The 122,947-nt window shown below is 49.2% G+C and overlaps 2 protein-coding genes across 2 annotated transcripts; one reads left to right on the top strand and one right to left on the bottom strand.

Annotated features, from left to right (window-relative positions):
- Positions 1-60,639: 60,639 nt before the first annotated feature.
- On the bottom strand, positions 60,640-90,932 carry NUFIP1 (nuclear FMR1 interacting protein 1). Its single transcript, XM_054162919.1, has 11 exons — positions 90,763-90,932; positions 90,289-90,680; positions 89,961-90,049; positions 87,256-87,360; positions 85,548-85,610; positions 84,780-84,856; positions 75,188-75,280; positions 69,650-69,912; positions 64,299-64,427; positions 61,972-62,207; positions 60,640-60,975 (listed from the first exon to the last, which is right to left on the bottom strand). The coding sequence occupies exons 1-11, from the start codon at positions 90,930-90,932 to the stop codon at positions 60,640-60,642; spliced, it is 1,953 nt and encodes a 650-aa protein (XP_054018894.1).
- GPALPP1 (GPALPP motifs containing 1) lies at positions 90,929-121,685 on the top strand. Its single transcript, XM_054162985.1, has 8 exons — positions 90,929-91,015; positions 100,205-100,349; positions 101,219-101,323; positions 108,512-108,620; positions 116,159-116,293; positions 117,648-117,812; positions 118,380-118,478; positions 121,403-121,685. Exons 1-8 carry the CDS (start codon positions 90,931-90,933, stop codon positions 121,619-121,621), a joined length of 1,062 nt encoding a protein of 353 aa, XP_054018960.1. The 5' UTR covers positions 90,929-90,930; the 3' UTR covers positions 121,622-121,685.
- The last annotated feature ends 1,262 nt before the right edge of the window (positions 121,686-122,947 follow it).

A 122,947-nucleotide genomic window follows, 5' to 3' on the forward strand; every position in this document is an offset into this window, starting at 1 on the left:
CCAACCTATCACCCAACACCACCTAATCAACTAAACCGTGGCACCAAGCACCCTATCAAGTCTCCTCCTGAACACTTCCAGTGATGGCGACTCCACCACCTCCCTGGGCAGCACATTCCAATGGCCAATCTCTCTTTCTGGGAAGAACTTCTTCCTAACATCCAGCCTATACCTCCCCTGGTGCAGCTTGAGAATGTGTGCTCTTGTTCTGCTGCTGGTTGTCTGGAAGAAGAGACCAACCCCCTCCTGGCTACAACCTCCCTTCAGGTAGGTGTAGAGAGCAATGAGGTCGCCCCTGAGCCTCCTCTTCTGCAGGCTAAGCAACCCCAGCTCCCTCAGCCTCTCCTCCCAGGGCTGTGCTCCAAATCCCTCCCCAGCTTTGTTGCCCTTCTCTGGACACCTTCCAGCAAGTCAACATCCTTCCTAAACTGAGTGACCCAGAACTGGACACAGGACTCAAGGTGCAGGCTCATGTTCAGACTACCATCAACCAGCACCCCCAGGTCCCTTTCCACCTGGCTGCTCTCCAGCCACTCTGACCCCAGCTTGTAGCTCTGCATGGGGTTGCTGTGGCCAATGTGCAGCACCTGGCACTTGGATGTGTTCAATCTCCTGCCCTTGGACTCTGCCCATCTGCCCAGCCTGTCGAGGTCCCTCTGCAGAGCCTCTCCACCCTCCAGCAGATCAACTCCTGCCCCCAGCTTGGTGTCGTCAGCAAATTTACTGATGATGGACTCGATGCCCTCACCCAGATCATCAATAAAGATGTTAAAGAGCATGGGGCCCAGGACAGAAAATGCACTTACTTTTGAAAGGTTTCATCCTTCCTTTGCTGAACAGCTTGGCTGGGTTTTGGTTGGTTAGTTGGTTGTTTTGGGGTGTGTGTGTGTGTGTTAACTCCTAAGAGGAATGAGGTAGGGCAGAGATGGCCCTGATCTGAGTGGGGTGATGTGCAGCTACAAGACTGTGTTTTGTGACACTGGAACACGTGCCAGGCCAGCTGGAGCTAACGTGCACGGAGGGGGAACGACTCACACCCCATGGCCCCTCCAGTAAATGTCTCATTGTGCTGGTAAATGTCTCATTGTGTTAATTCACAGGAGCCCTGCAGACAACCACAATGAAAATTGTTGTGTGGTACCACTGCTCAGGCTGTGTCCATGGCTTGGATCGTGTTGGTGGGCTGCACCTCGCAGGGATGGAGGCGGTGAGAGGTGAGGACAGGACACCAGATGCACATTGTGTCCAGTTCTGGGCCCCTCAGTTAAAGAAGGACATTGAGACTCTTGAAGGTGTCCAAAGAAGGGCAATGAGGCTGGGGAGAGGCCTTGAGCACAGCCCTGTGAGGAGAGGCTGAGGGAGCTGGGGTTGCTTAGCCTGGAGAAGAGGAGGCTCAGGGGAGACCTTCTTGCTCTCTACAACTACCTGAAGGAGAGTTGTAGACAGGCAGAGGTTGGTCTCTTCTCCCAGGCAGTCAGCACCAGAACAAGAGGACACAGTCTCAGGCTGCACCAGGGGAGGTTTAGGTTGGATGAGGAGGAAGTTCTTAACTGAGAGAGCTGTTAACCATTGGAATGTGCTGCCCAGGGAGGTTGTGGAGTCACCATGCCTGGAGGTGTTCAAGAGGGGATTGGACGTGGCACTTGGTGCCATGGTTTAGTCCTGAGGTGTTGGGTGACAGGTTGGACTTGATGATCTTGGAGGTCTCTTCCAACCTTGGTGATTCTGTGTGATTCTGTTGTGGCCAGCTCAAAGCTTCAGACTGCCAAACAGAGAGGGACCTGGGGGTGCTGATTAACACCCGCCTAAACATGAGCCAGCAGTGTGCCCAGGTGGCCAAGAAGGCCAATGGCATCCTGGCCTGGATCAAGAATAGTGTGGCCAGCAGAAGCAGGGAGGTCATTGTGCCCCTGGACTCTGCATTGTTTAGGCCACACCTTGAGTCCTGTGTCCAGTTCTGGGCCCCTCAGTTTAAGAAGGACATTGAGACACTTGAATGTGTCCAGAGAAGGGCAACGAGGCTGGGGAGAGGCCTTGAGCACAGCCCTGTGAGGAGAGGCTGAGGGAGCTGGGGTTGCTTAGCCTGGAGAAGAGGAGGCTCAGGGGTGACCTCATTGCCCTCTACAACTACCTGAAAGGTAATTGTAGACAGGAAGGGGTTGGTCTCTTATTTCAGGCAACCAGCACCAGAACAAGAGGACACAGTCTCAAGCTGTGCCAGGGGAGGTTTAGGCTGGATGTTAGGAAGAAGTTCTTCCCAGAAAGAGAGATTGGCCATTGGAATGTGCTGCTCAGGGAGGTGGTGGAGTCACCATCCCTGGAGGTGTGCAAGAGGGGATTGGATGTGGCACTTGGTGCCATGGTTTAGTCCTGAGGTGTTGGGTGACAGGTTGGACTTGATGATCTTGGAGGTCTCTTCCAACCTTGGTGATTCTGTATGATTCTGTTGTGGCCAGCTCAAGGCTTCAGACTTGGGTATGGAGCTAAAGATTTATTTTTCCATGAGGGCTGAGATTCTTTCATTCATCACATATACAACTTCAGGCAGAACACCAATCAGAAGAAGATTTTCTATAAAGCCACCAAAAGCTGGCAGAGGTGGAGGGAAGTGCTGCAAATTGAACTGTTTTCTTTCAAAGGCACATAATTACTTTAGTAAGGCTGAGAGCCAAGGCCTGGAAAACTCTACAGAGTGAAAATATCAAAGCCACTGGAAAAAAAAACTAAAGGGTTCATCCCTGTCTTCAGTGCTGGCCTGGACTCTGTAGGGTATTCTCTACCTCTGCTGTGTAATGTAGGCTGACTGCTGGAGAGGGGATATGCATACAGGAGGATTTAGTCTGATGGTACAGAAACCAGTGAAGTACCAAGGGTCAGGCAGGGAGTCCAGTGCCACTAGGCTTGTGTTTGCCCACAGGATATGAGAGACCACTTCCCTGAGGCTGTCATTCTGCTTAGGATAGGATAGGATAGGATAGGATAGGATAGGATGGAATAGAATGGAATGGAATGGAATGGAATAGAATAGAATAGAATAGAATAGAATAGAATAGAATAGAATAGAATAGAATAGAATAGAATAGAATAGAATAGAATAGAATTAACCAGGTTGGAAAACACCATCGAGTCCAACCTATCACCCAACACCATCTAATCAACTAAACCATGGCACCAAGTGCCCCATCCAGTCTTTTCTTAAACACCTCCAGTGATGGTGACTCCACCACCTCCCTGGGCAGCACATTCCAATGGCCAGTCTCTCTTGCTGGAAAGAACTTTTTCCTAACCTCCAGCCTAAACCTCCCCTGGCACAGCTTGAGACTGTGTCCTCTTGTTCTGGTGCTAGTTGCCTGGGAGAAGAGACCAACCCCCACCTGGCTACAACCTCCCTTCAGGTAGTTGTAGACAGCAAAAAGGTCTCCCCTGAGCCTCCTCTTCTCCAGGCTAAGCAACCCCAGCTCCCTCAGCCTCTCCTCACAGGGCTGTGCTCCAGACCCCTCCCCAGCTTTGTTGCCCTTCTCTGGACACCTTCCAGCAACTCAACATCTTTCCTAAACTAAGGAGCCCAGAACTGGACACAGGACTCAAGGTGTGGCTTAACCAGTGCTGAGTCCAGGGGCACAATGATGTCTCTCCTCCTGCTGGCCACACTCTTCCTGATGCAGGCCAGGATGCCATTGGCCTTCTTGGCCACCTGGGCACACTGCTGGCTCATGTTCAGCCTACTATCAACCAGTAACCCCAGGTCCCTTTCTGCCTGGCTGCTCCCCAGCCACTCTGACCCCAGCCTGTAGCACTGCATGGGGTTGTTGTGGCCAATGTGTAGAACTCAGCACTCAGATCTGCTGGGTTCTACATGTTGGCCACCATAACCCCATGCAGTGCTACAGGTAAAGAGCTCTTTATTTCACTTGGTAAAGAGCAAAGGGAAGCTGGACTTTCTTGCTGGGCTGGCTGACCTATGCTGCAGGCTGCAGCACCTGAGGACACCATCTCAGACATGTGTAGCCATCAAACTTCTCACAGCTGATTTGATGGGCAGTATCTTTCAGTGGGCTTTTTATCAAACCACAAGGCAGAAGAGCAAGCCAGAAGAAGAGGAGGATGTTCAGCTCCTAATCAACTTCGTTGAGGGAACAGTGATTCACCACATTCACTCTGGAAGGGATTTTGTAGGTTCATTTGGCAGAAATGAGCCTGTGACACACAAGTTCAAGTCATAGCTTGGCACAGATTTAAGGGAGGACAGTAGGAGAAAAAGAATATTAATGCCTTGTCTACCCTTCCATATTAACCACCAGATATCAACATTTATCCCTGTTCTCCACTCAAGCAAAAGTAGCAGTCATATTCTATCATAGAATCACAGTACCAGTCAGGGTTGGAAGGGACCACAAGGATCATCCAGTTCCAACCCCCCTGCCATGGGCAGGGACACCCCACACTACATCAGCCTGGCCACAGCCTCATCCAGCCTGCTCTTAAACACCTCCAGGCATGGGGCCTCAACCACCTCCCTGGACAACCCATTCCAGGGCTTCACCACTCTCATGGGGAAGAACTTCCTCCTCACCTCCAGCCTGAATCTCCCCACCTCCAGCTTCATTCCATTGCCCCCAGTCCTATCACTACCTGAGATCCTGAGAAGTCCCTCCCCAGCCTTCTTGGAGGCCCCCTTCAGATACTGGAAGGCTTCTATGCTCTATGCTTCTATGCTCTATGCTTCTATGCTATGTTCTATGCTCCCTCCCAACCCCTTCAGATGACTTGAAGCTGCTTATATCTACTTTGGGGTTGTGTGCCAGCCCATTTCCTAGTGCTCCCAAACATGCAGTAAGCACTGGAGCATGCAGATCTAAAAGGCAATAAGGTACATGAAAATTTGATGAAGAAGCTGAATTACAGCTGAATTACACCCAGGGAGGTAGTGGAGTCACCATCACTGGAGGTGTTCAGGAGGAGACTTGACAGGATGCTTGGTTGCATGGTTTAGTTGATTAGGTGGTGTTGGATGATAGGTTGGACTTGATGATCTTGAAGGTCTCTTCCAACCTGGTTTATTCTATTCTATTCTATTCTATCCTATCCTATCCTATCCTATCCTATCCTATCCTATCCTATTCTATTCTATTCTATTCTATCCTATCCTATTCTATTCCTATCCTATCCTATCCTATCCTATCCTATCCTATCCTATCCTATCCTATCCTATCCTATCCTATTCTATTCTATTCTATCCTATCCTATTCTATTCTATTCTATTCTATTCTATTCTGTTCTATTCTAAACTGAACATCATTCAGTGGAGATGTCACTAGGCTAGTTTTCCACCAGTGTAATTCCACTGCTGTAAACCATGACTAATTCACATAGGCAAGAATCCTACCTGGAGCTGGGTCTGCTGCTGGAAGATAGTGAAAGGGGCAGCACCTCCAGAAGCTGAGCAAATGGCATGTTTCCTGCAGAAATCTTCAGCAGAGAAGGAAAATCAAACACAGCTACAGCTAAAGTAAATAGAAATGCAAACATAGCCAGACAGGATCTGATCTGAGACCAAAGGAGAAAATCAAAGTGCACTGCTTGGGGCTCCTGGAGGGCCAGGTGATAGGCACTTAGCTTGTATCCCACAGAGAGAACAACAAAGCTACTCCTGAAAACCAAGAATTGTTCCTGGAATAGAGCAGAGTAGAGCAGAATAGCATAGAATAGAATAGAATGGAATGGCATGGCATGGAATGGAATGGAATGGAATGGAATAGAATAGAATAGAATAGAATAGAATAGAATAGAATAGAATAGAATAGAATAGAATAGAATAGAATGGAATGGAATGGAATGGAATGGAATAGAATAGAATAGAATAGAATAGAATAGAATAGAATAGAATAGAATAGAATGGAATGGAATGGAATGGAATGGAATGGAATAGAATAGAATAGAATAGAATAGAATAGAATAGAATAGAATAGAATAGAATAGAATAGAATAGAATAGAATAGAATGGGATAGAATGGGATAGAATGGGATAGGATAGAATAGGATAGAAATTAATTGAATTGAATTGAATTGAATTGAATTGACCAGGTTGGAAAAGACCTTCGAGATCAAGTCCAACCTATCACCCAACACCATCTCATCAACTAACCCATGGCACCAAGCACCCCATCCAGTCTCTTCCTAAATACCTCCAGTGATGGTGACTCCACCATCTCCCTGGGCAGCACATTCCCATGGCCAATCTCTCTTTCTGTGAAGAACTTCTTCCTAACATCCAGCCTAAACCTCCCCTGGTGCAGCTTGAGACTGTGTCCTCTTGTTCTGGTGCTGGTTGCCTGGGAGAAGAGACCAGAAGAGGGCTGTGCTCCAGACCTCTCCCCAGCCTCGTTGCCCTTCTCTGGAGGTGTTTCAAGTGTCAGCACAATTACAGCTGTGTGAAATTGCTGCTGCTGCTGCTGAGCAGGGTTACAGACCTCTCTGTTGCAAACTCACCTACGCAAATGACAGCTTGAGAAGAAGGGCTGGCTGTGGGGGAAGAGATGGCTGCATTCCAAAATAACATTAGGTCTCTTTGACATGCAATCCTTGTTGCTCTTTGTCTCAAGGACTGATGACATCCTGGCCTGCATCAGGAACAGTGTGGCCAGCAGGAGCAGGGAGGTCATTGTGCCCCTGGACTCAGCATTGGTTAGGCCACACCTTGAGTCCTGTGTCCAGTTCTGTACCCCTCAGTTTAGGAAAGATGTTGAGATGCTGGAAGGTGTCCAGAGAAGGGCAACAAAGCTGGGGAGGGGTTTGGAGCACAGCCCTGTGAGGAGAGGCTGAGAGAGCTGGGGTTGCTTAGCCTGGAGGCTCAGGGGAGACCTTCTTGCTCTCTACAACTCCCTGAAGGGAGGTTGTAGCCAGGTGGGGGTTGGTCTCTTCTCCCAGGCAACCAGCACCAGAACAAGAGGACACAGTCTCAAGCTGCACCAGGGGAGGTTTAGGCTGGATGTTAGGAAGAAGTTCTTCCCAGAAACAGAAACTGGCCATTGGAATGTGCTGTCCAGGGAGGTGGTGGAGTCACTGTCCCTGGAGGTGTTCTAGAGGGGATTGGATGTGGCACTTGGTGCCATGGTTTAGTCATGAGGTCTGTGGTGACAGGTTGGACTCGATGATCTTTGAGGTCTTTTCCAACCTTGGTGATTCTGTGTGTAATGGAACAACTGATGCACCTGAACATCACTGGATGAGAGCATAATTCCAAGACAAACAATTAATTTTAAGCAGCACCTGCTGCACAAAAGATGCTTACAGCATTTGAAGCTAAATCATGGGCTTAAAAAAAAACAACAACCTACAAACCAACCCAGTTGAAGATAAAAGCAGTTATAAATAACACCAGTGCCAAGAGGACCATATCAAACAGGATGTTGATTGTGCAGAGTGCAGCAGCAGTTGGATGAACATCTAAAAGGCAAAAAAAGGCCAAAGACTGCTGCTTCATGTCAAGGACTTGCTGGGGGAACAAGAAGAAGTGTTAGATTTGGGGATTTGAGCAATGACTTCATTACAGAATAAAGAATTGGCCAGGTTGGAAAAGACCTTTGAGATCAACAAGTCCAACCTATCACCCAACACCATCTAACCAACCAAACCATGGCACCAAGTGCCCCATCCAGTCTCTTCCTAAACTCCTCCAGGGATGGTGACTCCACCACCTCCCTGGGCAGCACATTCCAATGGCCAATCTCTCTTGCTGGGAAGAACTTCTTCCTAACATCCAGCCTAAACCTCCCCTGGTGCAGCTGGAGACTGTGTCCTCTTGTTCTGGTGCTGGTTGCCTGGGAGAAGAGACCAACCCCACCTGGCTACAACTTCACTTCAGGTAGTTGTAGACAGCAAGATTATCTCCCCTGAGCCTCCTCTTCTCCAGGCTAAGCAACCCCAGCTCCCTCAGCCTCTCCTCACAGGACTGTGCTCAAGGCCTCTCCCCAGCCTCATTGTCCTTCTCTGGTCACATTCAAGTGTCTCAATATCCTTCTTAACTGATCCTTCCTAACTGATCTGGATCCCAGCTGCTTATACTCCCTTTTTTTGTTGGTTTGGTTGGGGGTTTTGTTTGTTTGTGGGTTTTTTGGGGGGGTGGTTTGGTTGGTTGGTTTGTTAATGCTTTTTGTTTGTAGCCAGTGAAAGGCGTGATGTGGTTGGACTAAAATGCTCTGGATTTCCTCCTGCCTGTGATGCTCTCACAGTGGTGGCATTCCCTGCCAGAGGAAGCAGTCTGGCAAACCTCACCACAGGGCATTACAGTAATCTAATCAGAAGGAGATAAGAGCCTGGATGAGCTTTGCAGTGTCTGATATGGATAAACACCAGCCCAAAGCTTGTCGGCGTTCGTGAGAGCATGAACCGCAGCGTTTAGATAGCAGCCAAAAATGGCCATGAAAATGATGAGAGCTACCCAAATGAGAGCTAGCTGACCACTTAGAGTGCAAAAGCAAAACCAAACTCCTTTCACCCTTGTCTCCATGCTTACCCACTCTCTTTTTCTTGGCCCAAGAAAAGAGGCTTTAGCTCGATTATCTGACTTGACCGCGCACAACTTGGAGCTGAGAGAACGCTTCCCAGGGACTAATTGCTTCCACAAATATAACATCTTTTTCTGCTCACTGAATGCCCACAAACACATTGCAGTTTCCTGACAGATCTTTGAAATGGTTTTTGGCACATTCTCATGAATTGTTTGTGAGTCCACTGTTTTGCCTGTAGTTTAATGCCTGGAATCCCAGGGTTTGGTGACAGTCACGTACATCACATGCTTGGCCCTGGCTGAGACTGTCCTCCATTGGGTCTGATTCAATGCCCTTTGATGTCAATGAGAGTCTCTCTCTTTGACTTCAGAGCACTTGGGTCCAGGCCTTTGTTAGGGAAGGAACTGGGCTTTCAGTCCCTCAAGTTTGACTCAGATTTATATCCATCCATTCTTTCCCACACAGGCCTGCTGCAGCTCTGCTCCTAAGGAAAACACAACTTCCCAAACAGCTGTTGGAGCCAGCGTTTTGTATCCTTGCAGCTTGCATGGCTGTTCAGAGCAGAGGAAAATGAACATAAAATGGTGCCCTGCAGAATAAATCTCATGAAGAGCCACTGAAGGAGCTGGGGCTGTTTAGTTTGGAAAAGAGGAGGCTGAGGGGAGACCTCATTGCTCTCTACAACTACCTGAAAGGACATGGTGGAGAGGCTGGTGCTGCTCTCTTCTCACAGGTGAATAGCATAGAATAGGCTAGGCTAGGCTAGGCTAGAAGTAGAATAGAATAGAATAGGATAGGATAGGATAGAATAGAATAGAATAGAATAGAATAGAATAGAATAGAATAGAATAGAATAGAATAGAATAGAATAGAATTAACCAGGTTGGAAAAGACCTTTGAGATCATCGAGTCCAACCTATCACCCAACACCATCTAATCAACTAAACCATGGCACCAAGTGCCCCATCCAGGCTCTTCCTAAACACCTCCAGTGATGGTGACTCCACCACCTCCCTGGGCAGCACATTCCAATGGCCAATCACTCTGGGAAGTTCTTCCTAACATCCAGCCTAAACCTCTCTGGGCACAGCCTGAGACTGTGTCCTCTTGTTCTGGTGCTGGTTGCCTGGGAGAAGAGACCAACCCCACTTGGCTACAACCTCACTTCAGGGAGTTGTAGACAGCAAGAAGGTCTCCCCTGAGCCTCCTATTCTCCAGGCTAAGCAACCCCAGCTCCCTCAGCCTCTCCTCACAGGGCTGTGCTCCAGACCTCTCCCCAGCCTCGCTGCCCTTCTCAGGACACATTCAAGTGTCTCAATGTCCTTCTTAAACTGAGGGGCCCAGAACTGGACACAGGACTCAAGGTGTGGCCTAACCAGCGCTGAGTCCAGGGGCACAATGACCTCCCTGCTCCTGCTGGCCACACTACTCCCTGATCTAGGCCAGGATGCCATTGGCCTTTTTGGTCACCTGGGCACACTACTGGCTCATATTCAGCCTACTACAACCAGTACCCCCAGGTCCCTTTCTACCTGGCTGCTCTCCAGCCACTATGCCCCCAGCCTGTAGCTCTGCATGGGGTTGCTGTGGCCAATGCGTAGAACCCGGCACTTGGATGTGTTCAATCTCAAGGCCTTGGACTCTGCCCATCTGTCCAGCCTGTCAAGGTCCCTTTGCAGAGCTCTCCTACCCTCTAACAGATGCACACCTGCCCCAACTTGGTGTCATCTGCACACTTACTGATGATGAACTCAATGCCCTCATCCAGATCATAGTGACAGAACAAGAGGGAACAGCCTCAAGGTACAACTGGGTAGGTTTAGAATGGACATTAGGAAGACATTTTCACAGCAAGAGTGGTCAGGCATTGGAATGTGCTGCCCAGGGAGGTGATCCTGGGGGTCTTTTCCAACCTGAATGTTTCTGTGATTCTATGATTCACACTCTACATAGTGCATACAGGGAAAGATAGTGTCATATTATCAGTCAGGGTTGGAAGGGAGCACAAGGATCAGCTAGTTCCAACCCCCCTGCCATGGGCAGGGGCACCTCACACTAGATCAGGCTGCCCAGAGCCTCATCCAGCCTGGGCTTAAACACCTCCAGGGACGGGGCCTCAACCACCTCCCTGGACAACACATTCCAGGGCTTCACCACTCTCCTGGGGAAGAACTTCCTCCTCACCTCCAGCCTGAATCTCCTCACCTCCACCTCCAGTGATGAAGCTCATCACTTGGACATGGAGTTTCTGTTCAATGTGCTTTCAGCAGTGTTACAGTGAAAGCTTTACCTGGACCTCACCCCATGGAAGCCCACAACTCAGAAACCCAAAGCCTTTCATTCTCCCCAGGAGGCACTCCCCCACTCCCCCAAACACCTGAATTTCTCCTTGTCCATTTCCCCAGGTTTATGGGCATCTACCTCCAGGCACCTCCAAACTCATGTCCTAACAACATCAGGCAATGAGCTGCTGCAGGAGGGCTGTGGGGAGAAGTTGACAAGCCTGTGCAAGTCAAAGTGCCTATTTTGATCTCTAAAGCTTGTGGTGCCATGAGGCAGCAGAAGAACCAGAAGGACTGACACAGAGAATGGTTTTCCCCTGCTCCTCTAAGGGCAGTGCTGGCTGCTCATTTAACTTGCAGACTGTCTGCATGAGGAACTACAAATTGCCTTCTCTTCAAAATCTGGTTTAAAAATAGCTCTATTTGAAGAGTATATAAATAAGTAATCATTTGGAACACAATGCTAGAGCTCCCTTCTTTAATTAAATGGTTGCTTGATGCGTTTCAAAGCTCTCTTCTGACTCAGTCTTCCTGCACCTCCATATTTTTCCTGTTATGAGCAAACCTCAGCTAACTGCACCATGAATTTTAGAGCAAACTACATGGCACAGAGTAATAGGGCTATTAATACCCTAATTGCTGAGCTGCACTTGGAACTAGCCCATTCTGGTGCAGAGAGAGGAAGAAATAATGTCTCAGACACGCTGTTAAGCAGGAGTGGCTTCAGTGGCCATCACTGCCTCCATTTGACACCTGGCTTCCAGGGGAACACAGAGAAAATATTCTGATGAGAGGGTACAGACATATTTTGTTTGGTTTTCCTCTCAACTCACAAAGCATTTGCTAGACACAGCCAGGAATGTAATCCTAACTATTCAGAGCAGCCCCTCTTCTGGTCCTGGACGTCGCTGGAGGGTGAGCAGAAAGGCCATGAGTTTCCCTTTGTGGAAGTGCATTCTCTGTGTAATCCCTGGATTGGGTCAGACTCTTTTTTACTGTCACAGAAAGTGGGGAATGGAAAAGGCACGTGACATGAGGCCACCAGTTCACCCCATGCCCAAGCAGGATTATTGATTCTGTTTCATTTATTAACTCTGTTTCGTCCACTGGGGCTTTGTCATGCTCAGTCTGACACTTTTGAAGTCAGTAGAATAGAATAGCATGGAATGGAATGGAATGGAATGGAATGGAATGGAATGGAATGGAATGGAATGGAATGGAATGGAATGGAGTAGAATAGAATGGAATAGAATAGAATAGAATAGAATAGAATAGAATAGAATAGAATAGAATAGAGTGGAATGGAATGGAATGGAATGGAATGGAATAGAATAGAATAGAATAGAATAGAATAGAGTAGAGTAGAGTAGAATGGAATGGAATGGAATGGAATGGAATGGAATGGAATGGAATGGAATGGAATAGAATAGAATAGAATAGAATAGAATAGAATAGAATAGAGTGGAATGGAATGGAATGGAATGGAATGGAATGGAATAGAATAGAATAGAGTAGAGTAGAATGGAATGGAATGGAATGGAATGGAATGGAATGGAATGGAATGGAATGGAATAGAATAGAGTAGAGTAGAGTAGAATGGAATGGAATGGAATGGAATGGAATGGAATGGAATGGAACGGAATGGAATAGAATAGAATAGAATAGAGTAGAGTAGAGTAGAATGGAATGGAATGGAATGGAATGGAATGGAATAGAATAGAATAGAACAGAATAGAATAGAATAGAGTAGAGTAGAATGGAACGGAATGGAACGGAACGGAACGGAACGGAACGGAATGGAATAGAATAGAATAGAATAGAATAGAATAGAATAGAATAGAATAGAATAGAATAGAATACAATAGGTAGTGAATGGCTGGAAAGCAGCCCTGAGGAGAGAGACTTGGGGGTACTGGGGGAGGAGAAGCTCACCAGGAGCTCTCAGTGTGCACTTGCAGCCCGGAAAGCCAATCAGATCCTGGGCTGCAGCAAGAGAAGTGTGGCCAGCAGGGCAAGGGAGGGGATTCTGCCCCTCTGCTCAGCTCTGGGGAGACCCCACCTGGAGTCCTGCCTCCAGTTCTGGAGCCCCTATTCCAAGAGGGATCTGGAGGTGCTGGAAGGTGTCCAGAGAAGGGCCAGGAGGATGAGCAGAGGGCTGGAGCACCTCTCCTGTGAGGACAGACTGAAGGAGTTGGGGCTGTTCAGTCTGGAGAAGAGAAGGCTCCCAGGTGACCTCATTGTGGCCTTCCAGTAGCTGAAGGGGGCTCCAAGAAGGCTGGGGAGGGACTTCTCAGGATGTCAGGTAGTGATAGGACTAGGGGTAGTCTAGATTGGCCTTTGGAATGTGCTGCCCAGGGAGGTGGTGGAGTCACTGTCCCTGGAAATGTTTAAGAAGAGACTGGATGAGCCACTCAGTGCCATGGTTTAGTTGATTAGATGGTGTTGGGTGATAGGTTGGACTTGATGATCTCAAAGGTCTTTTCCAACCTGGTTAATTCTATTCTATTCTATTCTATTCTATTCTATTCTATTCTATTCTATTCTATTCTATTCCATTCCATTCCATTCCGTTCCGTTCCGTTCTATTCTATTCTATTCCATTCCATTCCATTCCATTCTATTCTATTCCATTCCATTCCATTCCATTCTATCCTATCCTATCCTCTAGTGTAAACAGTGTTTATTTTGTACATGTTCATTGCATTCCATTGCAGAGTGCAGTTTTTGCTTGCAAACACAGCTTCATTTGCTTCTCACTGAGTCCAGCTAAAGTTAATGCTCGGGGGGTGAAAATTCAGCCCACCACAAAACAAAACTTTCCTTCCCCCATTCCTTAAACGTTTCTTTTTGAAGTCATTTCCTCAGATTATGAGGCTCAAAATGCCTCAGTGTCCAAAAGACATTTGATCTAAGCCCACAGCTGCCACCCCAGCAAACATGCAAATGAAACAAAGGCTGTGTGAATGGGGATCTCAGGCGGTCGTGGGGAGGATTAGGGATTACTGAAAGATGACTCTGCCATTGTTCTCCTAATTGATAGAAGACGGGTCGCTGTGCTTCGGAATAGTGCTGTTGCCACACAGGCCTCAAGCAAGCGAACAGAAGGCCCTGTGTAATGGGGAAGAATCACTTCTGGAGGCTGAAAGCATTCCTGTGAAGTTCCTCCACTCCCAGCGCTTAAAAATCAGGATCAAAGTGAGTGGGGGCTGATAGCTCTGCTGCTGCTTTGTAACTGAAAGCACAAACAAACAAACAAACAAACAACCCCAAAGTTTCCAGATACATTCCATCTCATTTTTGCTCTGAAAATCTCCTTTCCCAAGCTACACATCTTCTGTGCCTGAGCGCCATCCCAGCCCTTGCCACAGCCCCATCTTGTGCGTTGGTGCTGCAGCACTGGGATACAATTTCAGGCCACTTCGTCTGCTTTTGCCCCTGGACTCAGCACTGGTCAGGCCACAGCTTGAGTCCTGTGTCCAGTTCTGGGGCCCTCAGTTTAGGGAAGATGTTGAGATGCTGGAAGGCGTCCAGAGAAGGGCAACAAAGCTGGGGAGGGGTTTGGAGCACAGCCCTGTGAGGAGAGGCTGAGGGAGCTGGGGTTGCTCAGCCTGGAGGAGAGGAGGCTCAGGGGAGACCTTCTTGCTCTCTACAACTACCTGAAGGGAGGTTGTAGCCAGGTGGGGGTTGGTCTCTTCTCCCAGGCAAGCAGCACCAGAACAAGAGCACACAGTCTCAAGCTATGCCAGGGGAGGTTTAGGCTCAAGGTGAGAAGGTTCTTCACAGGGAGTTGTTAGCCATTGGAATGTGCTGCCCAGGGAGGTGGTGGAGTCACTCTCCCTGGAGGTGTTCAAAAAGGGATTGGATGTGGCACCTGATGCCATGGTTCAGTTAGTCCTGAGGTATTGGGTGACAGGTTGGACTTGATGATCTTTGAGGTCTTTTCCTACCTTACTGCTTCTATGATTCTATAGTAACCCTGCTCTGCAAGGTTCCCCCTTAACCCATATCCCTAAGCACCATATCTAAACTACCTTCAAACACACCCAGGGTTGGTGACTCAACCACCTCCCTGGGCAGCCTATTCCAATGTCTGACCACTCTTTCTGTGAATTTTTTCCCCTGATATCCTGTCCAAACCTACCCAGTCACAGCTGAAGGCTGTTCCCTCTTGTTCTGTCACTAATCACCTATGAGAAGAAACCAGCACTAACCTCTCTACAACATCCTTTCAGGCAGCTGTAGAGAGCAGTGAGGTCTCCCCTCCTCTTCTTCAAGCTAAGCAGCCCCAGTTCCCTCAGTTGCTCTTTGTTATGGGTTGGAGATTTATTCTCCATGCATGTCAGATGAAAAAAAGTCCATCTTTGGACATAAATTGTTCTCCTTTTCTCTCTCCCATAAAACAAGTCTGTGAGCAAAGCAGCCAGATGTGAAGGCTGTGATTTTTTCCCTGCATTCTTCTAACTAGAACCTCCTGTCATTTTCCTCATGCCATTCAGGAGAGAGGGGAGACAAAAGGAATAATAAAGTGCTCTGTTTCTGGTTGGTTGGCAGCTGCTTGCAAGTCTGCATAAGAAGTGAAGAGTGATGTGCTGGGGAAATCTGACTCTCAGTGTGCAAAGGTCCTGCAAGCAAAAAAAAGAACTGCTGAATATGCTCAGAGGAGCTAAAAACTCACCTAAAAATCCAAGGAAAGCCTTTGCTGTCCTTTAAGTGCTGCTCCCAGCAGGAGCAGCTGGGAGAATTTGAGAAAGGGAAGTTGTAGAGCTCGAAATCAGGGACATCTTCATTGATGATCTGGATGAGGGGATTGAGTCAGTCATCAGCAAATTTGCAGATGACATCAAGTCAGGAGCAGATGTTGGTCAGTTAGAGAGTTAAAGGGCTCTGCAGAGGGACCTCAACCGGCTGGACAGATGGGCAGAGTCCAATGGCATGGCATGCAACAAGTCCAAGTGCCAGGGGCTGCACTTTGGCCACGGCAACCCCATGCAGAGCTACAGGCTGGGGTCAGAGTGGCTGAAGAGCAGCCAGGCAGAGAGGGACCTGGGGGTACTGGTTGACAGTAGGCTGAACATGAGCCTGCAGTGTGCCTAGGCAGCCAAGAGGGCCAATGGCATCCTGGCCTGCATCAAGAACAGTGTGGCCAGCAGGAGCAGGGAAGTCATTCTCCCCCTGTACTCAGCGCTGGTTAGGCCACACCTTGAGTCCTGTGTCCAGTCCTGGGCCCCTCAGGTTAGGAAAGATGTTGAGTTGCTGGAAGGTGTCCAGAGAAGGGCAACAAAGCTGGGGAGGGGTTTGGAGCACAGCCCTGTGAGGAGAGGCTGAGGGAGCTGGGGTTGCTTAACCTGGAGAAGGGGAGGCTCAGGGGAGACCTTCTTACTCTCTACAACTACCCGAAGGGAGGTTGTAGCCAGGTGGGGGTTGGTCTCTTCTCCCAGGCAACCAGCACCAGAACAAGAGGACACAGTCTCAAGCTGTGCCAGGGGAGGTTTAGGCTGGAGGTTAGGAGGAAGTTCTACACAGAGAGAGTGATTGGCCATTGGAATGTGCTGCCTGGGGAGGTGGTGGAGTCACCATCACTGGAGGTGTTCAGGAGGAGACTTGATGGGGTGCTTGGTGTCATGGTTTAGTTGATTAGGTGGGTTGGATTAGTTGATAGGTTGGACTTGATGGTCTTGAAGGTCTCTTGCAACCTGGTCTATTCCATTCTCTTCTCTTCTCTTCTCTTCTCTTCTCTTCTCTTCAAGCTCTGCTCCTGCAGCAGTAGGAAAAGTGCTGAAGTCACTTTGTTTATTACCACAGTCACCAACTGAAGGAAGGGCAAGCAGTAAAGCCATTTGGGTGCTCACTGCAAGTGCTGTGGCAATGGAGTCCCCACATGGATAAATGCTGTGATACCCACCAGAGTCAGTGAAGGCAAAAGACTTCAAGTGCAGTCATTAGGGGCTGCAGAAGGGAGACAAAGCCCAGGGCTGGGGGAAAAAAACAAATCAGACTCATTTTTAACAAGCAGTGTTGTTTCCATGTGGCACAAGAGCTGCACAAGTCATGCTGAGCCCTCTGTGACTGGTATGCATATGTTTAGACTCGTGTTTCAGAAGAGGGCAAGAGAGAGTCCCAAGACTGTGGGAGCCCTGCTACTTATAGCTATGAATTAATTCTAATTAGCCCTGGCAATGAGTCTCCCTGGCTCTTTGTTCTCTGAAATTGTGCCTTTCAGATGCAGGTTTCTCAATTAGCAGCTAATTGCGATGGTCTTGCCTCCTTGTGGCTGGAGGGGGCATAAAAACCCCACAGCCCCTGAGAGCTGTTGGAGATTTGCCTTCAGCTGGAGCAGCAGAATTACTGATATTGACTTCAAGGGGCTTTGGCTCTTGTCCTTAAACCCCTCACAGACCTGAAACGATATCATTTGTGATGCTGCTGAGAATTACTTGATGCTGTGAGTGCTGGAAAATACATCACATTTCCAACCCTCACCGAATAGAGGGAAAGCAAGAATGAACAGGCTGCGTGTCCCCCGTTGTCTGTCACTCCTTTCCTTCCCACTCCTGCAGCAGTGAATGGGGAATCCAGATGCAAATTTGGAGGAACAGCTGGGTGTTCCCAGGCTGTGATTTGCTGTTGCCAACCTTTCCCTGCAGCTGTCATTGGACAATGAGACACTTTGCTCGATTGATGTGGCAGACTTACATCTGCATACCAAAATGGCTCGGAGGTTTTCAAGGAAAGAAAGAAACTGCAACGTACCTGGAGTCCTGCCTCCAGTTCTGGAGGCCCTGTTGCAAGAGGGATGTGGAGGTGCTGGAAGGTGTCCAGAGAAGGGCCAGGAGGATGAGCAGAGGGCTGGAGCACCTCTCCTGTGAGGACAGACTGAAGGAGTTGGGGCTGTTCAGTCTGGAGAAGAGAAGGCTCCCAGGTGACCTAATTGTGGCCTTCCAGTACCTGAAGGGGGCTACAAGAAAGGTGGGGAGGGACTTGTCAGGGTCTCAGGTAGTGATAGGACTAGGGGGAATGGAATGAAGCTGGAGGTGGGGAGATTGAGGCTGAAGGTGAGGAGGAAGTTCTTCCCCATGAGAGTGGTGAAGCCCTGGAATGCGTTGTGCAGGGAGGTGGTTGGGGCCCCGTCCCTGGACAACCCATTCCTGGAGGTGTTTGAGAGCAGCCTGATCTAGTGTGAGGTGTCCCTGCCCATGGCTGGGGTGTTGGAACTAGATGATCCTTGTGGTCCCTTCCAACCCTGACTGATACTATGATACTATGATACCAGGAGCTATACCACTCCAGCAGTAATGTACACAATGCATTTCTCAAGTGTCTGCAGCATGGGAATGAGTTTTCACAGCTGTGGTTTACATATGTAGAAGGGGGTGCTATTATCTACCTATTTGGTCGTAGGTTTCCTTACTTTCCCAGACTGAGGATATCACAGAATCACCAAGGTTGGAACAGACCTCAAAGATCATCAAGTCCAACCCTTCACCACAGAACTCATGACTAGATCATGGCACCAAGTGCCACATCCAGTCCCCTCTTGAACACCTCCAGGGATGGTGACTCCACCACCTCCCTGGGCAGCACATTCCAACGGCTAACAACTCTCTCTGTGAAGAACTTTCTCCTCACCTCGAGATCTCACCTGGAGATCTCTACAGTAAAGCTTCTTACTCTTGTTAGTATGTGATTTGTTTCAAAATATCAGCTGCTAAAATCCTTCAGTCCTGTGTCCAGTTCTGGGCCCCTCAATTTAAGAAGGCTATTGAGACAATTGAACATGTCCGGAGAAGGGCAATGAGGCTGGGGAGAGGCCTTGAGCACAGCCCTGTGAGGAGAGGCTGAGGGAGCTGGGGTTGCTTAGCCTGGAGAAGAGGAGGCTCAGGGGAGACCTTCTTGCTCTCTACAACTCCCTGAAGGGAGGTTGTAGCCAGGTGGGGGTTGGTCTCTTCTCCCAGGCACCGAGCACCAGAACAAGAGGACACAGTCTGAAGCTGTGCCAGGGGAGCTTTAGGCTCCAGATGAGGAGAAAGTTCTTCCCAGAAAGAGAGCTTGGCCATTGGAATGTGCTGCCCAGGGAGGTGGTGGAGTCACCATCACTGGAGGTGCTCAAGAGGGGATTGGATCACAGAATCACAGAATCACCAGGGCTGGAAGAGACCTCAAAGATCATCAAGGCCAACCTATCACCACTGAAGCCATGGTTTAGTCAGTCCTGAGTTGCTGGGTGACAGGTTGGACTTGATGATCTCTGAGGTCTTTTCCAACCTTATTGATTCTATGAATCTATGATTCTATGCTGTGCTTAGATCCAGATCTAGTATCATTTATGTCAATGATCCAAATCAGCCATTTTCTCTCAGGCCAGCTCCCATTTGGTAGACTACTGTAAGCCAAATAAAAAGCCTTTTTACACCTGTGATAAGTGGATTTGGTTTGGGAGTCACAGGCAGGGCAGATGTGATAGGGGAGGAATCACAGAAGCACTGAATGATCTCTCTTGAAGGGACCTCCAAAGGTCATCTAGTCCAACCCCTCTACAATAAGCAGGGACATCCACAGCTAGATCAGCCTGCCCAGAGCCCTGCTGAGCCTCACCTTGAATATCTCCAAGGATGGGGACCCAACCACCTGATCATTTTCCTGGCCCTCCTCTGGACCATCTCCCTCAGGTCCATGTCCTTCCCACACTGAGGTCTCCAGACCTGGATGCAGTACTCCAGGTGGGGCCTCACCAGAGCAAAGTGGCAGAATCAGCCCTCTGAATGGAATGGAATGGAATGGAATGGAATGGAATGGAATGGAATGGAATGGAATGGAATAGAATTAACTAGGTGGAAAAGACCTTCAAGATCATCGAGTCCAACCTATCACCCAACACCATCTAATAGAATAGCATAGCATAGCATAGCATAGCATTGCATTGAATTGAATTGAATTGAATTGAATTAACTAGGTTGGAAAAGACCTTTGAGATCACCAAGTCCAACCTATCATCCAACTCCATCTAATCAACTCAACCATGGCACTAAGTACCTCATCCAGTGTCTTCTTAAACACTTCCAGTGATGATGACTCCACCAAGTCCCCGAGCAGCACATTCCAATGGCCAAGCTCTCTTTCTGGGAAGAACTTCTTCCTCACATCCAGCCTAAACCTCCCCTGGTGCAGCTTGAGACTGTGTCCTCTTGTTCTGGTGCTGCTTGCCTGGGAGAAGAGACCAACACCCACCTGGCTACAACCTCCCTTCCTTCAGGGAGTTGGAGAGAGCAAGAAGGTCTCCCCTGAGCCTCCTCTTCTCCAGGCTAAGCAACCCCAGTTCCTTCACCTCTCCTCACAGGGCTGTGCTCCAGACCCCTCCCCAGCTTTGTTGCCCTTCTCTGGACATCTTCCAGCAACTCAACATCTCTCTTGAATTGAGGAGCCCAGAACTGGACACAGGACTCAAGATGTGGCCTAACCAGTGCTGAGTCCAGGGGCACAATGTCTTCCCTGCTCTTGCTGTGTACAGCTCCTTGTGCATGCAGGGTGAGAAAATGCTTTGTCCTTTAATCTACCTGTCTGTATTAAGGTTCATCTGTACAGTAGGATATCCACTGAAGTATGTGAGAGAATCTTACAGCATCAGGAGGTTTAGCTACTTGTAGATGTAGAGTTGTTCTGAGATAACTGGAAATACAGTGTGCTCAGCAGCTCTCACATTCTTCTTGTATGACAGCTTCACTTCAGATCTCCATGGAGTAGTTCTGGTCTGCTATTTCCTTGGTAATACCCGAGGGGGATCAGCAGCACTGGAAGGATTTCTGCCAAAGTACTGTTTTAAGCTAAAAAATGTTTGCAATAAAACTAGAGATAAGACACACTCCAGCTCAAAGCAGCCACAGACATTCCCCCTCTGCAGGGCCACATCTGGATATGAACTTCATGCTGCTGCGAATTATTTCAGTGATGCAGCAGACAGACTTCCCAGACCTGGACTAGATTTCAACTCCAACTAAATCACAAGCCAAGCTGTCATCCCCTGGCTTGCACAGCAGCACTCTGTGCTGGGTTAGGGACTGGCTGGAGGGATGAGCCCAGAGAGTGGTGGTGAATGGTGCCACAGCCAGCTGGCAGCCAGGCACCAGTGGTGTGCCCCAGGGATCAGTGCTGGGCCCCAGCCTGTTCCATATCTTCACTGATGATCTGGATGAGGGCATTGAGTCAGTCATCAGCAAATTTGCAGGTGACACCAAGCTGGGAGCAGGAGTTGATCTGTTAGAGGGTAGGAGAGCTCTGCAGAGGCACCTCAACTGACTGGACAGATGGGCAGAGTCCAACTCAACAAATCCAAGTGCTGGGTGCTGCACTTTGGCCACAACAGCCCCATGAAGAGCTACAGGCTGGGGTCAGAGTGGCTGGAGAGCAGCCAGGCAGAAAGGGACCTGGGGGTGCTGATTGACAGCTGCCTAAACATGAGCCAGCAGTGTGCCCAGGTGGCCAAGAAGGCCAATGGCATCCTGGCCTGGATCAAGAATAGTGTGGCCAGCAGGAGCAGGGAAGTCATTGTGCCCCTGGACTCAGCACTGGTTAGGCCACACCTTGAGTCCTGTGTCCAGTTCTGGGCCCCACAGTTTAAGAAGGACATTGAGACTCTTGAATGTGCCCAGAGAAGGGCAACAAGGCTGGGGAGAGGTCTGGAGCACAGCCCTGTGAGGAGAGGCTGAGGGAGCTGGGGTTGCTTAGCCTGCAGAAGAGGAGGCTCAGGGGAGACCTTCTTGTTGTCGACAACTACCTGAAAGGAGGTTGAAGCCAGCAGGGGCTTGGTCTCTCCTCCCAGGCAACCAGCACCAGAACAAGAGGACACAGTCTCAAGCTGTGCCAGGGGAGGTTTAGGCTGGAGGTGAGGAGAAAGCTCTTCCCAGAGAGAGTTGTTAACCATTGGAACATGCTGCCCAGGGAGGTGGTGGAGTCCCCATCCCTGGAGGTGTTCAAGAGGGGATTGGACATGGCACTTGGTGCCATGGTTTAGTCATGAGATCTGTGGTGAAGGGTTGGACTTGATGATCTTTGAGCTCTCTTCCAGCCCTGGTGATTCTGTGATTCTGTGATATCCTCAGTCTGGGAAAGTAAGGAAACCTAAGACCAAATAGGTAGATAATAGCACCCCCTTCTACAGATGTAAACCACAGCTGTGAAAACTCATTCCCATGCTGCAGACACTTGAGAAATGCATTGTGTACATTACTGCTGGAGTGGTATAGCTCCTGGTATGTTGTAGTTTCTTTCCCAGTGCAAAAATCTGTGTCCTGAAGGGAAACCAGTCATCTTTAGCCTATTAGCTTACAAAACATTTAGGTTATCAAAAAAAATCTCCAGCATTCCTCTTTCCTCCAAAAAAAATTGAAAGGATCATGGCAGCAGATGAATGCAGTTTAGCTGGTTTGGGCTGAACTGTTTGTGTAACTCGTGCTCAACAATGTGTTTTGGATCAGATGGAGTGGTTGGAGACAGGAAAGCAGTGGAAAAGTTGTCCAGGGGGAGCAGAGTTTGCTTCAAACACAAGTTATACAAGCATCAGTCAGAAAAGGTGATCCTGCCCTGGGCACAGAAAGGCAGGAGATACCTTCCTGAGGTCCACTTCAGGCCCTATGAGGAGAGGCTGGGGGAGCTGGGGTTGCTTAGCCTGGAGGAGGCTCAAGGGTGACCTTCCTCCTCTCTATAACTGCCTGAAGGGAGGTTGTAGGCAGGTGGGGGTTGCTCTCTTCTCCCAGGCAACCAGCACCAGAACAAGAGGACACAGTCTCAAGCTGCAACAGCGGAGGTTTAGGCTGGATGTTGGGAAGAAGTTCTTCATAGAAAGAATGATTGCTCATTGGAATGTGCTGCCCAGGGAGGTGGTGGTGTCACCATCCCTGGAGGTGTTTAAGAAAAGACTGGATGGGGTGCTTGGTGCCATGGTTGAGTTGATTAGATGATGTTGGGTGGTAGGTTGGACTTGATGATCTCAAAGGTCCTTTCCAACCTGGTAAATTCCATTCCATTCCATTCCATTCCATTCCATTCCATTCCATTCTGTTCTATTCTACTCTACTCTACTCTACTCTACTCTACTCTACTCCATTCCACTCCACTCCACTCCACTCCATTCCATTCCATTCCATTCCATTCCATTCCATTAGATAGTGTTGGGTGATAGGTTGGACTCAATGATCTCAAAGGTCCTTTCCAACCTGGTTAGTTCTATTCTATTCTATTCTATTCTATTCTATTCTATTCTATTCTATTCTATTCTATTCTATTCTATTCTATTCTATTCCATTCCATTCCATTCCATTCCATTCCATTCCATTCTATTTTATTCCAATTCATGTGACTTTGAAATAGCAACAAACTTACAGGTTGGAAATCTCTGCTTCCATTTCACATGACACTTCTCAAGCCTGTCTATTAGAAAAGTCAATGTCACTACATTTCCAATACACATGTGTGGAACTACTTTGCTATTGGCCTAAGCCTGTGAATTAATTTACTTTATATATCTCATCCTGTTTTCTGCTCCTCCTCCCATGCCAAATCCCTCTTATTATTCCCAGTTAAAACAGTGCCAGTGTTACTGGGGACCACTAAGGACAACTTTCCATCCCTTACAAGTCACCCTTCATCAGCTCAGCAAAGATCTCACATGAGCTTTCAGCTTGCCTCCTCTGCACAGCAGAGCACAAGTGTTTAAGTGAGCCCATTTCACCTGGCAATTGAGGCAGGCTGAGAGCACACACATGGTTAATTAGTATGGTTCAGCCAACAGGCAGTAACTCATTAAGCTGCAGTAACTATGTTTGATCACATGCTTTATGCCCCAAGGCACGTCATAAGTAAAGCTGTAAAGTCAACTTATCTACCATCTCCATTTCTCTCTCTCTCTCATTTTTTCTAACCACAGAAAATCGTGGGTAAACCACAGAGGATAATTTCTGGACACAGAATAGTTCACCACCTTCCTCTTCTTGGCAGGCTAATTGCACTTGGAGATTGTTATTGTGTCTCCTTTCAGCGCTGCTTTCCCCAGGCTAAACACAAATGCTTTTTCTCCCCTGTACTCAGCTCTGGTTAGGCCACACCTTGAGTCCTGTCTCCAGTTCTGGGCCCCTCAGTTTAAGAAGGACATTGAGACTCTTGAACTGTCCAGAGAAGGGCAACAAAACTGAGGAGGGGTTTGGAGCACAAGCCCTATGAAGAGAGGCTGATGGAGCTGGGGTTGCTTAGCCTGGAGAAGAGGAGGCTCAGGGGAGACCTTCTTGCTGTCTACAACCACCTGAAAGGAGGTTATAGCCAGGAAGAGGTTGGTCTCTTCTCCCAGGCAACCAGCACCAGAACAAGAGGACACAGTCTCAAGCTGTGCCAGGGGAAGTTTAGGCTGGAGGTGAGGAGAAAGTTCTTCACAGAGAGAGTTGTTAGCCGTTGGAATGTGCTGCCCAGGGAGGTGGTGGAGTCACCCTCCCTGGAGGTGTTCAAAAGAAGAATGGACATGGCACTTGGTGCCATGGTTTAGTTAGTCCTGTGGTGTTGGGTGACAGGTTGGACTTGATGATCTTTGAGGTCTTTTCCTACCTTATTGATTCTATGGTTCCTCACAGGCACTCTCTGCAGCCTTGCCCCTCTTGGGTCTGCAGCCACATCTTTCTTGAGGTGTAAGGCCAGGAAGTGGTCTCAGTGATCCAGCTGAAGGGCTTATTCCTCCATGCCTAGCATGCAACACTTTCATCCAACCCAGACAAATGTTTCTTCCTTCCACAGCTGAGTCATTGCCCCATCATAACCTCCAGCTCTCCTGTGGCAGAGCTGCTACCTGGCAGCTCTCTCCCACGGTGAGCCCGTGGAGCTGATTATTTCAGCATAGGTGCAAATCTGCTCTTGTCTGCACTAAATTGCATCCTGTGTATTTCCAAACCATTCCTCTAATTACTGAGATCTCTGAACGTTAATCCTCTCCTCCCTTGTGTCTTAAGCTGAAGTTCTAACAAAGGGACTTTCTACCCCTTCATCCAAATTATTGGTGACAAACCTGAATAGTCCTGAACTCAGGCCACATCCCTGGGGATCCAGCTCAATAAATCCTTCCATTTTGGCAGTGTTCACTTGGAAATTGCTCTCTGAGTACTCTCAGTAATTTCATCTGAACCTTTTCACCTTGATTGTCTTTTAAGAACACTTCTCTAAAGGAGATGTGTTGTAGCTACAGCTTCTCCCTACTATGTGGGCAGCAAGAAAACTCTTTTTTTTAATAGATAATGCTAGACAGATAATACTTAGAAGGGACACATCCATGTGTCAGACTGGACTTCAGATGGCTTCTGCCTGTGGAAGAATGGGATGTGACAAAATATTGCAGAACCTGCTTAGAATCATAGAATAGAATTCAGAATAGAGAAGTGACCAGGCTGGAAGAGACCTTTGAGATCAACAAGTCCAACCTATCACCCAACACCATCTCATCAACTAAACCATGGCACCAAGCACCCCATCCAGTCTCTTCCTAAACACCTCCAGGGATGGTGACTCCACCACCTCCCTGGGCAGCACATCCCAATGGGCAATCTTTCTTTCTCTGAAGAATTTCTTCCTAACATCCAGCCTAAACCTCCCCTGGCACAACTTGAGACTGTGTCCTCTTGTTCTGGTGCTGGTTGCCTGGGAGAAGAGACCAACCCCCACCTGGCTACAACCTCCCTTCAGGGAGTTGTAGAGAGCAAGAAGGTCTCCCCTGAGCCTCCTCTTCTCCAGGCTAAGCAACCCCAGCTCCCTCAGCCTCTCCTCACAGGGCTGTGCTCCAGACCCCTCCCCAGCCTTGTTGCCCTTCTCTGGACACGTTCAAGTGTCTCATCATCATGCTTAAACTGAGGGGCCCAGAGCTGGAACTCAGGACTCAAGATGTGGCCTAACCAGTGCTGAGTCTAGGGGCACAATGACTTCCCTGCTCCTGCTGGCCACACTGTTCCTAATGCAGGCCAGGATGCCATTGGCCCTCTTGGCCCCCTGTGCCCACTGCTGCCTCATGTTCAGCCTACTATCAACCAGTACCCCCAGGTTCTGAGCCTCAAATTCCACACTGGAGTGGGCTATTTGTTTTGTTTGCACAATGAATGTTAGGAAGAGGGTGGTTAACAAATGCAGATACACACAGAACCTCTTGTGGTTTTCACCTCGTCCTGGAGAATAGGAGCAGGCAGGAAGGTAAAATACAACACTAACCACCTGCTACATTGCCCTGCTTGGAAATAAAACACTGCTCACTTAAGCAAGAGCCTTTGAACTGCTCACTGGAGGAGCCCTTCCCTCTCCATTGGCTCTCATAGGCTGCCTAGGGAGATTATGTGCTCAAGTTAGTAGTTTAAATTTAGATACCTCGAGTAAACATCTCAGCCTCCCCTTCCCTCCCCTCCTCCCTCCCAGAATAAATACTTCACATCAGCTTAAGACCATTTGCTTTTTAAAATAGAACTGGTACCTGAAGAAAAGGAAAAAAATGATGAGGAAAGAAGAAATGATGAAGAAAGAAGAAATGGTGAGGAAAGAAGAAATATTTCACTCACTGTTTAAGGCAGGGGTTGTTTTTCTTCTGGCCCTTCTAACGTCAGCTATGCCTAATAACTGAACAGGAAGCAATGCAAATTAAGCCAGGGCATTTCTGACCACTGGCTGAGCCTTTGCATGGTGCTGATGAGAAAGTGAACTGTAAAAATCGAGGCAAAATATTTCACTGGCCATGGCTCCCCGTGGAAGTCAAAGCAGAGCCACATTTGTGCTTCCTCTTGCTCTGCAGGCGGCTTGGCGCCCCTTTGACTGACACTGAGCCCTGCCAGGGAAATAAACCCATCAGGTCTTTCAGGTTCCCACTGGCAGGAAAAGCACCCCTCTCCTTGCACCCACATTGGGAAAACAGAGAATGTGCTGAGTCTCAAAGCCCATCAAGCCTTCATAAATCACTCATAGAAAAGAGTGGGGATTAGCACATTGTATGCCCCAAAGTGGAGCTGAAGGAGGACCTCCAGAGTGGCTATAGAGGGATTTCATCACGAGGAAGGGAGGCTGAGCAAACAGCAAGGATGCCCTGTTACAACAACATCCTGTCCTTGCAAAGAGGAGAATGGCTTTTGAAGGAATTGACAGCGCTTTGGATTCCAGCTCCCCCAGGCAAGTTCAGGCAAGTTCAGACTCATTGCTGCTTTGTGATGGAAGGTTTGGGTTTATTATTAGATCGAACTCAAAAGAGCCTTGCCAAGTGTGAAAGTTCATGATGTTACAAGCAAAGAAAAGAAGTGTCTCACCTCTTACAGAGGCTGGTTTCTCTCTTATGAAACAGGCTAGGAGTTATTTAGCTCTGGTTCCCCAAGATGAATGGAAGATGGGTGAAGAATAGCCCGCTGAAAAGCGGAGGCAGATCTGCCCTTCACAGCGCACAAGTGAGGGCACCAGGGCTTTTCTCCCCAGAGGGAAACTTCCATTTCCCAGGTTTGCTTTTTCTGCTGTGAATGAGATAAACATTGATACAGGGCAGAGCAAACAGAGTCCACTGTGAGGCTCATCAAGGGATTACTGGCTACTCAAACAGAAGAAGACAGGTTGGGAATTAAATTCATATAACCTCAAGTTTTGCCCCCATTCGCTTACAGCTCTTTCTCACCCGCCTCCAACTTCATCTTTGTGCCAGCTGAGCATTTGACTCTGTGTGAAGGCCCTCCCAGAGCCTCACTGCTCTCAGGCTGGAGACATCCTCTAGTTTCCAGCCTTAGCTGACAGCAGCCAGCTCAGACCCATCTTCTTTTCTGTCAACCACCTCCCCAGCTTAAATAGTTTGTGTCCCTCCTTTGGGATGGTTGCTGTCGCTGGGGGTGTTCAGGGCAAGGCTTGACAGGATGCTTGGTTCCATGGTTTAGTTGATTAGGTGGTGTTGGATGATAGGTTGGACACGATGATCTTGAAGGTCTCTTCCAACCTGGTCTATTCTATTCTATTCTATTCTATTCTATTCTATTCTATTCTATTCTATTCTATTCTATTCTATTCTATTCTATTCTTTCATTAGCCAGCAACCACAGCTCTTTTCAGTCTCAGTTTTGCTAAGGAAGGCAAGAAAAAACTTTTTATTCACCTTTTATCAATGAAGCTTTCTATTCCCCCTTAGCCCAGTTCCTATGCTTTTGTAGACTTGATTTTGCTAAAATCTCTCTGTCTTGAAAATGAGCAGCTGGAGTGGTAGTAGTAGCCATGGCTTTCCAGCACCTCGGGGAGAGGAGGGGAGACTCGAGGAGAGGAGAGGAGAGGAGACTCGAGGAGAGGAGAGGAGAGGAGAGGAGAGGAGAGGAGAGGAGAGGAGACTCGAGGAGAGGAGAGGAGAGGAGACTCGAGGAGAGGAGAGGAGAGGAGACTCGAGGAGAGGAGAGGAGACTCGAGGAGACTCGAGGAGAGGAGAGGAGAGGAGAGGAGAGGAGAGGAGAGGAGAGGAGAGGAGAGGAGAGGAGAGGAGACTTGAGGAGACTCGAGGAGAGGAGACTCGAGGAGACTCGAGGAGACTCGAGGAGACTCGAGGAGACTCGAGGAGAGGAGAGGAGGGGAGAGGAGAGGAGGGGAGGGGAGAGGAGGGGAGAGGAGGGGAGAGGAGGGGAGAGGAGGGGAGAGGAGAGGAGAGGAGAGGAGAGGAGAGGAGAGGAGAGGAGAGGAGAGGAGAGGAGAGGAGAGGAGAGGAGAGGAGAGGAGAGGAGAGGAGAGGAGAGGAGAGGAGAGGAGAGGAGAGGAGAGGAGAGGAGAGGAGAGGAGAGGAGAGGAGAGGAGAGGAGAGGAGAGGAGAGGAGAGGGGAGGGGAGGGGAGGGGAGGGGAGGGGAGGGGGAGGGGAGGGGAGGGGAGGGGAGGGGAGGGGAGGGGAGGGGAGGGGAGGGGAGGGGAGGGGAGGGGAGAAAATAATTGAATTGAATTGAAGTACCCTGGAATGGGTTGTCCAGGGAGGTGGTTGAGGCCCCGTCCCTGGAGGTGTTTAAGACCAGGCTGGATGAGGCTCTGGCCAGCCTGATGTGATCTGTCCCTGCCCGTGGCAAGGGGGTTGGAACTGGATGATCCTTGTGGTCCCTTCCAACCCAACCCTGACTATGACTGGATGATCTTAAAGGTTTTTTTCCCCAACCCAAACAATTTAATGGGTCGACCATTAAACATCTCTTCATCCACAAATAATTTCTGAGGCTTCAAGCTAACGCTATTGGAGCCCTCAAAAGCGAGAGCAAATGCCCTAAAATGAATAGGACATTTTATATCTCCCCAATGGTGAGATTTCAAAGCCAGAGTAATCTGATTAAGTACTCTGAATCCAGTTGGCTTCCTCCCATATCGCTCTGTATCAGCTGCGATCTTTTAATAGCACGAGCCGTGAGGCACAACAATAATGCGCCGGAGTGGCATACGGTTCCCTGAAACACAATGAAACTTTCATTAGTCAAATTATCCCTTAAGAATAATAATTTTGGCTGAAGATAATCATATTCTTTAGGCCTTTTTGTTTGTAATTTTTTCTGCATAAGCCTGACCTAAAATATACAGAATACAGAGTTCACCAGGTTGGAAAAGATCTTTGAGATCATCGAGTCCAACCTATCACCCAACACCATCAAATCAACTCAACCATGGCACCAAGTGCCTCGTCCAGTCTCTTCCTAAACACTTCCAGTGGTGGTGACTCCACCACCTCCCTGGGCAGCACATTCCAATGGCCAATCTCTCTTGCTGGGAAGAACTTCTTCCAAACATCCAGCCTAAACCTCCCCTGGCACAGCTTGAGACTGTGTCCTCTTGTTTTGGTGCTGGTTGCCTGGGAGAAGAGACCAACCCCCACCTGGCTACAACCTTCCTTCAGGGAGTTGTTGATGGCAATATATGATTAAGAAAAATATATGGTAAAGAAAAGAAAGAAGGGGGGGGAAAGTAGAGTAAGAAAACCCCCAAATACAGTGGTTATGAAAATCAGCCTTTCCTTGAGGATGTGAAAAGAGGAAGAGAAATTACCCAGAAAGGGTGTACGGAAGTTCAGCACCCTTCTCCTTGGCATAAATAGAATAGAATTAACCAGGTTGGAAAAGACCTTTGAGATCATCGAGTCCAACCTAGCACCCAACACCATCTCATCAACTAAACCATGGCACCAATCACCCCATCCAGTCTCTTCCTAAACACCTCCAGGGATGGGGACTCCACCACCTCCCTGGGCAGCACATTCCAATGGCCAATCTCTCTTTCTGGGAAGAATTTCTTCCTAACATTCAGCTTAACACCCCCCTGGCACAGCTTGAGACTGTGTCCTCTTGTTCTGGTGCTGCTTGCCTGGGAGAACAGACCAACCCCCACCTGGCTAAAACCTCTCTTCACAGAGGTGTAGACAGCAATAAAGTCTCCCCTGAGCCTCCTCTTCTCCAGGCTAAGCAACCCCAGCTCCCTCAGCCTCTCCTCATATGGCTGTGCTCCAGATCCCTCTCCAGCTTTGTTGCCCTTCCCTGGACACCTTCCAGCTACACTGCATTCCATATTTCTAGTTTTAGTCTGCTGGTAAATACAGCTTCATTTGCTTTCCAACTGAGCTGGTCTGCAGTTTTATTTTGGGGGGGTAATTTCCAGCCACCACAATGGTTCATGTAGTTTTGGCAGCAGCTGCATGCACCTGTAGTGGCTGCGGTGGCACAGGCCCTTTCATGGTATTGTTGCAGTAATACTCAGAGGAAAAAATATGTAGGACTAAAGACATCATGTCATGGAACAAAAATGACAAAGCAGGAGCAGCTAGGTTTTGCAGGGGAAAACACCAGGAAGTAAAAGCCAAAACCCTCTGGGGTACTGGTGAAATGCAGCAGGACCCGCTGCCTGCACCCTGCCAGCTTCCTGCTCACATCCTCCCACAACCAGCAAAGGCTGAGGGTGATGGAGAAGTGGTGGAGAAGGGGATTGAGTCACTGGACAGCAAGACAAGGTCTCACAGGCCCTCACCTTCCCTCCATGCCACCAAGCTGCCTGCATTGTAATTTGGGAGAGTTTATCTCATCCTCCCTTGAATACATCTACTGTTTGAGCTGTAATTATCTTGCTAGGCAACTATTCTGTTATCTGATGTCCTCTCAGGTGGACATTTTTCTGCAGTAAGGTGAGCTCAGCTGGGCTGAAGGGCAGCCATGAGATTCCTTCTGGCTCACACACCTGAAAGCATGCATGGATTTACAGTAATTGTTCAGACATCTAGGGTTTCTTCTCTCTCAAGGCCTAGAACTGCCCTCCTTCCTTTGTGGACAACTGTAATCCCTTAGAAATAGGACCATTTCATGCAAGATGGAATGGAATGGAATGGAATGGAATGGAATGGAATGGAATGGAATGGAATGGAATGGAATGGAATAGAATTAACCAAGTTGGAAAAGACCTTAGAGATCATCAAGTCCAACCTATCACCCAACACCATCTTACCAACGAAACCATGGCACCAAGTGCCTCATCCACAGAATCACAGAATCACCAAGGTTGGAAGAGACCTCAAAGATCATCAAGTCCAATCTGTCACCACAGACCCCATGACTAAACCATGGCACCAAGTGCCATGTCCAATCCCCTCTTAAACACCTCCAGGGATGGTGACTCCACCACCTCCCTGGGCAGCACATTCCCATGGCCAATCTCTCTTTCTGGGAAGAGCTTTCTCCTCACTTCCAACCTAAACCTCCCCTGGCACAGCTTGAGACTGTGTCCTCTTGTTCTGGTGCTGGTTGCCTAGAAGAAGAGACCAGCCCCCACCTGGCTACAACCTCCCTTCAGGGAGTTGTAGAGAGCAAGAAGGTCTCCTCTGAGCCTCCTCTTCTCCAGGCTAAGCAACCCTAGCCAGGTAGTTGAGTAAAGGTCTGAGCCTGTATGCAGAACCATGCCACTGGACACCTAAAGTCTCACTGGACTGAGCCAAAAGTTTCAGTTTCTGCCTAACCCCCACAGCCCCCAACCTCTCCCTGTTTGACTTCCAAGAAGCACGATGAAGGGCAACGAGACTGGTGAGAGGCCTCGAGCACAAGCCTTATGAGGAGAGGCTGAGGGAGCTGGGGTTGCATAGCCTGGAGAAGAGGAGGCTCAGGGGAGACCTTCTTGCTACAACTACCTGAACGGAGGTTATAGCCAGGAGGGAGTTGGTCTCTTCTCCCACACAAGCAGCACCAGAACAAGAGGACACAGTCTCAAGCTGTGCCAGGGGAAGTTTAGGCTGGAGGTGAGGAGAAAGTTCTTCCCAGAGAGAGTTGTTAGCCATTGGAATGTGCTGCCCAGGGAGGTGGTGGAGTCCCCATTTCTGGAGGTGTTCAAGAGGGGATTGGATGTGGCACTTGGTGCCATGGTCTAGTCATGAAGTCTGTGGTGCCAGGTTGGACTTGATGATCTTTGAGGTCTCTTCCAACCTTGGTGATCCTGTGGTGTCCTCTTCTGGCATGTGATCCCCAGGAACCCTGCTATCAGGGGTTAGTTTTGCCTGAAGGGAAGGTGAATTTTGCTTTGCTAACATCTTCCAGAGCTGCTCATCCATTTCCTATTGAACTTTCCTGTGCTACCTGCAAAACAATCCTGGCATGTTTCCACATGGGTAGCAAAGATAATTGCTTTAATTAAATATCAAAGATCCCATTATTTTGCAATGCAGAGCAAATCCCAAATACCTGGAAGCTAAAGCATATCTTTGCCCCTGATACTCTTGGCAGAGGTTCAGTTGGCTCCATGGACTTCAGGAGCTCAGGATTAACTCTGGCATCTCACATGACTCAATTTCACTTCCCCTGAGCCCTCTTGGAACGAATCACACACTGCTCTGTAGATGCTTGGGGGAAAACAAGGAGATTAATAACAGCCCTCATGCATCAAACTGATCTAACTGTCCTGAGTTATGTCAGATCCATCTAAATGGACTAGGGGGACTAGGGATGGACTAGGGGGAATGGGATGAAGCTGGAGGTGGGGAATGAAGCTGGAGGTGGGGAGATTGAGGCTGGAGGTGAGGAGGAAGTTCTTCCCCATGAGAGTGGTGAAGCCCTGGAATGGGTTGTCCAGGGAGGTGGTTGAGGCCCCATCCCTGGAGGTGTTTAAGAGCAGGCTGGATGAGGCTCTGGGCAGCCTGATGTAGTGTGGGGTGTCCCTGCCCATGGCAGTGGGGTTGGAAGTAGATGATCCTTGTGGTCCCTTCCAACCCTGACTGATACTATGATACTATGATACTATGTTTGGGATCTCTGTTGTCACTGCTCTTCTGGCTCTCTGTCCACACTCACCGCCTCCCATTTAAACTTCCCATCACTTTTGCAGTCCGTTTGTCTGAGCCATTATTTCTGCCCGTGGTGGGGAGGGGGGTGTCTGCCTCAACCCATCACAAGAGCTCAGGAGGAAATAAAGGCTTTAGGGTGCTTGTTGCCTTCCAGGAAATTGCCTGGTAAAAGATTTCCAAGAACAGCCTCAAATCAGAGGGCGTGCTTTGCGTTCAGCTGTGCTGCCAGGGAATTTGCACACCTGCCACCTAGCTGCTTCTTCCTTTGTGAAGCAGAAATGACAAACCCAAGCCATTTGCTTTCATTGTCCTTTTCTCCTTTTCCTTTCCCTTTTTCCTTCTCCTTAGCAGCAAAGTGCTTGACAGCCTTTGGAAAAGAAACAGCAGATTTCCTCCCCTCTCTGGGATTCAGCACAGGCTGCAGCCTTCAAAGTGGAAGCATAACAGCTTTCCACTGAGTCATTGTGGCATCAGGCAGTGCAATGCATTATTAAAATCCCATTTAAACACCCCTCCTCTCAGGTGCCAGGTGGCCAAACTATGTCTGCAGTCCTGGCATGGAGCTTGGATGGGCTTGTCACGTGATTCTGACACTGTCACCTCTACCTAAGTCCACATTTCTAATGTCTGCTTGGGGTTTAAGTAGTTAGATACAGAATAGAGAATTAACCAGGTTGGGAAAATTAGGATAGGATAGGATAGGATAGGATAGGATAGGATAGGATAGGATAGGATAGGATAGGATAGGATAGAATTGAATTAACCAGGTAGGAAAAGACCTTTGAGATCATCGAGTCCAACCTATCACCCAACACCATCTGATCAACTAAACCATGGCACCAAGCACCCCATCCAGTCTCTTCCTAAACACCTCCAATGATGCTGACTCCACCACCTCCCTGGGCAGCACATTCCAATGGCCAGTCTCTCTTTCTATGAAGAACTTCTTCCTCACCTCCAGCCTGAACCTCCCCTGGTGCAGCTTGAGACTGTGTCCTCTTGTTCTGGTGCTGGTTGCCTGGGAGAAGAGACCAACCCCCACCTGACTACAGCCTCCCTTCAGGGAGTTGGAGAGAGCAATGAGGTCTCCCCTGAGCCTCCTCTTCTGCAGGCTAAGCAACCCCAGCTCCCTCAGCCTCTCCTCACAGGGCTGTGCTCCAGACCCCTCCCCAGCTTTGTTGCCCTTCTCTGGACACCTTCCAGCAACTCAACATCTTTCCTAACCTGAGGGGCCCAGAACTGGACACAGGACTCCAGGTGTGGCCTAACCAGGTCTGACCAGCCCACCCTGGAGAACATGAGTGCAATTTCACAGTGCATGTTCTTCAAGGACACAGACTGCTGTGACATGTGTCACCCAATGTCATCTGTGCCTGAATAAATACGGCATTTAAGAGTAAACACTTGGCAGAAACACCAGCACAGGCTCGAATTTAGACAGCAGTAATTTATGCTGTGTAGATCCTGGCTGGCTGGAAGGGGGCATGCTCTCTACGAGGCAGGGGAGGGAAATGTGTTGCTAATTTTACCGGACAACTTTTGCCCTCCTCTCCTTTCCATTTTGTAGTTGCCAGCCTCCCTTGTCGCTCCTAAAATAGAAACATCTGATGCCTTGTTTAACTTATTCTGGGGGCCTGCAGGGAGGAGGAGGAGGAGGAGGAGGAGGAGGGGAGGATAAACACCCTCTCTGCAGTGCTCTTCCACGAAGCCCTGCTGGGAATTGCATCCCAGTTTGCCACCTGCCCCCAGCTCCACAACACTCTCCAGCACCAGAGCAAGAGGACACAGTCTCAAGCTGCACCAGGGGAGGCTTAGCAGCTTGTCTAACAAGCTGCTCCCAACCTCATGTTTGGTCTTCAGCTGTAAAGACTGGTCAGGCTTGGAAATGTAGTCACTTTGGGTGTGTTACTTCCCTGTTTGTTTTCTCATGGCTTTCAATGAGGGAAGAGGAACAGGAGATGTATTAAAGTCCAGCCCACCACTTAGTTATATTCCCACCACTGGGAAGGGAAGGGAAGGGAAGGGAAGGGAAGGGAAGGGAAGGGAAGGGAAGGGAAGGGAAGGGAAGGGAAGGGAAGGGAAGGGAAGGGAAGGGAAGGGAAGGGAAGGGAAGGGAAGGGAAGGGAAGGGAAGGGAAGGGAAGGGAAGGGAAGGGAAGGGAAGGGAATTAACCAGGTTGGAAGAAACCTTTGAGATCATCAAGTCCAACCTATCACCCAACACCATCTCATCAACTAAACCATGGCACCAAGTGCCCCATCCAGTCTCTTCCTAAACACCTCCAGTGATGGTGAGTCCACCACCTCCCTGGGCAGCACATTCCAATGGCCAGTCACTCTTTCTATGAAGAACTCCTTGCTAACATCCAGCCTAAACCTCTCCTGGCACAGCTTGAGACTGTGTCCTCTTGTTCTGGTGCTGCTTGCCTGGGAGAAGAGACCAACCCCCACCTGGCTACAACCTCCCTTCAGGGAGTTGTAGTCAGCAAGAAGGTCTCCCCTGAGCCTCCTCTTCTCCAGGCTAAGCAACCCCAGCTCCCTCAGCCTCTCCTCACAGGGCTGTGCTCGAAACCACTCCCCAGCTTTGTTGCCCTTCTCTGGACACCTTCCAGCAACTCAACATCTTTCCTAAACTGAGAGCCCCAGACCTGGACACAGGACTCAAGGTGTGGCCTAACCAGTGCTGAGTCCAGGGGTACAATGTCTGTCCTGCTCCTGCTGGCCACACTATTCCTGATCCAGTCCAGGATGCCATTGGCCTTCTTGGCCACTTGTGCACACTGCTGGCTCCTGTTCATCACACACCACTAGCACTTGCCGTAAGGGCATAAAAGAGTTGTTGAATAACGATTTGGCAGCTATTTTCATCCTTCCAAATGCACATTCCTCTTACCCCTTTTGGGCATGTGACAGCTGCCAGCACAGAGCCTGGAACTCTGAAAATATCCCTTTGTGGCCGTATTCAGACTGCTGAAAGCAGAGCTCCACGCAGCCTGATCAACAAACCAAATCAGTCAAATACTCTGCAGGTCTAATTTGGCTGTGCCAAGTGATAGACTTTTATGGCTCAGGGTGAAACAGCCATATTCATCCATCAAAACAAAGATCACTGGGCCAGGCAAGCTCATTCAATTCATAATCAGTTTGGCCTTTACACTCACACAGGGTTCTGTCCAGTCTAAAGCATGAAGATTAGAATCACAGAATCACCAAGGTTGGAAGAGACCTCAAAGATCATCAAGTCCAACCTGTCAACCATACATGTAAAGCAGAGGCTTTGTTTCAGTTCAGGAAAGATGTTGAGTTGCTGGAAGGTGTCCAGAGAAGGGCAACAAAGCTGGGGAGGGGTTTGGAGCACAGCCCTGTGAGGAGAGGCTGAGGGAGCTGGGGTTGCTTAGCCTGGAGAAGAGGAGGCTCAGGGGAGACCTTCTTGCTCTCTACAACTACCTGAAGAGAGGTTGTAGCCAGGTGGGGTTGGTCTCTTCTCCCAGGCAACCAGAACAAGAGGACACAGTCTCAAGCTGTGCCAGGAGAGGTTTAGGCTGGAGGTGAGGAGAAAGTTGTTCACAGAGAGAGTGATTGGCCATTGGAATGTGCTGCCCAGAGAGGTGGTGGAGTCACCATCCCTGGGGTTGGACATTGCACTTGAAGCCATGGTTTAGTTAGTCCTGAGGTGCTGGGTGCTAGGTTGGACTTGATGATCTCTGAGGTCTTTTCCAACCTTATTGATTCTATGATTCTATGAAATCCAAAGTTGGCTGAAGGTCAGACAGGGCCTCCTGACTGACTGGGCAGTCAAAACCTGTGACATCCTATCCTATGTGGTGCTACCTATAGAGGAAAGCCACTTGTCCCTGTATGCCTCTCACTGCCATCAGCATTGCTGTTCCTCACAGATTAGGTTCACCCAGCACACCTGTCTGCTCCAACAGCATGCAGCAAGTGGAGGAGGACATCTGTGCTGGGGAATTGGTTTCTCTCATCCTCTGCTATTTTTACATGGTGGCTGTGAAAGCTTCCAAAATGAGATGCATTGCCACAATTAAGCTGAATGCATTTAATAGCAAACTATATCACAAATTGCAGAGCAAAACCACTTCATATTTACATGGGGCTTGCTAGAAAAATAGCACCAATTAATGAGGCACACTGAAGGCTTGTTTATACTCACTCAACTCTGTTCAAGCAACCAACTATCTGTGTGTGATTAGGAGGCCAGATTCACCCTGTAATTTTTCATTTAGCCTTATTTTACTGCCTGGCCTGTTCCAATAAGAGGAGGAGTTATTCACAGAGCAAGCCCTCCCTGTCCTCTCTCCCAAGCTTCACAGGCCCTTGACAAGTGTTGCACAAAGTCACAACCTGCCATGCACAGCCACCACTTGGTTCTATCAGCTTCCAAGTTGGGAGTGAGCAGGCAGAGGACTGAGTCACCCTTCTGGCTTGGGTTTGCTTCTGCCTGGACTCTGTAACCAGAAACTGAGCAGAGAGGATGTTCTGGAACCAGATTGGAGTGGTAAAAGTCATTTCACAAGCATGCACCAAGCTCAGCAGAATTGAGACCTTGGTGTTTGGAGGGAAAGAGGGAAAGAGACTCTTCCACCTGCCTGTGGCATTTGCCAGGAAGCACATCCCCAACAGGTTGGCACAGAAAGATTTACTGGCCATTGGAGTGTGCTGCCCAGGGAGGTGGTGGAGTGACTGTCCCTGAAGGTGTTCAAAAAGGGATTGGATGTGGCACTTGAAGCCATGGTTGAGTTAGTCCTGAGGTGCTGGGTGCTAGGTTGGCCTTGATGATCTCTGAGGTCTTTCCCAACATTATTGATTCTATGATTCTATGAAATTCTCCTTAAATTTGCAAAACTAAAATAAATGTAATGACTTGAGGTGATAGCTCTGTGTGCAGCAGAGCTCATACAAGCATGCACACCCCCTTTAGATTTCTGCATTGCAAAATGACCACAGCATTTTAAGTGACACCAAAATAGAATAGAATAAACCAGGTTGGAAGAGACCTTCAAGATCATCGTGTCCAACCCATCAACCAATCCAACACCACCTAAACAACTAACCCATGGCACCAAGCACCCCATCAAGTCTCCTCCTGAACACCTCCAATGACAGCAACTCCATCACTTCCCCAGGCAGCCCATTCCAATGGCCAATCACTCTCTCTGTATAGAACTTCTTCCTAACATCCAGCCTAAACCTCCCCTGGCACAGCCTGAGACTGTGTCCTCTTGTTCTGGTGCTGGTTGCCTGGGAGAAGAGACCAACATCCGTCTGTCTACAGCCTCTCTTCAGGTAGTTGTAGAGAGCAAGAAGGTCTCCCCTGAGCCTCCTCTTCTCCAGGCTAAGCAACCCCAGCTCCCTCAGCCTCTCCTCACAGGGCTGTGCTCCAAACCCCTCCCCAGCTTTGTTGCCCTTCTCTGGACACCTTCCAGCAACTCAACATCTTTCCTAAACTGAGGGGCCCAGAACTGGACACAGGACTCAAGGTGTGGCCTAACCATGCTGAGTCCAGGGGCACAATGACTTCCCTGCTCCTGCTGGCCACACTATTCCTGTTTGAGGCCAGGATGCTATTGGCCTTCTTGGCTGCCTGGGCACACTGCAGGCTCATGTTCAGTCTACCATCAACCAGCACCCCAGGTCCCTCTCTGCCTGGCTGCTCTCCAGCCACTCTGACCCCAGCCTGTAGCTCTGCCCGGGGTTGCTGTGGCCAATGTGCAGAACCTGGCACTTGGATGTGTTCAATCTCATGCCCTTGGACTCTGCCCATCTGTGCACTCTCCCACTAGCATGATGAGGTGTCCCTGTCCGTGGCAGGGGGTTTGGAACCAGATGATGCTTGAGGTCCCTTCCAACCCTACCAATTCTGTGATTCTATTGATTCTGGTAGGCACTGCAGAGAAATATCTTTACATGGCCTTGCAGGACCCAGTGCTGTATCTGAAACCATCTAACCTGCAGCACCCAGCCATCATTTGCTCTCTACAACCCCCTGAAGGGAGGTTGTAGCCAGGTGGGGGTTGGTCTCTTCTCCCAGGTGACCAGCACCAGAACAAGAGGACACAGTCTCAAGCTGCACCAGGGGAGACTCAGGCTGGAGGTTAGGAGTAAGTTCTACACAGAGAGAGTGATTGGCCATTGGAATGTGCTGCCCAGGGAGGTGGTGGAGTCACCATCATTGGAGGTGTTTAGGAAGAGACTCGATGGGGTGCTTGGTGCCATGGTTTAGTTGATTAGATGGTGTTGGATGATAGGTTGGACTGGGTGATCTCAAAGGTCTCTTCCAACCTGGTTAATTCAATTCAATTCTATTCTATTCTACTCTATTCTATTCCATTCCATTCCATTCCATTCCATTCCATTCCATTCCATTCCATTCTATTCCATTCTATTCTATTCTAAATTCATTGATTTCTTGTGCACAGGATTAAAGAGAAAAAAAGAAAGGACAGAAAAAGAGCCATTGTTGGCTGGTGCTTGTGATTTCAGCGTGTGGCAAAATGTCACTCTGAAAGCACTGTCAGCCTTCTGTGGGAAGCCACATCATTTTTATCAGGCTAATTGATAAATCAGACCTCTATCTAATGTCTCTCTTCACAGAAAATTACAGCCTTGGAGAAGAACACATTACTGCAGAGAAAGCCAGAGTGAGCACTGAAGAGCTGGCAGCCCTGGCTGGAGGCAGAGGTTGCTTCACACAGATAATTCAGTGTTTTACCAGTGCTGAACTGATTTGGCCCAAATGACTATCAAAGCAACAGCATCTATCAAGCTTAATCTCTTCTCCCAGGCTGCCAGCACCAGAACAAGAGGACACAGTCTCAAGCAGCACCAGGGGAGGTTTAAGCAGGATGTTAGGAAGACATTCTTCCCAGAAAGAGAGATTGGCCATTGGAATGTGCTGCCCAGGGAGGTGGTGGAGTCACCATCCCTGGAGGTGCTAAGGAAGAGACTGGATGGGGCACTTGGTGCCATGGTTTAGTTGATCTTTTCCAACCTTATTGATTCTGTGATTCTGTGATCACTGCAGTGTCAAGCTATGCCAGGGGAAGTTGAGGCTGGTGAGGAGAAAGTTCTTCCCACAAAGAGTGATTGGCCATTGGAATGTGCTGCCCAGGGAGGTGGTGGAGTCCCTGTCTCTGAAGGTGTTCAAGAGGGGATTGGACGTGGCACTTGAAGCCATGGTTTAGTCTGTCCTGAGGTGTTGGGTGACAGGTTGGACTTGATGATCTCTGAGGTCTTTTCTAGTCTTGTTGATTCTATGATTAGATGGTGTTGGGTGATAGGCTGGACTCGATCTCTGAGGTCTCTTCCAACCTGTTTAATTCTATTCTATTCTATTCTACTCTATTCTATTCTATTCTGCTCTGCTCTGCTCTGTTCTATTCTGTTCTGTTCTGCTCTGCTCTGTTCTGTTGTATTCTGTTGTATTCTGTTGTATTCTGTTGTATTCTATTCTATTCCCCAAAGAGCTCCAAGAAAATTGCCCCTTCACTGCTCTTATGATTGAAACATGCACAATATTTAAAGACTTGATCTTGGAGGAAGTCTCCAATGGTCATATGTTCCCCATCATTTCACCCCTGCTGGAGAAGGAAGATCTGCCACTCTGCCACCAGATGAAGCCATTCCTGGGACCTGCTTTCTAGCATCAGCCAGGCAGAAAGCCCAATGTGACAGCAAGAGCTTGGAGCAGCCAGACTGCAACTGCTTCCAACAGCCTCGGTCATGGCTCCCATCTTCCATTTGCTCTTCTCCAAAAGGGAAGCCAGACAGCTGTTTAGGGGACAGTGTAAGAGAGTGTGTGTGTGATTATCACCAGGTTTGGGCCAACCTCCAGCTGGCTGATGGTGTGGCACTTGTTCTTTTCTTTCTTTCCAAGCTGTGAAATAACCACAAATGCCCCAAAATGAAGGGATGTAGTAATGGCTTGCTTAATTTCACCTTTTTTCCCCCCATGTATCCCATGTAACTAAAAATAAAGGAGTCTCTAACTTTGGAAGCAAATAGAAGAGTAGGTGTGAGCTGACCAACAGTAAATAGCACTCTGCTGTTTTGTAGCTACAGTTGTGAAAGAAGGGGGGAAAAAAGGAAAGGAAAAGAGAAGGGGGGCAAGAAAATTAAAAAGAAGAGAAGAAAAGAGATAAGAAAAGGAAAGATAAAAAAAGGAAAGAGACAGAAAGAGAAGGAAAGAGAAGAGAAGAGGAGAGGTTCAGAGAGGGGAGGGGAGGGGAGGGGAGGGGAGGGGAGGGGAGGGGAGGGGAGGGGAGGGGAGGGGAGGGGAGGGAAGGGAAGGGAAGGGAAGGGAAGGGAAGGGAAGGGAAGGGAAGGGAAGGGAAGGGAAGGGAAGGGAAGGGAAGGGAAGGGAAGGGAAGGGAAGGGAAGGGAAGGGAAGGGAAGGGAAGGGAAGGGAAGGGAAGGGAAGGGAAGGGAAGGGAAGGGAAGGGAAGGGAAGGGAAGGGAAGGGAAGGGAAGGGAAGGGAAGGGAAGGGAAGGGAAGAGAAGAGAAGAGAAGAGAAGAGAAGAGAAGAGAAGAGAAGAGAAGAGAAGAGAAGAGAAGAGAAGAGAAGAGAAGAGAAGAGAAGAGAAGAGAAGAGAAGAGAAGAGAAGAGAAGAGAAGAGAAGAGAAGGGAAAAGATGTTTTAGCTCAGGGAGAACTGAGTGCTCTCTGAAATGTTCCCTGAGGGTGATAAAATGCAAGCAAGCATTTCCAGGAACATCTGAGAAGGTTGGTACATGCTGCCTTGGATTCCCAAGGAAACTCCTGTTCTTTTTTGGTGCTGGAAGCTGCACAGTGGCAGAACAGCTGTATTTGTGCTGCTCCTGCTGACCTTAGGGTGGTCAGCCTGAGGTCAGGCCTGCTTTTAGAAACTCTTCTCTTAAGAAAGCGAGTCCCAGGAATGGCACTAGGGAATACTTTTTCGTTTGCTTCATTGCTTAGCTGAATTCTGGTTAAGCATGTGGAAAAATCAAACCTGAATCACTCAAAACTAATGTTGCTAAGTCAGTAGACAGGTTGGATCTTGCCTTCACCTGCCACTTCCCAACACTGAGCCAGAGTGTGCCCAGGAGGCTAAGGCGACCAATGGCATCCTGGCCTGGAACAGGAACAGTGTGGCCAGCAGGAGCAGGGAAGTCATTGTGCCCCTGGACTCTGCACTGGTTAGGCCACACCTTGAGTCCTGTGTCCAGTTCTGGGCCTCTCAGTTTAAGAAGGACATTGAGACACTTGAACATGGCCAGAGAAGGGTAACGAGGCTGGGGAGAGGCCTCCGTTATGCTGCTCCTTCTCCTTGATGAAGCAAATATCTCACACTTTGTGTTTTCTGTGTCCAGAGAAGGGCAACAAAGCTGGGGAGGGGTTTGGAGCACAGCCCTGTGAGGAGAGGCTGAGGGAGCTGGGGTTGCTTAGCCTGGAGAAGAGGAGGCTCAGGGGAGACCTCATTGCTCTCTACAACTCCCTGAAGGGAGGTTGTAGCCAGGTGGGGGTTGGTCTCTTCTCCCAGGTGACCAGCACCAGAACAAGAGGACACAGTCTCAAGCTGTGCCAGGGGAGGTTTAGGCTGGATGTTAGGAAGCAGTTCTTCCCAGAAAGAGAGATTGGCCACTGGAATGTGCTGCCCAGGGAGGTGGTGGAGTCACCATCACTGGAGGTGTTTAGGAAGAGACTGGATGGGGTGCTTGGTGCCATGGTTTAGTTGATTAGATGGTGTTGGGTGATAGGTTGAACTTGATGATCTTGGAGGTCTTTTCCAAGCTGGTTAATTCTATTCTACAAGCTGCACCAGGGGACGTTTAGGCTCAAGGTGAGGAGAAAGTTCTTCACTGAGAGAGTTGTTAGCCATTGGAATGTGCTGCCCAGGGAAGTGGTGGAGTCACCGTCCCTGGAGGTGTTCAAGAGGGGATTGGACGTGGCACTTGGTGCCATGGTTTAATTAGCCATGAGGTGTTGGGTGACAGGTTGGACTTGATGATCCTTGAGGTCTTTTCCAACCTTGTTGATTCTATGATTGCCCAGTGTGGCAAGTGACCCTGCAAGAGCTGCTGTGTGTGATCTTCCTCCCTCCTTCCCCCGTCAGCACCGCAGCTGTGTCCAGCCTTTCAGCTTCCCGTAACAGCAGCTACAACCAGCCCTGTAAATCAGGCTCTGTAATTGTGGGATTCCATGTGGAATAACAGGATGAACACATCAGTCTGCAGCCACTTGTAGGAAAACATGCAAGGAAATACACCTAGGGGCTCCAGGAGGCGCTGAAAACAGCTAGCCTCAGTGACAATTTTTGCCTTTGCTGTCTTCAAATGCAGCTGGGGATTGTCTCCCTCTTTCTTCCCCTCCTCTGTTAGCTTCTCAAAGGGCAACTGCAACCACACAGTGAGCCATGCCTCTTAGCAGAAGGGTTTGGAAATGAGAACAGCAGGGAAGGCTTTGATTTCCTGCGCTGTCCTCTGTGACAGACGTTTGCAAAAGCCTCCCAATCAAAGGGCCTGGTATTCTGCAGAGCACTGGTGCTGTGCCTGAGAGCTCAAACTTTGTGTTTGCAGGCTTTTAGTCATCAATAAAGAGAGCAATTATGTGCTCTTTCTGGCCATGCTCTCTCTTCTGAAGTGAAATTGTGTGTTGCCATGGATATTTCTTTGTCTTGAGAGACATGTAACCAAAATGGATTTAAACAGATCCTCGTGGGTCAATATTTCCATAGGAGCACATCTTGAGGCTTCCTAGAATCATTTCATTTGTCCCTGATGTGAGGAGCTTGAATCATAGAATCACTAAGGTTGGAAGAGACCTCAAAGATCATCAAGTCCAACCTGTCACCACAGACCTCATGACTAAATCATGGCACCAAGTGCCAGGTGCAATCCCCTCTTGAACGCCTCCAGGGAAGGTGACTCCACCACCTCCCTGGGCAGCACATTCCAAGGGCTGAATAGAATAGAACAGAACAGAATAGAATGGAATAGAATTAACCAGGTTGGAAGAGACCTCAGAGATCATCAAGTCCAACCTATCACCCAACACCATCTAATCATAGAATCATAGAATCAATAAGGCTGGAAAAGAACTCAGAGATCATCAAGTCCAACCTGTCACCCAGCACCTCAGGACTAACTAAACCATGACTTCAAGTGCCATGTCCAATCCCCTATTGAACACCTCCAGGGATGGTGACTCCACCACCTCCCTGGGCAGCACATTCCAACTCTCTGGGAAGAACTTTCTCCTCACCTCGAGCCTAAATCTCCCCTGGCACAGCTTGAGAATGTGTCCTCTTGTTCTGGTGCTGCTTGCCTGGGAAAAGAGACCAACCCCCACCTGGCTACAACCTCCCTTCAGGGAGTTGTAGAGAGCAAGAAGGTCTCCCCTGAGCCTCCTCTTCCCCAGGCTAAGCAACCCCAGCTCCCTCAGCCTCTCCTCACAGGGCTGTGCTCGAGGCCTCTCCCCAGCCTCATTGCCCTTCTCTGGACACATTCAAGTGTCTCAACATCCTTCTTAAAGGAAGGGACCCAGAGCTTGACCTGAAGAGGTAATTGATGTCTCTTTAAGGAAAAGAGTGGAATATATTTCATAAGGTATTTTGCCCCTAACTCCAAAAGGCAGACAAACCTCTGCTGTCACTAGCCAGCGAGCTCAGGTAGAAGTGTCTCTATTGTTTCTTCTGGACCATTTGAAGCTACTTTTTCTTGCCAGCCCTAATTTATGTGGGGTATTTTTTGTTTTGTTTTCTTTTTCAGAAGTGCCTTTTCAGCCTGGGGTTTCCAAGATGTGTCGTGTTGCAGCTCACAAATGGAGCTGTGTTCTGGGTGAACAATAGCTGTCACTGTTGACCGCAGAGATGGGATGAAATTCGCTAATGACTGCCGCGGCGCGCGGACGGGTTTGAGGGGGGGAGAGAAGTTTGCAGGTTTCTAGCCAGCAGCAAAACTCCCACTCCCTGGCTGCTGCTGAGTTTCATTAGGTGGAACTAATTAAAGGGATGTTTCTTATTACCAAGATGAGAAGCAGCCCAAGAGGAGCCCAGGGAGGTCTGTGCGCTGCAGCGGCTTTTAAAGGCGGCGAGAGCGTTGCCTCCTGTTTGGTTTGACGGTCCTTGTGTTTGTTTCCCTCCGTGACTCATAGCACAACACTGGCAGCGGGCCTAGGAAGTAGGTTATGGGACCTGGCATGGGGACACTGGTGGATTGTGTTCCAAGCCCTGTGCTTACATTGCACCGCCAGCCATGAGAACATCCAACAAACTGTGTTTGCGCTGCCCGGCAAGCTGGTGGCTTCAGAAACCAGCTTAACAGCTGCAGCAGTGGGCCAAGGCAGGCTTGACTAAGCATTGAATTTGCCACATCTATTACTCCAGCTTGCTCAAGACGAAACAACTTTAGCAGGCAAAGAAGAAAAAGCTGTGTGGAATGTGCACCACTTCTCCCAGCTCTCTCATTCTGCTTTTAAGCAGTGGGTTAGAATAGAATAGAATAGAATAGAGTAGAGTAGAGTAGAGTAGAGTAGAATAGAATAGAATAGAATAGAATAGAATAGAATAGAATAGAATAGAGTAGAGTAGAATAGAGTAGAATAGAATAGAATAGAATAGAATAGAGTAGGAGTAGGAGTAGAATAGAGTAGAATAGAATAGAGTAGAATAGAATAGAATAGAATAGAATAGAATAGAATAGAATAGAATAGAATAGAATAGAATAGAATAGAATAGAATAGAATAGAATAAACCAGGTTGGAAGAGACCTTCAAGATCATCGCGTCCAACCCATCAACCAATCCAACACCACCTAAACAACTAACCCATGGCACCAAGCACCCCATCAAGTCTCCTCCTGAACACCTCCAATGATGGCAACTCCATCACTTCCCCAGGCAGCCCATTCCAATGGGCAATCACTCTCCCTGTATAGAACTTCTTCCTCACATCCAACCTAAACCTCCCCTGGTGCAGCCTGAGACTGTGTCCTCTTGTTCTGGTGCTGGTTGCCTGGGAGAAGAGACCAACCTCTGCCTGTCTACAACTCTCCTTCAGGTAGTTGTAGAGAGCAAGAAGGTCTCCCCTGAGCCTCCTCTTCTCCAGGCCAAGCAACCCCAGCTCCCTCAGTCTTTCCTCATAGGGCTTGTGTTCCAAACCCCTCACCAACTTTGTTGATACCTTCCAGCCTCTCACCCATCCCCTGACAGAGACACTGCACTGCAATCACCAGACCTGTACAAACCCAGGATGAGGAAGTAAGTGTTGACAGAAATTGCATGAGGACTCTGCTTTCACCCACTGATGGGAAGTAAACACTTTTGTTAGAATAGAATAAACCAGGTTGGAAGAGACCTTCAAGATCATCAAGTCCAACCTATCACCCAACACCACCTAATCAACTAAACCATGGCACCAAGCACCCCATCAAGTCTCCTCCTGAACACCTCCAGTGATGGTGACTCCACCACCTCCCTGGGCAGCACATTGCAACTCTCTCTGGGAAGAACTTTCTCCTCACCTCCAGCCTAAACTTCCCCTGGTGCAGCTTGAGACTGTGTCCTCTTGTTCTGGTGCTGGTTGCCTGGGAGAAGAGACCAACCTCTGCCTGTCTACAACCTTCTTTAAGGTAGTTGTAGAGAGCAAGAAGGTCTCCCCTGAGCCTCCTCTTCTCCAGGCTAAGTAACCCCAGCTCCCTCAGCCTCTCCTCACAGGATTTGTGTTCCAAGCCCCTCCCCAACTTTGTTGCCCTTCTCTGGACACGCTCCAGCAAGTCATCATCCTTTTTCACACTGTTTTCACACTGATGAGGACTTGGTGGTGAGGGGGATTATGGCTGGTGGCATAGCTCTGGCCTCAGCTCTTCAGCTTGTGTTATTTCCATAAGAGTCCAGGAACTCAAATCTTCACTCCCTCTGGCTTAAACTAATTAAAAGGCAAAGGCACCATGCTGCTCTCGTGGACTCCTAAGCCAAAAATGCTAGCAATATATCTTGAGAAAGACAGGATAGTTTATCTGGCATCACTCTTAATTTGTTCTTCTGAAGGATAAAGAACTCACAGCAAAGCAAACAAAGTGCTTAGAGGAGTCCTCTGGCTTTGCATGGGCATTTCACAACCAATAAAGCCAGCAAGGCATAAAATACGACTGGACAAGGCTAGGTCAAACCCTCCTTCCTTAACCCACTCCCTCTCTATAGAAGGGCCAGAATTAGGATTGAGGTAGTCTGTCTTTGCTAATTTCCTCTGGAAGAAGACAGATGATTTTGTGCAGCTCAGTGACAGAAAGTTAGTGCTATTTGGGGAGAGCACCATGAGAGGTACTCATTTGCAAGGAGAATAAATAAAAGCATCATTAAAAGATGTTTGTGTGCAGTGCCTACCAGAATCATAGAATCACAGCATTGTTAGGGTTGGAAGGGACCTCAAGGATAGAATAGGATAGGATAGGATAGAATAGGATAGGATAGAATAGAATAGAATAGAATAGAATAGAATAGAATAGAATAGAATAGAATAGACCAGGTTGGAAGAGACCTTCAAGATCATGGTGTCCAACCTATCATCCAACACCACCTAATCAACTAAACCATGCAACCAAGCACCCTATCAAGTCTCCTCCTAAACACCTCCAGTGATGGTGACTCCACCACCTCCTCAGGCAGCCCATTCCAATGGGCAATCACTCTCTCTGTGTAAAACTTCCTCCTAACATCCAGCCTAAACCTCTCCTGGAGCAGCCTGAGACTGTGTCCTCTTGTTCTGGTGCTGGTTGCCTGGGAGAAGAGACCAACCTCTGCCTGTCTACAACCCTCCTTATGGTAGTTGTAGAGAGCAAGAAGGTCTCCCCTGAGCCTCCTCTTCTCCAGGCTAAGCAACCCCAGCTCCCTCAGCCTCTCCTACAGGGCTGTGCTCCAAACCCCTCCCCAGCTTTGTTGCCCTTCTCTGGACACAGACAACACAAAGTGTGAGATGTTTGCTTTGTCAAGGAGAAGGACCAGAACAATGGTTTCTTTCATGGGTTTGGCTTCTTATACTGGAGCTTTCTGTCTCAAAGAGGAACAGGTCCTGCTTTTAGAGGCCAAAGCTTACCCACTGAGAAGAATAAATTGCCTGAAGATTAATACTGAATTTAGCATCCCTAGCTCTGATCAGAAGATGATTTCAGGGATTAGACTCACCTGAGTGAAAAAGAGAGAGGCACTTCCTCCTGCACCCATGCACTTGCAAGTGGCCATAACTCCCTCTCCTGTATCTACTGCACCCCACCACCACCCATTTGAGAAACCCCACCTCCATTTCTGCAGGGGTTTGCATTTCAGCTGCAATAGAGGGTGGCCTCTAGCTCTGCAGCAGTGGTGATGTATTACCCACCCAGGTACTGACCAGGCTCTGTGCATCAGCTTATCTGCCAAGGTCTACTCCCATGACCCTTTGTCCCTGCTGAATTTATGCTCCTTCTCTGATGTATTGCTACATGGAGCTGAAGGCAATGATGAAGTTTTTTTCCTTGTGATGCAGTTAAAAGCATTGGGGGGGGGGGGGGGGGGGGGAGAAGAAGAAACCCATAAGCAAAACAATCTCACTCTCTCACTTCACCAAGATCAGGTGGGATGCAACCTTACACCTCTTGTTTGGAGCACAGCAAGTATGAGTTGATCAAAATGGCTTCAGGTATAGCCTTTTTTTAAGCAACATTGAAAAAGCTGTAAGAAAGCATCAGTGCTGTCTCAGGGGGATGCTGGCCTGAATTTCTGGAGACCTTCAAGTGATTGGAGCTCAACAGCATTGGTCAGAGAGAAAATCTCTACTCCAGTGATTCCCAGTGAAAGGACAAAGTGTCAGACTAGGTTTGTGTTATGGTTAACCCTTTAGATGCTTACTGCTGGAGTGATGCATTCAGATGGGAATGGAATGGAATGGAATGGCATGGAATGGCATAGAATAGAATAGAATAGAATAGAATAGAATAGAATAGAATAGAATAGAATAGAATAGAATAGAATAGAATAGAATAGAATAGAATAGAATAGAATAGGATAGGATAGGATAGGATAGGATAGGATAGGATAGGATAGGATAGGATAGAATTGAATTGAATTGAATTGAATTGAATTGAATTAACCAGATTGGAAGAAACACTTGAGATCATCGAGTCCAACCTATCACCCAACACCATCTAATCAACTAAACCATGGTACCAAGCAGCCCATCCAGTCTCTTCCTAAACACCTCCAGGAATGGTGACTCCACCACCTCCCTGGGCAGCACATTCCAATGGCCAATCTCTCTTTCTGGGAAGAACTTCTTCCTAACATCCAGCCTAAACCTCCCCTGGCACAGCTGGAGACTGTGTCCTCTTGTTCTGGTGCTGGTTGCCTGGGAGAACAGACCAACCCCCACCTGCCTACAACCTCCCTTCAGGGAGTTGGAGAGAGCAAGAAGGTCTCCCCTGAGCCTCCTCTTCTCCAGGCTAAGCAACCCCAGCTCCCTCAGCCTCTCCTCACAGGGCTGTGCTCCAGACCCCTCCCCAGCTTTGTTGCCCTTCTCTGGACACCTTCCAGCAACTCAACATCTTTCCTAAACTGAGGGGCCCAGAACTGGACACAGGACTCAAGGTGTGGCCTAACCAGTGCTGTGTACAGGAGCACAATGTCCTCCCAGCTTCTGCTGGCCACACTCTTCCTGATGCAGGGCAGGATGCCAATGGCTTTCTTGCCCACCTGGGCACACTGCTGGCTCATGTTCAGCCTACTATCAACCAGTCCCCCCAGGTCCCTCTCTGCCTGGCCGCTCTCCAGCCACTCTGACCCCAGCCTGTAGCACTGCATGGGGTTGCTGTAGCAAATGTGTAGAACCTGGCACTTAGATGTGTTCAATCTCATGCCCTTGGACTCTGCCCATCTGTCCAGCCTGTCAAGGTCCCTCTGCAGAGCTCTCCTACCCTCTAACAAGGCAATTTAAATACTGCCATTGACTGTTGTTATAAACAGCTTCTTCTTCAGTCCAAAACCCAAAGGCTGGTTGCCTGTCTCTTGGGTCTTTTCTCCCAAGAGATTGTGAGTATTTACAAGTCAGAACCCTCTTATTTGCTTGCCCTTTATAGGGCAGTGCTTTCCCAACACCACCTATCAGAGCTTCTCTGGCTACAGAGTCTGAACTGTCTCCTTCTCTTCCCTCCCCTCCTCTTCCACATCATGCCCCATAATGCCTTCCTTAGTGATGGACATGATCCTGCTGCAGCAGACACAATTTTAGGCTACTCAGCAATCCCAGCTCTCAGAAGAGCATGAGATGTAGGGTGGAGAAACCTTTTCCCTCATTGCTCCCTGGAGCCACAAACAGCCAAGCAGTGGTTCTGCCTGATCTCAGCTCCTCTCTGGCTATCTCCCCACCACCCATGACCCCACGCAAAAACCCCAGGCTCATCAAGTTAAACAGACCATTCCCATGAGCCACCCTGGGACTCCATGCTTGGATGGGACCAGGGAAAAGAGCAGAGGCACATCTGCTCCTGGAGTAGTGCAGGATGAGCAGTGTGCACACGCAGGCTCCAAGACTCCCTGGCCCCTTTTCTCATCGCCGCGAGTCGAACCGGACACGGATGTAGCACAATAACCTATTGAACTCAATCTCATGAGCTAACTACAGGGAAGTCTAGCAGACCATTAAAAATGAAGCTAAATATAGGCACACATCAAAACAACAGCAGTTCTAAAGCTCTGAGCATAACTCTTCAGGGAGCAGAACATCACAGGACGTGGGATGTTCTTTAGAGGATGTGACTGCAGCTCCAGCGAGCCAGAAAGCCAGAGCACCAGATCTCCCCGGAGCCACAGAGAGGAAGGCTGTGCCTCTGCTTGGCTGACAAAAAACCCCCCCAGCCTTCTGGACACCTGGTTATTTTCCACACTCAGACAGGTGGAAGCTCACACAGCTCACACCAAGGTTGTGCTGCCCTTTCCAGCCTCCTGTGGCTCGCTCCTGCTTTCCAGGCTCACTCAGGAGCCCAGAGGGCAGTGCAGGTCGTATTTCCTTTGAGACCAGGGGTGCTAGGGGCAACTGGTCATGAGCAGGACAAGTGGCCAGGGACAGCTTTTAAAGAGCCAAGGACACTGGGACAACTTCTGGTCCAACCCAAAAAAGCCACTGCTGTTGCTGATGTTGTTATGTTATGTTATGTTATGTTATGTTATGTTATGTTATATGTTATGTTATGATATGTTATGATATGTTATGTTATGTTATGATATGTTATGATATGTTATGTTATGATATAGATTAGAACAGAACAGAACAGAACAGAACAGAATAGAATAGAATAGAATAGAATAGAACAGAACAGAACAGGTTGGAAGAGACCTTTGAGATCATCCAGTCCAACCTAGCACCCAACACCATCTAATAAACTAAAGCATGGCACCAAGCACCCCATCCAGTCTCTTCTTAAACACTTTTAGTGATGATGACTCCACCACCTCCCTGGGCAGCACATTCCAATGGCCAATCACTCCTTCTGGGAAGAATTTCTTCCTAACATCCAGCCTAAGCCACCCCTGGCACAGCCTGAGACTGTGTCCTCTTGTTCTGGGGCTGCTCGCCTGGGAGAAGAGACCAACCCCCACCTGGCTACAACCTCCCTTCAGGGAGTTGGAGACAGCAAGAAGGTCTCCCCTGAGCCTCCTCTTCTGCAGGCTAAGCAACCCCAGCTCCCTCAGCCTCTCCTCACAGGGCTGTGCTCCAGACCTCTCCCCAGCCTTGTTGCCCTTCTCTGGACACCTTCCAGCAACTCAACATCTTCCCTAAACTGAGAGGCCCAGAACTGGACACAGGACTCAAGGTGTGGCCTAACCAGTGCTGAGTCCAGGGGCAGAATGACTTCCCTGCTCCTGCTGGCCACGCTATTTCTTATGCAGGCCAGGATGCCATTGGGCTTTATTTGATTCACCCCTGGGCATTAAGGACACCCAACTAACAGTGCTGGGTATCAAGTGTAAATAAAATATCCTTTAATAGAGAGATTAGTGCTGTGGAGCAACAGACCTCCCCACTGACAGCCCTCAGGTTTCACCAGGCTCTTGCAGAGGCAGAATGGAGTAAAGAGAGAAGAGACCCTACCAGCTGTAAAACAGGACGTTCACAGCGATCCCATGAGGCTAAATCAGTTTGTGAGAAGAGTCTGGGATCACAAATAATCTTCAGGTTCAAACCTCCCAACATTATGTGAAACACAGTCCTTTGATAAGGGCTGAATGACTCTGGGAAACATCAAAGCCATCAGAGAACCTGTGCTCCGTGACGCTTGTGTGCGGTGCTTTGAGCGAGCGCGCTCTGCTTTTCCCAGGCGCTGTGCAACAGTCACTTAAAAAGCTCTGCTGCCTTTGTAGCCTTTGCTGCAGCACAGGGTTTATTGTCCTATTTATCACCCTCCAACTGCCTCAGGCTGAATTATTTATAGCCCTGGAGAAGAGGAATTAAGTGGTAAATTCAAAGTGGGTCACAGGGGTGCAGCCTTCACCTTGCGACCCAAACGTGTCAGTAGGCTGACGTCTGAACAGGACAGTCCTTGGCTTAATGGGATGGAGGAGGTTGTAGCAACAGCCCCAGGCAGTGCTACAGGCTGGGAACAGAGTGGTTGGAGAGCAGCCAGGCAGAGAGGGACCTGGGGGTACTGGTTGATAGTAGGCTGAACATGAGCCAGCAGTGTGCCCAGGTGGCCAAGAAGGCCAATGGCATCCTAGAACAGTGTGGCCAGCAGGAGCAAGGAAGTCATTGTGCCCCTGGACTCAGCACTGGTTAGGCCACACCTTGAGGCCTGTGACCAGTTCTGGGCCACTCAGTTTAGGAGAGATGTTGAGGTGCTGGAAGGTGTCCAGAGAAGGGCAACAAAGCTGGGGAGAGGTCTGGAGCACAGCCCTGTGAGGAGAGGCTGAGGGAGCTGGGGTTGCTTAGCCTGGAGAAGAGGAGGCTCAGGGGAGACCTTCTGGCCATCTACAACTCCCTGAAGGGAGGTTGTAGCCAGGTGGGGGTTGGTCTCTTCTCCTAGGCAACCAGCACCAGAACAAGAGGACACAGTCTCAACCTGCACCAGGGGAGGTTTCAGCTGGGTTTTAGGAAGAAGTTCTTCCCAGCAAGAGAGATTGGCCACTGGAATGTGCTGCCCAGGGAGGTGGTGGAGTCCATCCCTGGAAGTGATTAGGAAGAGACTGGAGGGGACACTTGGTGCCATGGTTTAGCTGATTAGATGGTGTTGGATAAGTTTGACTCGATGACCTCCGAGGTCTTTTCCAACCTGGCTTGGTCTATTCTATTCTATTCTATTCCATTCCATTCCATTCCATTCTATTTCAGTCTATATTCTAGTCTATTCTATTAATGTTGATTCTGATCACCTTTGGGTTTTCTCAGAGGGTCTCAGAGGAGCTCAGACATGAGCTCCCATTTGTGAATGGAGGTCCTGGATTACCAGACACCAGGCTTTCAGAAAGGCTTGCTCTCTCTCTCCCAGAGCCTCTGCAACTGAGATGGGAAACATGCTCATGGCTGTGAAATCAAAGGACAATAAAGAATCTGTTTCCTATGCAATTGGTATATTCTCTCCACAGTGCAAGGGCAGCCACATTTAGTTATCTCTTGTGAGAAAACCAGTATCAACAGTCTCACTTAACAGCACAAAAGACAAGACTGGCTTTAGAAAGACAGCCTCCACTTTGGGGAAGCTGCAGTAGCATTTTGTTGCTGTATGATGCAATCACCTTCCCTCCCCTGTTGCCTGGTACAATACTGACATCTTGCCCTCTACAGTCAAAATCTCTGGGCTAAGAGAGCAAAAGAAAATAAGGAAGAGGGTTTCAATTTGAGAACACCAGGATGAAGTGGTTCAGCAACAGCAAACTTGCTGAGAAATGTGGTTTGAGGGATCCCACTGCTGTTTTCAAATTGCATTTACTTCACAGCTTTAGCAAACGAGAGAGCATGGACCTGGTTCCCCCACCCGGGCAGAGGAGAAGGAGCAGACAGTTTTAACCATCAGGCACATCAACAAAAGCACTTCTGCTGGAAGAGATCATACTGAGGATGAGGACCTCCACCCCTCCTTGCCCAGGAATACTCCACACATCTTACTGTCTCTCTCCTGGCCAAGCTGTCAGCCCCTGGCTTGGACAGCAGCACTCTGAGCTGGTTAGGAACTGGCTGGAGGCTGAGCCCAGAGAGTGGTGGTGAATGGTGCCACAGCCAGCTGGCAGCCAGGCACCAGTGGTGTCCCCCAGGGATCAGTGCTGGGCCCCATCCTGTTCAATATCTTTATTGATGACCTGGATGAGGGGATTGAGTCCAGCATCAGTGAATTTGCAGATGACACCAAGAAAGGCAGAAAGGGACCTGGGGGTACCGGTTTACTGTAGGCTGAACATGAGCCAGCAGTGTGCCCAGGTGGCCAAGAAGGCCAATGGCATCCTGGCCTGCACCAGGAACAGTGTAGCCAGCAGGAGCAAGGAGGTCATTGTGCCCCTGGACTCAGCACTGGTTAGGCCACAGCTTGAGTCCTGGGTCCAGTTCTGGGCCCCTCAGGTTAGGAAAGATGTTGAGTTGCTGGAAGGTGTTCAGAGAAGGGCAACAAAGCTGGGGAGAGGCCTTGATCACAGCCCTGTGAGGAGAGGATGAGGGAGCTGGGGTTGTTTAGCCTGGAGAAGAGGAGGCTCAGGGGAGACCTTATTACTGTCTGTAACTACCTGAAGGGAAGTTGTAGCCAGGTGAGGGTTGGTCTCTTCTCCCAGGCAACCACCACAGAACAAGAGGACACAGTCTCCAGCTGTGTTCAGGGGAGGTTCAGGCTGGATGTTAGGAAGAAGTTCTTCCCAGAAAGAGAGATTTGCCATTGGAATGTGCTGCCCAGGGAGGTGGTGGAGTCACCATCCCTGGAGGTGTTCAGGAAGAGACTGCATGGGGTGCTTTGTGCCATGGTTTAGTTGATTAGATGGTGTTGGGTGACAGGTTAGACTCAATGGTCTTAAAAGTCTTTTCCAACCTGGTTAATTCTATTCTATTCTATTCTAATTCTATTCTATCCTATCCTATCCTATTTTCTATTCTAATATATTTGGCTGACCTGAAAGAAAACATTCAGCTGAAATCTGCAGTGGGTTTTCCCCCACTCATAAAACCTGCTCCTGTGACCACTTCAGGGGTTTCAGTGCCTAAGATGTTCCTCAACCCAAGCTTTACTTTAGGGAACTGGTATAGCTCTTACACAAAATCCCATGGCATGGAGCCTCTACAGCTTCCCTTACAACATATACAATAAAGGAAGAGATGGGAAAATGATGCCATGCCAAGGAAGCTGCCATACCAAACAAGAGCTGCTGCCTGAAGGGTATATTTAGAAATTAGAGGACAATTTAGGAAGAGAAGCACACACCATGAGCCAGAACAGTAATGAAAGCTAGGGAGAGTGGGAGTTTCTTTTGGATATTGAGCACTCCCAGACAGCATCAGTGAATACCCAGACTGACACCATGTATTTTCAGCCCACCAGGCAACTGCAAAACCCAATACTCAGGCAGTACTTTTCATTCATCCATTTCAAGTTGCATTGCAAGGAAAGTTAAGCATTGAAGACAGCCTCCTCCTCTGGGAAGTTGGAGCTGAAGTCCAAGGCTGCACAAAGGCAGACACTAGAATAGGATAGAATGGAAGGGAGTGGAATGAAATGGAATGGAATGGAATAGAATATAGAGTAGGGTAGAGTAGGGTAGAGTAGGGTAGAGTAGAGTAGGGTAGGGTAGGGTAGGGTAGGGTAGGGTAGGGTAGGGTAGGGTAGGGTAGGGTAGGGTAGGGTAGGGTAGGGTAGGGTAGGGCAGGGTAGGGCAGGGTAGGGCAGGGTAGGGCAGGGTAGGGCAGGGTAGGGCAGGGTAGGGTAGAAGAGTAGAGTAAAAGAGTAGAGTAGGGTAGGGTAGGGTAGGGTAGGGTAGGGTAGGGTAGGGTAGGGTAGGGTAGAATAGAATCAGGTTGGAAGAGATCTTTGAAACCATTGAGTGAAACCTATCATCCAACACTATCTAATCAACTAAATCATGGCACTAAGTGCCCCATCCAGGCTCTTCCTAAACACCTCCAGTGGTGGTGACTCCACCACCTCCCTGGGCAGCACATTCCAATGGCCAACAACTCTTTCTGTGAAGAACTTTCTCCTCACCTCCAGCCTAAACTTCCCCTGGCACAGCTTGAGACTGTGTCCTCTTGTTCTGGTGCGGGTTGCCTGGGAGAAGAGACCAACCCCCACCTGGCTACAACCTCCCTGCAGGGAGTTGTAGACACCAAGAAGGTCTCCCCTGAGCTTCCTCTTCTCCAGGCTAAGCAACCCCAGCTCCCCCAGCCTGTCCTCATAGCAGGGGTGGGGTTTGGATGACAAGCCCTTTGTTGCCCTTCTCTGGACACCTTCCAGCAACTCAACCTCTTTCCTAAACTGAGGGGCCCAGAACTGGACACAGGGCTCAAGGTGTGGCCCAACCAGTGATGCTCCAGTGTTGGCACTGTGGAAGATGCTCCTTTCAGTCACAAGGTTTTAGCTTTCCTCAGACACACCCTCCACCCCTAGCTGGAGGTCCTAGGATGCATACACATTCGGGACGAGAGCTCAAAGAGCTCCTTGGAAGAAAATGATGGTTTGGGTTCCTTTAAGATTTCCTTTGCCTTCAGTGCCAGGGAATAAGAAACATTGCACTTCTCAGGCTCTGTGACTCATTTTTAGATAAAAATATTATAGTGACAACCTTCACACTCCTGAAACTTTATTTTTATCTTTCTCCTTTCATAACTTAGCTACTGAAAATGTGCTTGTGGGTGTTGGGTTTAAAAGCAGCAGCCTTGTGCTTGAGTGGGGGGTTTTGTTTGGTTTAGAGCCATTTTACCTACTGAGCTAGAACATCTGAGAGGACAAAAAAAAAACCCCAACAGACTCCACTCAGTTTTGGTGGTGCAGCCCAGGCAACATAGATGTTGTGAAGGAAGCCACTGGCAGAATAGAATAGAATAGGAAAAGGAATTAGAATAGAATAGGGAAAAGACTAGAAATGGGAATAGAATAGGAATAGAATAGAACAGAATAGAATAGAATAGGAATGGGAAAAGACTAGAAATGGGAATAGAAATGGGAATAGAATACAATACGAATAGGATAGGATAGGATAGGATAGGATAGGATAGGATAGGATAGAATAGAATAGAATAGAATAGGAATAGGAACAGGAACAGACCAAGCCAGGTTGGAAAAGACCTTTGAGATCATCAAGTCCAATCTATCACCCAAAACCATCTAATCATTTAAACCATGGCACCAAGCACCCCATACAGGCTCCTCTTACCTCCAGGGATGGTGACTCCACCACCTCCCTGGGCAGCTCATTCCAATGGCCAGTCTCTCTGGGAAGAACTTTCTCCTCACCTCCAGCCTAAACTTCCCCTGGAACAGCTTGAGACTGTGTCCTCTTGTTCTGGTGCTGGGTGCCTGGGAGAAGAGACCAACCCCCACCTGGCCACAACCTCCCTTCCTTCAGGGAGTTGCAAAGAGCAAGAAGGTCTCCCTTGAGCCTCCTCTTCTCCAGGCTAAGCAACCCCAGCTCCCTCAGCCTCTCCTCACAGGGCTGTGCTCAAGGCCTCTCCCCAGCTTTGTTGCCCTTCTCTGGACACATTCAAGTGTCTCAATGTCCTTCTAAAATCGAGGGCCCCAGAACTGGACACAGGGCTCAAGCTGTGGCCTAAGCAGTGCTGAGTAGAGAGCCATTTCTGCTTGACACACTCTTCCTGATGCAGGCCAGGATGCCAATGGCTTTCTTGGCCACCTGGGCACACTGCTGGCTCATGTTCAGCCTACTATCAACCAGTACCCCCAGGTCCCTCTCTGCCTGGCTGCTCTCCAGCCACTCTGACCCCAGCCTGTAGCACTGCAATCCTGAGACATCCACTTCTTTTCTTGCATCTCTAACCCCCACTATGAACAGCACTGGTGATGCCACCCCATTCCAAACTCAGGCTCTGCCCAAGGGCCAGTTCTCCATGGCTCAAGAGCCTTTTTCTGGTAATTTCATTGCAGCAAAACTGTAAGAGCCACAAGCAAGTCCATGAGGTTGAAATAGCTTCTGGGACTACCATGGGAAGAATGAATCATCTGCCTTTGACATGTAAGTGTTTCTGATCCCTGCTTCTCTTCTGCACACACGTTCCTGAGACAGGCAATTTTTACAAGGGGGTTGGTATTTATACAATTCCATAAATGTAGAGAGTGCATTACAAACACAATATGCAGCTGTGGCTAGAAATAGCAGAGCAGTGGAACACAATTTTTAACTGCTCCTTGCTTCCTGAACACCGCAAGCGAGATGTGGGGCACACGGAAAGGAACTGCGTGAGGAACGGGCTGGAGGCTGAGCCCAGAGAGTGGTGCTGAATGGTGCCACAGCCAGCTGGCAGCCAGGCACTAGTGGTGACCCCCAGGGATCAGTGCTGGGCCCCAGCCTGTTCAATATCTTTATTGATGATCTGGATGAGGGGATTGAGTCCATCATCAGTAAATTTGCAGATGACACCAAGCTGGGGCAGGAGTTGATCTGTTAGAGGGTAGGAGAGATCTGCAAAGGGACCTCAAGAGGCTGGACAGATGGGCAGAGTCCAAGGGCAGGAGATTGAACACATCCAAGAGCCAGGTTCTACACATTGGCCACAGCAACCCCATGCAGTGCTACAGGCTGGGGTCAGAGTGGCTGGAGAGCAGCCAGGCAGAGAGGGACCTGGGGGTACTGGTTGATAGTAGGCTGAACATGAGCCAGCAGTGTGCCCAGGTGGCCAAGAAGGCCAATGGCATCCTGGCCTGGATCAGAAATAGTGTGGCCAGCAGGAGCAGCGAAGTCATTGTGCCACTCTACTCAGCACTACTAAACACCTCCCAGTGATGGTGACTCCACCACCTCCCTGGGCAGCACATTCCAATGGCCAATCTCTCTTTCTGGGAAGAATTTCTTCCTAACATCCAGCCTAAACCTCCCCTGGCACAACTTGAGACTGTGTCCTCTTGTTCTGGTGCTGGTTGCCTAGGAGAAGAGACCAACCCCCACCTGGCTACAACCTCCCTTCAGGGAGTTGTACACAGCAAGAAGGTCTCCCCTGAGGTCTTCCTCCTCTCCAGGCTAAGCAACCCCAGCTCCCTCAGCCTCTCCTCACAGGGCTGTGCTCCAAACCCCTCCCCAGCTTTGTTGCCCTTCTCTGGACACCTTCCAGCAACTCAACATCTTTCCCAAACTGAGGGGTCCAGAACTGGACACAGGACTCAAGGTGTGGCCTAACCAGTGCTGAGTCCAGGGGCACAATGACCTCCCTACTCCTGCTGGCCACACTGTTCCTGATGCAGGCCAGGATGCCATTGGCCTTCTTGGCCACCTGGGCACACTGCAGGCTCATGTTCAGCCTACCATCAACCAGTACCCCCAGGTCCCTCTCTGCCTGGCAGTCAGCAGCTGTTGTGTCTGCATTTATTGCTTTCAAAATGCTTATTGTATCAGTACCCTCATTTCCACCTTTGCTCAATTAACTAATGAGTTCAGAGAGAAGATGACTTTTGGTGCAAGCAGGACTTTCAGAGCCAGGTCAGCTACATCTTCCATGCAGTGCACTGAATTACCATTTCAAAAGTACATTGAAATGCTTTTGAAGGTTCAGATACTCCTAGACATGCCAGATGTAAAAGATCCACCCTGCTGCAATCCCCCTCTAGGCTCTGGTGATCATAGTATCAGTCAGGGTTGGAAGGGACCACAAGGATCATCCAGTTCCAACCCCCCTGCCATGGGCAGGGACACCCCACACTACATCAGCCTGGCCACAGCCTCATCCAGCCTGGGCTTAAACACCTCCAGAGATGGGGCCCCAACCACCTCCCTGGACAACCCATTCCAGGGCTTCACCACTCTCATGCTGAAGAACTTCCTCCTCACCTCCAACTTCATTCCATTCCCCCTAGTCCTATCACTACCTGAGAGCCTGACAAGTCCCTCCCCAGCCTTCTTGGAGGCCCCCTTCAGACACTGGAAGACCACAATGATGTCACCTGGGAGTCTTCTCTTCTCTAGACTGAACAGCCCCAACTCCTTCAGTCTGTCCTCACAGGAGAGGTGCTCCAGCCCTCTGCTCATCCTCATGGCCCTTATCTGGACACCTTCCAGCACCTCCAGATCCCTCTTGGAATAGGGGCAACAAGACAAGGCAAGAGTGCCTGATGGACAGGCACATTTCATAATGAGGTAAAACTTTCTGTACTCTGAAGCTCAGCAGCACAGGCCTACCCCTCCTCTTGGGCAGGTCACACTGGGTGTCACTGCTGCCTTCCTGCCATGAGGAAATGTAATGACTCCACCCAGGCGCTCTTTGCACAAGGAGATGGCCACCTTGGGCAGGACAGATCAGGAAACTGCTTTTAACAGCTCTCAGCATGGACTTTAATGGTTATTTTGTTATACTGCTGCCTTTCAAAATGCATCAGTCAGGTAGAAAATGGCAGCCTTTGCTTTGCTGTCCCAACCAGGCAGCCCCTACAGCGCTTCCTCACACGGAAGCGGCAGGGATTCCCAAGTGTCCTCGTCTGCCAAGGGAGCCGTCTGTGAAGCCTGTTCCACAGGTGCTGTCTCACCCTGGGCTACTGATAATGCATCTTCTTGTCCTGCTAACTGAAGGTCAGAGCTGGAGGAGCAATTAGATCCATGGAGTTTGTCTGTGGAAGCTTCTGCTGGAGCTGTAGGGGAGCGCCGAGTCTCTGCGGCAGCTTCGGGCTCTGTCGTACCGCGCAGGCCAAACAGGTGATTGCGGACGAGGTAGCGAACGCACTGCAGGATCACGTTCCTTTCGTGGCGGATGTCCTGGGCCAGCAGCTGGAAAGGAAGAAGAGAGAACAGAACAGAATTAACCAGGGTGGAAAAGACCTTCCAGATCATCCAGTCCAACCTAGCACCCAACACCATCTCATCAACTAAACCATGGCACCGAGCACACCCTTCTGAAACACCTCCAGGGATGGTGACTCCACCACCTCCCCGGGCAGCACATCCCAATGGCCAATCACTCTTGCTGGGAAGAACTTCTTTCTAACCTCCAGCCTAAACCTCCCCTGGTACAGCTTGAGACTGTGTCCTCTTGTTCTGGTGCTGCTTGCCTGGGAGAAGAGACCAACCGCCTCCTGGCTACAACCTCCCTTCAGGGAGTTGGAGAGAGCAAGAAGGTCTCCCCTGAGCCTCCTGTTCTCCAGTCTAAGCAACCCCAGCTCCCTCAGCCTCTCCTCACAGGGCTGTGCTCCAGACCCCTCCCCAGCTTTGTTGCCCTTCTCTGGACACCTCCCAGCAACTCAACATCTTTCCTAAACTAAGGAGCCCCAGAACTGGACACAGGACTCAGCACTGGTCAGGCCACACCTTGAGTCCAGGGCCACAATGACTTCCCTGCTCCTGCTGGCCATACTATTTCTGATGCAGGCCAGGATGCCATTGGCCTTGTTGGCCACCTGGGCACCCTGCTGGCTCATGTTCAGCCAGCTGTCAATCAGTACCTCCAGGTCCCTTTCTGCTTGGCTGCTGTCCAGCCACCCTGTCCCCAGCCTGTAGCACTACATGGGGTTGTTGTGGCCAATGTGTAGAACCTGGCACTTGGACTTGTTGAATGCCATCCTGCTGGACTCTGCCCTTCAGTCCAGTCAGTTGAAGTCCCTCTGCAGAGCCCTTCTGCCCTCTAACTGACCAACATCTGCTCCCAGCTTGGTGTCATCTGCAAACTTGCTAAGGGATTGCTCTAACTTCCCCCAGGGAAGAGAAGAGCCACCCATCAGCAGTGCTCCTCCTGTCCAGAAGGCATCATTTTAGCAGTGGAACTGTTACCATTTCCAGCAGCGTGGGGCGGCGCTTCGGACGCAGAGGCAGAGCTTTCCTGCCCCGCTTGTCAGGCCCTCTGCGCGGACAGCCGCTGCCATTCCACCTTCTCAGCGCCTTGCCTGCACCTTCCGGAGGCTTTGGATCCAGGTTTTGACTCTGAGGGACGTTTGGAGTGGTTTCAGGTGTAGTTCTGAGGGCAGGCTGCTCCTTCTCACCTTCTGCTGCAGTCTTGACAGGGATTTCTTAAAGAAAAAGAACATGCTTTTGTCGGGAAAGGGAAAAGTCCAGACCAGGTTGGAAAAGACCTTTGAGACCATCGAGTCCAACCTATCCCCCAACACCATCTAATCAACTAAACCATGGCACCAAGCACCCCAGCCAGTCTCTTCCTAAACACCTCTAGTGATGGTGACTCCACCACCTCCCTGGGCAGCACATCCCAATGGCCAATCTCTCTTTCTGGGAAGAACTGCTTCCTAACATCCAGCCTAAACCTCCCTGGCACAGCTTGAGACTGTGTCCTCTTGTTCTGGTGCTGGTTGCCTGGGATAAAAGACCAACCGCACCTGGCTACAACCTCCCTTCAGGGAGTTGTAGACAGCAAGAAGGTCTCCCCTGAGCCTCCTCTTCTCCAGGCTAAGCAACCCCAGCTCCCTCAGCCTCTCCTCACAGGGCTTGTGCTTCCAAGCTTAGAAGCTTCTTTAACATGCTTATATCCCCATGCACTGGCAGCTCCTTAGTACTGTTCTTGCTCACATAGCCTGATGTGAAGGTGTTCAAGGCTTACTTGGAGGAAGGGAGGGCTTTGTCTGGGTTGGGCATTCCTTTGAAACACAAAGAAGAAACACTACACATTCCCAGAAAGGAAAACAAGACATTTACATTCTGCAATAGAAAAAGCAGAACAGAAGTAGCAAGCCCTGAAGGAGGCTTCCAGCTCTCTGACTTCTTACTTGGAAAGTACATCACTTCCACTTCACAACACTGCTGGCTGCTGAGAAAATGATGGTCCCTGGGGAAAAGGATGCCCAAGTCCAACTTCCCCTGCCTGCTAGATGCTCTCTGGAGCCTTGGGTAGGCCATCCAGGGCAAGTAAGGAGCATCAGCAGTTCTCTACCACACACTGATGCATACAGTAAAGCACAAAGTTCAGGTAGTAGAGAGTTCAAGCCTTACTGCAACACCCAGCAGCCTTCTCTGGAACACAGCCCTTGAGGACTGGAAATGAGTTCAGAGGGTGAGCACAACAGCTTTTTCTTGACACAATCTGAACAAGACTGAAGACAGGCCATCCCTCCTCTTGCCCCACCACAGCCAAAGGGAAAACAGGCCTGGGAAATTTGATGGCACACACCCTAACCAGAGACATTTAATGTCCTCCCCTTCAGCTGCTGAAAAAAGGCAACCAAAGAGAGGAGGGAAAGCTGTGACCCACTCTTTTAGGGAATGCTTTCTGAGGATTTTCCACAGAATGCTGTAGGGCTGGCAGGGGGAAAAGGCTTTAGATGCAGCACAAGCCAAGTAGGCAAGGCCACCCCTGTGCACCAGCTGTCTGCACAACTGCTGCTCTGTCCTGGTGCTCCTCTGAGCCCAGGGGTAATAACCATACCAGGCACAAGCAATGGCTCACCCAGTAACCCTGGCCAGTGCTCAAAACTGGGAAGAGGGAGGAATAGGGAAACAAGAGGAGCAGAATAATGGCATACCCTTTTACTCCTCCCAGCCTCTCTTTGTGCACTAGCCACCAAAAGCAAACTGTCAAGGGTCTGTACACAGACCACAAAACCATCCCTCTGCATAACCTTTAACAAGCTGCTCTCTTTACTTGTGTAAGCCTAAAAATCAACACACACAAGATGGCTCTGAATTGCAGCACAGGCCAGAAATCAAAAAGCATTTCCACAGCCAAGTGTTTTGGAGCTACAAGCACTGAACTGCCACTACTTAATTAACATCTTTGCTAAATGAGAGCCACAGCTTACATGCTGCATTCTCTTCTGCAGCACCTTTGACTGCTCTTAAAAGGTTTCTCTTGAGAAATTCTAAGGACTACAGAGGCTCCAACTGATAACCTGCAAAGCAGCAGTTGGAGACAACTGCAAAAAGCTACCCCTGGGCTACTGCCCTCATAGATGCTGTCTTTATCAGTACACAAGGGCTGGAGAATGAGAGATGGCAAAGGACCAAAGACAGGAGAGGTGAAGGCCACCACCCTTCCCAAAGAAGGGTAGTCTGTGATCAGGTTCCAGCATTGCTTGCAGCACACAGCAGTGTACTTGGGGATGGAGGGTAGAAGGAGAGAGAAGAAGGGCAGAGGACATAGGCCTACAGACCTTCAGGCTCGCTGTCAGACGCGCTGCCATAGTTGGCCGACAATGCAGTCAGGGCAGAGGTGGCCTGCTTGGGAACAACGGTCAGCCCCAGCCTCCCGCCTTCAGCGGCTGCGTCCTCCTTCTCAGACTCTGCAGGGAGAGAAAAGGCAAGAGGGGTTTTCCCCAACACTGCTGCACACCAACAGCCAGCCACAGAATCAATAAGGTGGGAAAAGACCTCAGAGATCATCAAGTCCAACCCAGCACCCAACACCTCAGGACTAACTAAACCATGGCACCAAGCACCCCATCCAGTCTCTTCCTAAACACCTCCAGGGATGGTGACTCCACCACCTCCCTGGGCAGCACATTCCCATGGCCAATCACTCTGTGAAGGACTTTCTCCTCACCTCCAGCCTAAACTTCCCCTGGCACAGCTTGAGACTGTGTCCTCTTGTTCTGGTGCTGGTTGCCTGGAAGGAGAGACCAGCTGGCTGATATTAGGCTGAACATAAGCCAGCAGTGGGCACAGGTGGCCAAGAAGGCCAATGGCATCCTGGCCTGCATCAGGAACAGTGTGGCCTGCAGGAGCAGGGAAGTCATTGTGACCCTGGACTCAGCACTGGTTAGGCCACACCTTGAGTCCTGTGTCCAGTTCTGGGCCCCTCAATTTAAGGAGGACATTGAGACTCTTGAAGGTGTCCAGAGAAGGGCAACAAAGCTGGGGAGGGGTTTGGAGCACAGCCCTGTGAGGAGAGGCTGAGGGAGCTGGGGTTGCTTAGCCTGGAGAAGAGGAGGCTCAGGGGAGACCTTCTTGCTCTCTCCAACTCCCTGAAGGGAGGTTGTAGGCAGGTGGGGGTTGGTCTCTTCTCCCAGGCAAGCAGCACCAGAACAAGAAGACACAGTCTCAAGCTGTGCCAGGGGAGGGCTAGGCTGGATGTAAGGAAGAAATTCTTCACAGAACGAGTGATTGGCCATTGGAATGTGCTGCCCAGAGAGGTGGTGCAGTCACCATCACTGGAGGTGTTTAAGAAGAGACTGGATGGGGTGCTTGGTGCCATGGTTTAGTTGATTAGATGGTGTTGGGTGATAGGTTGGACTCAATAATCTTTTCCAACCTGATTAATTCTATTCTATCTCACAACTATACAAGCCCAGTGTTGGGCACCACTGCTCAGCACCACAGACTGACAGAACAAAAGCACATTTGCCAACCCTCTACAGACATTTGGTGGCAAAAAATCATCTCACTATTGGTTTACAGAAGCAAAAAGTTTCCTGCACAAGACCTCAGGCTTTCTGGCTCTTTCTTCACATACCAAACATAATTAGAGGTTTTATTATCAAGTGTAGGTAAAGAGAGAAAAAGGCTTTCATATGTTTTGAAGTCTTGCTGGATTTAGTCCTGCGGAGGCAGGGGGCGGGGGAGAAGGATTCAAAATGCAGTCAGAGGAACACACACACACAAAAGGCAACTCAGGCTCATTCAAGGTGAGAATGTGAGAGCAAGGAAATTCTGGGATAGCAAAAAATGCTCACTGAGAATCAAGTCAATGAGCTAGATGGTCAGCTTTCAGCAGCACTTCAGACCGTTCAATACTTCAATCCCTGCCCAGCACTGCAGATATGCACAAGCAAGGCATTACGGTCTCAAAGCACCTCGAAAGGGAACACTGGGAAGACAGGAGAGTGGTGAAGCCCTGGAATGGGTTGTCCAGGGAGGTGGTTGGGGCCCTGTCCCTGGAGGTGTTTAATCCCAGGCTGGATGAGGCTCTGACCAGGCTGATCTAGTGTGGGGAGTCCCTGCCCATGGCAGGGGGTTGGAACTAGATGATCCTTGTGGTCCCATCCAACCCTGACTGATACTATGATACTATGTTTAAACTGAGAATACTAGGAAAACAGAGCCCCACCAGGAAGATTGCACAGTTCTGGGCCCCTCAGTTTAAGAAGGTTATTGAGACACTTGAATGTGTCCAGAGAAGGGCAACGAGGCTGGGGAGAGGCCTTGAGCACAGCCCTGTGAGGAGAGGCTGAGGGAGCTGGGGTTGCTTAGCCTGGAGAAGAGGAGGCTCAGGGGAGACCTTCTTGCTGTCTCCAACTCCTTGAAGGGAGGTTGTAGCCAGGTGGGGGTTGTGCTCTTTCCCAGGCAACCAGCACCAGAACAAGAGGACACAGTCTCAAGCTGTGCCAGGGGAGGTTCAGGCTGGATGTTGGGAAGAAATTCTTCCCAGAAAGTGATCGGCCATTGGAATGTGCTGCCCAGGGAGCAACTCAACATCTTTCCTAAACTGAGGGGCCCAGAACTGGACACAGGACTCAAGGTGTGGCCTAACCAGTGCTGAGTCCAGGGGCACAATGACCTCCCTGCTCCTGCTGGCCACACTCTTCCTGGTAGATGCCAGCATTGCTCCATTGCTGCATTTTCCTACCTCATCCAAAACACTGAGGACATATTGTGGTTGTGGCTGATTCTCCTTCAAGAACTGCTTTTAATTTACTGTTTAGCAGATCAGGCAGACACATTTCCTGGAATACATTTTCTCTTTGAGAGTAACACCTTCAGAGGAAGTGTTATTCCCTACTGAATGCAACTGACTGTTTCTGGTCAGTAGATCCCACCAAATTTTACACCTGACAGGCTCATCATTTTACCTTGTTTCTGCTTATAAATCAAGAGGAGGGGGAAAAAAAATCAGCTTTCTTCATTGCCCATTCAGTTTCCTGACTTTGAAGGAATGAGTTACTAAACAGAGCTTCAGTGAATGCAGGAAGGAAGAAAAATACATTGCCCCTAGTGAAAGGGCTGGAGCTGGTACAAAGGTTTAAATACCCCCACAAAAGGTACCTATAGAGCATTATCATGGACTTCAGTTATATGGCTTTCAAAAAATAAAGTCATTAAAGAATCATAGAAGCAATCAGGTTGGAAAAGACCTCAAGGATCATCAAGTCCAACCTGTCACCCAAGACCTCATGCCTGCTAGACCATGGCACCAAGTGCCACGTCCAGTCGCCTCTTGAACACCTCCAGGGACGGCGACTCCACTACCTCGCTGGGCAGCACATTCCAATGGCCAATCACTCTTTCTATGAAGAACTTTCTCCTCACCTTGAGCCTAAACCTCCCCTGGCACAGCTTGAGACTGTGTCCTCTTGTTCTGGTTGCCTGGGAGAAGAGACCAACCCCCACCTGGCTACAACCTCCCTTCAGGGAGTTGGAGACAGCAAAAGGTCTCCCCTGAGCCTCCTCTTCTCCAGGCTAAGCAACCCCAGCTCCCTCAGCCTCTCCTCACAGGGCTGTGCTCCAAACCCCTCCCCAGCCTCATTGCCCTTCTCTGGACACCTTCCAGCATCTCAACATCTTTCCTAAACTGAGGGGCCCAGAACTGGACACAGGACTCAAGCTGTGGCCTAACCAGGGCTGAGTCCAGGGGCACAATGACTTCGCTGCTCCTGCTGACCATACTCTTCCTGATGCAGGCCAGGATGCCATTGGCCTTCTTGGCCACCTGTGCCCACTGCTGGCTCATGTTCAGCCTCCTATCAACCAGTACCCCCAGGTCCCTTTCTGCCTGGCTGCTCTCCAACCACTCTGTCCCTAGCCTGTAGCACTGCATGGGGTTGTTGTGGCCAAAGTGATAGAATCATAGAATCAATAAGGTTGGAAAAGACCTCAGAGACCAAAACCGGAGTGGAGTGGAGTGGAGTGGAGTGGAGTGGAGTGGAGTGGAGTGGAGTGGAGTGGAGTGGAGTGGAGTGGAGTGGACCGGACCAGGTTGGGAAAGACCTTTGAGATCATCAAGTCCAACCTATCATCCAACACCACCTAACCAACTAAACTATTTTGTTTGCCATTGTTATGTCTACATTTCTCAGCAGTACAAAAGTCTACAACTGGCTTTACCACAAGTGGCTTTAGTGATGTGTAATAAGCACATCCCACATTCCTTTTCAACCCTGTCTAGCAGAAGTTCCTAGCTGTAGTTTGGTACAAGTAGATTTGTTTCCTATCATGAAGTAAAACACAGAGGCTGCAGGGGAATACAGTTATACTCCAGCACTCTGACATTCCCCAACATGCAGAGATCAGTGGAATAAACAAATTGCACAGGGATGCTGAGCTCTTGTTCCCACTAATTGAAGACTATGCTTGCAAAAGGAAGAGCTCAGCATCAGATGTCTTTCCAGGGGATGCATTCTAGCCTGGCTGCTAAAAATAGCTGGAGCACAAGTCAGCTTACATGCCATGCTCTAGGAGTACTGCATCACTGCTGGCTGGACTGTGAATAGTTGTATCTGGAGAGTTTATATTCCTGCCAGCATGTGAAACTAGACAGACTCACCCCAGGAAAACCCTAAACTAGCAATATTTCACAACACACATATGGAGAATATTGAGAATAGATCAGATGAAATGGCCAAAAAAAATAGAGTTCAAATGAAATTGCTGACATTTTATCTGATTCACTCAATTCATAAAAGGAAATGAATCTCCTTTCACAACCACAAACATATATTTCACAGTCTTTAAAAGTAATTTGACTGCTGAAGTACTTTATTCTTCTTCTGACCTTATAAAGCACTACAGGCTGGGGAAAGAGTGCCTGGAGAGCAGCCAGGCAGAAAAGAGACTTGGGGGTACTGGTTGACAGCTGGCTGAACACGAGCCAGCAGTGTGCCCAAGTGGCCAAGAAGGCCAATGGCATCGTGGCCTGCATCAGAAATAGTGTGGCCAGCAGGAGCAGGGAAGTCATTGTGCCCCTGGACTCAGCACTGGTTAGGCCACCCCTTGAGTCCTGTGTCCAGTTCTGGGCCCCTCAGTTTAGGAAAAGATGTTGAGTTGCTGGAAGGTGTCCAGAGAAGGGCAACAAAGCTGGGGAGGGGTTTGGAGCACAGCCCTGTGAGGAGAGGCTGAGGGAGCTGGAGTTGCTTAGCCTGGAGAAGAGGAGGCTCAGGGGAGACCACCTTGCTGTCTACAACTCCCTGAAGGGAGCAGAACAAGAGACCAGAACAAGAGGACACAGAGCAGAACAAGAGACCAGAACAAGAGGACACAGAGCAGAACAAGAGACCAGAACAAGAGGACACAGTCTCAAGCTGTGCCATGGGAGGTTTAGGCTGGATGTTAGGAAGAAGTTCTGCACAGAAAGAGAGATTGGCCATTGGAATGTGCTGCCCAGGGAGGTGGTGCTGGTTGCCTGGGAGAAGAGACCAACCTCCCCCGGCTACAACCTCCCTTCAGGTAGTTGTAGAGGGCAAGAAGGTCTCCCCTGAGCCTCCTCTTCCCCCCAGAAGTTGCCAGTGATGCACCACATCAGTAATCACTTTGACAGCACCACTCAAAAGTTCTCCAAATTCCTTCACCTTACCAGCATCACTGTTTGCCAGAAGACTGAGAGGGTCCACATCCTTTGTGCATGGCTGAGCTTCTGAAGCTTGCTGCTTTTCAGGTTCCTTTTCACAGCTGCCATTTTCTGATCCACTGGCTTCATTCTGAGCTCTGTGTGCATTATAATCATCACCATCCTTCCTAAACCTCTTACAAAACGGCCATCTTTGTCTCCTCCCGTGTCTTCCTTGTTGCCCAAAGTGGTCTTCACTTCCTGGAGGTCTCCATATCCCTTTCATTTTGCTGGAGAAAGAAATGCAAAGCTCATACAAATGGCAAGCTAAGAGAATCAAATCAAATCACACTATCACTAAGGTTGGAAGAGACCTCAAAGATCATCGAGTCCAACCTGTCACCACGGACCTCATGACTAAACCATGGCACCAAGTGCCACATCCAATCCCTTTTTGAACACTTCCAGGGATGGTGACTCCACCACCTCCCTGGGCAGCACATTCCAATGGCTAACAACTCTCTCTGTGAAGAACTTTCTCCTCACCTCGAGTCTAAACTCCTCCTGGCACAGCTTCAGACTGTGTCCCCTTGTTCTGGTGCTGGTTGCAAGACAGAAGAGACCAACCCCCACCTGCCTAAAACCTCCCTTCAGGTAGTTGTAGAGAGCAATGAGGTCACCCCTGAGCCTCCTCTTCTCCAGGCTAAACAATCCCAGCTCCCTCAGCCTCTCCTCATAGGGCTGTGCTCAAGGCCTCTCAAATGATGTAAGCAGAGGGCTCAGGCACACATGTAAGGTTCAGCAACACAGCACGATGCCAGGAGGCACTCCAGCTCAGCTAACATGTGCTGACAGACCAGACAGGCAGTCACAGCTCATCCCATTGGCAGGGCAACATGACAAAGCTGGAACTTAAATGAAGAGTTTCAAGTTCATGACTTTTACCTTATAACAAGGCAGAGAGTACACAGCATCAACAAGGTTGGAAAGAACTCACAGATCATCAAGTCCAACCTAGCACCCAACACCCCAGGACTAACTAAACCATGGCTTCAAGTGCCACATCCTATCCCTTTTTGAACACCTCCAGGGCTGGTGACTCCACCACCTCCCTGGGCAGCACATTCCAATGGCCAACAACTCTCTCTGTGAAGAACTTCTTCCTAACTTCCAGCCTAAACCTCCCCTGGCACAGCTTGAGAGTTACAAGACACAGCATACAGCTGCATTCTATTCACTTCTTCCCTCCTACACATCTTTTCTTCCTCTCCATCACACAGCCCTTCCATGCCACCCACTTCTTTGCTTGTGCAAAAACATTCCCATTACCAACAATCCTCTCTTCCCTATCTTTCCAGCCTAATTTGTCCTTCTTGAGAGGAGAACAGCGCTACAATAGCATTCAAAATAGCTTTATATTGCAACAAAACACATTTCATTTAATTCTCTGGGTAGGGTAGGGTAGGGTAGGGTAGGGTAGGGATGGCTGGTATCCTACTGCTGCAGAGGGATTTGGGCTAAGGAAGACAACAGGTGTGGAACAAGCCACTTTACTCCTATGTCTGCCATTTGCAACACAAACTGGTGGCCATGTCTGCCAAAAGAATAGAACAGAATAGAATAGAATTAACCAGGTGGGAAAAGACCTCAGAGATCATCAAGTCCAACCTATCACCCAACACCATCTAATCAACTAAACCATGGCACCAAGTGCCCCATCCAGTCTCTTCCTAAACACCTCCAGTGATGGTGGCTCCACTACCTCCATGGCCACTCCTTCTGTGAAGAATTTCTTCCTAACAGCCAGCCTAAATCTCCCCTGGCACAGCTTGAGACTGTGTCCTCTTGTTCTGGTGCTGGTTGCCTGGCACAAGAGACCAACCCCCACCTGGCTACACCTCCCTGCAGAGAGTGGTAGACAGCAAGAAGGTCTCCCCGGAGCCTCCTCGTCTAAGGCTAAGCAACCCCAGCTCCCTCAGCCTCTCCTCACAGGGCTGTGCTCCAAACCCCTCCCCAGCTTTGTTGCCCTTCTCTGGACACCTTCCAGCAACTCAACAGCTTTCCTAAACTGAGGATGACAACATCATCCACCATGCCAGTCCTGCAGACAAGAAGTAAGCCACCACCTCCCTGTGTCTCAGCCTCTAATGCACAAAAGGCTGCACGAGCCTGCAGTGTGCCCAGGCAGCCAAGAGGGCCAATGGCATCCTGGCCTGCATCAGGAACAGTGTGGCCAGCAGGAGCAGGGAGGTCATTGTGCCCCTGGACTCAGCACTGGTTAAGCTGCATTTTGAGTGCTGTGTCCAGTTCTGGGCCCCTCAGTTTAGGAAGGAGGTTGACTTGCTGGAATGAGTCCAGAGAACAGCAACGAGGTTGGTGAGGGGTTTGGAGCACAGCCCTGTGAGGAGAGGCTGAGGGAGCTGGGGTTGCTTAGCCTTAGACGAGGAGGCTCCGGGGAGACCTTCTTGCTGTCTACCACTCTCTGCAGGGAGGTGTAGCCAGGTGGGGGTTGGTCTCTTCTCCCAGGCAGCCAGCACCAGAACAAGAGGACACAGTCTCAAGCTGTGCCAGGGAAGGTTTAGATTGGATGTGAGGAAGAAGTTCTATACAGAGAGAGTGATTGCCCATTGGAATGGGCTGCCTGGGGAGGTGGTGGAGTCACCATCATTGGAGGTGTTCAGAAGAAACTTGATGGGTTGCTTGGTGCCATGGGTTAGTTGTTTAGGTGGTGTTGGATTGGTCGATGGGTTGGACGCCATGATCTTGAAGGTCTCTTCCAACCTGGTGTATTCTATGTATTCTATTCTATGTAAGCTCCCATAATTCAGCTCCATCTAGCCAAAGAACTGCCTTTCTGAATTTGTACAACCAGACTGTGAATTGCTGTTACAGAACCTGGCCAATGCTGAGTAAATACAGTCCTTGAGCAAAGGTTAAAAGCAACATTCTGATTTCCCTGGGGCCTCACACACGCAGAAAGAAACCCCAAGGTCACAAACACATCCCAACAAATGTCAGCCTGGAATCTGCCTTCCCCTTGTGACAGATATACTGCTCTCCACTTCCTGTTCAGAGGGGATAAAAGAACCCTGCACTATTAATCAGCTGTTGCAAGACATCAGACAGACGACCTAAGTGGTCCTTCTGCATCTCTAATCTCACACATGAGGATGCTGAGAGGAAGCAGTTGCAAAGCACACAAACGGAAAGTGCTGCAGAAGTGTGAAGTATCTAATCCTTTCTAAATCTTACTTAGCTGCATGCTTTAACAGTGCAGCTTGCAGGGAACAAGCTGGATTCTATTTTTGCCTCATGCAGCAGTAAATTTGTGAGATGAACACCAATTCCAGAACCTTTACTTGTTGATACACAAAGCAGAAAGGGCAGCTTTTTGGACAGCACATCATGTCTGCAATGCCAACTGATCAGGGGAGGGAGGAGGGGGGGAAAAGAAAGAAGAGCTTTCTAAAAATCAACCAGAGTTAAAGGTCACAGAGTGAAAGCAAGCAGCCTATAATTTTGAGGACTTTTCTTCCCCCCTAAACAGTTTTCCAGATGTAGGGTTGCTAACACATGTAAGAGTATGGAATTGCTGTTAGATGTTTAAGACTAATGCATCTGACTCACAATCACAAGAGTTACCAAAGAAACCTGTGGCCAGTTCTGGGCCCCTCCATTTAAGAAGGACATTGAGACACTTGAATGTGTCCAGAGAAGGGCAAGGAGGCTGGGGAGAGGTTTGGAGCACAGCCCTGTGAGGAGAGGCTGAGGGAGCTGGGGTTGATTAGCCTGGAGAAGAGGAGGCTCAGGGGAGACCTTCTTGCTGTCTACAACTCCCTGAAGGGAGGTTGTAGCCAGGTGGGGGTTGGTCTTTTCTGCCAGGCAACCAGCAGCAGAACAAGAGGACACAGTCTCAAGCTGCACCAGGGGAGATTTAGGCTGGATGTTAGGGAGAAGCTCTTGACAGAAGGAGAGATTGGCCATTGGAATGTGCTGCCCAGGGAGGTGGTGGAGTCACCATCACCAGAAGTGTTTAAGAAGAGACTGGATGAGGCACTTGGTGCCATGGTTTAGTTGATTAGATGGTGTTGGGTGAAAGGTTGGACTTGATGATCTTGAAGGCCTTTTCCAGCCTGGTTAATTCTATTCTATTCTATTCAGCAAGAGTCCCTCAATATTGAACCTGCTTCTTCCTTCCGCTTTGCTCTTAGCAGGTTAAACAAGGAGCGTAGATCATTGTAATGGTTCTTAGAGAGCCTTCCAACACACTCTGAAGTGGAGGTAATGAAGTTAGCTGGCTCCACTGAGGGGATGAGCAAAGAATAAAACTCTCCTGAAAAGCAATTCTTATTGTAAGGGAGAGAATGGATAAAAATCCAAAAGGAGTTAAGTTACTAAGCACAGAACAAAGGTAGAAGGAAGAAGGAGGACTACTTACGCTACGAAAATAAAGTTACACTTATCTCCTCTCTCCACTTGATTACTGATTTATCATCTGAAAGCAGGGACCAAGAAGCCAAATCCACTCATAAAAATCTAACCCTTAATGCCTGAAAATGTCCAAGAGATTATGTGGATTCATTATGTTGTGTGACTTCCATCACCATTATAGGGCTGGAGCACCTCTCCTATGAGGACAGACTGAAGGAGTTGGGGCTGTTCAGTCTGGAGAAGAGAAGGCTCCCAGGTGACCTCATTGTGGCCTTCCAGTATCTGAAGGCTGCATCAAGAGAAGTGTGGCCAGCAGGGCAAGGGAGGGGATTCTCCCCCTCTACTCAGCTCTGCTGAGACCCCACCTGGAGTCCTGCCTCCAGTTCTGGAGCCCCTATTCCAAGAGGGATCTGGAGGTGCTGGAAGGTGTCCAGAGAAGGGCCACCAGGATGAGCAGAGGGCTGGAGCACCTCTCCTGTGAGGACAGACTGAAGGAGTTGGGGCTGTTCAGTCTGGGGAAGGCTCCCAGGTGACCTCATTGTGGCCTTCCAGGATCTGAAGGGGGCTACAAGAAGGCTGGGGAGGGACTTGTCAGGCTCTCAGGTAGTGATAGGACTAAGGGGAATGGAATGAAGCTGGAGGTGGGGAGATTGGGGCTGGAGGTGAGGAGGAAGTTCTTCCCCATGAGAGTGGTGAAGCCCTGGAATGGGTTGTCCAGGGAGGTGGTTGAGGCCCCATCCCTGGAGGTGTTTAAGCCCAGGCTGGATGAGGCTGTGGCCAGCCTGATGTAGTGTGGGGTGTCCCTGCCCATGGCAGGGGGGTTGGAACTAGCTGATCCTTGTGCTCCCTTCTAACCCTGACTGATACTGACAAACAGCAATATCACTAGAATGTGATATTCTCAAAGAAGCCAGAGTGCAGAAGGAACACCAGATTTCTAGCACAGTTATTGCTTCATTTAACTGGACTATGAAGCACTGCAAACAGGAGGGCATTACACCTGCAAACAGTGAAACAACCAGTGCTCTGTTAATAGGCAGCTAGATCACGTGTAGAGTGGAAGAAATAAGGGCTGCAGAGCATAGTTCTGAAGTCTGTAGGAGGAAGGAAACAAGACTGTATCAAAATGCTTACCCAAACTGCTGGGTAGTCAGCACTTCTCCCCTTTCTTCCTTCTGTATCTGCACTGCCTTCTTTCTTTCGATGTTTGCCATCGTAGGAAAATTCCTGGCAGGGAAAAAAACAATCATACACCAGTGCTTAAATGATTCTCTGCCCTTTTGTCAGTGCCCCCTTGGCTACACCAGCATCCCCCAGAAAAGCTAACACATTCTTCAACCATTTCATGGAGCTCTCAGCAGACTCTCTCCCTCTTAAAAAGGCATTGGGGAGGAAAACAAACAAAAAACCCTAAGTGCAAGAAATCCAAACTCATTTAACCATGCAAACTCAAGTGTAGCTCACTTGTGTGCCACACCATTTATTTCTAAGCCTGGAGAAGAGGAGGCTCAGGGGAGACCTCCTTGCTCTCTACAGCTCCCTGAAGGGAGGTTGTAGCCAGGTGGGGGTTGGTCTCTTCTCCCAGGCAAGCAGCACCAGAACAAGAGGGCACAGCCTCAAGCTGTGCCCGAGGAGGTTTAAAACCAGAAACCAGAACAAACCAGAATAAACCAGGTTGGAAGAGACCTTCGAGATCATCATGTCCAACCTATCATCCAACACTACCCAATCAACTAAACCATGGAACCAAGCATCCTGTCAAGCCTCGCCCTGAACACCCCCAGCGACGGCGACCCCACCACCTCCTCAGGCAGCCCATTCCAGTGGGCAATCACTCTCTCTGTGTAAAACTTCCTCCTAACCTCCAGCCTGAGGTTTAGGCTGGAGGTGAGGAGAAAGTTCTTCCCAAAAAGAGATTGGCCATTGGAATGTGCTGCCCAGGAAGTCACTGTCCCTGGAGATCTTCAAGAGAGGCTTGGATGTGGCACTTGAAGCCACGGTTTAGTCAGCCCGGAGGTGCTGGGTGACAGGTTGGACCTGATGATCTCTGAGGTCTTTCCCAACCTTGTTTATTTTATGATTTATGTTTACATACTTAGGTTTAAAAAGAAAAATAAATAAAAACCTATCAAATTGGCATGATTAGATTCACCAAACCATCAAACAAGCCACTGACACACAGCTTAGTTACCTGGATGGACCCTCTGCCTGCCTCTACTTGTAATGGCAATATTTAGTCCTGCATTTGATTTTTAGGGTGCTTCGACTGGAGAGTTTGAATGAGCTGAAAAGGTCCACCATGCCTTCAGCAAAACTATTGCTGAGTTCTTGTAATACACAAAACAAACAAACAAAATATATTGGAATGGAACAGAATAGAAATAACCAGGTTGGAAAAGACCTTCGAGATCATCGAGTCCAACCTATCACCCAGCACCATCTCATCCACTAAACCATGGCACCAAGTGCCTCACCCAGTCTCTTCTTATACACCTCCACTGATGGTGACTCCACCACCTCCCTGGGCAGCACATTCCAATGGCCAATCTCTCTTTCTGGGAGGAGACTTGATGGGGTGCTTGGTGCCATGGTTTAGTTGATTAGGTGGGTTGGATTAGTTGCTAGGTTGGACGCAATGATCTCGAAGGTCTCTTCCAACCTGGTCTCTTCCAGCCTAAATCTCCCCTGGTGCAGCTTGAGACTGTGTCCTCTTGTTCTGCTGCTGGTTGCCTGGGAGAAGAGACCAACCCCCACCTGGCTACAACCTCCCTTCAGGGAGTTGGAGACAGCAAGAAGGTCTCCCCTGAGCCTCCTCTTGTCCAGGCTAAGCAACCCCAGCTCCCTCAGCCTCTCCTCACAGGGCTGTGCTCCAAACCCCTCCCCAGCTTTGTTGCCCTCCTCTGGACACCTTCCAGCAACTCAACATCCTTCCTAATCTGAGCAACCCAGAACTTTCCTAAACATCTTTCCTAAACTGAAGGGCCCAAGAACATCTTCTGGGTGCAGAAGATTCCTGTATCATGAGAGAGGGAGAAGCACCTAAGTTTCCCCTCGAGCACCACTCAGCTATCGAGCTTGCAGGCTGACCCTCCAGCTCACCAGAATTCCTGCCTCTTTTCATGCCAGCTTCAAGAGAAATTGCTTAGTCATGCAGATCCACTGTTACAACCATCCTCTCTTCCATTCCCCACCTCCCTCTCCATCCCCCTCCCTGAGGACAAACGCTCCACTGGTTCCAACATGCAAAGACTGCTGCAAATTACTGCCAGAGCCCCGAAATGGCTAAGCTGGCTCCTCTGTAAACGTTCCCTAGCTAAACCCCAGAGCTTTCAGGTAAAGGTGGTCAAGGAGAAACACACACACACACCAGCTCCTGGGTAGAAATGCAAAGTATAAATATTTGCTAAGCCTATTAAAATGGAGTAATGAGAAGCTCAGAACAGCCACTCACTATATATAGCTATAACAAAACAGGGGACACTGCTCTTGAAATATTTAACCCTGCCACGTGCAGCTTCCCCGTTTGACAGCGTGAATGTTAGTCACCACATGGATGCAGGACAGCCCAGGGAAAAAGATGAGGAGTACTTCCCATGAGACACACCTAAGCACTCTATGAACTTGTCTCCTTTCACAGGATTTGAGCATGAGCTTGTCAGCATCTGTTTTCACTGGATTTCTCCCGAGGAGACGCTACGCGGCTCAAATGAGCGTGAGGATATGGTGTTTTATCTCTGCTCTTTCCTCTGAGGTACATGTTTATTCATCCATGTTATAAACACTTAGAATCAGAGAATCAATAAGGTTGGAAAAGACCTCAGAGATCATCAAGTCCAACCTAGCACCCAACACCTCAGGACTAACTAAAGCACGGCTTCAAGTGCCACGTCCAGTCCTGTTTTGAACACCTCCAGGGATGGTGACTCCAGCACCTCCCTGGGCAGCACATTCCAGTGGCCAATCTCTCTTGCTGGGAAGAACTTTCTCCTAACCTCAAGCCTAAACCTCCTCTGGCACAGCTTGAGACTGTGTCCTCTTGTTCTGGTGCTGGTTGCCTGGGAGAAGAGACCAACCCCTTCCTGGCTACAACCTCTCTTCAGGTAGTTGCAGAGAGCAAGAAGGTCTCCCCTGAGCCTCCTCTTCTGCAGGCTAAGCAACCCCAGCTCCCTCAGCCCCTCCTCATAGGGCTTGTGCTTGAGACCTCTCCCCAGCTTTGTTGCCCTTCTCTGGTCACGTTCAAGAGTCCCCTTTCTCAAGGGGAGGTTTAGGCTGGATGCTAGGAAGAAGTTCTTCCCAGAAAGAGAGATTGGCCATGGGAATGTGCTGCCCAGGGAGGTGGTGGAGTCACCATCACTGAAGGTGTTTAGGAAGAGACTGGATGGGGTGCTTGGTGCCTTGGTTTAGTTGATTAGATGGTGTTGGGTGATGGGTTGGACTCGATGATCTCAAAGGTCTCTTCCAACCTGGTTAATTCTATATTCTAAGGTTCCAGAGAAAGGAGATGCTGACACTGAGAACAATCACTAACATCTGTTCCTTAGTGAACAGCCTTTATTTACTTTGTTTGGTTGTTTTTCCAAGAGATGAGTGCACTAGGTGGAGTCATGTCTGTTTTACAGGCCACTGTACTCAAATAATCACAGTAAACTATTTTTTTAGCAAGCAGTGGAAAAACAGAGCTTTGCCAGTGCCTTGACAGAAAGGAAACCTTTTCCAGGAGTGGTTTACACAATGCATTTCTGAGTTGAGAGCTATACAAATGTATCATCTTTACAGCACTGTGAGCAAATTGCCTCTATTACTGGGGCTGCTCATGACTGCATATGCAAAAACAACAGCAAAGGGGACACGAATAGCCCAAAGGGAACAGAGATGGCCCAGAGAGATGATAAAAATCTGGGTTTAAGGCTGACAGGCATTTCATCAAGCTCTGTGTCTCTAGTGGAATTTTGCCCTGTCAGCTGAGGTGTTTCATGCCTGCAGTTCAGAGTAAAATGTATTGTGTCTGCATTTACCTTGCTCTACCAACACATTCCTTCTCTTTTGCATTTACCTTGCCCTACCAACACTTCCCTTCTATTTTGCTTTGTTTTCTCTCCTTTTACCAGGTGCTATTTTCCTTATTATCTATTTAACTATTAGGTATATGAGACAAGGGAGAATACCAAGCTACTCCAGGCTTATCATTAGAAGAGAATAGAACAGAATAGAGTAGAGTAGAGCAGAATTAACCAGGCTGGAAAACACCTTTGAGATCATCAAGTCCAACCAATCATCCAACACGATCTAATCAACTAAACCATGGCACCAAGTGCCCCATCCAGTCTCCTCTTAAACACTTCCAGGGATGGTGATTCCATCACCTCCCTGGGCAGCACATTCCCATGGCCAATCACTCTTTCTGGGAAGAACTTTTTCCTGACATCCAGCCTAAACCTTCCCTGGCACCATGGCACCAAGTGCCCCATCCGGTCTCTTCCTGAACACCTCCAGTGATGGTGACTCCACTACCTCCATGGCCACTCCTTCTGTGAAGAACTTCTTCCTAACATCCAGTCTAAACCTCCCCTGGCACAGCTTGAGACTGTGTCCTCTTGTTCTGCTGCTGGTTGCCTGGGAGAAGAGACCAACCCCCACCTCCCTACAACCTCCCTTCAGGGAGCTGGCGACAGCAAGGTGGTCTCCTCTAAGCCTCCTCTTCTCCAGGCTAAGCAACCCCAGCTCCCTCAGCCTCTCCTCACAGGGCTGTGCTCCAGACCCCTCCCCAGCTTTGTTGCCCTTCTCTGGACACCTTCCAGCAACTCAACATCTTTCCTAAACTGAGGGGCCCAGAACTGGACACAGGACTCAAGGTGTGACCTAACCAGTGCAGTGTACAGGGGCACAATGACCTCCCTGCTCCTGCTGGCCACACTGTTCCTGATGCAGGCCAGGATGCCATTGGCCTTCTTGGCCACCTGGGCACACTGCTGGCTCATGTTCAGCCTACTATCAACCAGTATCATTTCTGCAACTATCCTGTCATGTATTTTCAGTGTATCTTATTCAGATATCCTCAGGTCCCTCTCTGCCTGGCTGCTCTCCAGCCACTCTGACCCCAGCCTGTAGCACTGCATGGGGCTGCTATGGCCAATGTGCAGAACCTGGCACTTGGATGTGTTCAATCTCCTGCCCTTGGACTCTGCCCATCTGCCCAGCCTGGCAAGGTCCTTCTGCAGAGCCTCTCTACCCTCCAGCAGATCAACTCCTGCCCCCAGCTTGGAGTCATCTGCAAATCTACACTACTCAAGATTTACATTACTCAACCAGAGAACCACAAATTAAAAGTGGAGTGGCTGACAACACCAGAAGCTTAAAGGAAGGGGAGAAGGAGGAGAATTATTTATGAGCAAGGCACAAGATCAAGAAAATCCTCCAATCTTATGTCAGGAAGTAAGCCAAAGTAAGTTTAAAGATTTGCTTTAACACCAGAGCAGCCTTGTCACATTCTTTCTAATAATCTTTGCTCTAAAAGAGTTGTTTGGAAACAGATGGGCTAGCAGAACCCAGATCTCACTTGGGAAGAAGAAGACAACAGCAATCTCATGCTGAGGCACTGAGAAAATGCACAACAGTTAATGCCCTTTAAGCTTGGGTTAAAGGAAAAATACATGCTGAAAACAGCACATTTCTCAGCACTTGGGCTGGGACAAATCAAAACAAGAAAAGCAATTATAATCAAAGCTGATGTCAGACTTGGCAACTATCTGTCTGCAAAACACAGGGAAACCCTGAGATCCCATGGAAATCCGTCTCGAGCGCTGCGCACTTAATCAGACTGCCAGGCTCAGCAGGTTCAAGGGGCCACACACCACTAAAGAATCTTTAGGTAAGCAGAGTGGTGAAGCTTCCAGCAATGAGCAGGGCATTGTACAGAATCAGCCAGAAAAGCAGCATTCTGACCCAGTATATTTCACACAATCAGTCAGGGTTGGAAGGGACCACAAGGATCAGCTAGTTCCAACCCCCCTGCCATGGGCAGGGACACCCCACACTACATCAGGTTGGCCACAGCCTCATCCAGCCTGGGCTTAAACACCTCCAGGGACGGGGCCCCAACCACCTCCCTGGACAACCCATTCCAGGGCTTCACCACTCTCATGGGGAAGAACTTCCTCCTCACCTCCAGCCTCAATCTCCCCACCTCCAGCTTCATTCCATTCCCCCTAGTCCTATCACTACCTGACATCCTGAGCAGTCCCTCCCCAGCCTTCTTGTAGCCCCCTTCAGATACTGGAAGGCCACAATGAGGTCACCTGAGAGCCTTCTCTTCTCCAGACTGAACAGCCCCAACTCCTTCAGTCTGTCCTCACAGGAGAGGTGCTCCAGCCCTCTGCTCATCCTCATGGCCCTTCTCTGGACACCTTCCAGCACCTCCAGATCCCTCTTGGAATAGGGGCTCCAGAACTGGAGGCAGTACTCCAGGTGGGGTCTCAGCAGAGCTGAGCAGAGGGGGAGAATCCCCTCCCTGGCCCTGCTGGCCACACTTCTCTTGCTGCAGCTCAGGACCTGATTGGCTTTCTGGGCTGCAAGTGCACACTGAGAGCTCCTGTGGAGCTTCTCATTCACCTAGAGGTACTCACTCCTTACCAGCTCTGCCCCCAACCCCTTCCTTCTGCGTGGATAAGGCTGCACTTTAAACACAGGCTCTACAAGATTTCAAGCAGGATATAAAACTGAGCAAGACAGCAGCTAATTAAGAAGGAAAAAAAAAGATCTCTGGAAGTAACTATTTATACCAGCTGAAAGGACAAGCAAGCCAGGACTGTTTAGGATTCAGCATGGAAATGCACGTGTTAAATCACAGCCAACTAATTGGAAACAAACTGCTCATGACCTGAAAGATTCATTCTGAGCTTTTGACTGGAGCTTCCAGAAAGAAAAGAGCTTTTTCCTGCCACCATAAACCAAACCTGCCTCATAGCTCAGACTCCCTCTGGTGTCCCTTTTTCCTCTGTACAATGCAATGTTTACTGGGAGTCAACAGCAGAAATTCAGCGCTGAACAGATGCTTTGCCGGTGACCCAATTAATGCCTGGTAGAAGTTTCAGCTGAGCTTCTTTTTGATCAGTTAATAATAATTAACAAAGAGAAAGGCAAAAAATGAAGTATAAAAGCAGGATGTTAGCAGAGTTTCCTTGCTGTACAAAAAGCAACAAAGGCCACCCAGGTAGCCTTCCTACACCCATCAGTCGCAGCTAAAGGCGGTGCCCACATAAAGGCTGAAGCACCAAAACTAACCACAGCACTGCCCCATCTAGTGGCCCTGGCTCAGAAGGTTCTAAGCCTCTATTGTCTTTTTATGGTTGGTGGCCTGGAATATAAAACATTTCCATTGATTTCACTGTGCTGGAGTGAACAAAGGCTTTCAGCAGCCTTGTACCACTGCCAAATTATATTGCCCTGTACAAAAAAAAACAAACCCAAGAGTGTCCACCATGAGGCTCTCTAGAAACTCAGCAAAAACCATTTCAGGCATTTATCAGCCTCACAGTGAACTGTAGATAAATGCTGCTTTGACTCACAGCACCCACTTCCCAAGCAAACAGTAACTAAAGCATGATTGTGAATCCAATTCCTGCTGCCTGGACAAAACAGACAGGATTTACAACACTGTACAGATATACACAATTAGCAAACAACACAGATGCCCCCTGGTCAAAAGACCAGAGAAGCCTGGTCCACTGCCCCCCCCCAACACCCCTGTCCCAAGAGAGAGAAAGGAGTTGAGAGAAAGCAGTGGGTTAGACTTATCCCAAGGGCAGCCAGAAGCACCTTATCGTTTCCTGAGCAAAGCAAAACAGCCAAGATCAGAAGAGAAGAGGAAAGGGAATTGGAAATGTGAAGAACTGCTATGATAACATCTCCTCTTATCCCAGACATTTACCCAATAAATTTGTTTAGAATAATCTTTTTCTTTCCTTTTTACACCCAATAGTGATATGGAATGGAATGGAATGGACCAGGTTGGAAAAGACCTTTGAGATCGAGTCCAACCTATCACCCAACACCATCTGATCAACTAAACCATGGCACCAAGTGCCACATCCAGGCTCTTACTAAACACCTCCAGTGATGGTGACTCCACCACCTCCCTGGGCAGCACATTCCAATGGGCAATCACTCTTTCTTTGAAGAATCTCTTCTTAACATCCAGCCTAAACCTCCTCTGGCACAGCTTGAGACTGTGTCCTCTTGTTCTGGTGCTGATTGCCTGGGAGAAGAGACCAACCCCAACCTGGCTACAACCTCCCTTCAGGGAGTTGTAGAGAGCAAGAAGGTCTCCCCTGAGCCTCCACTTTTCCAGGCTAAGCAACCCCAGCTCCCTCAGCCTCTCCTCACAGGGCTGTGCTCCAAACCCCTCCCCAGCTTTGTTGCCCTTCTCTGGACACCTTCCAGCACCTCAAGATCTTTCCTAAACTGAGGGGCCCAGAACTGGACACAGGACTCAAGGTGTGGCCTAACCAGGGCTGAGTCCAGGGGCACAATGACTTCTCTGCTCCTGCTGGCCACACTATTCCTGATGCAGGCCAGGATGCCATTGGCCTTCCTGGCCACCGGGGCACACTGCAGGCTCATGTTCAGCCTCCTATCAACCAGTACTTTTCTGCTCAAAATCTGCAGCTAAATTTTAAAGGCATAGCCTAAAACTACCACAGTGAGCAAGAACACAAAACACTGCTGACACAGGAACTTCACCCTGCACTCTAGGTGTAGTGTGAGCTATAGACTACCTGAGATCCTTTGTGGATCCTGTTCCCCTTCAGCAGAAAAGTGTCAAGCAATGCAGGAAGTTCTTAAAAATCATGAGAACTCCCTCTTGGATTCTCCTGGGGCAACTTAGGCTGAGGAAATTTGAACACAGCAGGATGTATTGCAGTTCCCATCAGTATAATAGATCTGTTGTTTCTCAGCTGTAAAAGAAAGAAAAAAATCCCAAACACCCACACCAAGCAAGCATGCACATTTCTGACCTAAAACATCTCAGTGGCCAGGCTAAAAAAAAACAATGAGTAGGTCAGCACCAGAACAAGAGGACACAGTCTCAAGCTGTGCCAGGGGTGGTTTAGGCTGGATGTTAGGAAGAATTTCTTCCCAGAAAGAGAGATTGGCCATTGGAATGTGCTGCCCAGGGAGGTGGTGGAGTCACCATCACTGGAGGTGTTTAGGAAGAGCCTGGATGAGGCACTTGGTGCCATGGTTTAGTTAATTAGATGGTGTTGGATGATGGGTTGGACTCAATCATCTCAAAGGTCTTCTCCAACCTGGTTAATTCTATTCTATCACCTAACCTGTAGTTCCAAATCAAACATCTGGGAAAGCTACTTCCTCCTCAGCTGCTGTCTCACCTTCTGTTATAATCATCCAAACTGCTTACAGTCTCTGCAGCTCACACCCCCCCTGGCTCAAGCATTCTGACACAGACCACAACCACAGCAGCTCTGCAGAGTCAAATAAACAGTAGCTGCAGGCACATGCTGCTACTGCCTTTCAGCTGTCACCTAATCATAGAATCAATGAGGTTGGAAAAGACCTCAGAGATCATCAAGTCCAACCTAGCACCCAATACCTCATGACTTCTAAACCATGGCTTCAAGTGCCACATACAATCCCTTTTTGAACACCTCCAGGGACCACACAGGGTAAACACAGTTAGTCCAAGTCATAGGCCACAAGCCTTACTCACTTTTTCCTTTCTTCTCTCCATCTAGCAATCTCTTCTGGACTATCCAATTTTATTTTCTTAGCTCCAGGTGCATGTGCCTAAGGAAAAAGTATTTCACAGGTTGTTTAAAAGGAGAAAGAAAAGATTAACAAGAAACCATTCTGTCAGCTACAGTACAATCACACTGCTCATCTCCAGACATGGTAAGGCTGCATACAGTGATTACAAGACAGTATCAGGCAGGGTTGGAAGGGACCACAAGGATCAGCTAGTTCCAACCCCCCTGCCATGGGCAGGGACACCCCACACTACATCAGGCTGGCCAGAGCCTCATCCAGCCTGGGCTTAAACACCTCCAGGGACAGGGCCCCAAACTCCCTGGACAACCCATTCCAGGGCTTCACCACTCTCATGGGGAAGAACTTCCTCCTCACTTCCAGCCTCAATCTCCCCATCTCCAGCTTCATTCCATTCCCCCTAGTCCTAGCACTACCTGACATCCTGAGAAGTCCCTCCCCAACCTTCTTGTAGGCCTCCTTCAGATACTGGAAGGCCACAATGAGGTCACCTGGGAGCCTTCTCTTCCCCAGACTGAACAGCCCCAAATGAATCCATTAAAACAAAACCCCCACAGCATTTAAACATACTTTTATCCACAATGTGTCCTTATAACAGAATCTACTCAGAGGTGGTGTGTTTGCCATCCTGAGGGAAAAAAGCAAGCTTCTACAGAAAAAGAAGAGGGACTAGAGCAAAGATTGCCTGCTTGCAGCCTGGGAGGGTACCTACATTTTTCCAGTGTATCTGAACTATCTTTTCATGGGCGCTGAAATTGCAGCCTTCTTCTGTGCACTGCAAGACAAGGGGGTAAACTTAGGATACATCAAGTTACACACATTATAAACAAGCATTCAAGCACACTTCAAACAAACTCAGCGCCAGATGTGTGCACAGTGAGTGAGAACAGAATAGAACAGAATAGAACTAACCAGGTTGGAAAAGACCTTCGAGATCATCGAGTCCAACCTAGCACCCAACACCATCTAATCAACTAAACCATGGCACCAAGTGCCTCATCCAGGCTCTTCTTAAACACTTCCAGTGATGGTGACTCCACCACCTCCCTGGGCAGCACATTCCAATGGCCAATCTCTCTTTCTATGAAGAACTTCTTCCTAACATCCAGCCTAAACCTTCCCTGGTGCAGCTTGAGACTGTGTCCTCTTGTTCTGGTGCTGGTTGCCTGGGAGAAGAGACCAACCCCCACCTGGCTACAACCTCCCTTCAGGGAATTGTAGAGAGCAAGAAGGTCTGCCCTGAGCCTCCTCTTCTCCAGGCTAAGCAACCCCAGCTCCCTCAGCCTCTCCTCACAGGGCTGTGCTCCAGACCCCTCCCCAGCTTTGTTGCCCTTCTCTGGACATGTTCAAGTGTCTCAATATCCTTCTTAAATTGAGTGGCCCAGAACTGGACACAGGACTCAAGGTGTGGCCTAACCAGTGCTGAGTCCAGGGGCACAATGACTTCCCTGCTCCTGCTGGCCACACTGTTTCTGATACAGGCCAGGATGCAGTTTGCCTTCTTGGCCACCTGGGCACACTGCAGACTCATGTTCAGCCTACCATCAACCAGTACCTCCAGGTCCCTCTCTGCCTGGCTGCTCTCCAGCCACTCTGACCCTAGCCTGTAGCACTGCATGGGGTTGCTGTGGCCAATGTGTAGAACCTGGCACTTGGATGTGTTCAATCTCATGCCCTTGGACTCTGCCCATCTGTCCAGCCTGTCGAGGTCCCTCTGCAGAGGTCTCCTACCCTCTAACAGATCAATACCTGCCCCAAGCTTGGTGTCATCTGCAAACTTACTGATGATGGACTCAATCCCCTCATCCAGATCATCAATAAAGATACTGAACAGGCTGGGGCCCAGCACTGATCCCTGGGGGACACCACCAGTGCCTGGCTGCCAGCTGGATGTGGCACCATACAGAACTTCTAAGCTACCCACTTCCAAAACAAATGTGATTGCAAAAAACAGTAAGAAGGGATAATGTACTTCTGAGTTGAATCTAAGAGAGCCAATGGAGCCAACATGTCTGATAATTTGAGAGAACATGAGGTTAGGTCACCCAAAGATTTGCAAAGCTCTCCACTTTCAATCTTTTGCTACTTCTCAGCAACAAAGCAGTGAATTATTAGAACACAACCTCCACAGTCTTTTCACACAAACATTTTAAATGCCATACAGATGTCAGGGAATCAGGTCTCTCCACTTAACAAGACTTCAAAACACAGGCAGTAATTTACTTCAGTAACAAAACCAAAACTACAACTGAAGAGCTCAGAGCATTTGGGCAAAGAAAAATAATCCTGTGCTAACATTTTTGTAGCCCTGGAATGAATTTGTTAAGCCTTTTATTCACAGGCCTTAGGCTACAGCTGGCTGCTTATTAGGCACAAAGGTAAAACTCAGCCTGTAAATGGGATGAGCCAAACTCACCAACCTGTTTATGCTGTGAAATATGTTCGTCGTATTTCTCCTGGTTCTTAAAGCCACGGTCGCAAGTGTCACAGTAATGAGTGAAGACTGGCTCCTTCTTCTTTTTGTTCTGAAAAACAACCCAAACAACATACAATAAACCATCTCAAGAGGGCAGTTACCAGATTTACCTTGAGTCCTGTGTCCAGTTCTGGGCCCCTCAGTTTAGGAAAGATGTTGAGTTGCTGGAAGGTGTCCAGAGAAGGGCAACAAAGCTGGGGAGGGGTTTGGAGCACAGCCCTGTGAGGAGAGGCTGAGGGAGCTGGGGTTGCTTAGCCTGGAGAAGAGGAGGCTCAGGGGAGACCTTCTTGCTCTCTCCAACTCCCTTCAGGGAAGTTGTAGCCAGGTGGGGGTTGGTCTCTTCTCCCAGGCAGCCAGCACCAGAACAAGAGGACACAGTCTCAGGCTGTGCCAGGGGAGGTTTAGGCTGGATGTTAGGAAGAAATTCTTCACAGAAAGAGTGATTGGCCCTTGGAATGTGCTGCCCAGAGAGGTGGTGGAGTCACCATCACTGGAGGTGTTTAGGAAGAGTCTGGATGGGCTGCTTGGTGCCATGGTTTAGTTGATGAGATGGTGTTGGGTGATAGGTTGGACTTGGTGATCTCAAAGGTCTTTTCCAACCTGGTTAATTCTAATCTATTACAAGGTATTCCTATTTTCATATAGGCATGAAACAGTTGCATAAATAGCTTTGTTAATAAAACCATCAGTTAAACCACTTCCAAGGTTTCAAAGACAAACTAACCTAACATGAAAGTGGAAGTCGAATCACTCACCTCCCAAACAAAGCATAGAATACATAGAATACATAGAATAAACCAGGTTGGAAGAGACCTTCAAGATCATCGCGTCCAACCCATCACCAATCCAACACCGCCCAAGCAACTAACCCACAGCACCAAGCACCCTGTCAAGTCTTCTCCTAAAAACCTCCAGTGATGGCGACTCCACCACCTCCCCAGGCAGCCCATTCCAATGTGCAATCACTCTTTCTGTATAGAACTTTTTTCTAACATCCAGCCTGAACCTCCCCTGGCGCAGCCTGAGACTGTGTCCTCTTGTTCTGGTACTGCTTGCCTGGGAGAAGAGACCAACATCTGTCTGCCTACAACCTCCCTTCAGGTAGTTGTAGAGAGTAATAAGGTCACCCCTGAGTCTCCTCTTCTCCAGGCTAAGCAACCCCAGCTCCCTCAGCCTCTCCTCAGCTCCTTTCACTGCCACCTTTCCATTAATTATCACTGCAAACACTCCAGGCTGGAACAGATTTATCAAGAGCTCAAAGGAGAGCTAGGCTACAGCCCTGAGTTTCTTCCCCATCAAGACAGATCATGCTTGTTCTCACATGACATGCAAGAGCTTGAAAGACAGCGCAGATCCTTCCTTCTCCCACTCCACACATCAGGGTGATCTGGCTCTCTGGCCCCGATAATGTACCAGAGCACTCATGCAATTCATAGAATCAACAAGGTTGGAAAAGACCTCAGAGATCATCAAGTCCAACCTAGCACCCAACACCTCAGCACTAACTAAACCATGGCACCAAGTGCCAAGTCCAATCCTTTTCTGAACACCTCCAGGGATGGTGACTCCACCACCTCCCTGGGCAGCACATTCCAAAGGCAAATCTCTCTTTCTGTGAAGAACTTTCTCCTCACCTCCAGCCTAAACCTCCCCTGGCACAGCTTGAGACTGTGTCCTCTTGTTCTGGTGCTGGTTGCCTGGGAGAAGAGACCAACCCCCACCTGGCTACAACCTCCCTTCAGGAAGTTGGAGACAGCAAGAAGGTCTCCCCTGAGCCTCCTCTTCTGCAGGCTAAGCAACCCCAGCTCCCTCAGCCTCTCCTCACAGGGCTGTGCTCCAGACCTCTCCGCAGCCTCATTGTACTTTTGTGGACACATTCAAGTGTCTCAGTATCCTCCTTAAATTGAGAGGCTCAGAACTGGACACAGTACTCAAGGCACTTGTGCATCATGACAGTAAGGGCTTTTCTATAGTACATTAGAGTTTGTTTAAATCCATCTTCTCAGACTCAGGCTTTGCACACTGTCATAAATGTCTGCTCAGATGAGAGCAAACATAACAAGGGTATGGGGTCTCTGCAGGACTACAGGACAAGTCCCATTTGAATGCCACCATCATGGAATGACAGGTTGGTCTGAGTTGGAAGCACCCTTCAAACATCATCAGTCAAAGTCCCCTGCAATAAGCAGGGACATCTCGAACTAGATCAGGTTTCTCAGAGCCTTCTCCAACCAGACCTTGGATGCTTCCAGGGATGGGGCATCTACTTATTCTCTAGGCAGCATGTTTCTTTATTTCACCATCCTCACTGTAAAAAACATCTAGTCTAGATCTACCCTGTTTAGTTTAAAAGCATTACCCCTTGTCCTGTCACAACAGGCCTTGCTAAAGACACTATCCCCATCTTTCTTACAGGTTCCCTTTAGGCACTGGAAGACCCAAATAAGATCTCCCTGGAGCCTTCTCTTCTCCAGACTGAACAACCCCAACTCCCTCAGCTTGTCCTGACAGCCTGCACAATCCTCTGATCATTTTTGTGGCCCTCCTGTGGACCCAGTCCAATAGGTCCGTGTCTTAGGCATACTAGGGAACTCAGTCCACACCACTAGGGGAACCCAGTCCACACCACTAGGGGAACCCAGTCCATACCTTTGGCTTTTTATTTTCTTCTGGAAAACGTTTACCAAACCCAGATGCTTGCTCGCCTTGCCATTTCTGCTTGAAATTGCCATTTGCACCTTAAAATCAAAACAACAACAACAAAAATCACAAGCGGCCATTAAAAGGCAAAAACCCCGCTAACTCAGTGGCAGGGAAGGACCGGGGGAAGAAACAAGCCAGGGCTGCACAAGCAGCATGGACAGCAGCGCACATGCCTGGATGGAAGGCAGTCCTCTGCCCTCCGAGGGTTAGGGACAGTCCTAAGCCAGTAAGAAATCGGAAAGACTCCATGGACCCAACAGACGACTCCACTCACCAGCATGTGAGCCCCACAGTTGTGCTTTGTAGGCCGGTGGGTACCAGGCAGCGGGTGGCGTGTAACTGTCGGGTGGCGGGTAGCTCTCGGCGGGCGGTGGGTAACTCTCGGTGGGTGGCGGGCAACTGCCGGGCTGCGAGCAACTGTCGGCAGGCTGCGAGTAGCTGTCGGTCGACGTGCGGTTCTCAGGCTGCGAGTAGCTGTCGGCGGGTGTATAACCGTTCGGCGGCGGGTAGCTGTCAGGAGGAGGATAGCTGCCGGGCGGCGGGTAGGGGCAAGGGTGGGCCCAGAAGCTAGGCTCCCAGGGTGGCGGCGGGCAGAAGAAGGGTGGAGGGAGCCCCGGCGGAGGCGGCGGGTACCAGGCGAAGGGATTCATGTCAGGTCCAAAACAGCTGCCCTAGGGCAGCTACTGCTCTGCGATGCGCTTCCACCCCACCACCACGTGGGGATACACAAGCGGCGGGTACAAAATACGTCACTTCCTGTGGTCGGGCACGCGTCCAGGGATTACGCACGCAAAAGGGTGCTGGCGATTGCGTCATCCGGAGGTGCCGGAAGTCCAGCCGCGGAGGGGCGGGAAGCGAAGTGAGGCGGGGGACGGGGGCCCCTCTGCGTCCCCCAGCCCAGCGCGAGGGCCCGGCCATGGCCCGCGAGCTCATCGGGCCGGCGCTGCCGCCGGGCTTCCCGCGCCGCGCCGAGGCGGACCCGGATGAGGACTTCAGCCAGGGTAAGGGTGGAGGGGCGCCCCGCCCCCGGGCGGCGGCTGCGCCCCGCCCCGCGCCCTGCCCTGTCGCTCGGGGGCGGCGTCCCGCACGCCTGGCGGACCCCCGGGGAGGGCGAGGAGCGTCGCTCGTGTGTCCCCGCATCCCGGCGGCGCGCCAGCCCGCGCGGGCCAGCCTCGGGGGGCCCCGGTTGAGTCAGGCGCTGAAGCCAGCGGCTGGCGGAGGAGCGCGGCCGGCTCTGTGGTCCGAGTGGCTCTGCCAGCGGGGGTCTCGCAGCTCGGTCTGCGCTGGGGGAAGCTTCACGGGTGGTTTTTGTACCGAGTTTTGCATGAAAATCTCTAACGCGATGGGATACTGCAGATGTTAAACTTCTTTTCATAAACACCGCGTTGATTTCTTGTTTTCATGTACTTTTAGGCCCCCGTTCTTAAGTAGCTCCGAGTGTGAGCGTCCTGAGCAGAGAAAAACAAGCGGAGATAGGGCTCTGCAGCGTGCCTTGCTTTGTCAGTCCAAAGCACTGCCCTCCTCCAACCCGCCTGCCTGCGGGTGCAGAGCTGACTTGTGAATAGAATAGAATTAACCGGGTTGGAAAAGACCTTTGAGATCATTGAGTCCAACCTATCACCAGACAGCAGCTAATCAATTAAACAATGCAACCAAGTGCCCCATCAAGTCTCTTCCTAAACAGCTCCAGTGATGGTGACTCCACCACCTCCCTGGGCAGCACATTCCAATGGCCAATCTCTCTTTCTATGAAGAACTTCTTCCTAACATCCAGCCTAAACCTGCCCTGGCACAGCTTGAGACTGTGTCCTCTTGTTCAGCTGCTGGTTGCCTGGCAGAAGAGACCAACCCCCACCTGGCTACAGCCTCCCTTCAGGGAGTTGTGGAGAGAAGAAGGTCTCCCCTGAGCCTCCTCTTCTCCAGCCTTAGCAACCCCAGCTCCCTCAGCTTCTCCTCATAGGGCTGTGCTCCAAACCCCTCCCCAGCTTTGTTGCCCTTCTCTGGACATCTTCCAGCACCTCAGCATCCTTCCTAAACTGAGGGGCCCAGAACTGGACACAGGACTCAAGGTGTGGTCTAACCAGTGCTGAGTCCAGGGGCACAATGACCTCCCTGCTCCTGCTGGCCACACTGTTCCTGATGCAGGCCAGGATGCCATTGGTCTTCTTGGCCACCTGGGCACACTGCTGGCTCAACTATTTTTAAACTTTTTAAACTACTATCAACCAGCACCCCCAGGTCCCTCTCTGCCTGGCTGCTCTCCAGCCACTCTGACCCCAGCCTGTAGCTCTGCATGGGGTTGCTGTGGCCAATATGTAGAACCTGGCACTTGGATGTGTCCAATCTCATGCCCTTGGACTCTGCCCATCTGTCCAGCCTGTCAAGGTCCCTCTGCAGAGCTCTCCAACCCTCTTAACAGCTCAACTCCTGCCCCCAGCTTGGTGTCATCTGCACATTGTGGTCAGTGAGGAGGCTGTGGTGCTCCACCAGCCTGGCAGGATCTCTAATGCTGACAGTAGATTGCATCATAAATGAGGTCTCTGAGGTCAGCTGAGTGTCAGGCTGGCTCTTCTGCTGAGGAACTCATTTTTCCCTCATTTAAAATCTTACATGTTCTTTATCACTAATACACCTGCAAGTGGATAGTTAAGCATTAGTTCTCCCTGGTTTTAGTCCAGGTTCAAGCCACCAGTGTGTATATATTCCACCTCTGGCATTGTTTCAGTGATGGTTCGTTTATTCCAAGCAGAGTAGCTCCAGTTGGAGAGGTTTGCTGTGCTCCCCTGCTCTTCTCGTTTTTCAGTCCAGAAGAGGGAGCTATAGGAAGAGAGAGCAAAGCTTCTGCCTTTAGCTGGCACCATAGTAACATCCAACTGAGGCCCCAGTTTGGCTTTGAACCGCTGCTGTGAGCTGATGGAAACGTTCCTGTTCAGATTTGCATTGGTGCCTCATTTGCTTTCTTTCCATTCACATGCTGCCCCATGTTGCACATATCTATATTATGTATGAATCCACTGAACATGATAAGATAAAGCCATCATTAGGCTGTGGTTTTGTGATAGCAAATGTTCTGGCACTCCCTAGGCTAGGTTATCCAGCCTAATTTCATCCCACTGCACATCAGCTCTGTAGTACTACTGTTAGGATTGCAGATCTGCTTGGGGATTTGTCTGTGAAGGGATTTGCCTTTAAACAAAATAAACATCAGACCTCACAGAATTGTTGGGGCTGGAACAGACCTCTGAGATCATCAAGTCCAGACCATGACCTAACACCGCCACACTGACCAGACCATGTTGCTATGTGGCACATCCAATCTTTCCTTAAACACCTCTAGGGATGGTGACTCCACCACCTCCCTGGGCAGCACATTCCAGTGCCTAGTCACCCTTTCTGTGAGGAAATACTTCCTAACATCCAACCTAAACCTCCCTTGGCACAGCTTCAGACCATGCCCTCTCATCCTGTCACAAGATGCCTGGGAGAAGAGCCTGACCCCCACCTCATTACAGCTTCCCTTCATGTAGTTGTAGAGTGTGATTTAAGGTCACTCCTGAGTCTCCTCTGCTCCAGGCTAAACAACCACAGCTCCTTCAGCCTCTACTCATGAGACTTTCCCTCCAGTCTCTTCACCAGTCTCATTGCACTCTGCACCCACTGCAGCACCTCAGTATCTTCCTTAAACTGAGGGGCCCAGAACTGGAACTCAGGCCTCGAGGTGTGGCCTAACCAGTGCAGTGCACAGGGGCAGAATGACCTCCCTGCTCCTGCTGGCCACACTGTTCCTGATGCAGGCCAGGATGCCCTTCCTTCAGTTAATTGCAGAGAGCAAGAAGGTCTCCCCTGAGCCTCCTCTTCTCCAGGCCAAGCAACCCCAGCTCCCTCAGCCTCTCCTCACAGGGCTGTGCTCCAAACCCCTCCCCAGCTTTGTTGCCCTTCTCTGGACACCTTCCAGCAACTCAACCTCCTTCCTAAACTGAGGGGCCCAGAACTGGACACAGGACTCAAGGTGTGGCCTAACCAGTGCTGAGTCCAGGGGCACAATGACTTCCCTGCTCCTGCTGGCCACACTGTTCCTGATCCAGACCAGGATGCCATTGGCCTCCTTGGCCCCCTGGGCACTCTGCTGGCTCATGTTCAGCCTACTGTCACCCAGCACCCCTAGGTCCCTCTCTGCCTGGCTGCTCTCCAGCCACTCTGACCCCAGCCTGTAGCACTGCATGGGGTTGCTGTGGCCAATGTGCAGAACCTGGCACTTGGATGTGTTCAATCTCCTGCCCTTGGCCTCTGCCCATCTGTCCAGCCTGTCGAGGTCCCTCTGCAGAGCCTCCCTACCCTCCAGCAGATCAACTCCTGCCCCCAGCTGGGTGCCATCTGCTAATCTACTGATGATGGACTCAATGCCCTCGTCCAGATCATCAATAAAGCTACTTTAAAATATATTAGTAGGTATTAATATCAGTTATTAAAACCATTTATTAACAATGTTATATTTATTAAAACATTCTCTTTATTTGAAAATATTAATAAAGCTGTGGTGGTTTGCAGTGTGAAACAGGAGCAGAGGTAAAAGCTTGGTTGATCATTTCCATGTGCATCCCTGCCTTGTAAGAGAAGGGAGCAACTAAGGTGAAGTACCAGTTGCTGCTCAGCCTGTACATTTCTGTACACCAGAAATCAGCTTTGCCAGGAGACACCAATGTCCACTGACGTCAGAGAACTGACACTATTCAAGGCTGGTGAGAGGTGGGAGGCCTTGTAGGCCCCCACAAGCCTTACAAGGACAGGCTGAGGGAGCTGGGGTTGTTTAGCCTGGAGAAGAGGAGGCTCAGGGGAGACCTCCTTGCTGTCCCTGAAGGGAGGTTGTAGCCAGGTGGGGGTTGATCTCTTCTCCCAGGCAAGCACCAACAGAACAAGAGGACGCAGTCTCAAGCTGCACCAGGGGAGGTTTAGGCTTGTGGTGAGGGGAAAGTTCTTCAGAGAGTTATTAGCCATTGGAATGTGCTGCCCAGGGAGGTGGTGGAGTCACCATCCCTGGAGGAGTTCAAGAGGGGATTGGATGTGGCACTTGAAAGCCATAGTTTAGTAGTCCTGAGGTGTTGGGTGACAGGTTGGACTTGATGATCTCTGAGGTCTTTTCCAACCTTATTGATTCTATGATTCTATGATCATTGATCAGGACCAGAATGGCATCAAGTGGTAGTTGGACAGACTCAAATGCTCATCCCTGGTAAATCCTTTACCTTTCCTCCTTCTGCTTCTCATTGTCCAACCCATGGGCCATACTTATCTCCCAGTTCTTCCTCTCATGATTCTTTGTAGCTGTCCTAAATGTGCTCATGTTGGAAGAATCAGATTTCCTTCTGTTTGTTTGTCTCTGTGGTTGTGCTGCCCTTGTACCAGAGAGAGAGAAATGTTCTCCCTATACCCAATCTGAATTTCCCCTTTCCTCTCATCCTGTCATTAGTTACCTGGGAGAAGAGACTAACATTGACCTCACTACAACTTCCTTGCAGGTAGTTGTTGTGAGCAATAAAATCTCCCCTTAGCCTTCTCATCTCCAGACTAAACACCACAGTTCCCTCAGCTGCTTCTCCAAACACCTCACCAGCCTTGTGGCTCTTCTCTGAACATGCTCCAGGAGCTCAATGTCTTTCTGTGCTGTGGCACCCAGAACTGAACACAGCACTCAAGCTGTGGCCTCACCAGGACCAATGAGAGGGGCAGGATCACTTCCCTGCTCCTGCTGGACACACTGTTCTTGATACAGGCCAGGAAGCTGTTGGCTTGCTTGGCCATCTGGGCATGCTGCTGACTCATGTTCAGCTGGCCATCCACCAGCACCCCCAGATCCTTTTCCACTGGGCTGCTTTCCAACCACTCTTCCCCAAGTCTGTAGCATTGCTTGGGGTTGTTGTGACAGAAGTGCAGGACCCAGCACTTGCTCTTGTTAAACTTCACCCTATTCACCTCAGCCCATTGATCTAACCTGTTGAGATCTCACTGTAAAGCCTTCCTACCCCCAGGCAGAAGCATGCTGCAGCTCAATTCAGTGTCATCTGCAAACCTTGACCCCCTCATGCAAATAATTGGTAAAGATATTAAACAGATCTGTCCTCAATGCCAAGTAGTTTTGAATTTGGTCACTGAATTGAGTTGACTTCAGATGGTGAGTCAGCAGAGCCTGCTCAGCAGACAGAGCAAGTCAGAGCAACCATAGTAGAATGGACACTGACAGCAGATCTGAGGTGTTCATTTCCATCTACTCTGCTGTGCTCTGTGAAGCCTCACCTGCAGGACTGTGTCCAGTTCTGGAGCCCTTATTACAAGAAGCATCTGGATGTGCTGCAAGGTGTCCAGAATCACAGAATCAAGCTTGGAAGAGACCTCAAAGATCATCAAGTCCAACCTGTCACCACAGACCTCAGGACTAAACCATGGCACCAAGTGCCACGTCCAGTCCCCTCTTGAACACCTCCAGGGATGGTGACTCCACCACCTCCCTGGGCAGCACATTCCAATGGCCAATCTCTCTTTCTGGGAAGAACTTCTTCTTAACATCCAGCCTCAACCTCCCCTGGCACAGCTTGAGACTGTGTCCTCTTGTTCTGGTTGCCTGGGAGAAGAGACCTGGCTAGAGACCCCACCTGGCTACAACCTCCCTTCAGGTAGTTGTAGACAGCAAGGAGGTCTCCCCTGAGCCTCCTCTTCTCCAGAGAAGGGCCATGAGGATGAGCAGAGGCCTGGACTTCCTCTCTTGTGAGGACAGACTGAGGCAGTTGGGGCTGTTCGGTCTGGAGAAGAGAAGGCTCTGAGGAGACCTCATTGTGGGCTTACAGTAGCTTAAGGGGGCTACAAGAAAGCTGGGGAGGGACTTTTTAGGGTGTCAGGGAGTGATAGGACTGGGGGGAATGGAGCAAAACTAGAAATGGGTAGGTTCAGATTGATTGTCAGGAAGAAGTTCTTCCATATGAGGGTGGTGAGACACTGGCACAGGTTGCCCAGGGAGGTGGTGGAAGCCTCATGCCTGGAGGTTATTAAGGCCAGGCTGGATGTGGCTCAGGGCAACCTGATCTAGTGTGAGGTGTCCCTGCTCATGGCAGTGGGGTTGGAACTGGATGATCCAACCCTAGCAGTTCTGTGATTCTGTGATCTGACTTGAGACATGTCCTTCCTTCACATAGTTTTGGTTTTAATAGTTCTTTTCAGCTCACAACACTCCTCCAGCTTTCTTTGTTACTGCAGAATCAGACTCATCAAACTGCTTTTCTATTTGCTCCTTTCACTCCAAGTCCTTTCTCCTTTCTGAGCAAATGAAGCTCAGCTTGCACATCAGGGCACCAGGTGGCTAGAGAAAGCTCTTGTGAAGGTTTCCTCTGGTTTTTAAATGCTTTTTCTCCAGATAGGTTTCTCATAGCAAAATGGAAAACTTCTGGGTAGCAGATTGTATTCCTATTTATCATTCATCTCTTGGGTCCCTCTTGTCCTGAGCTTACCTCATGTTTATCAGCTTGGGTGTTGTGGTTTTTTTCCCTTCTTAGTGCCAAAAGAGATGTTAGCCACTAGATACAAATCCTTCCCATTAAAACTGAAAACAAAGTAAGTGGCAGGCTTGTCTGAATGCTTTGTAACTAGTAGATTGTCCTTGTTCTGTGCCTTGTGCTAAAGACAAGTAAAAGCTTTATGAAGCTCACTTGAAGGCCAGTGGCAACCTGGCCTGTATCAGGAACAGTGTGGCCAGCAGGAGCAGGGAAGTCATTGTGCCCCTGGACACTGGTTAGGCCACACCTTGAGTCCTGTGTCCAGTTCTGGGCCCCTCAAGTTTAGGAAAGATGTTGAGTTGCTGGGAGGTGTCCAGAGAAGGGCAACAAAGCTGGGGAGGGGTTTGGAGCACAGCTCTGTGAGGAGAGGCTGAGGGAGCTGGGGTTGCTTAGCCTGGAGAAGAGGAGGCTCAGGGGAGACCTTCTTGCTGTCTCCAACTCCCTGAAGGGAGGTTGTAGGCAGGTGGGGGTTGGTCTCTTCTCCCAGGCAACCAGCAGCTGAACAAGAGGACACAGTCTCAAGCTGTGCCAGGGGAGGTTTAGACTGGAGGTGAGGAGAAAACTCTTCCCAGCAAGAGAGATTGGCCATTGGAATGTGCTGCCCAGGGAGGTGGTGGAGTCACCATCCCTGGAGGTGTTTAGGAAGAGACTGGATGGGGTGCTTGGTGCCATGGTTTAGTTGGTGAGATGGTGTTGGGTGATAGGTTGGACTTGATGATCTCAAAGGTCTTTTCCAACCTGGTTAATTCTATTCTATTCTATTACTTGATTTCTGCCTAGCCTTTGTCAGCTGCAAATGGAACCATGGTCTGTGTCAGGTTCTATTTTGCACCATCACAAAGCTGTACTCCTTTACCTGGAGATGTAATTTCCTGCTGTCTTCACTTAGGTGGTTTTATCACACCTCATCTTTTCATCTAACTCTTGACTATTCATAAAGCTAACAGTGCCTTTTCTCACACATCTTTCTGTCCTGTCAGTGTGGGACTCAGTGCTTGAGATATTAAAAGGAGGAATGGTGTCTGTTTCAGGATGCTAAATCATCAGTAGGGTCAAATCTCTGTTCTGTTGGATGGCTTGGCCCTTGTGCTTGCTGTGCCTGCAAACTAGTGCTGGTCCTGCATGCACTGCCGTGGAGCAGGGAAAGGCCTCTTGTCCTAGGACCATTGCTAGTCTGCTTACTCAGCTGGCTCTGTGCTGACTGAACCTGTGAGGCTACCTGTGCTGTGTCTCATTTGCAGAGGGGTGTTTGCTGTTAAGATCAGTGGCAAAGCTATTTCTGGGCTCAGCATATATGGTACTTTAACACATGTAAGTGCAGGGTTCTACACACTGGCCACAACAGCCCCATGCAGTGCTACAGGCTGGGGTCAGAGTGGCTGGAGAGCAGCCAGGCAGAAAGGGACCTGGGGGGACTGGTTGAGAGTAGGCTGAACATGAGGCAGCAGTGTACCCAGGTGGCCAAGAAGGCCAATGGCATCCTGGCCTGCATCAGGAACAGTGTGGCCAGCAGGAGCAGGGAAGTCATTGTGGCCCTGGACTCAGCACTGGTTAGGCCACACCTTGAGTCCTGTGTCCAGTTCTGGGCCCCTCAGTTTGGGAGAGATGTTGAGTTGCTGGAAGGTGTCCAGAGAAGGACAACAAAGCTGGGGAGGGGTTTGGAGCACAGCCCTGTGAGGAGAGGCTGAGGGAGCTGGGGTTGCTTAGCCTGGAGAAGAGGAGGCTCAGGGGAGACCTTCTTGCTCTCTCCACCTCCCTGAAGGGAGGTTGTAGCCAGGTGGGGGTAGGTCTCTTCTCCCAGGCAGCCAGCACCAGAACAAGAGGACATAGTCTCAAGCTGCACCAGGGGAGGTTTAGGCTGGAGGTTAGGAAGCAGTTCTTCATAGAAAAGAGTGATTGGCCATTGGAATGTGCTGCCCAGGGACGTGGTGGAGTCACCATCACTGGAGGTGTTTAGGAAGAGACTGGATGGGGCACTTGGTGCCATGGTTTAGTTGATTAGCTGCTGTCTGGTGATAGGTTGGACTTCTGGAAGGTCTTTTCCAACCTGGTTAATTCTATTCTAATTCTATTCTATTCTATTCTATTCTATTCTATTCTATTCTATTCTAATTCTAATTCTATTCTAATTCTATTCTATTCTATTCTATTCTATTCTATTCTATTCTATTCTATTCTATTCTATTCTATTCTATTCTATTCTATTCTATTCTGTTCTGTTCTGTTCTATTCTATTCTATTCTGCAGCAGGCTGGCAATTAAATTCCACTCACCTCTGGTCTCCCATTGTGTGTATGTAGAAATGATGTGATTGGTCACCAGTTGTCTTCCAACTCTGTAGTAAAGTGGCAGTTTCTTTTCAATCTCCCAGTTTACACCCAGTGAATTGTCATTCAGGTGTTAGACAGCATAGAGTCATGGCTTAGCAATGCACTAATTTGATTTGGGGAGGGGGTTTGGGTGGTGCATTGGAATACAGTGCTTAAGGAGGTGACTTCTAGAAGTTCATCGAGGTACTGTCTCTAAATGCTGGACAGAGCAATAACTGAATGAACTTAATTCCAGGCAGGTGTGTGTTTTGGGAATACAAGAGAGATTATACTCATTTGAGCTGTTTAACAGTCAGCCCACTTGGCTCTGGATGTTCAGTTGCAGGACCAGCACTGCCTCCAGGCTACAGAAGCAGCTGCAGCTCAGAAGCTCCTGGCAGCGATGACGGCTCGGCACCTCTTCCTCCACACAGAGGCACCAACAGGGATTCTGAAGAGGAGACAGAAGACAATCCAGCACCCAAGTAAGCATGTTCTTGGGTTATTTGTATTTTCACATAGCATTTCACAGAATGCATCTGGTTGGGAGAGACCTCTAAGATCATCCAGTCCAACCCTCGACCCAGCACGGAAGGGTCAGCGCTAAACCGTATCTGTAAGTGCCAGGTCCACACAGCACTTGAACACCTCCAGGGGCAGTGACACTGCCACTGCCCTGAGCAGACCATTCCAATGTTTGATAAGACTTTCAGTGAAGAAGTATTTCCTGATAGCCATCCTGAACCTCCCCTGGTGCAGTTTGTGACTATTTCCTCTGGTCCTGTTGCAACAAGGAGAGCAAGAAGGTCTCCCCTGAGCCTCCTCTTCTCCAGGCTAAGCAACCCCAGCTCCTTCAGTCTCTCCTCATAGGGCTTGAGTTCCAAACCCCTCCCCAGCTTTGTTGCCCTTCTCTGGACACCTTCCAGCAACTCAACATCTTTCCTAAACTGGGGGGCCCAGAACTGGACACAGTACTCGAGGTGTGGCCTAAGCAGTGCTGAGTCCAGAGGCAGAATGACCTCCCTGCTCCTGCTGGCCACACTGTTCCTGATGCAGGCCAGGATGCCTCTGGCTCTCCTTTTCTTTACTGAAGAGCATTCTTCTGTTGTTTATTTTAAATGTCAAAGCATTTTTTTTGGAGTGGAGCTTGGGCTCCCAGCTTTTTTAATTGCTTCAAATGATTTGGGATCCTTTTTGCCCAGTTTCCTTGGTAACTGCAGGATATTTAGTACATAAGGGCTGGCTGAGATAATTTGATATTATTGGGGATTTCCCCCCTCCCCTCTCTTTTAAAAATGGAGATAATTGCTGTGCATATCAAGAGAATTATTAAGTGAAGCCTTTGTGTTTGTAGGAAACCAAAGAGAGCTCAGGAAGAGGATGAGGAGGAGGAGGACGATGGCTTTTTCGGACCTGCTCTTCCTCCTGGGTTCAAAAAACAGGATGATTCTCCAGAGAGGTAATGGAAATGGAATCACATTCACACTCTTGTCCTCAAAACCCAATTAGCTTGGGTGAAATAGTTGGTTGCACTGTTGCAGAACACATCAGTTGTGCACTTCAGATTCAGAGAGTTAGGATTGCTGCCTCCACGCTCGGAGAAGAGGAGCAGCATTGCCTTGAAACAGAATACACAACCCTCCTATTCCTGGCTGGAAGATTGGAGAGGAAAAAGGGAAAAAAGTGTGAATTGTCCAAATTATGGGTTTGGATGTTGAATTTTTTCTGTCTCCTGCAATAGAACTAGAATAAGATAGAATAGAATAGCATAGAATTGAATTGAATTGAATTGAATTGAATTGAATTAACAAGGTTGCAAAAGACCTTCCAGATCATCAAGTCCAACCTATCACCCAACACATCTAATCAACTAAACCATGGCACCAAGTGCCACATCCAGTCTCCTCTTGAACACCTCCAGGGATGGTGACTCCACCACCTCCCTGGGCAGCACATTCCAATGGCTAATGACTCTCTCGGTGAAGAACTTTCTCCTCACCTCAAGCCTAAACTTCCCCTGGTGCAGCTTGAGACTGTGTCCTCTTGTTCTGATGCTGGTTTTCCTTAAAACCCAATTATCTTGGGTAAAATATTTGGTTGCACTGTTACAGAACACTTCATATTGTGCACTTCAGATTCAGAGAGTTAGGATTGCTGCCTCCATGCTCGGAGAAGAGGAGCAGCATTGCCTTGAAACAGAATACACAACCCTCCTATTCCTGGCTGGAAAATTGGAGAGGAAAAAGGGAAAAAAGTGTGAATTGTCCAAATTATGGGTTTGGATGTTGAATTTTTTCTGTCTCTTGCAATAGAACTAGAATAAGATAGAATAGAATAGCATAGAATAGCATTGAATTGAATTGAATTGAATTGAATTGAATTGAATTGGATTGAATTGAATTCAACTGAATTAACCAGGTTGCAAAAGACCTTCCAGATCATCAAGTCCAACCTATCACCCAACACCATCTAATCAACTAAACCATGGCACCAAGCACCCCATCCAATCCCCTCTTGTACACCTCCAGTGATGGTGACTCCACCACCTCCCTGGGCAGCACATTCCAATGGTGAACGACTCTCTCAGTGAAGAACTTTCTCCTCACCTCGAGTCTAAACTTCCCCTGGTGCAGCTTGAGACTGTGTCCTCTTGTTCTGGTGCTGGTTTTCCTTAAAACACACTCAAGGTGTGGCCTAACCAGTGCTGAGTCCAGGGGCACAATGACTTCCCTGCTCCTGCTGGCCACACTATTCCTGATGCAGGCCAGGATGCCCTTGGCCTTCATGGCCACCTGGGCACACTGCAGGCTCATGTTCAGCCTACTATCAAGCACTACCCTCTGGTCCCTTTCTGCCTGGCTGCTCTCCAGCCACTCTGACCCCAGCCTGTAGCACTGCATGGGGTTGTTGTGGCCAGTGTGTTCAATCTCCTGCCCTTGGACTCTGCCCATCTGTCCAGCCTGGCAAGGTCCCTCTGCAGAGCTCTCCTACCCTCCAACAGATCAACTCCTGCCCCCAGCTGGATGTCATCTGCCAACTTACTAATGATGGACTTAATCCCCTCATCCAGATCATCAATAAAGATCTTGAAGAGGATGGGGCCTGCATTTACAGTCAGAGGGTGAGAGTCTGCTGTGTGTCTGTATGAGAGGTTCCAGCAGTAATAAACACTTGCTGCTTGTTTTTGTTTGGGGTTGTTTTTTTCCTCCCAGCTCCTAGCCCACACTGAGAAAGCAGTTTGAGCAGAGCTGTTTTGCACCCAGCCTGATTCCCTGAATAGGTGGGAAAGGTGTGATGTGTGGGAAGAGCCTTGTCTGTCTTCCACCCCCCATACACCTGGCAGTCTAGTTTCACTGACACACTGAGGGGAGTAAGCTGTGCAGAGTGTAGACACAATGCTGTTAACTGCCTCTCCACTGCAGTGCCACTAGCCCTGAGCAGCTTGCCAGCTGACAATCTTAACCATCAATAACTGAGACTAAGGCAAGCAATTTGCTTCAGTGTATAGGCACAGTGTTGATTAGCTCTGTGTGACATTCTTGTGCCTTCAGAAAAGCTGTTGTTCTGTGAGCATCTCTTCCAGGCTCATCAAAGCAGCACATTACTGATCAGGAGCAGCTCATGTGGCAATCTGTAACTCATTAAAAGTTGTTGGAATAGTTCCAACACAAAAGATATACATGAATAGATTGCCTGTAACTTTGGAAGGAATATTGCTGTTTATCAGTGTATAGACAGAAGAGCAGCACTCATCAATGTTCCCAAAGTAAAGAATGGGATGGGATAGGATAGGATGGGATGGGATAGGATAGGATAGGATGGGATGGGATGGGATGGGATGGGATGGGATGGGATGGGATAGGATAGGATGGGATAGGATAAGTATAGGATAGGATAAGGATAGGATAGGATAGGATAGGATAGGATAGGATAGGATAGGATAGGATAGGATAAGATAGGATAGGATAGGATAGGATAGGATAGGATAGGATAGGATTGGATTAACCAGGTTGGAAAATATCTCTGAGATCATTGAGTCTAACCTATCACCCAACACCATCTCATCAACTAAACCATGGCACCAAGTGCCCCATCCAGTCTCTTCCTAAACACCTGCAGGGATGGTGACTCCACCACCTCCCTGGGCAGCACATTCCAATGGCCAATCTCTCTCTCTGGGAAGAACTTCTTCGTAACATCCAGCCTAAACCTCCCCTGGTGCAGCTTGACACTGTGTCCTCTTGTTCTGGTGGTGGTTGCCTGGGAGAAGAGACCAACCCCCACCTGGCTACAGCCTCCCTTTCAGGTAGCTGTAGACAGCAAGAAGGTCTCCCCTGAGCCTCCTCCAGGCTATTCACACATCAAGGTAAAGAGCAAAGGTTATCTTAAAAATTATGTGATACCTCAGAAGAATGTTGGAATTCCTCTCTTGAAGCATGCATGCATTAGCAAGGGCTCCCAGGTTCAACAACAAGAGAGCTTTCTTTGCCATGTATAGAATGCAATATTCCCTAAGTGAAAGCTTAATTCCTGAGTTTGGAGTGGTTTGTGGTTTGGGGTTGGGTTTTTTTGCATAGGTGGATATCAAAGTTGCCAACAGCAGCAAAAGGTGTTCAAGAGAATTTTACCTTAGATTCCCTTCACCAGTGTCCAGTTCTGGGCCCCTCAGGTTAGGAAAGAGGTTGAGTTGCTGGAAGGTGTCCAGAGAAGGGCAACAAAGCTGGGGAGGGGTTTGGAGCACAGCCCTGTGAGGAGAGGCTGAGGGAGCTGGGGTTGCTTAGCCTGGAGAAGAGGAGGCTCAGGGGAGACCTTCTTGCTCTCTACAACTACCTGAAGGGAGGTTGTAGCCAGGTGGGGGTTGGTCTCTTCTCCCAGGCAACCAGCACCAGAACAAGAGGACACAGTCTCAAGCTGCACCAGGGGAGGTTTAGGCTGGATGGTAGGAAGAAATTCTTCACAGAAAGAGAGATTGGCCATTGGAATGTGCTGGGAGGTGGTGGAGTCACCATCACTGGAGGTGTTTAGGAAGAGACTGGATGGGGCACTTGGTGCCATTATTAGATGATGTTGGGTGATAGGACTTGATGATCTCAAAGGTCTTTTCCAACCTGGTTAATCCTATCCTATCCTATCCTATCCTATCCTATCCTATCCTATCCTATCCTATCCTATCCTACTCTACTCTATTCTACTCCACTCCACTCTACTCTACTCCACTCTATTCTATTCTACTTCTATTCTATTCTATTCTATTCTATTCTATTCTATTCTATTCTATTCTATTCTATTCTATTCTACTCTATTCTATTTTACTCTATTCTACTCTATTCTATTCTAGTCCTGTTCAGAGAGCCTTTGGACATCCAGGAGGGTGTCAAGAATCATGCTGGCTGTGAGCTGCTGAGGAAAGACCCAAACAATAGGGTTATTCATGTGGAAGGGGAGAAAAATAGCACAGCAATGGAGAGCGTGGGAGGGATGAGTATGGGAATTATTTGTCTGTTCCTTGGGAAAGCCTTTGAGCTGTGTCAGAAGCAAGACACCATTTGGGATCTGCTCATTTCTTGCAGGTTGCACAGACACAGCCCCCAGCCTAGATGAGCTTAGGTATTTCAGTAGAAAGCTGGCGTTTTCCAGTTTGGTTTAACCCTTCCTCCATGCAAACTAAAGCTGCTTGTGTACTGAAATGAAAGATCCTTTTGGCTTTCTCTGTATGGGTTTAAATTCAGGCTGCTCATGCAGGGGATTTAAAGTACGCTCTTAACAAGAGAGTGGCCAGAAAGCAACAGAAAAAGAAAGTGAAAGCTGTTTCTCCTTTGCAGCAGCTAGGTGGGGATAGAACTTCACATTTAACCCAGACCTCTTGCCTGCTTTGAAACCCCAGCAGTGGTCTTGTCCTAGCCTGAGCACACATTCATGGCTTGTGTCTGTCTGTCTGCCTGTTGCTTGTGTCTTTCTGGCAGGACTTCCTGCTTTTTCTTTCCCCCTCTTTTAAGTCTTGACAATAATAGCACTGCAGTAGGGCTGGACTCATTAGGTGATGTGGGATTTAGTAGGAAATCATGATGAGGATAATGCAGTTCCTGCTGGGTTCTGTTGGATTGCCCTGAAACTCAGAGACTGGAGGTCAGAATAAGGAGCACAAAGTCCCTGTTGATGCATTCTGAGGGTACTGCCACTTGGATATCTCTTCAGGTGATAATTGTTTGGGGGGTTTTAATTAGCTTTCATTGGCTTTAAAGGATGTGGGAGATGTTCAAGAGGGGATTGGATGTGGCACTTGGTGCCATGGTCTGGTAGTCATGAGCTGTTGGGTGACAGGTTGGACTTGATGACCTTTGAGGTCTTTTCCAACCACTATGATTCTATGATTCTATAATGGGGCACTTAGTGCCGTGGTTTAGTTGATTAGATGGTGTTGGGTGATAATTGGACTTGATGATCTCAAAGGTCTTTTCCAACCTGGTTGATTCTAATTCTAATTCTAATTCTAATATTAAGAGGATCTCATCCCCAAAAGTCTTCTCAGTACTGCAAGCAGAGTTTGTAGTCTCCTTTGAACTGTTTTCCCCATGGAAAAGGGATGCTCACCTTTCTGTTTTCCTGGAGACAAAGTGCATTACACTGCTGTGCTGAGCTGCTGTGAAGTTGTCTGGGATGACAAAACATTTCTCTCCTTCCCACTCCAAAGGAAACTCAAAATCAGAGCAGTTCAGTGGCACTGCAGCTGTTTAAGAAGAGACTGGATGAGGGACTTGGTGCCATGGTTTAGTTGATTAGATGGTGTTGGGTGATAGGTTGGACACAATGATCTCAAAGGTCTTTTCCAACCTGGTTAACTCTATTCTATTCCACTCTATTCTATTTCTATTTCATTTCTATTCTATTCTATTCTATTCTATTCTATTCTATTCTATTCTATTCTATCCAGTCTGTTGACCAGTGAAACTGGTGCAAGGCAAGAGTGAACAAAATTGGCTTTGTTGCAAGAGAAAGACTAGCATGTATTTCACCTCCCAGCTTTCATTGCTTTTGAATCTGGTGAAGGAAGATAGGGAGGAAAAAAAAGTGGATTTCCTTGAGAAGAGGAGGCTCAGGGGAGACCTTCTTGCTGTCTACAACTACCTGAAGGGAGGTTGTAGGCAGGTGGGGGTTGGTCTCTTCTGCCAGGCAACCAGCACCAGAACAAGAGAACAGTCTCAGGCTGCACCAGGGGAGGTTTAGGCTGGATGTTAGGAAGTTCTTCCCAGAAAGAGAGGTTGGCCATTGGAATGTGCTGCCCAGGGAGGTGGTGGAGTCACCATCACTGGTGGTGTTAAAGAGGGGACTGGATGGGGTGCTTGGTGCCATGGTTGAGTTGATTAGATGGTGTTGGGTGATAGGTTGGACTTGATGATCTCAAAGGTCTTTACCAACCTGGTTAATTCTACTCTGTTCTACTCCTTGACTGTGTGCTGCAGCTCTCAGTTTTCTGGCATCCCAGTTACCTGCAGGAGTCCTTTGGGGAAACAGAAAACTTTTTCACTTGGTTATTCCTGTGGTGTCGGGATGGGATGGGATGGGATGGGATGGGATAGGATGGGATAGAATTGAATTGAATTGAATTGAATTGAATTGAATTGAATTGAATTGAATTGAATTGAATTGAATTGAATTGAATTGAATTGAATTGAATTGAATTAACCAGGTTGGAAGAGACCTTCAAGATCATCAAGCCCAACCTATCACCCAACACCATCTAATCAGCTAAACCATGACACCAAGCACCCCATCCAGTCTCTTCCTAAACACCTCCAGTGATGGTGACTCCACCACCTCCCTGGGGGGCACACTTGGCATGGGGAGGAAGGAGAACTGCACTTCTCATCAACATTTGACTTTTGTAGAAATCTATTTCTTCTTTTTTTATCCCTGCAGTAAACAGTGGAAGGCAATCAATTAATGTTCATTGTGTTACTTCCTTTCATTTTTCTTCCCTTCAACTGAAAACAAATATCTTCTTTTTCCTTTCTTCTTTCTTTTTTCCCTTTTTTTTCTTTTCTTTCTTTTTTTTGCTTCCTTTTTTCTTCTTTTTTCTTTTTTCTTCGTTTTTCCTTTTTTCTGTTTTCTTTCTTTTTTATTCTTTTTTTTTTCCTTTTTTTATCTTTTTTCCTTCTTTTTTTTCTTCCTTTTTTCCTTCTTTTTTCCTTTGTTTATTTTTTTCTTTTTTAACTTTTTTCTTCATTTTTTCTTCCTTTTTTCCTTCTTTTTTCCTTTTTTATTCTTTTTTCTTCTTTTTTCTTTTTTTAATCTTTTTTATTAATTTTTTCTTCTTTTCTTCCTTCTTTCTTCCTTTCTTTTTTCTTCTTTTTTCTTTTTTCTTTCTTTTTTATTCTTTTTTTCCTTTTTTCTTCTTTTTTTATCTTTTCTCCTTTTTTTCTTCTTTTTTTTCCTTCTTTTTTTCTTCTTTTTTTCCTTATTTTTTATCCTTCTTTTTTTTCTTCTTTTTTCCCTTATTTTTTCCTTCTTTTTTTTCTTTTTTTTTCTTATTTTTTTCTTCTCTTTTTTCCTTCTTTTATTTCCTTCTTTTTTTCTTCTTCCTTTTTTCTTCTTTTTTTTTTCCTTCTGTTCTTCTTCCTTCTCTTATTTTTTTGTCTTTCCCATCAAGGCCCATTATAGGTCCTGCATTGCCACCTGGCTTTAGGAAACCTTCTCAGGACACTGACAGTAGTAGATGTTCCATAGGACCATCCATTTCATCTGAATTCCATGCTCAGGTTTGTGCAAACAGAAGCCTTTTGTTTTAGTATGAGCTATCTGAAATGCTTACAGGAGCAGGAGCCTGCAGAAGTCTACTAGGCATCCTTTTCAGAGTGACAGTTTAATTTTAGAGCAGCAAGTGTCTGGCATGTTTTTGCCTGAGTCAAAGACTGAAGCATAAGTAAAGAAAGAAGCTGGCCTGGTTTGTTGTCATTTTGCTGTTAGGCTGATGATGCACTCACTGAACACAGGAGATCCAACTTGCCAGTTGCAGTGGCACTTCCTAATGTTTTTCCATTCCTGCTTCTGCTGTGACAACCTTCACAAGTGAGTGTCTTGGCAAAGCACACATCCTGAAAGCTGTAAAGGAAGTAATGCAACCTGTTAGAATGGAAATGCTTTCTTGCAACTCAAGCTTCTACCCCTTTGCAGGTGGAGGGGCAAAATGACTTAGGTATTCTGTGCCTCCTTATAAATGTGTATGAGTGGAGGTGTTAAATAAGTTTATCCAAAAGAACATGAGCCAGCAATGTGCCCAGGTGCCCAAGAAGGCCAAGGGCATCCTGGCCTGCATCAGAAATAGTCTGGCCAGCAGGAGCAGGGAAGTCATTGTGCCCCTGTACCAGACCTGGTTAGGCCACACCTTGAGCCCTGTGTCCAGTTCAGGGCCCCTCAGTTTAAGAAGGACAGTGAGACACTTGAAGGTGTCCAGAGAAGGGCAGCAAGGCTGGGGAGAGGTCTGGAGCACAGCCCTGTGAGGAAAGGCTGAGGGAGCTGGGGTTGCTTAGCCTGGAGAAGAGGAGGCTCAGGGGAGACCTTCTTGCTCTCTACAACTACCTGAAGGAAGGGAGGTTGTAGCCAGGTGGGGGTTGGTCTCTTCTCCCAGGCAACCAGCACCAGAACACGAGGACACAGTCTCAAGCTGTGCCAGGGGAGGTTTAGGCTGGAGGTGAGGAGAAAGTTCTTCCCAGAAAGAGAGATTGGCCATTGGAATGTGCTGCCCAGGGAGGTGGTGGAGTCACCATCCCTGGAGGTGTTCAAAAAGGGATTGGATGTGGCACTTGAAGCCATGGTTTAGTTAGTTCTGAGGTGTTGGTTGATAGGTTGGACTTGATGATCTCTGAGGTCTTTTCCAACCTTATTGATTCTATGATTCTATGAAAAAGTGGTACTGGATACCAGTGTGCAGGCAATTGAATGTCTCACATCCTATGATATACTAAATATTAATTCCTTGTGAGAATTAGCAGTTAGAATAGAATAGAATAAACCAGGTTGGAAGAGACTTTCAAGACATCAAGTCCAAACCATCACCCAACACCATCTAATCAACTAAACCATGGCACCAAGCACCCCATCCAGTCTCTTCCTAAACACCTCCAGTGATGGTGACTCCACCACCTCCCTGGGCAGCACATTCCCATGGCCAATCTCTCATTCTGTGTAGAACTTCTTCCTAACATCCAGTCTAAACCTCCCCTGGCACAGCTTGAGTCTCTGTCCTCTTTTTCTGGTGCTGGTTGCCTGGGAGAAGAGACCAACCCCCACCTGGCTACAGCCTCCCTTCAGGGAGTTGTAGAGAGCAAGAAGGTCTCCTCTGAGCCTCCTCTTCTCCAGGCTAAGCAACCCCAGCTCCCTCAGCCTCTCCTCACAGGGCTGTGCTCCAAACCCCTCCCCAGCTTTGTTGCCCTTCTCTGGACACCTTCCAGCAACTCAACATCAAGCAGTTACTCTGTTTATTTCTAAAACACTTCACTTTGAGTTCCTATGGGACATGCTTGCCAGGCTGGGAAAGATTAAGGCACATGGCTGCTCTGCAACTTCAATTTCTCTGGCTAGGAGTTGCAAAGTACATAGTTCTCCATCCTCCCTCCAGTGAGTGCTGTCATAATCCTTCATGAAGAGTGATGGTCTGACATTTTTAAGGTACTCATCATCTTGCAATTCCAAATAATGATTAAGCAATTTATCACAGTGACAAGTCTCTTGAGGCAGGGATGTCAAAACTGCTTTGCTTGGCTGTTTCACAAACAAAAAAGTATCTTCTTTGCCTAAATAGATCTTCTAGAATCAGCCTGGAGAAGAGGAGGCTCAGGGGAGACCTTCTTGCTCTCTACAGCTCCCTGAAGGGAGGTTGTAGCCAGGTGGGGGTTGGTCTCTTCTCCCAGGCAACCAGCACCAGAACAAGAGGACACAGTCTCAAGCTGCACCAGGGGAGGTTTAGGCTGGCTGTTAGGAAGAAATTCTTCCCAGCAAGAGAGATTGGCCATTGGAATGTGCTGCCCAGGGAGGTGGTGGAGTCACCACTTTAGGAAGAGACTGGCTGGGGTGCTTGGTGCCATGGTTTAGTTAATTAGATGGTGTTGGGTGATAGGTTGGACTTGATGATCTCAAAGGTCTCTTCCAACCTGGTTAATTCTATTCTATTCTATTCTATGCTATTCTATGCTATTCTATTCTATTCTATTCTGTTCTATTCTATTCTATTCTACTCTATTCTACTCTATTCTATTCTATTCTATTTGGGCACTGATATAGGCTGGGCAGGGACTGGCTTGAGTACAGCCCTGAAGAAAAGAACCTGGGGGTATTGGTAGATGAGAAGCTCAACATGAGCCAGCAGTATGCACTTGCAGCCCAGAAAGCCAATCACATCCTGGGCTGCATCAAGATGCAATCTGTTCTGTTCTGTTCTGTTCTGTTCTGTTCTGTTCTATTCTATTCTATTCTATTCTATTCTATTCTATTCCATTCTATTCTACTCTAAGAGATGCATAACCAGCAGCTCAAAGGAGGTGATTCTCCCCCTCTACTCCGCTCTAGTGAGGCCCCACCTGCAGTACTGCCTCCAGTTCTGGAGCCCCTGTTGCAAGAGAAATATGGCCATGCTGGAATGAGTCCAGAGAAGGCCCATGAGGATGATTAGAGGGCTGGAGCACCTCTCCTGTGAGGGCAGAGCAAAGCTGCTGTAAAGCACAGTGGCCATGCACAGTGTCCTGCTACTTGACATTGCTCTGCACACAGCCATGGAGCCTCTCTGTGGCCATAGGTAAACTTGAAACAGGCAAGTGTGCACCTTTGATACTTTGGGCTTTGCCATGACTGGCAAGATTTGGATGTATCTCCACAAGACAGCACTCCTCAGGCAAAGGACTTGGGGGTGCAGGTGGAGGAGAAGCTCAGCAGGAGCCAGCAGTATGCACTTGTAGCTGCATCAAGAGAAGCATAGCCAGCAGGTGGAGGGAGGTTATTCTCCCCATCTACTCCACAGTGGTGAGACCCCACCTGGAGTACTGTGTCCAGTTCTGGAGCCACTATTACAAGAAAAATATGGGCATGCTGGAACAAGCCCAGAGAAGGGCCTGTTGGGTGAGCTGAGGGCTGGAGCACCTCTCCTGTGAGGACAGACTGAGGCAGTTGGGGCTGTTCAGTCTGGAGAAGAGGAGGCTCTGGGGACACCTTATTGTGGGCTTACAAGTATCTGAAGGGGGCTACAAGAAAGCTGGGGAGGGACTTTTTAGGGTGTCAGGGAGTGACAGGACTAGGGGGAATGGAACAAAAGTAGAAATGGGTAGACTGAGATTGGTTGTCAGGAAGAAGTTCTTCCCCATGAGGGTGGTGAGAGACTGGCACAGGTTGTCCTGGGAGGTGGTGGAAGCCTCATCCCTGGAGGTGTTTAAGGCCAGGCTGGATGTGGCTCTGAGCAACCTGCTCTAATGTGAGGTGTCCCTGGCCATGGCAGGGAGGCTGGAAGTAGATGACCCTTGAGGTCCCTTCCAACCCTAACCATTCAATGACTCTATGACCTGTTACAGGACTTGGCTTATTTTTGTCCCTTCCTACTAACACTGAACCTTGCCCTTCAGTGTGATGAGGAACTTCTTTATTATGTTTCCATCCATTTCACTAGTATATAGCACTTGTCAAACAGCTGTGTTCCAGTCCATTTCTAGAGGCATCTTCTTCTCTGCTGACTCTTTCCTGCAGATTTCCCCCTCCAAGCTTGAAGGTGTTGTGTTTGTTCAGGGTTTCATTTCCTCTCCTGTGAGGCAGGTGGCAAGGGAGTGAACTGAAATGAAGGCTAATGAGGAAGGAGATGAGGCAACACTTCCTCAATTAAAGCTCAGCATGGAGCTTCTCTTTCATTCTCCACTGCTGTACAGTACAATTTATTATGGAAGCCTTCTGTCTTTGCATTTTTTGTGCACAGAGAGAAAGGAGAGCCTCTCCTATGCTGAGAGGCTGAGGGAGCTGGGGTTGCTTAGCCTGGAGAAGAGGAGGCTCAGGGGAGACCTTCTTGCTGTCTACAACTCCCTGAAGGGAGGTTGTAGCCAGGTGGGGGGTGGTCTCTTCTCCCAGGCAACCAGCACCAGAACAAGAGGACACAGTCTCAAACTGGACCATGGGAGGTTCAGGCTGGATGTTAGGAAGAAGTCCCTCCTAGAAAGAGTGCTCCCAGGGAGGTGGTGGAGTCACCATGACTGGAAGTGTTTATAAAGACACTGGATGAGGCACTCAGTGATTCTGTTTAATATTTAGTCTCCTTCAAACTGAGGGGTTTTGAGCCATTCTCCGAAGAACTGCTGAGAATGCAGTGTCAAAAGTGATGGAAGGAGTGAATGACAGAGCTAAGAGATCAGACTGGCAGATACTGTACACCCAGGGGAAGAGGAGAGGAGAGGAGAGGAGAGGTTCGGAGAGGAGAGGTTCGGAGAGGTTCGGAGAGGTTCGGAGAGGAGGGGAGGGGAGGGGAGGGGAGGGGAGGGGAGGGGAGGGGAGGGGAGGGGAGGGGAGGGGAGGGGAGGGGAGAGGAGAGGAGAGGAGAGGAGAGGAGAGGAGAGGAGAGGAGAGGAGAGGAGAGGAGAGGAGAGGAGAGGAGAGGAGAGGAGAGGAGAGGAGAGGAGAGGAGAGGAGAGGAGAGGAGAGGAGAGGAGAGGAGAGGAGAGGAGAGGAGAGGAGAGGAGAGGAGAGGAGAGGAGAGGAGAGGAGAGGAGAGGAGAGGAGAGGAGAGGAGAGGAGAGGAGAGGAGAAGAAGGGGAAGAGAAGGGGAAGAGAAGAGATGAGATGAGACGAGACCATCTTGGAAGAGACCTTCAAGATCATCGAGTCCAACCTATTATTCAGCACCACCTAATCAACTAAGCCATGGCACCAAGCACCCCATCAAGTCTCCTCCTGAACACCTCCTATGATGGTGACTCCACCACCTCCCTGGGCAGCACATTCCTGCCACTGTATCCTATCTGGCCTGTTAATTCTTCTAGCATCCTTACAGAATCTGAGCTTGAGACAGTTCTCCTTGTAGTACAAAGTTATGATCTTTATTCGGATCACAGAATTGTCAGGGTTGGAAGGGACCTCAAGGATCAGCCAGTTCCAAACTCCCTGCCATGGGCAGGGACACCTCACACCAGAGCAGGTTGCTCAGAGCCACATCCAGCTTGGCCTTAAACACCTCCAGGGATGAGGCTTCCACCACCTCCCAGGACAACCTGTGCCAGTCTCTCACCACCCTCATGGGGAAGAACTTCTTCCTGACAACCAATCTGAATCTACCCATTTCTACTTTTGTTCCATTCCCCCTAGTCCTGTCACTCCCTGACACCCCAAGAAGTCCCTCCCCAGCTTTCTTGTAGCCCCCTTCAGATACTGGAAGGCCACAATGAGGTCACCTGGGAGCCTTCTCTTCTCCAGACTGAACAGCCCCAACTCCTTCAGTCTGTGCTCACAGGAGAGGTGCTCCAGCCCTCTGCTCATCCTCCTGGCTCTTCTCTGGACACCTTCCAGCACCTCCAGATCCCTCTTGCAACAGGGCCTCCAGAACTGGAGGCAGTACTCCAGGTGGGGTCTCCCCAGAGCTGAGCAGAGGGGGAGAATCCCCTCCCTTGCCCTGCTGGCCACACTTCTCTTGCTGCAGCCCAGGATCTGGTTGGCTTTCCGGGCTGCAAGTGCACACTGAGAGCTCCTGGTGAGCTTCTCCTCCACCAGCACCCCCAAGTCCTTTGCCTGAGGAGTGCTGTCTTGTGGAGATACATCCAAATCTTGCCAGTCATGGCAAAGCCCAAAGTATCAAAGGTGCACACTTGCCTGTTTCAAGTTTACCTATGGCCACAGAGAGGCTCCATGGCTGTGTGCAGAGCAATGTCAAGTAGCAGGACACTGTGCATGGCCACTGTGCTTTACAGCAGCTGTGTCTCAGGTGACAGGTGATGCTTTTGGGAACGTGGAGACTGCAGTATCCATGCTGGAGTGCTAGAGCAGTTCTTACCTGGAGTTGTAATCCAGGTTTTTGTTGTCTGACAGATGTGTTGCTTTAAGTTTATGTGCTCTTCTAGGCAAAATCATAGAATCAGTAAGGTTGGAAAAGGCCTCAGAGATCATCCAGTCCAACCTAGAACCCAGCACCTTAGGACTAACTAAACCATGGCTTCAAGTGCCACATGCAATGCCTTTTTGAACACCTCCAGGGATGGTGACTCCACCACCTCCTTGGGCAGCACATTCCAAAGGCCAATCACTCTTTCTGGGAAGAACTTTCTCCTCACCTCCAGCCTAAACCTCCCCTGGCGCAGCTTGAGACTGTGTCCTCTTGTTCTGGTGCTGGTTGCCTGGGAGAAGAGACCAACCCCCACCTGGCTACAACCTCCCTTCAGGGAGTTGTAGATAGCAAGGTGGTCTCCCCTGAGCCTCCTCTTCTCCAGGCTAAGCAACCCCAGCTCCCTCAGCCTCTCCTCACAGGGCTGTGCTCAAGGCCTCTCCCCAGCCTTGTTGCCCTTCTCTGGACACATTCAAGTGTCTCAATGTCCTTCTTAAACTGAGGGGCCCAGAACTGGACACAGGGCTCAAGGTGTGGCCTAACCAGTGCTGAGTCCAGGGGCACAATGACTTCCCTGCTCCTGCTGGCCACACTATTCCTGATGCAGGCCAGGATGCCATTGGCCTTCTTGGCCACCTGGGCACACTGCTGGCTCATGTTCAGCCAACTCTCAACCAGTACCCCCAGGTCCCTCTCTGACTGGCTGCTCTCAGCCACTCTGACCCCAGCCTGTAGCTCTTCATGGGGTTGCTGTGACTAAAGTGCAGCACCCTGCACTTGGACTTGTTAAATGCCTCCATGTTGGACTCTGCCCTTCTGTCCAGCCTGGCAAGGTCCCTCTGCAGAGCTCTCCTACCCTCTAACAGATCAACTCCTGCCCCCAGCCTGGTGTCATCTGCAAACCTACTGCTGATGGACTCAATCCCCTCATCCAGATCATCAATAAAGACCTTGAACAGGATGGGGCCCAGCACTGATCCCTGGGGGACACCACTGGTGCCTGGCTGCCAGCTGGCTGTGGCACCATTCACCACCACTCCCTGGGCTCAGCCTCCAGCCAGTTCCTAACCCAGCTCAGAGTGCTGCTGCCCAAGCCAGGGGCTGCCAGCTTGGCCAGGAGTTTGCTGTGGGGGACGGGGTCAAAGGCCTTGCTGAAGAAATCATTGCAATGGTATGAAGCTCAAATGTTTGTGGGCAGTCTTAGCACTGTGGCTGAGAGAAATGCTTTATTTCTGGAAGATAACAGATAGCAGTGAGGAAGATGATGACATCATAGGCCCCATGCCTGCTGAAGGACCAGTGGAGTCTGATGTGACCAAGGACTTCGAACGCAGAGCTCAGAGAATGAAGGAGAAGCTTACTTCAGCAGACAGTGTGAGTTGGACTTCTTAATCTCTCTTGCTGGGGTGTGGGGGTGGTGCTGGTTGTCTGTTTGCCTGTTTCTCTCTGAACCCAGTTGTGGTTCTGCTTGGGATGCTGTTTGCAACTGCTAAGACAGAGCAAAATCCACAATTGCAGATGGAGGATGAGAGATTCAGACAGCAAGGATCTATTATGAAGAGAGTCCAGTGGAAGGCCACAAAGATGATTTGGGCTTGAGGCTGAGAGGCTTGGAACTCTTTAGCCTGGAAAAGAGAAGGCTGAGAAGGGATCTCATGATCTAAAGGGTCTTGATGATGGGGCTGGCTTCTTTCATTGGCCAGTGGTAGGACAAGAGGCAATGGATACAAATGAGAGCTCAGGAGGTGTCACTTGAACTTAAGGAGAAACTACATGGAGGGTCACAAAGCACTGTAACAGGCTGCCCAGAGAGGAGGTCATCCTTGCCTGTATCAGGAACAGTGTGGCCAGCAGGAGCAGGGAAGTCATTTTGACCCTGTGCTCAGCACTGGTTAGGCCACACCTTGAGTCCTGTGTCCAGTTCTGGGCCCCTCAGGTTAGGAAAGATGTTGAGATGCTGGAAGGTGTCCAGAGAAGGGCAACAAAGCTGGGGAGGGGTTTGGAGCACAGCCCTGGGAGGAGAGGCTGAGGGAGCTGGGGTTGCTTAGCCTGGAGAAGAGGAGGCTCAGGGGAGACCTTCTTGCTGCCTGCAGCTACCTGAAGGGAGGTTGTAGCCAGGTGGGGGTTGGTCTCTTCTCCCAGGCTACCAGCACCAGAACAAGAGCACACAGGGCCAGGGGAGGTTTAGGCTGGAGGTTAGGAAGAAGTTCTTCCCAGCAAGAGAGATTGGCCATTGGAATGTGCTGCCCAGGGAGGTGGTGGAGTCATCATCACTGGAGGTGTTTAGGAGGAGACTGGATGGGGTGCTTGGTGCCATGGTTGAGTTGATTAGATGGTGTTGGGTGATAGGTTGGACTTGATGATCTCGGAGGTCTTTTCCAACCTGGTTAATTCTATTCTATTCTATTTGACTGAGGTGGAATCTTCTTCTCTGGAGACTTTCAAAGCCCACCTGGGTATATTCCCATGCAATTGGATACAGGCATACCTGTGTTAGAAGGGGGTTGGTCTAAATGATCTCCAGGAGTCTCACAGAATCACCAGGGTTGGAAGAGAGCTCAAAGATCATCAAGTCCAACCTGTCACCACAGACCTCATGACTAAACCATGGCACCAAGTGCCACATCTCTTCCTACCCCCTACCATTCTATGATTAAGCTTTTTGTTGTTGGTTGCTTTTGTTGTTTGTTTTTTTCCCCTCTTTCCCCAATCTGTTTCTTTTGTAAAGGATGAACCCAAGCAAATCACTAGGGAGCTGTGGATGACAGAGCTTCCACCTGAACTGAAAAGCTTTGGATTTGGCCCAAGAACATTCAAGAGAAGAGCCAATGACAGCTCAGGAGATAGATCTGTTTGGACAGATACTCCAGCTGACAGGGAGAGAAAAGCCAAGGTAAGCATTTATTCATCCATCCATGCTCCCTGCAGGTACATATGTCACTGATATTATCATAGTATCAGTCAGGGTTGGAAGGGACCACAAGGATCAGCTAGTTCCAACCCCCCTGCCATGGGCAGGGACACCCCACACTACATCAGGCTGGCCAGAGCCTCATCCAGCCTGCTCTTAAACACCTCCAGGGAGGTGACAGCAAAGTAAAGATACCCTGGGCTGGTCAAAGAAAAGCTTTTTCCCTGGTTTCTCTTTGTTATCAGAGCTCAGCAATCCAAGATTAGAGGTAAAAGCAAAGAAATAACAGTTTTGAGTAACACTGATACTCATTTGTTCCCTTTCCCTTCTTCAGCAATCAGATAACTGAATAACTGTCAGCTCACTGAATTTCCAGTTACACTCTGTCCAGTTTCTTCCTTTATGAAGCTGAGCACCAAAAATACCTGGTGGCCCCTCTGGTGGCCTCTGCCCTTGGGATTTGATAAGAGTAAATACAGATTGCCTTGCTGTTTTGTACTTCAGACACTGTGGTTGCTCTAGTGTGTGTGATTTGTTTCTACCCATCAGGAAAGAGAAGAGGCAAAAAAGTCAACTAGTAAGGACAATGAAGACAGTGCATTATCTGGGAGAGACAGGAGGCTTGTGGAGCAGGTGACTTCATACAATGTAAGTGTCATAGGAAAATGCTTCCTCCTCTTCCTGCATTGCCTTTAGTTTTTCACTCTTCTGGCTCTCATTTCCAGCACTGTTGGTTTCCATGGTGATGCCACTGCAGTCTTCCCTTCTGCTGCCCAAACCTACTGAGTCACAGAATCACCAAGGTTGGAGGAGACCTCAAAGATCATCGAGTCCAACCTGTCACCACAGACCTCATGACTAGACCATGGCACCAAGTGCCACGTCCAATCCCCTCTTGAACACCTCCAGGGATGGTGACTCCACCACCTCCCTGGGCAGCACATTCCAATGGCTAACAACTCTCTCTGGGAAGAACTTTCTCCTCACCTCCAGCCTAAACTTCCTCTTCAGTCCTGTGTCCAGTTCTGGGCCCCTCAGTTTAAGAAGGATATTGAGACACTTGAATGTGACAGCTGGCTGAACATGAGCCAGCAGTGTGCCCAGGTGGCCAAGAAGGCCAATGGCATCCTGGTCTGCATCAGGAATAGTGTGGCCAGCAGGAGCAGGGAAGTCATTGTGCCTCTGGACTCAGCACTGGTTAGGCCACACCTTGAGTCCTGTGTCCAGTTCTGGGCCCCTCAGTTTAGGAAAGATGTTGAGTTGCTGGAAGGTGTCCAGAGAAGGGCAACAAAGCTGGGGAGGGGTTTGGAGCACAGCCCTGTGAGGAGAGGCTGAGGGAGCTGGGGTTGCTTATCCTGGAGAAGAGGAGGCTCAGGGGAGACCTTCTTGCTCTCTACAAGTACCTGAAGGGAGGTTGTGGACAGGTGGGGGTTGGTCTCTTCTCCCAGACAACCAGCACCAGAACAAGAGGACACAGTCTTAAGCTGTGCCAGGGGAAGTTTAGGCTGGAGGTGAGGAGAAAGTTCTTCCCAGAAAGAGAGATTGGCCATTGGAATGTGCTGCCCAGGGAGGTGGTGGAGTCACCATCCCTGGAGGTGCTCAAGAGGGGATTGGATGTGGCACTTGGTGCCATGGTTTAGTTAGTCCTGAGGTGTTGGGTGACAGGTTGGACTTGATGATCTCTGAGGTCTTGTCCCACTTTGAGGCCAGGCAGATCCTCTCTTGCCTCTCACTGGGGCAGAAAAATGAGACTCACACAAATGGATTGCAGAAGGGATGGAAAGTTTAAATGGAAAAGCAGTGAGTGTTGTACAGAGGGCCACAAGCACAGTGACAAAAGAAACCCAAAGCATGCAGAATCCCCTTACAGCATACCCAAGAGCCTCCCAGTATTTCCCTTCTCCCTGCCTGAGGGTATACCCAAAGCCCCCAGGACTCTTTATTCCCCCCTCCCCCCTCCACTGTTAGGCTAATCTCAGCTAGCCAGGTCTGAGATTGCCCTTCTCCCCTTCTCCTCCTGGCATTAGGCCTAGAGATCACTCCCCTTCATTACCAGATAGGGAGCATCTGCCATGGGAGCAGCAAGGGAAGAAAGAGGAAGTGAGAGAGAGACCTTGCTGATGTGTTTATAGGGTGCAGGACATCATGCATATGAAACACACTATTTCCTCTGTCCACCCACTGGGCTGGACACTGATGACACCAGAGGTGCATCTGCTATGGCAGCAACAGGAAGCACCCAGCCTGAACTGCCACAGCTCTTTTCCACCCTTATTGATTCTGTGAGTCTATAATGGCCAACATCCCAAGAGTGAGACAGCAGTTGCAGGACAAAATAGGCATTAGGCCAAGAAAAAGCTTGATGAGCTAAGCAGATCAATGAATTCATTACACTGGGTAATTAATTACAGCTCCTTAACTGCTGATTGCAACAGGATTGCTACATGGACATTTTCCTCCATCTCTGCAGCAGCAGATGATTTTCACAGATATTGATTGCTCCTGTCTGAAGTCAGCACAAGTTTTCTGTTCTCTTGGGGTTGAATCCTGGTCTTTAATAGAATCATAGAAGCAATAAGCTTGGAAAAGACCTCAGAGATCAGCATGTCCAAGCTGTCATCCAACACCTCAGCACTAACTAAACCATGGCACCAAGCACCCCATCCAGTCTCTTCCTAAACGCTTCCAGTGATGGTGACTCCACCACCTCCCTGGGCAGCACATTCCAAGGGCCAATCTCTCTTTCTGGGAAGAACTTCCTCCTCACTTCCAGCCTAAACCTCCCCTGGCACAGCTTGAGACTGTGTCCTCTTGTTCTGGTGCTTCCCTTGACGTGTTGTCTTCATTTGTCTCTGCTAATAATGGCAATTTTTCTACTCTGTTTTGCATTAGTTGTACAATTAATCTCTTTTCAAGTTACTAAGAGGTCAGTGTAGGAAAGAGGTTGAGTTGCTGGAAGGTGTCCAGAGAAGGGCAACAAAGCTGGGGAGGGGTTTGGAGCACAGCCCTGTGAGGAGAGGCTGAGGGAGCTGGGGTTGCTTAGCCTGGAGAAGAGGAGGCTCAGGGGAGACCTTCTTGCTGTCTACAACTACCTGAAGGGAGGTTGTAGCCAGGTGGGGGTTGGTCTCTTCTCCCAGGCAACCAGTACCAGAACAAGAGGACACAGTCTCAAGCAGCACCAGGGGAGGTTTAGGCTGGATGTTAGGAAGAAGTTCTTCCCTGAGAGAGAGATTGGCCATTGGAATGTGCTGCCCAGGGAGGTGGTGGAGTCGCCATCCCTGGAGGTGTTCAAGAGGGGATTGGACGTGGCACTTGGCGCCATGGTTGAGTTGATCAGATGGTGTTGGATGGTAGGTTGGACTTGATGATCTCAAAGGTGTTTTCCAAGCTGGTTAATTCTGTATTCCTAGAACAGCTTAGGTTGGAAGGCACCTCAGGGATCCTCTACTCCAAATCCTCTCTTTCTAGAACTCCTTAATCTTCCCAACTCCAATCTTCCCAACTGGATTGGCTGCACCTGGGTAACGTTTCCTGAGACTTCTCTTTCCCCTTCCTTCTTCTCACGTTTCCAGGAGTCCAAGAGGTCAGAATCTCTCATGGACATGCATCAGAAAAAGCTGAAGAGCAAAGCCTCAGAGGAAAAGAGCAAGCCTCAGGAAAGAAGGCCGTTTGACCGAGACCAGGACCTCCAAGTCAACCGATTTGACGAGGCCCAGAAGAAAGCTCTCCTGAGGAAATCCAGGGATCTCAACTCCAAATTTGAGCACAGCAAAGGCAATATGTTTCTATAGTGCAAAAGCAGGAAGCTTTGGTTTGGAAGTGAAGTCAAGGCAACTTTGAATGCTTAACCTTGGGGGTTTTTTTGAAGTGTTTGCTGTAAATATTTGTAGGGCAAAATAAATTTGTCTGAGGTTCAACCATTTTAGCCTGTCTGCAAAGAGTGTGCTAGGGCAGCAAAGCTGGGGAGGCTGAATGTTAGGAAGGAATGCTTCACAGAGTGACTGGCCATTGGAATGTGCTGCCCAGGGAGGTGGTGGAGTCACCATCCCTGGAGGTGCTCAAGAAGAGACTGGATGGGTTGCCTGGTGCCATGGTTTAATTGATTAGATAGTGTTGGGTGATAGGTTGGACTTGATGATCTTGAAGGTCTCTTCCAACCTGGTTAATTGCCTTGCCTTGCCTTGCCTTGCCTTCCCTTCCCCCCCCTTCCCCCCCCTTTCCCTCCCCTCTTCCCTACCTTCCCTTCCCCCCCCTTCCCCTCCCCTCTTCCCTTCCCTTTTTCCTCTCCTCTCCCTCTCCCTCTCCTCTCCAAACCTCTCCTCTCCAAACCTCTCCTCTCCAAACCTCTCCTCTCCGAACCTCTCCTCTCCGAACCTCTCCGAACCTCTCCTCTCCGAACCTCTCTGAACCTCTCTGAACCTCTCCTCTCCGAACCTCTCTGAACCTCTCCTCTCCGAACCTCTCCTGTCCTCTCTGAACCTCTCCAAACCTCTCTGAACCTCTCCGAACCTCTCCTCTCCTCACCTCTCCTCTCCAAACCTCTCCTCTGCTCACCTCTCCTCTCCTCTCCGAACCTCTCCAAACCGCTCTGAACCTCTCCGAACCTCTCCTCTCCTCTCCGAACCTCTCCGAACCTCTCCTCTCCTCTCTGAACCTCTCCGAACCTCTCCAAACCTCTCCGAACCTCTCCTCTCCAAACCTCTCTGAACCTCTCCTCTCCGAACCTCTCCGAACCTCTCCTCTCCGAACCTCTCCTGTCCTCTCTGAACCTCTCCAAACCTCTCTGACCCTCTCTGAACCTCTCCTCTCCTCTCCGAACCTCTCCTCTCCGAACCTCTCCTCTCTTTTCTCCTCCATTCCATGCCATGCCATGCCATGCCATGCCATTCCATTCCATTCCATTCCATTCCATTCCATTCCATTCCATTCCATTCCATTCCATTCCATTCCATTCTATTCCATTCCCTTCCCTAGGGCAGCTGTTTTGTCTGCCCAGTGCTTTTTTTCACAGCTTCATGTGTATGCAGTATCACCTCTGCTACTATGGCAGGAGGAGCTGGGGGGAGCAGAAACCTCAGCATCTGCAGATTGAATTATGCAGTGGTAATATCTGAGGG

The sequence above is a fragment of the Dryobates pubescens genome, chromosome 7 (assembly GCF_014839835.1).
Source record: "Dryobates pubescens isolate bDryPub1 chromosome 7, bDryPub1.pri, whole genome shotgun sequence".
NCBI classification, from domain to species: Eukaryota; Metazoa; Chordata; class Aves; order Piciformes; family Picidae; genus Dryobates; species Dryobates pubescens.

Coding starts and splice junctions, on each gene's coding strand:
- GPALPP1 (XM_054162985.1), top strand. CDS start 90,931: ATGGCCCGCGAGCTCATCGGGCCGGCGCTGCCGCCGGGCTTCCCGCGC. Junction 108,621..116,158: donor CATCTGAATTCCATGCTCAG/GTTTGTGCAAAC, acceptor TATTTCTGGAAG/ATAACAGATAGCAGTGAGGA. Junction 116,294..117,647: donor AGCTTACTTCAGCAGACAGT/GTGAGTTGGACT, acceptor TCTTTTGTAAAG/GATGAACCCAAGCAAATCAC.
- NUFIP1 (XM_054162919.1), bottom strand. CDS start 90,932: ATGGCCGGGCCCTCGCGCTGGGCTGGGGGACGCAGAGGGGCCCCCGTC. Junction 87,361..89,960: donor AAGAAAATAAAAAGCCAAAG/GTATGGACTGGG, acceptor GTTGTTTTTCAG/AACAAAAAGAAGAAGGAGCC. Junction 69,913..75,187: donor CTGACTACCCAGCAGTTTGG/GTAAGCATTTTG, acceptor TTCTTTCTCCAG/CAAAATGAAAGGGATATGGA.